The sequence below is a fragment of the Dermacentor silvarum genome, chromosome 5 (assembly GCF_013339745.2).
Source record: "Dermacentor silvarum isolate Dsil-2018 chromosome 5, BIME_Dsil_1.4, whole genome shotgun sequence".
In the NCBI taxonomy this organism is placed as follows: domain Eukaryota; kingdom Metazoa; phylum Arthropoda; class Arachnida; order Ixodida; family Ixodidae; genus Dermacentor; species Dermacentor silvarum.
The window spans coordinates 30,623,336-30,751,621 of record NC_051158.1 but is presented as its reverse complement, the minus strand read 5'-3'; the positions used below and the strand labels follow the sequence as shown (position 1 = coordinate 30,751,621).

Sequence of the window (128,286 nt, the reverse complement as noted above, 5' to 3'; positions counted from 1 at the left end):
CGTCGCCCGCACCGTCTCTTATCTCCACACGGCTCTGACCTTTGTATGCGTTGTGCATTCGCCGCTCAGTTTCCGTTGAAGCGATAAACCGCGCGAACCTGCGCTTGCTGCCAGCGTTTTGACAGTCGTTGGCTGCGGTCATTCAGTGTGATCTATTCATGTTTGCTTGTGCGCGGTCACACCACGATTGTTAATTCAGTTAGTAAGCCAATGTCTCCAAGTTTATGCAGCCGATAAAACTACTATCCCTACTCCGAATAGCTCTCTACTAATTTGCTGTCGCAATCGATGCTTCGTCTTTCGGGCGAAACTGCGACATTTTTTCTTTAAAAAAAGTTGTCGCAGTTTCACCTGAAAGGCGAAGCATCAATTGCGATAGCAAATTTGTAGAGAGCTACACGGAGTAATGATATTAGCTTTATCAGCTGTATAAACTTGGACATGCAGCAGCACCGGCAACACACAGAACTGCTGTCGACGCCGTCGGCGTTTTGCCCGCGTTCGCTCAAAATGCGTGCGGCGTTGGTGACTGTTGCCGGAGCCTCTGATATAAATGGGCACTTGGTGCCACAGCTAAACGTCACCTCCCTTTCCTCCCCCTCTCCCCCCTCCCCCACGGCCTCTCGCGCGTCGGAAGAAGACGCGTTTGCGCCACATATATGGTGATTGTAAAGGAGGAAAGAGACGCCTACTTCTGCAACCCTCAAGCGAGCACGGCGCAGAACGCGCGTTTGTTCTGCGCCCGTGCGTTCACTCCCCGTGAAAGCGCGCGCCTCTCGCGCCCTTTCACTCGCACATACAGCGTTCGGCACGCGGCGACGATTTCATCTCCATTGACGTCATACGGAACCTCACGGCGACGGCGACGGCGACGGCAGAAATCTGCTTTTGAGTGTCCATATAATTGCTATCGCAATAAAACGCGCTTTTACCTGCTTAAAAATTAAGTTCGTTACTACACTGAATCGAGCAGACGACGCGTGTGTTTGCTGTCGCTTATGCGCCTGTAGCAGACGCGCCCGCGTCGTGTTGCTTCTTTCACTTGTGCTTGCTAACTCTAGGTAACCACGCGCTGTGTCATATGCGATTCCAAGCGTTTTAACGCGATAGTTTTAAGGCCCCGTGTCGCAGAAAATCCGGCGTCGGCTTCAGTGTCAGCCACGGTGTTAGTGTCGGCGTTAAGAATCGGCGTCTGGCGGAAATAATCATGCCGAACCACATCATCCCGAACCACCCCGACCACACAGGCCCTCTCCGCGTGGCGCAAGGCGTTAGTGAACAAAAATTCAATTTCTCAAAGTAAATCCATCAGAAAAGTCGTGAAGTACAATTTAACCACAACCTACAGGCGTGATAGCATCAGATTGTAATTTGAATGTACGAGAAAAAAGCCTGATAAGCAGCCAAGGATCTTTGAATGCTATCGCGTTCCACTCTTAAAGGCGAAGCTTCAGCGTCCTCCAATTCTGATGGTGTTTATCTGTCTTTTGGTTCTAGGCAACATTGAGGGGAATGTTGAAACGAGCCTTTCCAAATTTTGGACACGCGCGTGCCTCGGGGCAACAGCAAACAATTATGAAATAATAAAAAAAAATGTCCCAGGGCCTTCACATTTTGATATAAGACGGCTTACATTGCTCCTGTAAAAATGTCTTCCCAGCAATGTATTTGTGTTCAAAAGTGAAGCCGACGTTAAGGGGATCAGTCTAAGCTCGGTCTTTGTCAGCTGGCTTTCCAACGTTGTGTGTTGCAGTGAAGCCTACTCATAAAGAAACACGTGAAGCGAACGGAGCCCGGTAACGCTATCGCTCCTGAAGGCGCAGCTTAAGCGTCCTCCAATTTTTATCGTTAATCATTACGTAACTGACGAACATGTGATATTATTGAGGTCATGACCTATCAGTCATGTTAGTCATACATTCGTACCCTTGCATGCCAATTTTGGTATATGTCAAGTGAACGAGACGGGAGTTTTCGACACGCTTTTGATAGGGTTATAGTGTGACACCACCACCACCGCCGCCTCCGCCGACACCTGTGAGGCAGTACAAGCGTCGTTTGAAAACGCCGGTAGATCCCACGCATGTGAGAATCGATGTTATGCGGAGCAGTGAGGGGGGATCCTACCTATAGTTAACGAAACGACCATGAGAGCACCAAGACGTAGGCGGCTGTTTCATGACCTACATAACGCATGTCATGACATTCATGTCATGGTATCATTTATGTTCGAACCCATTTCAGTGGTTTTTGAGGGTTAAACTTTTTTCGCTGAGTCATGCTCATGACTGACTTCTACCATTATCCTTTAATATTTCCTTCACTTAGTTCCCACGTCGAACCCATTCCAATGGTTTTCGAGTGTTAATCTCTTTACTGCGATAGCAATTATATGGACACTCCAAGCGGATTTCTGCCAGTCGGCGTCGCCGTCGCCGTGAGGCTTCGTATAAAGTCCAAGGGCGATAAAATCGTCGCAGCGCGCCGTATGCTTTTTGTGCGAGCGCAAGCGCGCGAGGGACGTGCGCTTTCACGGAGAGCGAACGCACGGCGGAGAGCAAACACGACGTTTTCCGTTGTGCGAAAGGCCGTGAGGGAATGGGAGGGAGGGAGGAAGGGAGGGAGGGAGGAAGGGAGGGAGAGAGGGGAGGCGACGTTTAGCTGCGGCACCAAATGCGTATCTTGCGACCGGGCGCAAGGGGAACTGGCGACTCAATCACCCACGCCAAAGGAGGAAAGCAGGAAAACAGCGCGGGAGGGAGGAGGCACGGATTCTACTTTGAGAGCAGCTGCGTACTTGTAATTTGCGCGGCCGCGGGCTGTCGCGCGCACCGTATCTTGAAAGCGATTGCCACACGGCTTTGACCTTTCTATGCGCTGTGCTTTCGGCCGCTCAGTTTCCGTGAAGATTACCAGTCAAACTCGCCAAGAAAGACATTGTCTTTTTTCATGCTATTACCCTACTCGTGCGCATGCTCTTACCCGTTATGCTCAAACTCACGCTCTTGCCGTGAGAAGAGGCCTTAGTATATATGAGCCGGAAGAGACGCACAAACGAAAGGCGAACGGCGGCCTATGCGTCGCCTTGAAAGTCCCGCAGCGGCTCGCCATGACGTCATTGGTTTTGACGACATGACGTCAAGGATTTTAACGGCGTCTGCTCAGGCCTAATTAATTCTGTCGCACATGTATATACTCCGGAGAGAGGTCAGAGTTCTTCCTTCCGCTGCCTCCATGAGCGCTGTGAGGGATGTAGCGTTCACGCACCATGGGTGGGCGGCTGTGTGCAAAAACGTTAGAAAAATTCTTGCGGCCGCAATTAACATTCATATGGGGACGGCTTACCAGCGAAGCTGTTTAGGCTGCATACACGGGTTGCATAGATGGGCTGAATACACGATGAAATCAGAATTTTTTTTTCATATGGCACCACACTACTGCGACACCGAACTTTGTTACCCGCTTCGCCCCGCGAAAGGCGATATTATCGCCGCTCGCTTGCAAATGCGACAAACAGGCGAAATGCGAACAATAATGAATTCGGCAGAGGCACTTAGGACTGATTAGGTGTGGGAATCCGAAAGCATTATAATCTCTTCGGTGAAACCTTCAGTCAGCCAGATGGCTGCGACGTGACGTGTGCAGTCACGCACGCACTATAGGCACAGCTTTAGTCAGCCAGAACCGTGGCTTCCCCCATGTCATGACATGGGGGAAGCGTGTTAGCCTCGCAACCCAGAAGCCCGGGCTCGATTCCCGCCCAGTTTGCAAGGTACCAAGTTTTCTTTTCGTAGCCATTATTTAGTACGTTTACAGGAAGCTCCCTGAGAAATTTGACTTCAATCCGAACTTTCCTTATTCGCCTCGCTCTTTTGCGAGAAAGGTCACAGACGTGTGTAGACACACAATTGCGGGGCGACATATTCGTCAAACTAACGTGCCTGCGGTCTGACGCACACGCGAATCATTTCGCATTTCTCAAAGGTTGCGAAAAACTCAATAAATAGTAAGATTCGGCGAAAACACGGAGTGACCGTTTTCCTTTAGTTTTTTTTCTGCATCTTCATTTGTGTACGTGTGTGTGTGTGTGTGTGTGTGTGTGTGTGTGTGTGTGTGTGTGTGTGTGTGTGCGTGCGTGCGTGCGTGCGTGTGTGTGTGTGTGTGTGTGTGTGTGTGTGTGTGTGTGTGTGTGTGTGTGTGTGTGTGTGTGTGTGTGTGTGTGTGTGTGTGTGTGTGTGTGTGTGTGTGTGTGTGTGTGTGTGCGTGCGTGCGTGCGTGCGTGCGTGTGTGCGTGTGTGCGTGTGTGTGTGTGTTTCGCACGCTTCAGTTTCGCCTTTATGAGTGGAACGCGATAGCATTCAAAGATCCCCGACTACTTTTCAGGCTTCCTGGCACGTTCAGCTTATGTAATCTTAATGTTCACCGGAAAACGCTGCCGGCAAACGATATATGCACGAAGGCGAGCTTTCTGGTAGAAACGTGGCCGCTTGCGTGGGCCGATCCCGTAGGTAGTGCACAGCCGCGCCAGAACACCTGATTTTCAGGTTTGTGTTATTGCAATAACTTTGTTAAGAATGCAAGACAAGGCATGAACAACTTTAGCGATGGAATGGTGTGGCAATATAACCCGCATATACCTCATATCAGACAGCAAGGTGGGGCATATACATATTCCTAAATATATACGGAAATTTTCGCTCACGGGACGCCGACACCGGATTTTCCTCGACATGGGACCCTTAACGCTGTCGCGTTAAAAACATATTTAGCAGACTCGACTCCAGTTGACATTCATTCGAAGCACACGTGGTTTGGTAGAAAATAGTTGTTGTGAATCATATTAGTGTTCTGAAGCAGACGGTTACTCCTCTGGCGACGTGTGTATCCTATGCGCCTGTCTTTGTCTATATAGTATAATACTGGGTGTTTCAGCGAACACGTTCAAAAAATTTAAAAGTGGCAGATAGCGCAATTCTAGTTCATGAGCTGGTCTACTCGAAGAGGCGGACATTGCTTGCACAAGAAATTGAAATGCATAATTGGCTAAATAACAAAAACAATTACAAATTAAGTTGTTAACTAATTTCATTATGGCCCATATTGCAACTTGCCAATTCTAGCCGTGGAGTTCGCGAGGCCGATCCACTTGGAACGAATTCTCAGGATGACAGCAGTTTCGAGATATTAATCCTCCAAGTTTGCAGAGAAATTCATTCGCGTCCCAGTTACTTTCTTAACAAAACGTGGTTTTATGCATTGAAGAGTAACTGGAACGCCAATGCATTTAGAGTTAGTATACTAACTCTAGAGGAAAAGCCTAGCGAAAAAAGCGGCAACCGCAATGGCGTCGCCATGTTGCTTCGGCTCTCTTCGGTAACGCTAGAAATATTTAAAATATTATGCAAAAACAAGCATTTATACATAGCACGTGCGTATGAACAAGGTGTAAGGTTCATTCCATAATTTTTTTAGAAAGATCCAATGGCTATTTATAAAATTTTGATGTAACACTAACGGTGCGTAAAACGCTTCCTGAATCGCATCTCGTCATCTGCGCCTGCGCGCTTACAAAGTGTAACAACATGGCGGAACCCTAGCGGTGGCCGATCTCAATGCATGGCTATAGTGCCTAGAATATAGCATGGCCGCTATAGGGAGCTTTTCCTCTAGAGTTGGTTATGTTATCTCTATGTTGACAAATAACCATGCTGAGTGGACTCGGTGCAACAGCACATGCGAGGACCTCTAGGTGGCCTCCAAGTTCACCCTGTAGATGCTGGACGCGCTCAGCGATTCAAACGCGACACTCGGAGCGCATTACGGCCGGCGCTTGTAGCACTACCGGTGAGCGTTGGGTAGTCGTTGGAGTATCAAATGCCAGTCACGCAATGCGTCACAGAATTTCTCGCTTTCATCGTATACCATAATGCATCAGCTCGATTTCACCAGCGCCCAGCGGCGGCGCAACGAGCGCCTTCGGCCAGGAGCGCCGAGTATCGCGTTTGTTTCGCCGAGCACCAAGCGCGGTATACAACAACAACGCCTCCCTCCTGTAAAGCGATGGGGGTCGAGCTATAAAACACTTAGTCGAGCCGACTTACACCAACAAAAAAAGGTACGTATCAACTTTAAAAGTACTATGAATCATAAATGACGTCGTTTCCGCGAGTAGATTCAAAATTGTCCTGTGGGTACTTTCAGCACGCAGCGATTAAAGCGTGCTGGCCTGTCCGTAAACGCACGCGAAATTTCGGTGACGTAGACGTAAGCACGAGTGCTGGTGGCGCCACCTCCGAACGCTGAGTTCAACTGGAGCACGCAAAACTATTCCTGCAATGGCGGTCTGCGTTCCAATTACTTGCTGTCGAAAAGGCGTTGGCAACGAAATATAATGGTGACGTATGTGCTAGCTCTTTCCTTCTTCCTTCGGCGAGAGCATTCGTGTAACGCAAAAAAAAAATGTTTCTAGCCCGCTCTAGTTCAAGGGGGCGCCACAAGATGTCGCTAGCGGCTATGCTTCCGGCTTCCGCGTCACCGATATTTCATAAACAGCAATACTTTCGTGTCTATAAGTTGCATTATCGCCAGTAGCGGACGAGTAATTGAACTAAAAATCGCAGCTAAAGTCACCTTTGGTCCCGTCAACTCACTCGCAGAAACGAAACAAAAGAAACACACCAGTAAGACGTTATGCAATCACCAAACCGTTTATAACATACATCAGGATGCACTGGAAATGACTGTAGTTGCAGTACATGGTTCAGCCACACATACGTAACGTTTCTGAAATCTGTGCGTTCTGAAAAAATGAGTAGCAATATATTCACAGCTGAATGGTGATATCTAAGTAACAACACCAAACGCACAGAAAGAAAGAACCAAAATAAACAAATCCAATAACAGACTCAACAAACCATTTATAACAAGTGTGCATCATGATGGGCAGTGACTGCACAAGCATCGGGCAGTCAAATTCATTTACAAATGCCCAACTTTCCTAAAATTGCGTGACTTCGAACTCACGTATAAAAGGCTCTTCGCAATTGTATTGGGGTCGTTAACTATCACCCGAAACGTACAAACAAAACAAAAGTACCAAATTAACAACACACTCACCAAACCGTTTTAACAACTGTATACACCAGAGGGTGACAGTTACTGACTATCCGCAGTTAAGTTAAAACACATACATGCGCAACGTTTCTTAAAGGTACGTGCTTTAAAATCTAATCTGTAAAATGTTCGCCACATGTGGAGTGTACAGTGGTATGCAAACAAAAAACAATAAGAACAAATCAATAGCAGATTCACGAAACCGTGTATAACAACCGTACAGAAGGATGCGGTACGTGACAGACTAGCTGCGGTTAAGTTCAGTCGCATAAAGTGTGTGACGTTGCTTAAAAGCGCGCACTCACTTTCAAACTAATTTGACTAATTTAGACTAACTACGCAGTTGAATAGTAGTCGTTAAGTACCGGAAGGGCAGGTCACTCTCACCTGCGGACGTTGACTTTACAGCCCTCAAGTATGCATGGTTTCCGAATACCACATTTTTGTGTAGTTGAAAACTTCGACTTAATCTCACCACTTTTAGTAGCGTGGACGTAAATATCACAATATAAAAATGAGCTGTTGCCAAACATAAATTTAAAACAAAACATACGAGAGAAAAAAAAAGAAGAAAACAGCACAGTGTACATGGATTATACCACTGGCCTGCAGTAAACGCCTAAACGCGCACGGTAATATTTTGTGCGGTTGCATTGGCATTTGCGCTCATCACATATGCAGATATGTAAGTATCAATTCGTGCCATATGGACTACGGCCAACCAATTGGCGTATAACCTTATTTGATGCACTAATAGACAAACCGCCATGCAGTGCCGGGTATGGATATTGTATTGTCGCTGCGAATGGATGTAAGGGTCAGATTGAGTCACAAAACTGTTAAGGAAGCCGTTTAACATTTGCTTGGCACCTGTGCTTGACAACAGAAGAATTTTTAACCACTTGCAAGCGAAGATTGCAAGCATAGGCATATACAGAGTAGCACCGGTGTATACAGTGCGCTCCACTCTTAAAGAGAACGCCTTTTTTAGTATTCATTCTTACACGATTTCACGACATCTTAGCTTTGTTCGAGTTGTCTGCTCAGACACTTTTTTCCTTTCCTAATTTGTATCCCCCTCACTCACTGCTGCTTCGGGAGCCCTGTGATGTACTCTTCTTTAATAAATAACAATAACGAAATCACCGGCATTAGTTGATAAAAGACGTCAGTGGATAAAAGATCAGTTGCGACGCCCTCCTGTCTAATATGAGCAGTAATCGGTCCCAACATTCTAATTAGGTGTTGTCTTTATGGTCATTACTGTACGCTCGTGTATGCAAGCAGCAGCAGTGGTGTCGACATCTTGTCTCAGTGTGTTCAAACAAAGTTCACGGAACGTTCTATATCCTATACCACACGCGTACATGTGTAAACGTGTCGTAAACGAAAGAATCTGTGAGGGCATTTCTGTATTTTCTTTTTTCAAATCTTTGGCACGTTATGGTTGATCACAGCGTCGTAAGACGTCTGTACCAGCACTGCGGTTGTCAGCTAACGTCTCTGATGCGCTAAAGCAGTATGCCGAAATTCAATCCTAAAACGTGCGCCTCTAAAGCGATTTAAAACAATGACATACGCCAGAAGCCATGCGACGCGTCGTTAATAGAGTTGCCAAGACTGTTGGAAACGTGTGAGAACAATCTGTAAGCTCGTTGTACGTCTTGTTGGTTTGACCAGTCGTTTGACGGTTGGTACGGTTTAGATAGACGCACATCTGTTCATAACTTAAAGCAGAAGGCACACAATACGATTCCGCCCTCGGTTAGACGCGTTGAAGTAATCGCGTCGAAGTAGTTCCAAACAGGTTCCAACACTCTGAGCTGCAATCTTTCCGACACGCCGCACATCGTACGTGGAGGTATACACTACGTCGTATTGCGCATGCGTCTCCCGTTTTATAAGTCAGCTAGCGCGATTAGCCGATGCCCACTCTTATGAACATTTCTAGAGAACAAACTTGTTTGATAATATGAATTCAAAACCAAAAGGCCGCCGACCATAAAGTATATACCGTTGTCAAGATAAGGACTAAGTAACCATCGGCTTTGGTGCATCTATATAAACAATTAAGTGACACGCTCCGCTTATTTCTCTAGCAAAGAGACGTGGGCATATGGAAAATAACAAATAGTGAATAAGCTATACACTTCAATTTCCTGACCAGTTCGAGCTGTCCTTCCACATTCGCAATGATTCTAGTGCTATCGGCACACCTCGTCAAGGAGTCCTAGTAAGTGCGTTCACTGTGTACGGCGAACTTCTTGCGGTGGTCCGCGAAGGGTCCGTCACAGACACACCTGCGCTTCGCGTAACCACCGTACGCGAAGACGACGTCGGCGACGACGTCGCGGCGGCAGCTGTCCGTTGTTCCTCGAGCGCCGCTATCACGGACTTCCAAGCGTTCGAGCGCTTCTCGGCGTTCGACACCTGCACGACCATGAGCGAGCCGTCGACCACCGACTTCCACTTGGCCGAGTCGAACGAGTAGAGACGGTTGAGCGACTCGTGTTTCACGCCCGCCACGGCCGCCAGCTCACCCGTGACGTAGGCGTCGTCGATGGGTATGTACGGCACGGTGAAAGTAGCGTTGTACAGGGGTCGGAGCGCGGCCGAGTCCATGAACACCGCGCTTCCCGAGCAGTACCTGGGGAACACCTTCTTCGGGTACGTCTTCTCGGACAGGTACCACGGCAGCGCCGTTTGCCTGAGGACCGGCATGCCGTTCCAGACGCAACAGTAGAACTTGGGAGGAGCTGCGGGCGACGGATTCGGTGCGGGCGACGACGACGGCGGACCCGGAGGTCTGCCACCGGCGGCGAGCTTCTTCGTCAGCGACGGAAGGTGCACGACGATGTCGTCGTCCATCTTGAGGACGTACCGCGCCCGCGGACAGTACTCCAGGGTCCACTTGATGCCGTACACGTACTTGTACGTCAGGTTTCGGTACGTGTCCAGGTAGGGCAGCACGACGACGTCGCCGTTCGCTTCGGCCTCGGAGGCCACGCTCCGGGCGACCTTGTCGACGGGCGACATGCCGACGAAGAACACGGCCGTCCAGTTGTACCGGGCGCCGTACGTCGAGTTGCCCACGACCTCCCTCAGGACCCGCCGGTGGTCCGAGTGAGTCGCTGCGGTGTGGACGAAGAAGAGGTAGTCGAGGTCCCACCGGCAGTCCGACGCGACTTTAAAGGCGTTCGGTAAGTCAGTGACGTTCTCCAACGGGAAAGGTACCTTGTCATAGCCACGAAGCAATTCATCAGACGGTGTCCACGTATGCCCGATGCCGTTACTCGCTGCTGTCCCCGCTGCTCTCGTTGCCGCCGGTCTTGTTGACGTCACTGCCACTGCTGTCACCGGTCCCGATGGTTCCGATGACGATTTCACCGGAGCTTTCGTCGCGTCTACTGATGCTGGTTTTGTCCCGGGCCGCCCCTGCTTCGATGCTGTTACAACTTGTTCATTTCCCGCAAGCGTGTTGGCAGAACCGACCGCCTTTGACCAAAGACGCCAACTTTGTTGCGACGCTCGACTGTCCCGATCGTTGGCGTAGGAGCTCTCCGCGACGGCGACGGTTGCGCCCCCTCGCGTCCAGTACGGCAGTGACGGCGGGGCGACCGGATTGTAACCCATGGTCCAGAAGGCGACGTAGACGACCACGCCGAGGCCCAGGATCGGCACCCATCGCTTGGCGGTCGACGTGAAGTTTGTCAGGCAAGAGTCTGCAACAGAGAAACGCGGAGAGAAGAGTGCGTTAATTAGGACGACAACCTGACAGCACTGTGCGAAAGAAACAGCGCACTTGGAAACTGTGTAACTGTTTGACCCGTACTTTACTCCATTTCTGAATGTTCTTGTATTCTACGATGGAGTACGATCATTCCCCTTGCACTCCCCAACCGGAGTGAACGTGCTAAATTTCTATAACTATCAAAATCGAAAGGGAGTACTTGATACTCCTTCACGTGGATGTAACCGGCTATCCAGTACTTGGCTCCAATTTCGAGAGTTCACACACACCAATACCAAGTCTATCGCTGTGCAGACAATCTGTACATTCCCGAACTTGACTACCTTCCCAGACCCTCTACAGACTTTCCCGAGTATGCTTTCATAAATATGAGGATTTCGGCGCGCCGCACCATGTCATTTTGATCAGAACTGATTAGAAGGAAACGTAAAAGTGTTTTCCAAGCACGAAAGAAGCCTGCGAATAGACGCAATTTGCCTCGAACGGCCAGTCGTGCGGCAATCTTGTGTGTATTCGCGGGCTTCTCTCATATGCTTGGAAAAACACTTTTATGTAGCACGTATTGAGCAACAGAAAGCTGTATGGGGAGTGTTTCATGTTCCTCTACAATTTTCTCAGCGGCATTTTTCATCTAGTTATAGTATCTGAGAAGATTAATTATTTAATTAGGCGGAATACAAAAAAAAAATCACCTGAGTATCTCCAAGCGAGGGAAAACAACACTACCTTGGTTCCGTCCAGCTACGTGGCATTTGCATATTTTTTAAGGTTTGGCTCAAGTTACGTGGGGCACAGGTACAAACTCGTTACCTTTGATCGTTTCTAAGAGCCCTCTTCGAAAGCGCCTTCTCGCAGAAGTGACTCTTGCCGCAGCAAAGCGCCGACCTCCGGTACGGCTCATTTCCATGGCTTTCGTTAATTCCGCGCTCCTGAAAAGAAGCACTTTGCCCTATGCTAGAGACTTCTGACATTCGCTGACGCGCGGTTTACGCACATCAAGTGGAAAGGTCGCGCTGTATCATGCCACCTTCAACGTGCGAGACGACTTCCACGAAGTTTTGACAGCCCACGCAGCACTGTTTCCTTTAGCGTTACGAGTAAAGTTTTGACGAAACGTTTAAGAAGACGACATTGTTTTGAGTTGCATCTGGAGGTTTTTATGAGCAATCATACAGCTGACCAAAAAAAAAAAAAAAAAAAAGAAAGCCGCAGTTTCACCCGAAAGGCGCAGCATCGATTGCGATAGTAAATTAGTAGACACCTATAGGAAGTAAGGATAGTAGTTTTATCGCTCGTATAAACTTGGAAATATTTGCTCACTAACTAAATTAACAAGCACGGTGTTATCGCGTTCCGACTTCATACGGAACATCACGGTGACGGGGACGGCAACAGCACAGATGCGCTTGGAGTGTGCATATAATTGCTATCGCAATAAAAAGCTATTCATCGTTTATGGACGGCGGCGACCTAGCACGAAGTCTGCGTTGAATTTCAGATCGTCAAGAACGGTAACGAACAAGGATACTTGGAGAATGGTCATAAAAAGAAATGGAGCTCAGAAACACACTCAAGTGGCTCTTTTGAGTATGTATTAATTCAATTACTGTGAACAGCAGTTTTACCCGAGACATTTTCAAGTGATATATTTACACTTATTTGCCTTCATTTGCGAAGTAACGTTTGAAGTTCGCATTGAAACAAAATACCTGGCACCACTCGATGTTTACAGTTGAAGAAATTATTTAACGCCAATGACGGCCCACCTTGACTTGTGCTTACGTGTCTTGTATTTTATAGTTCTGTATTTTTGTTTAAGATTTGAATTTGTTTATGTAACTGGCGTACTTAATTTGCACTTCTTCCCACTCCTGTGAAAGCCCGAATTATTGCTGCAATATAATAAAATAATAATATATAATAATAATGACAACAACAATAATAAAAAAAGTCGGCAGATCCCACGCCCTGTGGGAATCGATGTTAGGCAAAGCAGTGTGCGGGGAGCCTACCAAGTTAACGAAACGACCATGATAGCCCCAAGACGTAGGCGGCTGTTTCACGACCTACATGACACGCATGTCATGACCTATCATTTATGTTCGTCCTACACTGTCATATTATGCCAATTTTGATACAGGTGGCTGTTTCATGACCTATATGACACACATGTCATGACATTCATAAAAAAATTGTGGGGTTTTACGTGCCAAAACCACGATATGATCATGAGGCACGCCGTAGTGGGGGACTCCGGAAAATTTCGACCACCTGGGGTTCTTGAACGTGCACCTAAATCTAACTACACGGGTGTTTTCGCATTTCGCCCCCATCGAAATGCGGCCGCCGTGGCCGGGATTCGATCCCGCGACCTCGTGCTCAGCAGCCCAACACCATAGCCACTAAGCAACCACGGCGGGTCATGACATTCATGTCATGACCTACTATTTATGTTCTTCATATACACTTGTCATACGATGACAATTTTGGTACATGCCAAGCTAACGAAACGACCACGAGAGCACCAAGACGTATGCGGCTAGATGGATTGATACTCTCAAAGTGGCAAATGTTCGCCAAGAAATGCTTCGCATATAATAATAATAATAATAATAATAATAATAATAATAATAATAATAATAATAATAATAATAATAATAATAATAATAATAATAATAATAATAATAATAATAATAATAATAATAATAATAATATACCTGATGCAACTATTTGCTATAGTCAAGAAAGGATAATTTGCTGTATCCAGTAGACATTGTTGGCTGTATTCCATACGGGGTCTTCGTTTTACAAACAAAAGAAATTCCCGCAGGACCCACCACATTGTGAGTGTCGAGGTCAATGCGATTAGCATTGAAGCAATGTAGCGGCACGTGACATTGCCACCACAGAGACGCGCTATGTAAAAGGCGTGTATGCACTATGCAGCCGGGTTCCCACTTCGTGCAATCCACTAACCCCCGTCTACCGTGCATTGCGTACACTTAAAGAACCCCAGGTCGTCAAAATTAATCCGGAGTCACCCACTACGGCATGTCTCAATCATATATACTGGTTTTGGCACCGTAAGACCCCAGAATTAATTTAATTGGAAAGGTAACTAGTGAAATTATCTTAATTATTCAATCAAGCATGTTACAGCGGCGCTGTTGTATACGCTAGTTTCCAGCGGATCGCTGCGTGCGTAGACCGAGCGCATAGGCCAAAAAACTATCATCATCAGCAATATCTCCACCGTCGATCGTCGTCTTCTTCCACAGCTGGCTGCATTGTCGCTCATCATTCCATCGTAGAATTTCCTTTCTCTTCGGTCGTCATAATGGGGAGGCCAGGCCATATACGCTAAGACCGGCTGCGAGGTCGTTACTCTATATTTGTTACGGACTGCAGACGAGGTCGATGCCGCGGAGTGTACCGACGTGTGTGCCGTGCAGACTCGGGACGGAATCGTTGTCGCAAAAGTCTACGTTCTTCCCGGGACGTCCAAGGGTGACCTGGAGAACTTTATGATTGACGCCTTTTAGCTGGATCACCCCTACCGGCTCCATTCCCATCGTAATTGTGGGTTATTTCAACGTAGACCTGTCTCGGCCAGACGAAAAGTGGTTCTTGACGTTTCTGGTGGAAAGGTTCGGCATTCTGGTCCTGCATAGACTTGACGTTCGTGAAGAACATTTCCAGCGCCGTTACATAACCCATGGCCGTCTACCATAGCGACCACAAAGCTTTACCTTAGGGACAAAATAATAAAGATGGTAGAAATTGACAATTCATGCTGGACTGTGTCTTTATTTAAATCAATATAGTTTATCACCGTATATACAGCTCCGCTGGTCATCCACCTTCACAGAATGGAATGGCACTGATTTTTTTTTTTGTCTCGTATGAATAATGGGCGCCTCATCGAGTAAATTAGCTCAAAGATTAGAATTTTGCTATCTGCCACAGGGAATATTAAAAATTTGGCGCACCTAAAAAAAAAAGAAAACACACCTGGTATACCTGTGTCTTCAAAGATATGTTCGAGGGTGTTCAATACATTTCGCTGCGCTGTTTTTGTTTGCCAAGGGCCGAGAAATCTTACGAGTGAAATAGGACCGTGAGGATCACTAGTCGAACTCGCATATACCGAACCTGGATAAATCAAGTTATTCTCTATATCGAACGCGCCAAACTTAGTGTCCTGTGCTCATGTAAAATAACTCGCTCATAAGCACTTGTACGCTGGATATATCGAACTCTATGCATCGTCTCCCAGTGCTATAAAGCCGCTTGCATGTCGTGAACGTCGTCGCGTTCAGGAGATATATTTTACTGTTTTTGCCAAGTTTTTGTTTTTTCGAACATGAGTGCCAGAATGTTTGGAAACTTATCGGAAGCGAGATCCTATCGAGTCGCCACTCTTAGATACCTTAAAGTGACTTTAAAGTGACGTTAAAATCAAGTTCAGCTGTAGTTTTTTTTTCTTTTTTATTCTAGCACGTGCTTCTACTCTGCCTGCCTGCAGACTGTTGAAGAAATAACTCCGAGAAACCACAAGTGCCATAATCTGTAGCGTGAATCAACTTGGCCTATCACGAATGTCATGTCCTTCTAAATGAACATATGGACTGACAGATGAATAACCAAGAAACCGTAGGTGTTCCCACGACGCCTGAAGCAACTCGATCTTTCGCTCATTTCTCAAGCATGTATTGCCTCTACAAATAACGCGCGTATGTCTGCATAGATCGATCGGCGTGTTTCATTCAAAGTAGATACGGCGGGCCACGCTCGTTTATTCAGCCTTGTCACTTCGTCGAGGCATTAGGAATTTACTTGAGCTTTACCTAAGCGACTCCTATCCGAATACACGTGAATGGAGAAATTGTGTTTTACTCGGTACTCACAGTGCCGAAATTGATGAGGTTAGTTGCATTAAAAAGATGAGGAGCTAATATCTACCTACTACAAGGAGCAGATTTTCGATTTTTGGCCATCAATAATTTCCAGAAATTGTTGAAAATCGCAAATCTTGGGAAAAGTGAAGCATCGGCTTGACCAGCACTGTAACTCACCGATAACAAAAACAAAACTCTATCGCAAGTCGGTAAACTGTGCTTACCGAGACATCTAAAACAAACAATAACGATGCATTTGTACACCGCTCTGAAAGGTGATACTGATATTTAAGTAAGGCTTTTGTAAAACTTTCGCGAACATTGTAACATTTTTGCATACACATATATCGGGCGCAATCTCGCATGCCAGGTTCATCAGCTTCAGATATTTCTAATACATGCACTTTGCAGTCCCTAGTGAGGAGGTGTAAGTACGCACTTAAGTAGCTCAAATTAAAAAAAAAACGTAGTCAGGCCACGCGGTTTGACAACCAATGAAAGTCCTCTCTCCTATTCAGGATTGATCGTTCTTTACACTTCACTGCAGGACATAGCTATGCATTGATCACCCCTTTGATACGTTCGTACATCGGCTGAACCTGGAGGTGGCCTTTACACGCCTTACTATCAACATAGAGTCAAGAAGAGATCCGTCCGCTGCTTGAAACCACTGTAACACTCCGGATGCGTCTGTGGCATGTATGCTCATGGGATTCCCGAGCCATAGGGGTGACAGCGACAGAGCCGGCGCCGCGGCTTGAACCAGCTGGACAAGGCCTCCTTTATAGAACAATACTTTCTAGCGTACTATATATAGTTGGCCCATACTTGAAATATAAACGTGCTGCGCAAGATGCGCAAGAAAAGAAAGAAGAGGACAACTAGAAGAGGAAGAGGATACGTGGAGTGATATTTGAGTGTTCAATCATACAGCATTACTGTTGTAAAACTGTACTGTTTAGGAAAATTATTAATCTGTCTGTTTTGATGACTAAATTGCGCAACAGTTGTCGTTTCTAGAAACAGTATGTAAATGTTCAGGTGCCCAATTCTTGGCCAAACCCCCAGGGTGTGTACGAGCCGTGTTTTAAGGACATCATCAACGTTCTTGGTCAATGGCTGTGTCCGAACAAACAAGGACACGCCCGCCGTGGTATCTCAGTGGCTATGACCTTAATTGCGCAAGGACGCTGGTTCGATTCCGACTGCATTCGAACAAGGGTGGAAAGGAAAAATACATAAATGAAAAAAGCTCGTGCAATGTGAATTGGGCACACGGTAAAGAATGCCAGGTGGCCAAAATAATCCAAAGCCTTCCGCACTATGGCGTACTTCGTAATCAGTTTGTGGTCTTGACCTGTAAAACCGCAGAATAATTTTTTTACGATAAGTAGGCGTTATCAGAACACTTCGTCAGGGATATAGCGACCTCCTCAAGCAGTCTCTTTGAAGGACGATCGATGGTGAATGTGCATTCGCAGTCTGAGTTTGCGCTCGTTCACGTGAACTTGCACCAATATTTCCACATTTTTGGTGGAATGTATGCCGTCAATTTCTTAGATGTAGTATTTGTCGTGCGCTGAAACACACAATTAAGGCATCCACTCGGTACCTCGCCTGTCGTTTTTTTTCTTTTTTACTGACGTCGCTCAGGCGCCGATACTTCACTTTCATCAACGATTGCATGGCACCGTCGCAAGGCACACTGTTAACTAATCTTCACCATACTAAACAGTTTAAAATTACTTCAGCGCATGCATCTCGTGCCGTTATGGACTTGTTAACTTGATGCTTACTTAATTTTATGAATTTGTCGAATGTTGCAGAGACACTGAATGCCTGAGTAAAAAAAATATATCTTTCGTGGTCGGTAGATTTTAACTTTGCCTTATTAAAGTAACAAACCTAGTCAAATTTCGTTCGTACGATGCCGAGTACTAAGGCGAATTTTTCGCTGGCTTGTTTTCAGATAGTAGGTGCCGGGGTTTTTTAACGGTCGGTGTCAGGCAAAAGGTTAGAGCGAATGCGAAACATCTGGGCGTGTCGACTATATTGCCACGTGTCTTCAAAGGGGGCTGACGACGTTCATTGAGAGCAGCTCGCTCCTGGAGAAAACGGTGGCGAGAGCAAACTATCGAGCGGGGGTGGCTAGCTCGCACACTTCATTCTTCTTGTGGCTCTGCTCTTGCGCTGTCCCCACTACTACAGGTGACATTTCCCACCTTCCTCGGAAAGAGCATCGGCTCGGTGCTCAAGAAGTGGCGTGAGAAAGGAAAAAAAATCAATAAAACAAAAACAAAGGAAAGAAAACATGCTCAATGCAGATGCTCGCGCACAGAACACAGTGAGAGCTATGGCAGCGGTGAACCGTGACGTGCATAGCCTCTAGAAACAGAGACCTAACCGCATTAGGTGCAAATGGGAGCGTATAAAAAATCACGAACGCACAACGTAGGGCTTCATGCGTACGACGTGAACTATATGTCACGGCTAGTACGTTGTTGTCTACGCCGTGTTTGCGCCGCTCTGCCCGGAACGACTGCATTGTTCGCCTACGTCACTAACGCAGCGCAGCACTTTGTATGGACCAAAATACCGGCTGAGCAATTTTTCACAAAGGACACGGCGGTGAACAGGTGTCCACACCCACACTTGGTCTCCGGGACTGTAGCGCACTTGCCGGTGACGGATGTTATAACGCCGTGCATCTGCGTGTTGCTGCTCACCGATGTGTAGCCGCGCCAGCTGGCGAGCCTCCTCAGCGATCACTCCAGCACGGAAACCCCTCCTCCAAGGCATACTTACTGAAGACCTCCCTCGCTGTATAGCCACTGTGGTGTCTATCCTCCGAACACATCACATATCCTACGGCAATGCCATCCAAAACTGCCACCCTTACCCAAACCTTCACCCCTCCCACCTAGCCTTTCCTCCGAGTGGCTGACCGCCGCAACCACCCTTCACCACCAACGATTCCTTGCGGACTTCATCGGCCTAGCGCTGAAGCACGCCGCAAGCGACGCCCTGGATTGAGGGCATCGAAGCATTTTTTTATCGCAGAATAAAGTGATTTCTCTCTCTCTCCTCAGCGCGCTGAGCAAATTTTTCGGCGTCAGTAGTTAGGTGCTCGGTGTCTTGGCACGGAAGCATAGTGTCCGGCATTGTCTGTACTTCGCGACCGTAGACGAGGCGAAATGGTGTGAAGCGCGTTGTTTCTTGTACAGCGGTATTATACGCGAAAGTCACATAAGGCAGGACACGATCCCATGTTTTGTGCTGGACGTCGATGTACATAAAGATAATGTATGTGATGGTCTTGTTTAATCGCTCCGTAAGTCCGTTGGACTGCGGATGGTAAGGAGTCGTCTTTCGATGCCTGGTGTTGCTTAGTTGAAAAATGTCGTCCATGAGCTGTGCCCGTGAACGCCGTTCCTCTGTCTGTGATTACAGTGGATGGGGCACCATGACGCAATACAATGTGGCACATGAAGAACTGTGCTACCTCAGAAGCCGTGGCTTGTGGGAGCGCCGCTGTCTCGGCATAGCGAGTTAAATAGTCAGTGGCGACAACCACCCACTTGTTGCCGTCGGTTGACAGAGGAAAAGGCCCAAGAATGTCCAAGCCGACTTGGTAGAATGGTTTATGGGGTGACTCGATGGGTTGCAATAACCCGGCGGGCGTCAGGGGTGGTGACTTTAGCCGCTGACATTCACGGCAGCCTTTAACATACTGTTTGACGCTTGCCGAAAGCCCGGGCCAGTAATACATCTCGCGCACTCTAGCAAGCGTTCGTGAGGAGCCGAGGTGGCCAGATGTGGGCTCGTGATGGCAAGCGAAAGAATATCGCCCCGCAAGACTTACGCTTGCCGAAAGCCCGGGCCAGTAATACATCTCGCGCACTCTAGCAAGCGTTCGTGAGGAGCCGAGGTGGCCAGATGTGGGCTCGTGATGGCAAGCGAAAAGAATATCGCCCCGCAAGACTTTAGGAACTACCAGGAGGTAGGCTCGGTCATTCGAACGGGCGTTCTTCTTGTACAGCACGTTGTCTCGTAGACAGAAGGCCGTCAATACGCGACATAGATGGCGTGGTATGGTTGTTTGACGGCCCTGTAAGTGGTCGATGAGAGGTCGAATTTCAGCGTCGTCTCGCTACCACCTGACCAAGTCCGAAGTAGTAAGGGCGCCCAGGAAGTCGTCATCGTCCTCTGACTGTCGACGGACAGGTTCGGCTGGTGCATGCGACAACGTGTCGGCGTCTTCGTGCTTGCGGCCAGACTTATAAACTATAGTGACGCCAAATGCCTGTAGCCGCAAGCTCCACCGTGCCAGTCGTCCTGAAGGATCACGTATGTTCGCCAACCAACATAGAGCATGGTGGTCTGTCCCCACATTGAAGGGACGGCCGTAGAGATAAGGGCGAAACTACGTGATCGCCCAGACTACTGCGAGACACTTTTTCTGTAGTAGAGTAGTTGGCCTCGGCACGGGACAGCGAGCGGCTAGCATAAGCTATTACTCTTTCAATGCCGTCTTGACGTTGGACGAGTACTGCGCCAAGGCCGACGTTACTGGCGTCAGTATGCAGCTCGGTGTCAGCCTCTTCGTCGAGATGTGCCAGGACGGGTGCTGACTGCATGCGTTGTCGTGGTTCAGCGAAGGCCGCCTGTTGCTCATTTGTCCAAGCAAATGGCGTGTCATCCCTTGTAAGGCGAGTCAGGGGTTCCGCTATCTTTGAGAAGTTCTCATTGAAGCGGCGATAATACGCACACAAGCCCAGGAAGCACCATACGGTCTTCTTGTCGGCAGGAGAAGGAAAAGCTGCTACAGCGGCAAGCTTGTCGGGATCGGGTCGGACTCCTCTGGCGCTCACGACGTGTCCGAGAAACTTGAGCTCTTCATAACCAAAGTAGCACTTTTCTGGTTTAAACGTGAGATCAGCCGATCGAAGCGCTTCTAGCACATACCACAGGCGATGAAAAGGTTGCTCAAATGTTTCAAAAAAGACAACTACGTCGTCAAGATACACAAGGCAAGTCTGCCACTTCAATCCAGCGAGGACAGTATCCATCATTCGCTGGAACGTTGCTGGGGCTGAACACAAAAGGGAGCACTCGAAATTCGTAGAGGCCGTCGGGAGTCAGAAAGGCAGTTTTCTCGCGGTCTCGTTCGTCTATCTCGATCTGCCAGTATCCACTTTTCAAATCGAGTGACGAAAAGTACTGGGCACGCCGCAGTCTATCTAATGAGTCGTCGATACGTAGCAGTGGGTACACGTCCTCTTTATTTACGTTGTTGAGCTTCCACTGGTCGACGCACAAGCCTAGCGTTCCGTCTTTCTTCTCGACAAGAACGACCATGAGCTGTTGGAAGGTTCGATACGTCCATGCTATTTCGACGTCCATGTCGCGCGATATTGTCACATGACGTCATCACTTGGTCATGCGACCTTGCAACGTAAGGTTCTTACTTGGTCACATGACTATGTCACATGACGTGATCGCTTGGTGAGGTGCTCAAATTGGGCAAAGTCAATTTTATTGGGGGTGGCTCTAGTCAATTTTGAGGGTAGGTCAAGCCAATTTTGGGAGTGGGCCAGGTCGGTTTTGAAAGTAGATCACCTCGATTTTCGAATCGGACAATGTCAATATTTTGAGCGTGGTCCAGGTCGGTTTTCGTTGACAGTGAAACATGACATCACTTGGTCACGTAGGTTTTGGTAGCATCGTATGTTAACGCCGGACGCCGGATTTTCCGCTTCATGGGGCATATAATGCTTTCGCATTAAAATACAAAGCAGCGACCATAAATAAGTGAAGCTGACTTACGAGTCTTTATTTTGTGATTTTGATGAGAATCGGAAAAAGAATAAATAAAAAAACAAGCCACGCTGTCCTACTTGACGCTCAGTTGGAATCCAAAAAGCGGAGTTGTCGTCGGGGTCGCTGTCATTCGCCTGTCGCGAAAAGAGGTTAAAAATACGATTGGTCGTGACAGTATAGCGAAGTTGTCTACGCTTCGAGGTTGCATTCATGGCTGGCAAAACGTTTTTACTTAAGTGTACGCGTTTTAGTCGAGCGCAGAGCTGGACATCACGTACGCAGATCAGGGCACACTGTTGTCATATGCAGTGAAGGCAAGAACGTGGCGTCAGGCTTTTTCTCAGAAGGAAAGATTTACAGAGAACGGCGAAGTTTTCCTAATGTTGCTTGGCAAATAATTATTGTTCGAAATGTTGAACGATGCACAAGAAGAGTAGGGTCGTCTGAACTTTTTGCCTATACTCTGCCCGCTTGTGTGTTAACATGCAACTTGTCGGTGTACTGGCAAAAAAAAAAAAAAAAAAAATGGCAGTGCCGCCCGAAGGGGGAGGCATTGCGATAGCAAGAGCCGCGCCCGTAAAATTGCACCACTTTCAGATGTGAGCACTGATATTGTCTTGCACTTTTAATATTTAATAGTTTCAGAAGATTTAGGATAAAAAGCATGCACTGTGAACGTTATGTTTCGTTACATTTGTTTGTGGACTGCCGTTCGCAAATTTCTGAGCAATAATTTAGTCAAGAACGTAAGAGCTGGTATGAGCAACTTTGGCGATAGAACAGTGCAGCAATATAACCCGCATACACAGCATGGATAGGCATACAGCATACATATATATAAATATATGCGGAGCCTCACGGCAACGCCGACGGCGACGGCGAAAACTCGCTTGGAGGGTCTATATACAATAAAAGAGCAGACGTATCGCCTGTTCTTTCTCTTTAGTGTTACATCTTTCTGTTCGTCTGTTCAAAGCGGTGAAGAGACGACACTTCTGTTCCTCTTCGTTGTTGGACGCTTTGAACCACAATCTTTAACACGTGACTTTAGACAATGATACGCACGTCTATAGTTATTGTATACACCTTTAGGGAAAATTGACGCCAGTAGACGCTCCCGAACTATTTATTTCTTTGCTTGCACTAAATGTGACGTCAACGCGTACTTTTATGACGTCGTAATCTCTACTCGAAATAGGCTACGGAATCTGACGGGGATCGCAACATCGATGTGAACAGGCGAACCACGTCGCATCCATTCCTGCGAATTTCGTTGCACTTAACACAAAAGAAGGAAAATGCAAAATGATTGAAAAAGGTGATTAAAGCACATACTTACAGTTGAAGTTCTCAATTTTGTCACCGGGTCTTCCAAATTTGAGGATATTTTGATCATTAAACGCGCAGCATACACTTCTGTGGTTCCGTAAGGACTGATGTATTCCTTTAATAGGCCAAGCGGGCTGCAGGCAGCGGTCGGTGAGGGTGATAAGCCTAAACATTAAAGCTTTCGAAATTAAATGAACATGGTGTAATTATGCAACTAAACAAAATGACAAAATATTTTGTGGTTTCCTTCGTATAGAGTCGTCAACGTCATGCTTTTAGCCGTGTCCTCGTATAACGTACCTGAATATCTTTAAACCTTCGCCTAAGTAAGCTGGATAACGTAAGCCGATAACGAGATGCAATCATTTTCTTATCCCTGCTTTTTTTATTTCCAATCTGAATTGCTTTGCCTTTCGAGCAGTGATAGTATAAATAAGTCAGGCTCCCTTCAATGCTATGCCTCTCAGCCTTTATTTGTATTTTTTAGGGAGGTGATTGCAAAAATTAAAAAATAGAAGAAGAAGTATTAATGCGTTCGGAAATAAAGGCATCCAGTCAGACTGTTCATTAAAGGTCTCGAATAATAATGCTTTCTTTTTGACAGCCTAACTGTAGCGTATGAAGTCACCTTACGCCTTCGCACTGTTTAGTCGCGAACTGGAAAAGGTGATTTGTTAGTATCAAATTATGTTTATTGTCAGATGCTTATTGGAAAGTTCTCCGCGTTAAAGTGACACTAAGGAGGAACATTATGTCTATGGTGATTATATCTGGTGTTTAGTAGCGAAAGGGCCAAAAATGGCCAAATACTGGGATATTTTGTTAGCTGCCTTATAGTTTAAGTTGCAACTTCTGACGCAGCAAAGCGGTCACTCTCACCGTGAAGGAAGCTTTGGCCAGACACAGAAGATTCAAAACCGAATGACGGGTGGCCATGCCCCCAAGATGTCCCCGCGCCAAGCCTGTCGTGACGTCACTGATTTTGACATCGTCAACAGGGATCTGGTCAAAGTGGTTATCGCTAAAGAGTGGTTAAGGTGCATTATAAACAAACCGAACACTGAACCTAGCTAATTTTGAGAACGTTTCCGGCGCCAAACGGCTGAAGCTACAGAAACGACCTTTAAATTCGTGACGACATATTGACGTAGCCGCCGCAAAGGTCTCGGCGCGAATTTTTATGAAGAGACGTTCAGCCGACGTTTTCTGAATAGTGAACTTTTAGCGCCAAGTAAGTAAACGTACATGTTCTTAAAAGAACGGTTTTACCAGTCGAAACTGTTTCGGCGCTTCTCGTTCGTGTTTCATTAAAAATGCTCACACAACTATCGCTCTTAGCATTCTATACGTCACCCGCCATGTTTGCTTAGTGGCTATGGTGTTGGGTTGCTATAAATATGCCCGAGGTCGCGGGATCGAATCCCGGCCACGGCGGCCGCATTTCGATGGGGGCAAAAGCATCTGTGACTTAGATTTAGGTGCACGTTAAAGAACCCCAGGTGGTCGAAATTTTCCGGAGTCCGACACTACGGCGTGCCTCATAATCAGATCGTGGCTTTTGCACGTAAGACCCCATAATTTTAGCATTCCATGCGTGTCACCGAAGTGTACCATTACAGATTGAAAATACCATTAGAAATTTTTGTGACGTTTTATTTATTGTTGCTTCTGAGGAGCACGTCTGTATTTCCGGGACACCACCACAAGACTTCGAGCACATTGCGCCAACTTCAAACAGAAGTGGCACTGACGTCATCACAGCATAGTAAGGACCGGCACAAGCTGCACACAGCGCCTGAGTTCTTCGAAACTTCGGTGCTGCGGAACCAACTGGCCTAACTAAACACCGAGTCAGTCATTTCAGAGACTATCGTATCTCCCGACACTTGAGATCGAATCGACAAGCGAAGCCGTGGTCAGGTTGTCGAGTCTTGAGGTTGCGGTTCAGAACTGTCACCTTCGGCGCGTTAAGGACACACTGTTCTTACCCTAACATAGTGAGCGCTTCATCTTCACCCTTGACCACGCGCGATAAACGCGGCACTGTCAGCATCGTCTCGTCTCGTCGATTCTCCGCCGCTTCGAGAAACTACGTTGCCCCCACTGTTCCGTACACTGCCTTCAACAGCGTCTCCTCTGTCCCGGACATGTACCTCACCATCACCAGTCCTAGCCGCTTTCTGGACAACAGCTTCCGCGCTTGCCGAAGCCGCGTCTGTAGTTACAACGTACGTGTCTTCGTACGACAATGGCGGTGGCGCGCTCGTTTCGTACGAAGTCACATTAGTTGCGGAAGGCGCACCTCCTTCTTCGTCACTGGCCGTTACCGACTCGTCCGACCGATTGCGACTAGTGGCGTCCTCTTGAAAGGACGTCTCGTAGTCCAGGAAAGCCAGAGTGGGTTCTTTCAGCTCCCTCATGATGATGTCCCAGCTCCTGCGCCGGTTCTTTGCCCGGTACACTTGGGCGAACAGGTACTTTCCCGTGGCGACCTCACGCCACCTGTCGTCGAAGAGCGAGTAGTACCGGTTCAGCCTCACGTGACCCACGCGGGCCTTCTTGGCGGCCTCGCCCGTCACGTAGACGTCGTCGACGGGCATGAACGGCACCTCGAACGACGCGTTGTAGACGGCCTCCATCACCTTGCTCGCGAAGAGCACGGCACTTCCGGAACAGTAGCGGGAGAAGACGCTCTTGCGGTACATCTTCTTGGAGATGTACCAGGGGGAGTCCGTGTTCCTCTCGACCATCATGTTCGTCCAGACGTAGCAGTGGAAGGCCGCCGGCTCCGTCCGCTTGCGCCGCTTCAGGTAGGCGACCAGCTTGGTCAGGTTGATGACCATGTCGTCGTCCATCTTGACGACGTACCTGGCCGACGGGCAGTTGTCCATGGTCCACTTGATGCCGTACACGTACTTGTACGTCAGGTTCCTGTAGGCGTCCACGTACGGCAACATCACGAGGTCGCCGTGCTGTTCGGCCTCGTCGAGCACCTTCTGCTGAACGCCCAGGTTGCGAGACAGGCCGACGAAGAATACGGTGGTCCACGAGTGCTTGGTCGCCATGGCGACGTCCCCTATGGTCTCGCGGAGCAGGCGACGCTTGGCCCAGTTGTTGGGAGCGCTGTGCACGAAGAAGATGTGGCTCAGGGGACCACCGGTTCGGCACCGGTGTACCACGGAGTAGGCTACCGGAAGGAAGGAGACGTGCTCCACGGGAAAGGGTAGCCGGCCGTAGCCCTTCAGCAGTGCCTCGACGGGTCCTCCAGAACAGCAGCTCCAGGGGAACGTCACTCGGCCGTGTCGTCGTTTCTTGTCGACTATCTAACGCGTGGTCGGTTGCGGAGAGGCGACGGACTTGGGATGGGGAGATGCGCTTCCAGCAGTCCCTCTGCGCGTACCAGTAGGAGACGTTGAACAGCGTGAACGCTGCCAGCATCGCCAGCAGGGTCCACTGCCGCGTCGCTACTGGTGGGCTCGGCGAGCAGGCACCTGCGAGTGGTCTATACGTCAGGGGTGTGGTCTGCTAGCTTTACCCTTCGCGAGCGTGCAGTGAGACTTCGTGCGGTCAAGCGAGGTCCGTGCGTGCAGAAATGGAACCGTGTTGCATGCTCCGTGACGTGCATGTCTCGATGTCGTGATCGAGTCGTTGCCACGACTCAAGAGAGCGAGCGTTGGAAGTGCAGCGGAGGCGGGTGTATATAATACCATACCGCCTGGCTTGCGCGGTTTGCATACCTTGATTAGTGTGGCCGGCAGACAGAAACATTCATGCTCGAAATTCTCGCTCGGTGTGCAACCCGAAAACGTGTCACTGTGTGCATTGCATGCTCAACGACAATGTACTACCGACCGAAGAAGTTTACGGACCACGGGATCTCAGAAAACGCCAAATATCCGAGCAGCCTTTAAAAGTAACCAGTAAAACCGTACATCACAATGTTGTTCGCATATACCAGTAGAGGCTGGAAATGGGACTACCAGGCTGCATTTTGAGGCTGCGGAGATATTCAGCTTTTTGTCAGATCCCTTGGTCCGTAAACTTTTTTGGTCGATAGTACGTAAGCGATGACAATGAGTTATCAAACACGAAAGCAAATGCTATCGGCAGAGTTTGTAGACCAATAGACTGGATTCCACGGACTGTTCCCGAAGCTGATAGGGTTCGAGATGGGCACTTGAGTGGACTATATGGCCTCATTGGATACGATAAATTGTCAGGCCGCACCCACCGACAAATTTGGTATCCATCAGTACGCGCTAACGCCTTCATTGGTCCGCTTGTGTCGCACATGTAATCAAAATGGTAACATGCCAAGTCATTTAATAACTGGAGAGGCTATAAACTCTCCAGTTATTATTGAGCCTAGATCTCCTTTTATCGACAGCTACCATCGTTTAACTTGCCGGGAACATTGTGCACACGAAGTGTCTCTAATAACGGCATTGGGAGTAAATGCTTTTGTTATTTGAGCAGCTCGAAGACAGTTATTTCACCAGTTGACGCTATTGCGGCTCGTACTCAACCTTGCCGGGAGTCTGCATGAGTTCAACTACATCAACACCCAGTAATTAAAAAAAACGAGATCACGTAATGCCGACGTAACATTGAAATTCTCGTGCATAACGCAGTATAGTGAAGTGTGCCCCGAAGTACATGCGAGAACGTACACACCAACACCACCTCCCACGTTAGAATGAGAAACGAAAACAATTACAACCTCTAACAAGTGCGCCGACCAATTTCATCTCCTCGCCAAGTTTCCTGGGCAACGTCTTCGTGAAGGCGGCATTTGCAAAACGAAAGTGTATCGGTCTAACCTCTAGTTTTAAGAACTTTTTTTCGTACGTTAGTGCTTACATCTGCCCTAACAATAGACATATTTAACGAAACCGAGACGTGCGTACTAGCTTGGACGCGTACTGGAATAACGGAATACCGGACACGGGCAGCATGGGCTTTGGAGCAGCATTGTTTGTAGCGACATCTTGCGTCATTGTGTTGAACCAAAGTGCGGTGAACTTTTATCGCCATAGCCGAATATTCCACTTACTTGCTGGTGCAAGCGCGTCAGCAACGTCATAATCACCGCGTAGATGGCATTCTCGTGCCCCTCCAGAATAGAAAAGCCTTACAACGCATTAAGTTTCCGGTGTGATAACGGATGATCAGATTTCCACAAGATGACGCCACCATCACTTCCAAGCTCGGACACGTCTTCCGATGCTCCACTATACGTCTACTCCAGCACGTTACGTCACGGCCACGCTAAAAGCTCTCTACAACAAACGGTACCCAAGAACGTGATGTGCTTCCTCGCGTGCCCGCAATTTGTGTGCCTGTGTGCTGGCAACCGTGAGAACGGGAAGTGCATGCAGCTGGTGGCGCCGCCACTCGGAGCACTCAGTCGTCGTCAAAAGGAAGGAGTCTTTACGCCTTGATCATAGCCTGCCTTTATGCCACTCATACTTATATTTTTAAAACCACCGAATTTACTGCACTGCAGCCTTCACAATTTCCAGCAAAAGCGAGGCGTAATAGGTGACATGACGAAGTATCCTACCTCCTTCCCGACCGATGTACGCAACTTCCTGCCTCGTTGAATGCCCGAGTCCGTCTCATCTTTTTTTTTTTTTTTTTTTTTTTTTGCTTCAAACGTCATCAGCTGCAGTAAATTGTTTCAAGCGCCCGCGACAGTTGTAAGTAACTAATTTTTCACGGATGTATAAACAAAGAAATCAAGAATGAAAGCAAACTGCTGAGAGCAAACTTCAGCTCGGTTCGCGCATGCTTTCGAGCGAAAAAAAAAAAAATATCGTTCTCTCAGCACACTTAACGTGTCAATCCGTCGCTTTCTTAAACAGAGCCCGGTTAAAGGAAAGAAAGCAACGAAGCTGTACTCAAGTGCAGATATTTATTTCTACCGTGTTATATATATACACACAATCTCTGTTGAGTGAAATAAATGCCTGTGCAACTGGAGGGGGCTTACTTATCACGAGGGGCGCTCAGCGGAGCGCCGCTGGTCGTAAACAAGTCAGGCAATGACGAACGCAGTCACTCCGCCCCCCCCCCCCCCTCCCCCCTTCATTCAAACACGTACACCTCCCTCGCGCCTCGCAAAAGACGGGCCCTTCGAAGCGAGCTCGCGATGCAAGCGAGAGACAGCCAAATGCATCTTTAGAATTAACCCAAGGTGGGATGCGTAACAGAAAGCTGTTTACTGAAGGCTCCGCGGAACAGAATGACTTGCGCGAATAAAATATTACGTCGTCGGGAGGTGGCGCGCCGAAGAAAGGACGGAACGAGATGAATCTCAAGACTAAACAATAAAGGTAATGAAGAGAAGCACGGTCGGAAGTTTCGATCGTAGAGAAGGCATGACAGAGAGACGGTTCAATGGTATGTGGAGTTATAAGCCTAGCGACAAGCCTGACATGCCACTCCAGCTATGATGGTGATCGAGGGATGAGAGAAAGAAAACAGAGAAGAAAGAAAGACACACTCAAAAACGCATACCCCAACGCATATACTGTTTCTGCCCATCTGTTAAGAAGTGATCGGCCTATGCTCTGTCAAAACGCAGGCATCGAACTCCAAGCAATCTGAGACACGTGGAGACCGTACGTAATTTGGCCGACTAGAAATGGTTACGTGTACTTCTTACTGCATGTTTAATGAGTGATAGAGCTCAACGTTAGCAGCGCGTATAGGGTATGAAACAATTGGCGCGCTTGGTCAGTTTGATGTCCTGGTATAACAACAGAGAGCTTTAGGCTTTCGTAACTGTAGTTACAGTTTACGTAATTCCGGAACGCCGTGCTGATTTCCACGATAGCAGCACAATAGTAGGAGGGCTGGTGGCGCCATCTTTGGATGCTCGCTTAAGCCACAACGCATTAGAAGCGTTTTGGCTATTGTTCTTGCAGACGAAGATGCGCGACGACCATGGGATGAAGATTGTGTGACGACAATGTAGTGCCGAGGAATGCTCGAAGATGGCGCGATGTCGATGACATATGACAACGCAGTGACAGCAACAGAGTAATAAAAATGGCGGGAAGGTGACGATGACATATGACAACGAGAGAATGAATCACAATGTCACGAAGGCAATGAAATGAAGATGACGAGAGGATGACACTATAACGACCACATGTTGGTGTTGGAGCTCACGTCGGCGCCTATACGTGCATCACCTGCCACCGCGGGCAGCCTTAATTCGCCTCGTATTAGTTGTACGTTTGCACCACGTCCCCTACCGGCCGATCGGGCAGCATTATAATTCGCATTATATCCAGTGTTTGCTTGCACTATGTCCGGTACCGGCCAATCGAGCCACCTTAATTCTCACTACATCCCTATTTTTAGTCTACGCTGTATCTCAATGACTGGCCCGCATTTCTCGGAGATAAGACGTCATCAAAGCGTCACCGCGTCCTTTCGCGCGACCTTGCTCTGACCTTGGCTCCGAATAGGCAAGGAAATGCTTCGCATTTAAAGAAACAGTCAGCTACACCTGTGTGCTTGGCAAGTAGTTTGGCACGAGGAAGGGGGGGGGGGGGTCATAAATTAATTAAAAGCAACAATATACGAAATAAAAAGATGTCCGAACCTCCATCCATTATGTCCGCAGTAGAGGTCCCAATCCACGGGCTCCTATCTCATTGCGAGCATTTCTTACGAAGCCGAGAGGTATATCCACACGCCGCCAGAAACTATTTAAGTCATCTGCATGCGTGCTCTTTAAACGACCGTTCTACGCCTCTGTTACACAGTTGTCGCTAATGAACTAGCCATACAAGTAACGCTAACGCAGTTCACCCAGTGGACACAAGTGGCTCGTAACGAGGGCTCCAAACAAACCGCGTTACACACTCATAACCCCTGCACGAGAGCTACATGGCTTGTAGAATGTGCGCGGCAATCCGCCCTTTGTGTATCAACCGCGAGTTGCCTTCGCATCCAGCCGCGCGAACCCCCCCACCCCCCGGCACGCTTCGCTAATGAATCAACGGAGACAACGCAGCGCTAATACGTCCCACACACGTGTGGCGGCGTCAAGCGGTGGCTCCGGTAATCAAGACGGACGCAAAAGCACGCGTTTTAGCGCGTCGCGGCGCGGTTATAGGCGCGTAAATAGACGCGCCGCCCGTTCGGTCCCTTTGTAGTTCAAGTCCAACCCGATGGCGTGGGTTGAACATTCCTAACAAACGGGGTTCCAGGCACGCATTTTTTTTTTCACTGCCATACTCGGCCGCGTCTTTCAAATGGCCGTCTTCGTTAACGCCTGCTTTGTTGCTTAGCCGTCTGTGCCGCCGCCATTAAGGCTTCTAACCGCCAGCGCCACCTGTGTTGCGAAGCCGCCGCTCTGATTCTTTCGTTTGTGGCGGCGCCGAGGTCGGAGCTGTGTTTGTTCGAGCGCTGGGAAGAGATCAAGTGAGCCTGATGAGAGCAGCGGTCGTCGTCGTCAGTTGTTACGTTGTTGTGTTTTTTTTGTTATTCCTTTAGATGTAGAAGCATGAGAAGGTACGCTATGTCAGAGCCGGCTATCCCAAAATCCCAGATTTACCCGCCGCGGTTGCTTAGTGGTTGTGTTGTTGGGCTGCTAAGCACGAGGTCGCGGGATCGAATGCCGGCCACGGCGGCCGCATTTCGATGGGAACGAAATGCAGAAAACACCCGTGTACATTAGAATCCCAGGTGGCCCACATTAGGTGTACATTAAAGAACCCCAGGTGGCCCACATTAATCCGGAGTCCCCCACTACGGCGTGCCTCATAATCAGATGGTTGTTCTGGCACATAAAACCCCATAATTTAATTTTTTAATATCCTAGATTTGTTACGCAAGAGAAATTGAAAAGTCACAGTTCCGCCCGAAAGGCGAAGCATAGATTGCGATAGCAAATTAGTATAGACAGCTATACGAAGTAATGATAGTAATTTTATCGGCCGTATGAACTTGTAAACATGTGCTTACTAACTTAATTAGCAAGCATGGTGTCACGTGCGCACAAGCAAACAAACGTGAACACATACCACTCGATGACCGCGGACACTAGCTGTCAAAACGCTGGAGTGAGGAAGCGCGGCCGCAGCAGCGAGCGAATTGACCTTTCGTGCTACCTCTCGCTTGAACGCGAACTAAACGGCGAAAACACAGCGCACGGTGGACTCTGTCCCCGTCGCAGATCGATGTCAAGATAAAACTGGCGCGGCCGCGCAATACGCAGCAGATGCCGGAGTAAAAGGCGCCCTTCTCTCCCCTCGCCCCGCTGCATTGCGGGTGACGGTAGACGGCGCGCTTCCTCCCCGCTTTCCGCCCTTGCGCACGCGAGATTGAGCCACCATCGTCGACTCACCCTCGCACGTACGCTTTCACTCGCACATACTGCATACCGCGTGCGGCGACGATGTTATCGCCCTTAGACTTGATACGAAACATCACAGCGACGGCGACGGCAGAAATGCGCCGGGAGTGTCCGTGTAATTGCTATCACAATAAAAAGAAAGAAGAAAATTTCAATAAGCCCGATACACACACGAACACGAGCGCACAAAGATTGTCTCGTCTACGGGCACCAGAACCAAAAGCACAATCCAGTAACCATAGGATAGTCACAGGAGTGAAGGAGTCCACACAAGTTTCTTCAAGTATACACATAAGGACAACACCACCACTGATACTGCTGCTCTTGTTGCTGTGGCTGTTGTTGATGGGTTCGCTATGGATTCAGAATGGTGGTCATAGGTACGACAAAACTGATGACGATGATACCTTAAAGGCAGCGATGTCTAATGCACTCAGGGGGATCGGCCAAGAGTTGAGCGGACTTCATAGGGGCGAATATCAAAATTGATATACTTACAATGATACAGTATGTAAATGAAGAGCAAATAGAGTAGAGATATTGTTCTCTTGAGGAGTCATTCTGAACAAAGAATAATAAATACCAAGCGTTTCTCCGAATCCTTTGCCCAAAATACAAGCCGAGACTGGAATCGCATGCCTAACCATGAGTCGTGTCCCTCCCAGTAGCTGCAACCTTGAAGTCTGCAGTCGAATAACCTTTGCAACGAAATGTGTACCTGCTCCTACACTGTTGTTGTTGTTCACATTTCCACTCTTCTCTGTAAAGCCTCTAGCCCTAAGTGCTAGTGAATGAATTAATTAATGACCCGGACATTGAGCACCCTCTGGACGTTGGACCCAAGGAGTACACTTGGTCGTACTCTTTTTCTTTTTGGCCTTAAACGTCTTTAAAAACGATTAAAGTGGGTCGCTTACAGAAACCGACGTAACAATAACATGTAACAGCATTATCGCTTATGTCTTTGCAACTATACTACCCATGTACTTTGCTTTAGTATCGTTGTGTAGAAGACAGAAGCCAGTACTCGACCATGCTTGTGTCGCATGTGGCGCATGCGCAGATGGCGGCGTTGTCGCGCCACTAACGACTCAATCATAGCTAAATTTAGCTTCGCGCGCGGCGTTCAGAGAGGCGTATAGATCGGCAGTATACGTTTGTCCATCCGAGCAGGAGTGGTCGCGTTTGGGGGATCTCGCTATGTCACGGTAGGCATAATTCTTCAGACTTGAATTGGGGTTCATCGGGAGTTGTAAGGCCTATACAAACGTGCAATGTGTAGCAAAAATTCCAGGCTTGCCTGCGCCTCCCCACCCCTCGCGTTTGACCCGTGCGGTCCAAAAATAGCACGGAGATACTCGGGCAGCAAGACAGAAATATCGAAGTGCGCGGTCCAAAAATAGCACGGAGATACTCGGGCAGCAAGACAGAAATATCGAACCCTTACGACCCACGGCGTAACGTGCCCGTCTCCATAGCGAGCGCAAGGGTAGGGGACTGAGACAAGCGCAGGAGCCCCAAGCATCTACGAGTACGGCAGGCTCGAGCGGCCTAGGGCACACTCAGGCGCCACCAGTATAGGAAAGATAATTTCTTTATCGTAGTGCATGCCCAGACACCCTCCGCAAAACAAGTGGACCCACTGCGAATAGGGGGAGAGCACGATTGCAAAATTAGACCGCGAGACCACCACTATAGCTGTAACGTGAGTTAGGCATGTACCTTTCTAATGCGTAAGTAAATGTAACTTGCGTATTTGGTTAAGTCATTTTTGCGCCATGGTATCCATATACACCGTCTGCAGTACGCACAAGACGTTTCACGTACGTCACTGCGGTTGCGTACCTGATACAGTTTACCAGATTCCTTTATTTCTTGCATGAAATCAGAGTTCCTACACTGTAATATAATTTCGACCCTTAAAAGTAAAGTAAAAAAAACGTAGCTTAAAATAAAATCTCACGCAAAAAGATAACTGGTGCCATATGCCGCGTTAGTGCGCCAAGTAATAAATAAGTCAGACAGACCGTACAGTATAAGATGAAAAGTTGAACGAGTTGCTCTTCACGAATTGTGTGAACACTGGTCTTTCCAAGTGTAACCATGCTCCTAGCGCATCAGTGATTTCGCACTCCTGTTTTTAACCGTGAGATGCAGCTCTGCTCGTGAAAAAACAAGAACCACTGATTTTATAATCACACAAACGGAAAAAGCAGGGTCTAAATGTTCGTTTACCAGGCCAGAATTATTTCGCTGGGGAGTAAGTGCCATATTCATTTGAATATGAGTAAACATTCATGACTGTGTTGGGCTTAGAATCCTAGCTAGCCCCATTCATTGCTCTACCAGACGTGTAAACATTGAAGCAATGGTCTCTCTTATAGACGTCTGAAGGAAATGAGCATTTTAGAGGCGAACACAGCCTTAAAATACAGGGTACAACTAAAGAGGAACATGCAAAATTAGTTCAGGCTCGTGCAAGAGGTGAGTCAGCATTAACTAACACCGAAACGGCTTATTTTCCCTTTCCTTAGTTTACGCCGCAGCCAATGGCCGTGGCACAAAAGAGGCAGGCAGGTCCTTCGGTTTTTGTTTCTTTATTCTCGTTTCTCTTCCCTACGAAAGAAGCAATGGGCAACCTACTGCATCAACTACAGTCAGACGAAGCAGCAATCAGCGTGCGCTTATCTTGAATGTAAAATAGAGCACTGCGCTGATCTTGAATGTAAAATAGAACACCGAAGTTTCAGGACTGCAAAACTAGGGGTAAAGTTTTGCCACAGCCTCGCACAGCATGGTAAACTAGGCCGCATGACAAAGTGCAAAGCTCGCGTTTAGATTCAGTGCTACAGGCTTAGAGTGCAAGGATATACGATTTCTTTCTTTTTTTTTTTTTTTTTTTTTTTTTTTGGGGGGGGGGGGGGGGGGCTTTTGTGGTTGGATAAATGCGAGCTGTGTTGGTGTAATGTAACCGACTCCTTTCCTCGATGTTATTCCTATCCACAGCAACTGGTCGGCAACAGGGCGTCGGTCGCGGCGATTGACGAAGCGAGAATTGCGTGAAAAGGAATAGAAGTGGTCTGGAATAGGAGCAGAGTTGGTTACTTCATCCCGGCCCTGCTTGAAAAGTTGTGGAAGCAGCGGGCTTGCTCTTGGCTCCCACGTGCGTCGATGTAGTGACTCAGTCACGGAGAGACTTACTTGTTTCTTCTTCTTTCTGGGGTTTTACGTGCCAAAACCAATTCTGATTATGAGGCACGCCGTAGTGGAGGGCTCCGGATTAATTTTGACCACCTGGGGTTCTTTAACGTGCACTACAACGCAAGCACACGGGCGTTTTTGCATTTCGCCTCCATCGAAATGCGGAGAGACTTACCTGTAACAGTGGATCGAAACAGCTGAAACGTGCTTGCACTTTTCCGACATTCCAGCAGTGCACGCGCACTTTACTTTCACGATCGATGCATGGTCCCGGAATGCGTCGGTGATTCTCACCAGAATGTCGTGCGGGTCCGCTGTCACGCCGAAGGTTAGCACACACAGCGCGATCACTTCAATCTCACTACTCTCTGTGCCACGACATGGTGCCGAATAAAATGAGGAGCTCGGCGCGAATTATCGTCATACTGCAAGAAACTTAACGTTATTGCGATAGCAATTATGTGGACACTCAAGACGCATTTCTGCCGTCGCCGTGATGTTCCGTATAAAGCCCAAGGGCGATAAAATCGTCGCTGCGCGCCATATGCTGCACGTGTGAGTGAAAGCGGGCGAGCGTGAGCCGGCGATGGTGGCTCAAACCGTTTCCCTAGGTTAATAATATACTATTGAACAAACATAAATTCTTGCTACAGGTGATACCTATAAATAAGGCAGAAGAACATATGTAGCAGCACTAAGAGTAAACGTCTACCGAAAAGTTCTAGTTGTAACAAAGTCGGCCAATGTCCGCAGTACACAATTCTCATAAGCAGAAATGAGGCTCACACTAAATTCGAATAATCACTATACGAAAGTTCGAAAATTTTTATGTAGTTCCTGAATACTTCACGTTGTCGAATGCACGCGATAAAACATCAAGTGGAAGTGTAAATGCCCAAGCTCTTATACCGTCCACAGTGGACATAACGTACTAAATCACGCTGCGTCGCTCAAACAGCCATACTTTATGGCAAAGCAACCATCATTCGCAATAAAATTCTGTTTAGACATGGCCTTCGGCAGTGGGTATTGTTTATAGATACAGCGCCTGTCTCCTCCCATCGGATGAAGTCTGAATACGTTTCATTTGGACATGCTTGATACTAGTGGCACCAACTGCTGCTACCATTGGAACTAAAGAAAAAGTGCTTTTTTTTTCACTCTGCCATAGCCGCACACGACATGCATTTCTCGTTTGGTCATGAAGGAATACAGGGATCTTATTTGGCTCAGAAGGCTACTTACTATAAACTTAACGTGATCACGTATAATCGCGTGTGTTTTATAAGCACAGCAACTCTCTAATGTTGTGAATACCAGGATGTGAAAATTTATATAATGGTGAGAGGTTGTATCATTCGCAAACTATTCGATAAATATTCAATATTCGATGCGGTCCCCGACTACTATGATTGATCGCACCCCTACAAGTTGGCCTTCCTGCAGTGACTTTCAGCGCAGTGTCGCTAAGTTTCTTCGGTTTCTGCGATTGAAGACGTCATCAGCACAGGACCACAACAATCACCATATCAGTGCAATGGAGGGCCCCGTCAACGCTACACCAATAAGTGAATTACTACATACTGTACTCATTTATCCACCGTAAATATATTCTTGTTTTCAACCAGCAGCTCCTTCTTCGATGTGTCATTCCGCAATTGTTTCAACTTTGTTCCATCTTCCGTCACTCTTACATTCTCTCATCGTGCTATCATACACTGGCACCTAATCTGAGAGCGCTCAGACATTGGCGCTATTCACCACTGCGTGAACGAATAGTTTTGTGCGAAGAAACTAAGATAAAGATTGTATTCATGCTTTGGGGACCGCAACCGACAGAAGAAGTGGTTGTTGTTATTGTTGCCTCGAAACATGCCTCGTACCCACGAGGAGAAAGTGCGACAGCTATAAAGGTAGAAGATGAAGAAGACTGGGCGAAATTAGCTTTGCTGGATAGGCAGGTGTCCAAATGGCAACCCGAGCAACGGCTCTCTAGGAGTAACACGAGGCCAGTCTCGAAGGTCGTGCTTTTGCATACTGCGAGCGCCGGAAGCGATTGAAGGAGCAGGTAACACATCCTGGTCGCCATGTTTTATACACCCCAACACGAACTTATAACCAAGCAAGTGCTAATGTCATTTCTTCTCGAGGCACATGTCGAAATATTATATTTTTTAATCAGTCTGTAATTTTGGTGGGGTAAGGTCGCATTTACACGTAATCTAGCATCTCAGTATTTCGTTTCATCGTCATCAGCCTATATTTATGTCCACTGCAGTACGAAGGCCTCTCCCTGGGATCTCCAATTACCCCTGTCAGTATTTCGCTTGCTTCCTGCCAAAGCACCCGCGAAGGCAGGTCACGTGCATCGTATACGAACGAAGCAGAAGGCGAAAAAGAACGGCTTGTGCTTCGCGAGGTATTCATCGGAATCTCTCCTCTTTCTTTACCTCTGTCTTAATTTCATTCCGGTTAGTCTGACAGATCACTCACAGACATCCTAGTTTTTCCGGAATTTCCTTTTGTTTTATTATTTTAATAGGTGTTACTCCTCTTCAAATGAGAATTCTCTTAGGCTACCTGCTGCCGGCCGATTCCTGGTCTATCCTCCTGAGAAGGCACATGCCAGAAAAAGAGGATCATCATCACCATCATCACCAATATTCGGCCCCGTCAGCGTTCGAAAGAGCCACGCCATCTCTGTGATCCGCGTGGAACATCGGGCAGCAGCAGCCGTACTGCGGCAACGTTGAAGCTTCCCGAACGCACCCGGGTGACCACAAGATCACCACGAGAAGCCGAGGCAGGCACCTACTACACTGCAACACCAAGGCGAACGGCAGACGCAGCGTCGATGCGCAGCAAGATCCCCGCCACCATGGACCGAGCCAGACGCCGCCTACAACGACAACGGGGCGTCTGTGGCGACCACAGCCTCGACGTGTCTGGCTGCCGAACCCGCGAGGTGTCACCTGGACGCTGCCTGCTGCTGGAACAAAGGCCAACCGGCCAACGTGGAGGGGCTAAGGTCCCTAGGGACCTTAGGAGGGGCCGGTCAGCCACGCCACGACCCTGGCGCGCCAGCGTCGACCGCAAGGCGTCGCCTCTGTACCACCACCTTCCGCGCCACGACCTGCGCACAGTCCAGCGAGCTGCCCTCTTCGACGAGGCCCACCGCACGGGTCGTCCTTCACCGACTAACGGGACGGGACAACACGGTGAAGTTTTCCTGCAAGGGGGTGCGTGACAGCCGGGTCGTGTAAGGTCCCTAGTTTTATCTAGGGGCCTTTAGGGTCGTGGCGCCACGCTTTCTGGAGCCGTCTGCGGAGTCCTCAAGGTGTAACTTCAGAGCCGTGGCTATTCGTTGATCCGCGAGGCTGTCTAATCGACGGGGAGGACGACAATGCTCGTGGCATTTACGACTCGGCCAGCCACGCCCGCGAAAGGGATGAAGAGGAAGACGATGAACCGGTTGCCCGGAAATGAGGCGACGATCGCCATCGGACGCCTCGACCGACAAAGGCTTCGGTACCTATCATTAGACCAAGGCGAAGGCCGATGCCGTATGGTACATAGGGAACAATAAAACGTTTATTGATTAAAAAAGTCGGCTCTTTTTTGTTCTTGCTGGTTATCGCGTAAAAATTTGGGAGGACGCTTAAGCTTCGCTTTGAAGAGTGGAACGCGATAGCATTCAAAGATCCCTGAGTGCTTCTCAGGCTTCCCGACAACTGCAGCTTAAGCAACCGTAATGGTTACCCGGAAACACTGGCGGCGAACGCTATATATATGCACGAAGGCGAGCTTTCTGGTATAGAAACGCAACCTGTTGCGTGGGGGGATCTCGGAGATATTGCAGAGCCGCGCCCAAAAAAATTGCATAATATTTTGGGTTTCCGTTTTTGTTTCGTACTTTTAATATTTCAGTCTGAGAAGATTTAGCATAAAAGGCATGCGCTGTGGGTGTTTTGTTTTCATGACATTTGTTTGTGGATTGTCATTCTCAAAATTCCGAGGAATACTTTGCCAAGAGAGAGAGAGAGAAATAGAAGAGAGGAAAGGCAGGGAGGTTAACAAGACGCACGTCCGGTTTGCTACCCTGCACTGGGGAAAGGGGGTATAGGGATGAAATACTTTGCCAAGAATGCAAGACAAGGTATGAGCAACATTAACGATAGAATGGTGTGGCATATCCAAATATATTTGGAGGGCCTGCGTGGTTGGGGATGATTTTCTCGGCCGCGGGCGCCAAAGCCGACACTGACGCCGACGCCGACCCCGGATTTTCTGCGACACGGGGCCCTTAACGCTAACGCGTTAAAAAGGACGGGTCGAGACTAGAGGGAAGAGCATGTTTCAAGGGATCAATTTACAGCGCGCATGTTGTTTTAAAATATTTCCCAATCATTCAGTTCACTAAAGATATCTCTTACAGGCACTACAACGGGTACCGTATAACTACGGTGGTTTATCGACCAGAGAATGGCGCATTTCTATTAAAAATTGCGTGGAACCGACCACCTATGGGAATTGCTATCCTGTTCTTGACTAGCAACCATTTACAAGTATAGGGAACGCGAAGAACTTGGGCACGTTTTCACCGGAGAACGTGTGACTTGCTCAACATAAACTTGTAGAGTGTATTAGTGTGCCTATAGAGTGTATTAAAACGTTGCAAAAGAAATATGCAAAAACAACATAGCAGTGGGCGTTATGATCATATTCATATTGTCTCTAAAATTTCGGCTCTTCGCATTTGAATCACATGGTGTATGCCCTTGGTGCGCCCACATCGCAGAAAAACTGTGCATCGCCACGCGGTCTCTTAAGATTGCATGACTACAGGCCAACCATTGGCGGCGCCACGTTTTCATGCGTTATTGTCATTAAGAAGAAGACAGTCGCTGGCCTCCGTTGGTAATATCGACGCAGAGCTCCCAGCGAGCCGATCCCGGAGGCCTTGCATTTAAAGGCTTCGGCGAAGCCCATTCTGATACCAGCGCATGACGTGTGCCCTGCAAGGGCAGTGTATTATGACAGGCACACCAGTAATGGCAAAACCAGTGTGGCGTTTGCGCGTCTTGGACGCGCGTCTTGCGCGTTCAACTGATGTATTTGTGCTGTCGTGCTACATTGGCGGACTACACTTAGGCAGTGGTGCGTAATAAGGTACGTTCGATTCGCCTGCCCTGCACCGCCTGAACCAGTTCACGAAGTGCTGCACCCTGCCATTCGTTTCAGCGGTGCAGCAATGGCGTCCACTGAACCACGCCGTTTGTTTCAAAAGGTGCAGGAAAGGTGCAGGGCTGTTTCATGGTTTTGCTGCACCCACTCCACTGTAGGTGCCGCCTTGGTGCAGGCGTACAGGTGCGCGGCAGAAGCGCAGCAGACGACACAGCACACGGGCGCGATCGCCGTTAAAACCCCACTTATGCACGTCTGATGTATCTACGCAAGTGTGGTGTGTATTTACGCCCCAGACAGCGATCATACCTGTAGTTCAGGACTTCTTAAGCTTACGCACTCCGTGCATATTAGTCGGACATAACATAACGCCTGCACCACGTCTGCACCTTGACATTCGTTTTGAGTGTCGCGCTGTGCCTCCACCACAGAAATCGAACTGCACAATTTCTGAACTCCTCGTGAACCGCCGTGAACTGGTTCACAGTGGTGCAGGTGAATCGAACGGACCTATAACCACTGTGGTAGAGTGCCAAGGATGTTATACGTAAATATTGCTGGAGTGGAGGGGGCGCGGTTCAGCTGAATCCGTACGACGCCATCTTGCCATGGACAGAAAGGACGCCGGCCGGCTGTGCGGGTAGCGTGTTGACTTGCAGAGATCCGAAGAAAACATCTGAAGATTCGAGCACCCACAGTTGCTCAAAGTGCGATTATATTTAATAGTTAAGTGACAATGATATAGCTCTGCCTTCGTTTTTTCTCGCATTGACACTATTTATTTCTTGGGCAGATTTCCTAAATATGCTTATATGCGAAGTCAGTGGAAGCTAGCCGTTCGACGAGAAGCCTGGGAGCCAAAAGACGGATACCAATATTATTGTGCTCCGTCCATTTCACTCCGGAGTGCTTCTATCTAACAGAGCGAACAGTTCGGCTTCGACCTGGAAACTTGCTAATACATTGTTTCCTGCGTTACCTACGCATCTGCAGAAGCCAATGAGCGTCGTTGCCTCGTACAAAGTATTAGCACGACTATTCCATGCACGCTGAAAATGATGCAACTCCAAACGTGCTCGCGTAAGGCGGTACGTGCTCATTTTCGTTACCTGCTCAACCCAGTGTTTGCTGCTCTCGCATGAATTGGTGCCTTCATGGCAGTAATGTTTTACGCCCAGAAGCTCCGCGATACCTACAGCATTAGCCATTTCAACGAGCATCCAAGTCTTCATGCGCGAGGGAGCCTCTGCCTCCATCGGAATATACAGACGCAAAGCGAACCTGTATTCTGCTTAGCGAGCCAACTAGTGCAAAAAGAAAAGAAAAAAAAAGCAGGCAACCTCTCATGTAATATTAAAAGAGGAATTGTCATTCAACTGTACTATAATTTGCATGTCTACAGAGTGGTTGAATGTTACAGGGAACACCTGGGTGCAGAGCATGTCCTGATTCTCCTCTCTCGCAAGAGTACAATCGTGTAGATTTGGAGCAGATAACTTGGGGTCGGTAGCCCTGACGCCTTTCGACACACCTGTGTGATGCACTGACACTGCTTCCGCAGCCACTTGCTGCTAGAAGGCCAGCAAAGTTGGAGCCGTACATTTGTGTTCCCACATTGTAGCTAGCTGTTGGGATTGTGCTGCGGTCTTCCTTTTTTTCGTGTCCTATCTTCGCTCTTGCTTTTTTTTAAATGTATTTTATAGCTACTTATTTTCCCTCTACATCAGTGCATTTCGCATGCGCAAGTACCTTAATGCGATTGGCGTACAATATTTTTTTTTTAAGGCGAAAAGGAAGCACACCAACACCCCGGGATTTGCCGATCACGGCGTGTATTGTGAAGTTGCGAATGCTGCCGAAGAAGTGGAAGAAGTTGTCGTGGCTTCAACTACTAAATATCACTATAAGAAATTGCTCCACGCTTCTGAAGAAAAAGTCACTTAGCTACAAAAGAAAGCGAAACTGTTGCAACAAAACAAGCGAAGGCTCAGCCGAAGAAGCCACTACTAGTGATTAAAGAAATAAAAAAAGTAACTGACGGCAGACAAAGTAAGGACTGTGCTACTAAAAGAACTAGTAAAGGCTATGGTCACTTTAGTGGCACAGCTGCGAAAGCAAGTCTATACCGTTTACTCAATGCGCTCTTATTTTAGGAAAGACAGCTGTAGCTGAAATATGTTTTAGTCATGATAGTTGCACGCTGTGCCTTAATTGTAATAGGAAGCCTCCACTCAAGCGAATGTTCTTTTACCTTCCTTGGGTAGAGCCATTATATATATATATATATATATATATATATATATATATATATATATATATATACAGATGATGTATCGCAAGTAGATAGATTTAGTAGATCATGAGATCCTGTACTTCAAATCAAATATATTTGTACGTGACATCAATATTTACAGATGTCTCGGGCACAGGCTAAAAGCTCGAAGATTCGGCTTGGCGGGTCCTGTACTCCTGTACTTAGTACTAGTACTTGCATAGTATACAAGTACTAATCGGTCTAGAATAAAGGAGTAGAGTCTGTAGCAGAACGCGCGCGTATCACACACGGATAATTCGGCACAAAAAGCTCAGCAAGTACCATCTGCAATTAGGAATAATTGGTAGCGCGAAAATAACCAATAAACTCCTTCACTTCAGGGATGATCACGGGAAGGGGGAAAAAGAAGTTCATACATGGATGACCTTCGAATGATAGGACATCATAATGGCATCCCATATTACAGTCACTATAGCATGTAGCACGACGGATTGTGACTTTTTTTTTCGTTTTGCAATTTCCTTCTCGGTGAGCTATCTAATCTTTATATCCCCTTTTATCAATGCTCGGCGCGCACTTGCGTAATCGCCGATAAAGAGACAACAGCACGCACGACATCGTGCGCGGAGAGGAACAGTTCTCAGTTATGATAACAATTATCGCAGCGTTTCCTGCAGGAGGCAATCGGTACGAACACAATGTTATCAAACAGGAACCGCCCACGAGTATCGAAACGCAGATTACGTCCTCCAGAGGCCGGGTAGTGGAGTTACGAGGTTCAGCCGTTTTTCCCAGGAGGCCAATCAACCGTGGCTTGTCGAGCCTGAAACGATAGCTTTCTGTGGCTATTCCCCCACACTTTGCGGTTCGTATGCTTATGGCCATTTACTGTGTGTTTGGAAAAAGCTTATTGCTGCTTTTACGATTGAAATCCAATGATTGTACAATGCAGTGTGCACTATAGGTACACTATATACCTGGAAGGTGCAAGTCCGATTCCAATGTAACTCCGCAACAATCACGAAACAGCATTTAAGTTTGAGTTGCGTACACAGGCTTACATAGCCTTACATAGAAAATACAACTGATAAAACAACACGTACGATGATGCGTCACGAACACGGAGACGTGTATATAACTTGTGGCACTGAGTGTCGTTATGGGGTACTAGGCGTCGAATGAAAGTACCAGCGAACGGGCTTCTACGCTAACCTACCCCTGTTCCCTACCCCTGTTCTGCGTAACAAAAAAAAAATTAACCTTTACATAAAACCTGAACGTATAATGTCGGCTCACAGGCATATATCTCAAGCACACCGATCTCTTAATGGAATGTTGAACTGTATTGAACGGATTCCTTGATTTATCTTATTTTTATTTATCAATACACTCAGTATCCTGCAGAATGGACATGTTCCACTTCTATTTTTAAATAGAACTTTTTCGTATTACTATATGCCCTTAACATAAAGCGTCAACAACAATGGAGACAGAGGACATCCTTGCTCCAGTCCTTGGTGAATACCCATCCCTTCATTACCTTTTCGACCTTCCCTTACAACTTGTACTCGGTTGTCTCTATATATCTCCCTCAGCAGCTCCAAGAAATCGTCATCTGTGCCTTCGTGCTAAAGAATACCCCATAACAATCACCTGTCTACGTTGTCGTAGGCTCCTTTAATATCTAGAAATGCTATCGATAAAGGTCTATTCTCAGCTACTGAAATCTGTATGTACTGAGTTAGTAGAACATATCACCCTCTAAGCGTCTGCCTGGCCTGAACCGATTCTGTAGTTCCCCCAGTACATCATTTTACTCCAGCTACTTCGACAGTTCTAATTTGATGGCTTGCATTGCCATTCTGTACATCACCGATAGGTTCGGCGCCGGCAACGCCACCTGGCGACGTTCTTCATCACGACCGCGTTCCGAGACACGCCTTCAGTGCAAAGCCAAACCTTTTTCAGTTTCACGTGGTTCGGAATGTCAGTTCGCCTTTGGGCGAAACTGACATTCCATTGCGACTCCAGGCGAACTTCCGCCGTCGGCGTCGCCGTGCGGCTCCGCGTATATTTAGGTATATATGTATACTATACGTTTATGCATGCCGTATATGCTGTAAACGAATGCTGTACTATTCAACCACCAGGTTGCTCAAACCGGGTCTTACGTTCGTGACTAAATTATTCCTTAGAATTTTTAGAGTGGCGGTGCGCAAACAAAAGTCTCGAAACATACTATTCACAGCGCACGACCTTTGTCTTAAGTAGTCTCAGACTATTAAATATTAAAAGTGCAAAACAATAACGGTGCTCAAATCTGAAAGGGATGGAATTTTATTGGCGCGGCCTTCTTACGGGCAGCGTATAATGGTACCGGTACGATGCCATTACAGGCCCTACACGGCGTGTTAAGGCTTTTAAGGGTTCCTTGAACTTTGTCGCAGCCCCATATGTCGTGTACGCGTTAGTCGGACCCATGTATAGTTACAACACCGTCAGAGGAATACAAGCACAACGCTAAACCCTTGCTACCGCAGTCAGTGCTTCGCCCTTGGGGCGAGACTGCCAATAGCGAAGCAGCTTATGGCGGGGGCTTTGTCCGTCCCTCCTTCCATCCCGCGGCGTCCCACACCCCCACAGCGCATGCGCGTCCCCTCCCCCTCTCTCTCCTCTAATCCGCTCCCCCTTTCTCTCCTCTGGGAATCCCCTAGTCTACGGAGCGGCGCGCACGACAGGTGGTGCGACAGCTGCATACTCCGCTGGGGGCGCCACGGTAGTTCCGCGGTATGAAAATGACGGAGCGCGCGCGCGCCTCATTCTCTCTCCTGTGCAGCGCCGCGATAAGCGCTCGGGCCACTGCCGCGAAACGGAAGCGGCGATGTGCCGATCCCGAACTTCGGGCTCGCGAAGCCGAAAGGAAACGTGAACGGCGGCAAGCGGACCCTGAACTCCGGGCTCGGGAAGCCGAATCGAAACGCCCACGTCGAGCCGTGGATCCCGAGGCGGCGCAAAATTACACCATCTCCCGCTCAAGCTAACCATCTCCCCGCTGCTTCGCATCCACACATGGTTCCCTTTAGCGGGAGATGGAGTATTTTTTTTTCTTTTACAAAGTATGCACGTATTTTATTTATTACACAACCCGCGATTGTCATGATGAGGCGAAAGGCAACAGTAAGTCACCTGAGGCCTTCCGGCCCAATCATGAGCCGAAGAGACGTCACGTGCGTCTACGTACTGAAACAGAAAAAGAGAACATTGCAAGTCTCTTGAGCATAATTCAGTATCTTCTCTACGTATAAGGCATTCCTTTATTTGATCTATGATTGGTTTCTTTTGTGTTTTCAGTTATCTTCTTGTTCTCGTAACACCACGCGATTCGTCGTCTACATACCCCGCAGTGGGTTCGTGCCCCTTTTGGGGGAAATCCCCATCGTCATTATCATCGTCTTCGTTCAAGAGAGGTCAACCAATCTCTGCCATATACTCGGAACACTGCACTGCAGCAGCTCCTAACCGAAACGGGGACGCCTCGTGTAACGCACCGCTGATAACCTACGACCCCAAGATCACCGCTGGCCGAGCGAGACGCCGCGACAACACCAGCAGCATCGGTGGCAGACGCAACATCGACGCGCCCGCCAAGCCCAACGGCGAAGCCACCTGGACGAAGCCTAATGGAACAAGGGCCAACATGGCGGGCCGGAGTCAGCGACGACTCGGACGCCAGCGTCGACCGCAAGGCGTCGCCTCTTTACCACCTTCCGCGCCACGCGTCCTGCGCACAGTCCAGAGAGCTGCCCCCGTTCGACGTGGCCCCCTACGGGTCTTTCGTCAAACGACGTGGGGTCGCACTCGAACCGTTTCTGCTCTTCGCGCCGGGGCCAGTCGTGGCGCCATGCTTCAACCACGCACAACGGAGGCCTACTAGTTTAGTATGCTGCCACTATATGTCTATTCGTCGCCCCGTTCGTCTTTGTCGTCCGTGATCGGGGCGATGTGTTCCTCCATATCGTTCGACCCGCTACGCGTTCCAAAGCGTGGTCGAACACCACGATAAATCCGTCGCCCGGGACTGAGACGCCGACCTTCGTCAAGGACTGCACGGGACTGCACTTACAGATCCCGTGGGCCGGTGGAAGGCGATGTCTCGTCCAGCAATAGAAACGAATAAACGTGTATTGATCGAAAAAAAAAGAAAGTGTCGAAGTGTTCACAGCGGAACAAGTTAATGAGGGATTTGTTTTTTTTCTTTTTTTTTTTTGAGGGGGGGGGGGGCGTTGGGGTACATTATTATTTTCGTCAATTTCCATTCTTGGGGCAAGTCTCCCTTGGCCCAGAACTCGCTATTGATGCCGCCGAATCCATGTTTCAAATCATTCAATTTGTCATCGAGTCTGGGCCCGGTGCGGAGTATTTAACTGTGGCTTGTGCCGCCTCGTACACTTCCGCGTACGCTATTTTTTCGTCTAATTTAGGTTTAGACTCGCCCGCGTATTGTCTCGTCGCGCAGGACGATCCCGTCGCGGGTGAGGGACCTATGTGCTGAAGGGCGTCGACTTCTTCTTGGTCTGCACCCTCGAAGTTGTCTGCAATACTTTGGAGCTTCTTGTTATTCTGAGTACGTGGGCGTTACGGGTCTAACATGATCCGTAGTACTCGCCACGTACAAGTCGTTCCAACATTTCCCTGATAGGGTTCCGCAGAACGTCGCCCAATCGTTTACAGCAAAGCTGTGTACGGCTAGGCTTCCACGCATTTTTTCAACTCCGTAAGAAAAAACTCAGGTGCCGAAATTGATGTAATATCGCTTCATTATAAGCAAAACCTCATACGTCTCATCACTTGGATATGCAGTTTGAGTAAATTAGTTTTCAATAGGGACCATTTTCAACATCAGTAGCCTCTCTGGTAGAAATAAATGTTTCTCAGAGATTTGCAGCTGTGCGGAACACATCGGCCATGTCTACGTTCACATCGACCTCTCTATGTCGTCGTTCCAACCCCGTGCGTGCCTTGTTTCCTTCCGCTCTCCCGGGGTGGCGGCATTGTCGTGCGTTGTCGGCAAGACAAGCTGCCGTTCTCCATTTTGAATTTCACTTCTCTCGTCGTATTGGGGAGGCCGCGTACAGTGCGCACTGCCGAGGAGCAGGCAGCCTGCGAAGAGCAACGGCGAGAACAGATGCGAGAATGCAATCGGAGGCGGCGGGCGGCAAACACCGATGAACATCGTTCCACGCAAGACGACGCAAGTCGTGTGGCAAACAGCTTCACTGGTCATATCGACCTTCACAGAGTGGAATGGCTCATGATTCTTTTTAGCTAACTCGTAAATCTGCCTACGACTCTCCCCTTACACGCAAAAAAGGTGTAAGGTTGGGAGTTATAGACCGATTTACACCCTTATTCACTTTTGATCGCGTACATTATTTTACAGTGTAGCCGTGCGGGAAGGAGGAAATGCTGCATAGTGTGTTTACACGTTGCTACACAGCGTAGTCAACATCAACTTCCATAACACGGGTATTGGTCAGTTCTGGCGAGTAAGTTTAATGCTTTCCTAATGCGGTTGCTTAAGGAAAACGCCAGAAGTGCTCGGAACAGGCTACACGGCCACGTCACGGAGCGCGTGACCGCTTAAGGTATAGAAAGACATAAAACCTCCTACAAAAATTGCTTGACAGAAAGGGCGAGGCGGAACCAGAACTCAAGCAGTATAGTGTGGCAACAGTCGCATGAAAATCACGGAACAGTCCTTTGACCTCCTGCACCAATCACGAGCCGAAGAGTTGTCACGTGCGTACACGTACTGAAACGGAAGAAGGAGAACAGCTGAAGTCTTTCGAGCGTTCGATCTGTTCTCTATATGTCAGGCATTCCTCTATTTGATTTATGATCGGTTTCTTTTGTATTTTCACTTATCTTATTCTTCTGTAACAACACGCGATTCTTCGTCTACATCCCACGGAGTGAGTACGTGCCACTTTTGGAGGAAATCACCATCGTCATGGTCATCATCTTCGTTCCAGAGAGACTCGACCAATCTCTGCCATCTCCTCGGAACGCCGCACTGCAGCAGCTCCTGCCTGAACGGGGACGCCTCGCGTAACGCACCTCTGATAACCTACGACATCAAGATCACCGCTGGCCGAGCGAGACGCCGCGACAGCAGCAGCAGCAGCAGCATCGCTGGCAGACACAGCATGGACGCGCCTGCCAAGCCCCACGGCGAAGCCACCTGGACGAGGCCTGCCGGAACAAGGGCCAACATGGCGGGCCGGAGTCAGCGACGACTCGGGCGCCAGCGTCGACCGCAAGGCGTCGCCTCTCTACCACCTTCCGCCCCACGCGTCCTGCGCACAGTCCAGAGAGCTGACCCCGTTCGACTTGGCCAGGTACGGATCTTCCATCAACGGACGGGGGATCGCACTGGAACCGTACCTGTTCTTCGCGCCGGGGCCAGTCGTGGCACCATACTTCAACCACCCACAGCGGAGGCCTAATAGTTGAGTGGGCCTCCCCTATAACTCTATTAGTCGCCCCATTCGTCTTTGTCGAACGTGATCGGGGCGACGTGTTCATCGCTATCGCTCGACCCGCTACGCGTTCAAAAGCGTGGTCGAGCGCCAGGACGAATCCGCCGCCCGGGACGGAGGCGCCGCCCTTCCGCAAGGACTGCAGGGGAGTGCGCCTACAGACCACGTAGGCTGGTGGAAGGCGATGTCTCGTCCAGGCACAGAAACGAATAAACGTTTATTGATCGAAAAAAAAAAAGGTGTCATTTCTCGCGCCTCTCTGTCCCGCGGCTAACACCCTTATCCCTAAGGCTGTAAAAAGGTTTTGCTGTACGCGACACATGCGATGGTAGAAGCGGTAGTTGAAAATTGCGTAATAATTCTGACCAACTGGTGATACTCTAAATTCTGATTACTTCTAAATATCTGAAGCAATAGTTTAAAAGTAATAGCTATGAAGGTTTATTTGACGCAGTTTTCGAGGCGTCTCTTTAGATGTCGTCATGTTTATATGGCAAAAAAAAATTGCGCCAGAAAAAGAAAACTTAATTTGTCGTAATGAACGATGCCAATTTGCCCCTCAAGAGTAATTTGATCATGGTTGTTTAGTGTGTTGTTTTGTTGTCGGTGAGTGGCGTTAGGTCTGGTGAAACTAGCTATGCAATAAAGGCAGCAGCGCGAGATGCGTTGTATAGGTTGAATATTTTGATGGGGCAGCGCGAACGACGAAGACCAACTTGCCCAGAAAGAGAACAACTTTATTCGCCAAAGGCAGAACTGCCCATGTGACCAATTAAGTGGCAGGTCGGAGAAACCGGCTCGCGACGTCCTGAGCGTGTAGGATGGTTGCGGCCTAAATGCATACTCCGAATCCTATCATCATCCAGATGAACTAGTCGAAATGTCGATTCTTCTGCGATGCATAGGATTGGGAGCATGACATAAAATCAGGGCTACACGACACTATGCGTGAACTAAACGAAGACGGAGAAAAAGCATCTTCAATAATCGTGAGGAAAAGAGTTTTGAGGCAGCAACAACGACAACAAGGGGAAACAGGTCAAGTCGGTGGCGGGCTGGCTAGTCCAGTGCATCCATCGTAACGTGGTATACCTTGCATTCCTGAATGAATACAGTTATAGAACGGAAGTCTCCAGACTACCTGCATGCCGGTGAGATGCGCGCCTGACTGAGGTGTTCTATTTCGTAGTGGCGCACGCTGTAAGTGAACGATCGCGAACCCGCCTTCTACATGCTTACGCCGTAAACGTCCTCCCGAGGCTAGGGAACAGATTAACACTCGCCTGCTTTTCATTTCGCCCCTTACATGTGTATCGCAAAGTTAACGATAAATGTTCGCTGAGTAACATCGACATCAAAACCAAGTTAGTCAGTCAGTTATTGCGAATGCGATTGGATAAGTACCGATTAAATAATCTAGCGCAAGAAAAAAGTTGGCTTCTGATATGACACCACAGATAACTTGCGTCAATTAGTGTAGAAGTAGAAAAGCATGTTGTCTTACAAAATTCTGTCGTCCTGATCATCTCGACTGAAAGCTCTAAATAAGGTTACATGATTACAGCTCGTTTTCGGAGCCCCCACTGAATTCGCTTTATGGGTGGAAAGGGTGGTTTACTATCTGCGAAAACTAAGGGTTAGTTAGCTTCGTTTCTTGAATTTCACTCTAAAATAGAGGCGTCTCCGACCTCACTCCGCGACGGTACGGATTTCTCAAAAGCTGTCGAGTCAATCTTGTCTTTCTTTTACATGCGATAGCAAGTTATATAATTAGTGTCTGCATTGGTTCACCAAGCGTCTCTTATCTGAAGTCTCTTCTGTGTCATATGTGCCTCCGAGATGCGTAATCACGCAGAAGGTTACTGGGGACAGCAAGGGTTGTTTGGTGTTTGCAGCGGTTCATGTCACTTTGTCCGAGTTCCGTTTTGTGTGTCGTAATCGCACAAAACGAAATAAAGGCCGGGAGGACATAAAGAACGTGCGCCTAAACCTAAGAGGCAACACGTACATACTGAAACGGAAGAAGGAGAACAGCGCAACTCTTTTGGGCATTCCATCTCTGCTCGATATACCAGGCATTCCTTTATTTGATTTATGATTGGTTCCTTCAGTGTTTTCACTTATCTTTTTGTTTTCGTAACACCACGCGATTCTTCGTCTACATCCCACGGAGTGAGTACGTGCCACTTTTGGAGGAAATCGCCATCGTCATGGTCATCATCTTCGTTCCAGAGAGCTCAACCAATCTCTGCCATCTTCTCAGAACGCCGCACTGCAGCAGCTCCTGCCTAAACGGGGACGCCTCGTGTAACGCACCGCTGATGAACTACGCCCACAAGATCACCCCGGCCACCGCTGGCCGAGCGAGACGCCACGACAACAGCAGCAGCAACATCGGTGACAGACGCAGCGTCGACGCCCCGCCAAGCCCCACGGCGAAGCCACCTTGACGCGGCCTGCTGGAACGAAGGCCAACATGGCGGGCCGGGGTCAGCGACGACTCCGGCGCCAGTGTCGACCGCAAGGCGTCGCCTCTCTACCACCTTCCGCGCCACGCGTCCTGCGCACAGTACAGAGAGCTGACCCCGTTCGACTTGGCCAGGTACGGGTCTTCCATCAACGGACGGGACGTCACACTGAACCGTACCTGTTCTTGGCGCCGGGGCAGTCGTGACGCCATCCTTCAACCAAGCACAGCGGAGGCCTGCCAGTTGAGTGTGCTGTCGCTATACGTCTATTCGTCGCCCCGTTCGCCTTTGTCGTCCGTGATCGGGGCGACGTGTTCATCCATACCGTTCGACCCGCTACGCGTTTAAAAGCGTGGTCGAGCATCATGACGAATCCGTAGCCCGGGACGGAGGCGTCGACCTTCCTCGAGGACTGCACGGGACTGCGCCTACTGATCCCGTAGGCTGGGGGAAGGCGATTACTCGTCCAGGCACAGAAACAAATAAACGTTTATTGATCGAAAAAAAAAGAGTGTCTCTAAGTGTTCACAGCGAAACAATTAATGCACCATTTTCTACGCCCCTCTGCCCTACGGCTAACACACTTATTCCCTAAAGCTGCAAGAAACGTTTAACTGTACGCGACAGCGAGCTCTTAACTACCCATGCGATGATAGAAGCCGTATAGTTGAAAACTGCTTATAAATTCTGACCAGCTGGTGCACATCTAAATATCTGACACGATAGTTTAAAGGTAATAGCTATGAAGGTTTCTTTGGCGCAGGTTATCGTGGTGTTTGTTTAGGTGTCATGTTTACTTGGCAAAAAAATCGGGTAGCTTGCACTAGTGGCGCAAGGCTAAAAGACACAGCGGAGCTGATCGGTTTCTAGCTGGTCCTGGCTATACGAAGTGATGCTAAGTTATACGAAGTATAATGCCAAGTAATACTAAGTTATACGAAGTGAATAAGTATTTCCTAGTGGTCCGTGGCATCGGGGAACGCCTCGCGAAGCACTTGCAGTCCGAGCACACGTAGGGAAAGTGGGGCGAAAGCAATGCACACTTAAGTTCCGTGTATGCACAGTGTACGGGCGGCGCGCAGCAGACGACACCATGGGATGACGTCACGGCGTATGCGCAGTAGCGCGCAGCTGGTGGGAGCTCGGCCGAGCCGTCGAGAGAGGCGCCTGCAGCAGTCACGGACACCGCGAGCGTTCGGCGCTAATGCAGGGAAACGGAGAAGCGCGGATGGCGTCGGCAGCATCTCTGCGCGTTGCCTCGTTGGTGCTGCTACAATTTGTTTCTCTCTCTCTCACACTCTCATTTTCTCTTGCTCTCTCCCGAGCATAGCGGGCGACGCTCCGCAAGGTGGTTGCTAGGAAACGCAGTGGCAGGCGGCACACATTCCGGCAGGCTTAAACAGCTGCGCTGTTAAAAAAAGAGAAGCATCTCGCCAGAAAAAGAAAACTTCATTTGTCTCAATGAACGATTCCATCTTCCCTGTCAATGTTAAGTGTGTCGGCCGTGGCACAAACAATCACCCTAAAGTGCAAACATTTTTTACTGTGTTGTTCTGTTGTCCGTGAGTGCGTAAGGTCTGGTTAAACTAGCTATGCAAAAAAAAGGCAACTGCGAGATGCGTTGTATAGGTTGAACATATTGACGGGACAGCGCAAACCAAACAGTAAAGACTAACTTGCCCAAATGTAGATTCTTCTGCGATGTATGTACTAAGTATATATATATATATATATATATATATATATATATATATATATAGAGAGAGAGAGAGAGAAACTTTACTATGCAGGAAAAAAAGTTAAGGAAGGTTGGTCAGAGCCCCTCAGTCCAGGGCCACACTGGCCTCTTCCGCCTGCCTGACCTGGCTAATTAAGGACTTTTGTCTTGCCACGTCGGAGCGGGTGAGCTGTGCCTCCCACTGCTCCATTGTATTACTGTTATTTGGCATACGAGGGTCCTTAGTGCACTCCCAGGTAAGATGTAATAGGGTGGGCATACCACCGAACCAAGGGAAGTTGGCCCTATGGTGAGTGTGATACATGGCGTTTGACTTCTTCAGAAGGGGGAATACCCCGGTTTGTATTTTGCTCCAATCGGCGGGTTCTTCCCCGCAATGTTGTGGGTGAGGCGGCGGGTGCTTTCTGCAGATTCCGCGCTGATGAGCAAGGATATCTTTGGCATTTAAATTGATGGTATTTTGTGAGGGAATAGTGCGAGGGGCTGGGGTTCGAAGAGGACGCCGTCGATCGGTTAGTAGACGCTCGAGCTAAAGCGTTAGCCTGTTCGTTCTTTTGTACCCCCGCGTGTCATGGTCACCAGAGTAGGCGATAATGGTGGTTGAAGGATTTGGGAATTATCGCGAGGCTAGCCGCAGCCACGTGCCCCTTGAGAAACATGCGACACGTCTCCCGGGAGTCCGTGACCGCGAACGAGTCCCTTTGCGAACGCTCTGCGTGAGGGAGGGCGATCGCCACTGCTAACATTCCGGCCGAGGTGGGTGATCCCGCCGTGGCCCACGCGGTTCGTTTCTGCTGTCAGGTCGCGTTCACGACTGCCAGTGCGTACCTCCTTTGGTCGCGCTGCCCGGTCTCCTCTGCCGACGCAGCTGCGTCCGTGTAGTACGTATTGTACCCTATGGTTATTGGAGTACGTCGATTGAATATGCTGTGCCCGTGTTTTACGCCTTTCCTTGACGAACTCTGGATGCATATTTTTGGGAATTGGAGCTACTTTAACTTTGGATCTCACCTGAGGAGAGAGAGGTACGGCCCGTTCGGTGAGATAAATGGGGAATGCTGGGATATTGAGTCGAGCCAATATTGCCCTACCAGTTTTTGTGGAGCTAAGGCATTCCCTCGCATCAGATTAGCCTGCCTCAGATCGTCGAAAGTATTGCGTACGCCCAAAGCTTGCATGCGCTCCGTGGAGGTATACACTTAGGCAGACCCAGAACTGCCTTGGAAGCGGTTTGGATTATCGTGTTGGTCTGCCTTTCCTCCTCCGGTTCAGGATTTGGTAAGGTAAGCCATACGTGATACGACCAACCACTAAGGCCTGTACGAGCCTTAGGGTATCGTCTTCTCGCATTCCCACCTTTCGATACGTCACTCGACGCATCACTTGGGCTATGCTGTGGGTTGTGGATTTGAGGGTGTTGAGCGTATGTGCTGCTCTACCGTCGCTCTGAAGGCCACAAAACCATGACTCGCATCGTGGATACCTCTCGGACCGGTTGGCCCTCAACCCCGATGTTAGTCGACCCTCTCGATTTGTAGCCTTCCGCGTGTATCCGCATGACCTCGGATTTTTTGGGCGCGCACTTCAGCCCGCCGTCTCGGGAACGTTTCCCCACCACTAATACCGCGGTTTGAAGCGCATATTCTTTATCCCCTAGGGAACCTTTGCTCGCCCACAGCGTGATGTCGTCCGTGTAGAGCGTGTAACCTAGGTCGGGTATCCGATGCAGATCGCGCACGAGGTGACACATCGCCATGTTGAAGAGCAGAGGAGATACTATCGCTCCTTGAGGTGTTCCTTTCTTATGCATTTTAAATATCTCAAATGTGATTTGGCCAACACTGATGCTCTCCTCGCGGTTGGAGAGAACCGTCCTTACGTAATTGTAGGTGCGCTCACCACAACCTGCGAGCTCGAGTTCATCGAGTATTGCGGCGTGAGAGACGTTGTCGAAGGCTCCTTTGAGGTCTAGTGTTAAGAGTAGTCTCTCGTCACCGTACGGTATATTAGTCAGAATTTCGTCCCTAAGTAGGAGAAACATGTGTTGACACGATAAACCCGTGCAAAATCATATCATGGAGTGCGGTAACCAGCTCCGCATTTCCAGGTATCAGTGCAATCTGCTATGGATCACCCTTTCCTATAGAGCTTACCCCGTAGTACGTGAGCGATACCGGCCGGAGTGTATCGATCGAGGGATTCGATTTTTTGGTTTGGGGATCATTATTATGTTAGCCAATTTCCATTCTTGGGGCAAGTCTCCCTTGGCCCAGTAATCGCTATTGAAAATCTATGTTACTTTCGCTGATGCCGCCGAATCCATGTTTCGAATCATCGAATTGTGATCGTGTCTGGGCCTGGTGCCGAGTCTTTAGGTGCGGCTTCTACCGCCTCGTACACTTCCGCGTACGTTATTTCTTCGTCTAATTTAGGTTTAGACACGCCCGCGTATTGTCTCGTCGCGTAGGGCGATCCCGTCGCGGGTGAGGGTTCTATGTATTCGTTCCGAAGGGCGTCGACTAGTTCTTGGTCTGTAGCCCTCGAAGTTGTCTGCTATAACTTGGAGCTTCTTGTTTTCTCAGCCCGTGTGCTCATCCGAGTGTGGCATGCTCCGTAGTATTCGCCACGTACTGGTCGTTCGCAGTACGTTCCGCAGAACGTCGCCCACCTCGTTTTTAGCTAACCCGTAAATATGTGTATGAGAGCTTCCACTCATACATCCGAAAAAGGTGAAAGGGTGGGAGTTATAAACCAATTTACACCCTTATTCACTTTTGAGGGCGTACATTATTTTCCAGTGTAGCCGTGGGGAAGGAAGGAAATGCTGCGTAGTAGTATTTACAAGTAGCTGCACAGCGTAGTCAACATAAACTTGCATAACACGGGTATTTGCATTCCTAATGTGGTTCCTTAAGGTAGACGCCAGAATTGCTTGGAACAAGCTACACGTCCACATCACGGCAGCGCGTGACCGCTTAAGTTGTAAAAAGACATAGAGCTTGACAGAAAGGCACTTGACAGAAAGGGCGAGACCAAACGACAACTCAAGCAGCATAGTCTGGAAACAGTCGCACGAAAATCACCGAATCACTCCTCTGACCTTCTGGCCCAATCATGAGCTGGAGAGACGTCACGTGCGTCTACGTACTGGAACGGAAGAAGGGTCGAGATCAGCGCAAATCTTTTGAGTATTCGGTCTTTCGTCTATACATAAGGCATTCCTTTATTTGATCTATATGGTCGGTTTCTCCTGTGTTTTCACTTATATTTTCGTTCTCGTATCACCACGCGATTCTTCGTCTTTCCCCCCCGCAGTTGGTTCGTGCCACTTCTGGAGGAAATAACCATCGTCATGGTCATCATCTTCGTTCCTTGTCCAGAGAGATCGACCAATCTCTGCCATCTCCTCGGAACGCCGCACTGCAGCACCTCCTAACCGAAACGGGGACGCCTCCTGTAACGCACCGCTGATGAACTACGACCCCAAGATCACCCCGGCCACCGCTGGCCGAGCGAGACGCCGCGACAACAGCAGCAGCATCGGTGGCAGAGGCAGCATCGACGCGTCCCGCCAAGCCTCACGGCGAAGCCACCCTAGACGAGGCCTACTGGAACAAGGACCAAGATGGCGGGCCGGAGTCAGCGACGACTCGGGTGCCAGCGTCGACCGCAAGGCGTCGCCTCTCTACCACCTTCCGCGCCACGCGTCCTGCGCACAGTCCAGAGAGCTGACGCCGTTCGACGTGGCCAGGTACGGGTCTTCCATCAACGGACGGGGGGTCGCACTGGAACCGTGCCTGTTCTTTGCGCCGGGGCCAGTCGTGGCACCATCCTTCAACGTTGCACAGCGGAGGCCTAAATAGTTGAGTGGGTCTCCACTATATCTCTATTCGTCACCCCGTTTGTCTTTGTCGACCGTCATCGGGGTGACGTGTTCATCGCTATCGCTCGACCCGCTACGCGTTCAAAAGCGTGGTCGAGCACCAGGACGAATCCGTCGCCCGGAACGGTGGCGCCGACCTTCCTCGAGGACTGCACGGGAGTGCGCCTACAGATCCCGCAGGCTGTTGGAAGGCGATGTCTCGTCCGGGCACAGAAACGAATAAACGTTTATTGATCGAAAAAAAAAGTGTCTATGTGTTCATAGAGCGAAACAAGTTAATGCGCCCTTTTCTCGCGCCTCTCTGTCCCACGGCTAAAGGTGTAAGGCTGCAAAAAAGGTTTTGCTGTACGCGACAGCAAGCTCTTAAGTACACATGCGATGGTAGAAATCGTAGTTAAAATCTTACCAACTGGGGCACATCGAAATATATGAAGCGATAGTTTAAAAGTAATAGCTATGAAGGTTTATTTCACGCAGTTTTCGAGGCGTCTCTTTAGGTGTAGTCATGTTTACATAGCACACAAATATCTCGCCAGAAAAAGCAAACTTCATTTGTCGTAATGAACGATCTCTACCCCTCAATGGTAAGAGCGTTGATTATAGTGAAAACCATTATACCCTAAGGTGCAAAAAATAAACGCTTAAACTTGCACTCGGCCACGCAACGCTTGAAACAGCAAAGCTGAGTGATCGTACCCAGCATTTCCCGGACGTGCGCGCGAATTTTTCATCTTATTACTCATAATGATGATAATTTCTTTTCGCGCGTCTCCGACTTACGGCCTTCACTGCGCGTTGCATAGCGCAGTTTGCAACACCGACACCGTGTACCAATGCCGACACCGCGTTCCAGCAGACCCGCTCCATGAATGCGTCTCTCTCTCTCTCTCTCTCTCTCTCTCTCTCTCTCGCTTCTTCACCTCTTCATCTCGCAGATGCACTCTTCACCTCGCAGATGCACTCTCTCTTATCCCCACACTTCCAACACTACATGCAGAGTTTGCCTGACAGACCTTCCTGCATGGCATGTGGCGGCTTCCCGGATGCTCACATTCTGTGGGATTGTCCGGGGAGCCGTCCTGCTATTCAGAGGAGCCTTGCTAAACTCTCACCCACCCGTAGACCTGCGACACTTGAGGAGTGGCGGAATCATCCCCCGACCACGTGCAAGCCATGATCCAGTTGTTCACGACACTCGGCTTGGCAGATAACTAGAACAAAGCGGGCGAACCCTGACCGGGGTTCTTGAATAAAGTTTATTCTCTCTCTCACAGATCACGAGCGTGCGAACGCGCCAGCTGTGGGCGAAGACGACGACGCTCGAACGCAAACGTACGGTTCGCATAAATGCATGCTCTGCAAGCGTGGCTGTATAGCCTCGGCTAAATATGGACAACTGCCGCCCCTGCCAGTTGTTAACCTTACGCTGTATTTCTGCAACTTCCGCTGACCAGTGAGGATTACTATTGCGATATTGAGAGAGGGGTACACCTAAGTACCTAAAGTCTTGCCTCCACTGAATACCTGCGAAGCGAGTTGGCATTGTACACCATTGACCGAACCAAAATCCGGAACTCTTCTCAAAGTTCACAGTTGCTCCAGAAGCTGAGCAAAACTGCTGCGTTATGGCAAGGGCAGTCTCCACACTTTTCTTGTCAGCACAGAAGAAGGCTATGTCATCTGCATAGGCAAGTACCCGGATCTCATTGGATAACAATCTGAACCCATGAAAGGTAGGATCCTTCAAAATTCGTACACAAAGCGGTTCCAAGTACAAAGCGAATAACAGAGGTGACAAGGGACAACCTTGTCTTACTGATGCCCTGAGGTGGATAGATTCAGATAGACAACCATTAACTATTAGCCTTGTTGTGCCATTAGCATAACACATGGAGATGCCTTTAAAAAGAAGAGATCCAATGTTTATGTGCTCTAAAACACTAAACAAGAAGCAGTGATTAACTTTATCAAATGCTTTTGCCAAATCAACCTGAACTATTGCAACCTGACCCGCACTTCCTGTCACACACTCTAGCACAGACCGTGCAACGTGGATATTTGTCTGAATTGATCTTTCTCTAATGCCACATGTTTGATGGTCTCCCACCAATGATCGAATTACTTCTTGAAGACGACTAGCTAATATCTTAGCAAATATTTTGTAATCCACGTTGCAAAGTGATATGGGGCGATACCCCTCAACTTTCTGCAATTTTGTTACATCACTGCTTTTTGGAATAAGTACTGTGTGCCCTTGATAGAGCGTGGCAGGTAGGTACCCAATCCTGTAAGCTTCTTCATACAGTTTAAGCAGAAAGGGAGCCAATATAGAGCAGAAACATGAATATTTAGCCGAGCTGAAGCTTGCAATCTGTTTCTAGCAGCTCGACTTATGTATGTCCTGCAGGTATTACACTGCTCGCGACTTAGGTTGCAAGCTTTCCATCGTGTGTTTGCTACCTATGTATGGAGCTCACGTGTTGAGGCCATGCGGCGTGATAACCTTTTTCTTCCTCTTGAGAGTGGTGGTCTTGGCCTAGTTCACCTTTTTGTTAGGCAACTTGTCTCCCGGTTATTCTTCTTACGTGATGTAAACAGCCCTTTTCTAAGAGAGATGTTACAACTTCGATTAATGAATTACCTTCCAGAAATAGTTGTGTCGTCATCGGTCAATGATGCACCACCTGCTCCTTGGGGCTTCTTGAAAGAGGTTGTTGAAGGCTTTCACTTTCTTAAAGCTCGCTTTAGCTTGGATTATATTTTCACTGCATCCCGTAAAGAAATTTCTGCTGCCTTGATAGACACATTGTTTCCTGTTCCCCATTATCGTGCGCCTTATTTGGAATGTTGCTACTTAGATGTACTCAAGCGTGTCCGTCAAATGATCATTCCTCCAGGGATCAAAACTTTTTTCTTTAACTTACATTCGGCAACCCTTCCTGTCAAAACCTGGTTAGAAAAAAGGGGCTGTTTCGTGCCGTGGTCTACAAACTGCCGTTTGTGTCCGCATGCTGAAACGATTGATCACTGTTTTGTCGATTGTAGGGATGCCGTGTTCTTCTGGGACATTCTCCAAAGAACACTTAAAAAAGATTTAGACATCACACCATACACAATTCGCTTCTTACCTTTTAAAGATTCCTGTGACCCACCATATGACATGTTCATAGTACTTGGTCTACATAGTCTTTGGCGCAGTAGAATGTGTGACAGGCACGCTGAACCACCGCGAAGCACTCGGTCGTTTTTTCGGGAATCTGCTGCCTACGTCCGCAGTGTGTACGCTGCTCAAGAAACAGCGCCGGACTGGTTGCCTTTATTGGACGCGTGCACATGCTTGCCTGACTTTTGAATATGTACCTGTAGCGCCTTGTTTCTTGTGTTGCTGAAGAGTCTGCTCCCATGTAATAAAGAAAAAAAAAAGTGGCTGTATAGCCTCGTGGTTACGACGCTCGCCTTGGGACCGGCGGTACGCGGGTTCAAATCCCGGCTCCGCAAGGAAGTTCATACTTTTATTTCTTCAATAGTTTCTTGATCCAAACCACGAACCACAAATTACGGCTGGCTTAAATAGCTTAGCTGTTGAAGAATTGTTTAGTGTGTTGTATTGTTGTCGGTGAGTGCGTAAGGTCTGGTTAAACTATCTATACTATAAAGGCAACAACGAGATGCGTTGTACAGATTGAACATCTTAACGGCACAAACTGAACGACGAATAAGACCAACTTGCCCACAGAGATACAACTTCATTCGCCAAAGGCAGAACTGGCCATGTGATCCATTAAGTGACAGTCCGGAGGAACCGGCCCGAATGCATACTCTGAATCCTATGCATCGCAGAATAATCGACATTTGGGCAAAATGATATCTTCCAGACTAACTGGCCGAAATGTCAATTCTTCTGCGATGCACAAGATTCGGAGCATGACATACAGCAAGGGCTACACGACACTATGCATGAACTAAACGAAGACGAATAATAAGCATCATAATTAATGGCGAAGAAAATAGTTTTGAGGCAACAACAACGACAACAAAAAGAAACAGGTCAAATCGGTGGCGGGCTCACTTCGCTAGTCCTGTCTGTGTCTCCATCGTGACGTGGTGCACCATGAATTCCTGGATGAATACAGTTTTAGAACGTAAGTCTACAGACTACCTGCATGCCGGTGAAATGCGCGCCTGACTGAGCTGTTCTATTTCGTAGTGGCGCACGCTGTAAGTGAACTATAGCGAACCCGCCTTCTACACGTTTGCGGTGTCAACGTCCTTCCGCTGATAGGGAGCAGATTAACACACGCCTGGTCTTTATTTCGCGCCCTACATGTGTCTCGCAAAGATAACAATAAATGTTCACTGAGAAACATTGATATCAAGGCCGAATTTGTCGGTCTGGTATCGCGAATGCGATTGGAAAAGTAAACATAAGTAATCTAGCGCACGAAAAAAAAGTGGGCTTCTGATGACGTCATTGACAACTTCTGCCAATTAGTGTAGAAGTGGAGAGGCGTGTTGTCTTACGAAATTCATTCGTCCTGAAGCTCGACTGAAAGCTCAAATAAGGTTATAGCATTGCGAATAAATAAATAGACTGCGCAAAATACAACACAAGGACGTGGTAAGGGACAGGGACAAGCGCTATGAGTGCGTTTTCAGAGCTACCACTGCCCTCGCTTTATGGGGTAGAAAGGATGGTTTACTTTTTGCGAAAATTAAGGGTTAGCTTCGTCTCTTGAATTTCGCTCTAAAATGGAGCGTCTCTGACGTCACTCTGCGACGGGACGGATCTATCGAGATCTGTCCAGTTGATCTATTGTTTCTTTTACTTGCGATCGCAAGTTATGTAATTATTGTCTGCACATGGTTCACGAAGCATCTTATCTGAAGCCTCTTCTGTGTCATATGTGCCTCCGGGATGCGTAATCACGCAGACGTTTGCTTGCGATATCAAGTGATATTTGGTGTTTGCAACGGTTCCTGTAACTTTGTCCGAATTGCGTTGTGTGTCGTAATCCCGCAAAACGAAATAAAGGCAGGGAATGTGCACCTAACACTAGGAGGCAACAGCCGTAATTCGCCGAATGCATACTGGATGGCGCAACAATACCGCGGCACACGAAAAAAAATGCTAGCTCTCCCGTAATCGAGAGTAAATGTAGGCATGAAATGGCTACCGGCAAAGCAGATTGGTTGGAGATGATACTAGCCACAATCTTAAAATGGGTGTAGTGCATGTTCGCAACGGCACACCCCACCATACCGCACCACGCCAAACTGAATGTGCAGTGGTCCATATGGAGGCAGTTGTTTGCTGCCACAGAGAGAACCTCATTGCAAGACTCGTCTAGGCCAAACAGCCATCCGCGGCGCACCGGACGCTGCCAGCTTGGACACGCAGCGTGGCGCCATCTCTCGGGCCGGCGCAAAACCCGCGCCGCGGAACTCGCGCACCGCTGGCGTTGAAAAGAGCACAGGCAACCCTGTCCTAGCGCCAAAAGATGACAATCAAGTGTATGGTGCACTGTACCTGCCTTTTGAACGTCGCTATTTGAAATAAGAAATAAAACTTCAGCGTAGTAGAAGTTACCGCTTGAGTGATATTGTGAAGAAATATTAGGAAGAGCTCGGAAGCAATATCTTTTGTAACTTGGTTGAGCAATAACTAGCGCATGTAATGCGGTCCTGTACAAAGGTTTGGGGGCCAGAGACCGCATTTCCTTAAGTTTTGACTGGTTGCCCGGACGATCTCGTTTCGTTCTTTGCAACAATACCAGGATGTTCTCGTTTCAGTGCCCGGATAACGGCTCGAGCTTTTGGCTCAAGGTCACTTGAAAGTCGCCGACAACGGGAGCTCAAATCATTTCATGCTTACAATATCAGAGGCTTCAGCCCCGCTAGTGCAAGCTCGGGAACGTGCACTTGAAGCGCCGAATTATGAGCAAGCTAGCGCACGAGGGCGAATGGCACATTGTAAAATAGTGATTTGAACTTGCTCTCGCAAGTCTTTCCAGTCGCCTCTATTGTACATTTACACATACTTTACACACACTTTTAAGCAATTAAATGAATTATATCTGGTGATACTGTAAAACAGTTTGACGTTCAAAGCTTGTATTCTCACACACATAAAACTACATATATGCAATTTTAGTCGTCTGCGAGGCAGTAAAATATCTTTTTTTTAAATCTTGTATAAGAAAGTTATTTGGCTTGGTCTACTACGCAAGACGTCATATGTGGCCCTATTTGTCATGTGCCCTGCTGGACAGCCAGGCCCTACACTGTAAAATAATGTACACCCTTGAAAATGAATAAGGATGAAAATCAATCTATAACTCTGAGTGAGTGAGTGAGTGAGTGAGTGAGTGAGTGAGTGAGTGAGTGAGTGAGTGAGTGAGTGAGTGAGTGAGTGAGTGAGTGAGTGAGTGAGTGAGTGAGTGAGTGAGTGAGTGAGTGAGTGAGTGAGTGAGTGAGTGAGTGAGTGAGTGAGTGAGTGAGTGAGTGAGTGAGTGAGTGAGTGAGTGAGTGAGTGAGTGAGTGAGTGAGTGAGTGAGTGAGTGAGTGAGTGAGTGAGTGAGTGAGTGAGTGAGTCAACTTTAATAAATATCCGGCACATTGATGGCCTGGGTCTAGGCCGCGCCGGGGGCAGCAGAGAGACCCTGTCTCTCGGTAGCTTCCCGGGCTTGCTGGATGGCCCAAAGTTGGTCCTGAAGATCAGAGCTAGTCAGTGCGGTTCTCCACCGCACCCTTAGTTCATCCGGGGGGACTGCAATTCTCCTCTGAACTATTTCACAATCCCAGAGTATGTGTTCTAGGGTGGCTACACTATCATTACATAACTGACATTTGGCCTCAGGGTATAAATCCGGAAACATGCGGTTAAGATGTACCGGGTTCGTGTAAGTTCTGGTTTGAAGTCGCCTCCAGTCAACCGCCTGAGACCTGTTTAATTTTGGGTTAGGAGGTGGATATATATACACCTCGACTTTCTGTAGAATTGGGTAATGTCACTGAATGAGAAAAGTCTAGCCCTATCCATCCGTTCCATCTCCTCCTCAGTCAGAGCCCCCCCCCCCCCCCCCCCTCCCCTAGTCGGGCACGGTTAGTGAGTGCTCGCGCAACACGATGGGCAGACTCGTTAAGGTTTGGGTTGGCGGTGGATTCGTAGTCTGTATGGGCTGGGAACCAGATGATTTCCTTGTCGTAACATTCCTCAGATGATATAAGTTTGGTTTCACTGTTTAGAATTTTTGCAGCTTCAACTGATATCCGTCCTCTGGCATAATTTCGTATAGCCGATTGAGAGTCGCTAATAATGTATCTATATTTGGGAGAAGCGATAGCCAGAGTGATGTCAACCTTCTCCGCAAACTCAGATACACTGGTTTTGATTGAACACGTGCGTACGCTTTCCTGCTTTGTATTAATTGCTACTGCTGTAAATGCTAGGTGATCATAATGAGGTTAAAGAGCATGGGCGATATCACGGAGCCCTGAGGCGTACCCGAACTGCCCATGTCCCTCACCTCTGACTTGAGTTCCCCCATCGTGAGGGTAGCCTTCCTATTCGTTAGGAAGTCTCGGATGTAATTGTACGCCCTTTCTCCTAGGTTTAGGTGGCTGACCTGACTGAGTATGGCCGAATGTGCTGCTTTGTCGAATGCTTTCTTGAGATCCAACCCTAATATAGCTCTATAACTCTCGCCCTTAAATATTTTTATATAGGCAGATTTACACCCTTAATCACTTTTAAGGGTTTACATTATTTTACAGTGTACAGCGTTAATAAAGTCTGCACCCTTTGTGGCTCGCCTTGTCGCTCAACAATAGTATCAATCTGTATTGCGCGCCTCCTTTCTTCACTCCCGGTACTTCACGGCCACGAAAGACGTGCGCGTAGTCAGCGTGACATAGCATTCTCGCCAGGAAAAAGCGAGCGCAGAATTTTCAAGAACGGAGACGCAAGTCAGGCAGATGATGATCATTGCTGTGGGACAAGATAAGCCCCAAAGGGGTGCAAACTTTTTAAGAGTGTAGCCGTGCGGGAAGGAGGAAATGCTGCGTAGTGTGGTTACACGTTGCTACACGGCGTAGTCAACATAAACTTGTATAACACGGGTATTGGGCCGTTCTGGCGAGTAAGTTTAATGCTTTCCTAATGCGGTTGCTCAAGGTAGATGCCAGAAATGCGCATAACAGGCTATACGGCAACATCACGGAGCCCGTGACCGATTAAGGTGTAAAAAGACATAGAGCCTCCTAGAAAAAATTACCTGTGAGAAAGGGCGAGTCGGAACGAGAACTCAAGCAGTATAGCCTGGCAACAGTCGCACGAAAGTCGCAGAGTCGGTGTTTCGACCTTCTGCCCCAATCACGAGCCGAAGAGGCGTCACGTGCGTCTACGTATAATGAAACGGAAGAAGGAGAACAGCCCAAGTCTTTCGAGCATTCGGTCTCTTCTCGATATATAAGGCGTTCCTTTATTTCATTTATGACCAGTTTCTTTCACAATTATCTTTTTGTTCTCGTAACACCACGCGATTCTTCGTCTTTACCCCCCGCAGTTGGTTCGTGCCACTTCTGGAGGAAATCACCATCGTCATGGTCATCATTTTCGTTCCAGAGAGATCGGCCAATCTCTGCAATCTCCTCGGAACGCCGCACTGCAGCACCTCCTAACCGAAACGGGGACGCCTCGTGTAACGCACCGCTGATGAACTACGCCCACAAGATCACCCCAGCCACCGCTGGCCGAGCGAGACGCCACGACAACAGCAGCAGCAACATCGTTGGCAGACGCAGCATCGACGCGCCCGCCAAGCCCAACGGCGAAGCCACCCAGACGAGGCCTACTGGAACAAGGGCCAACATGGCGGGCCGGGGTCAGCGACGACTCGGACGCCAGCGTCGACCGCAAGGCGTCGCCTCTCTACCACCTTCCGCGCCACGCGTCCTGCGCGCAGTCCAGAGAGCTGACCCCGTTCGACGTGGCCAGGTACGGGTCTTCCATCAACGGACGGGGGGTCGCACTGGAACCGTACCTGTCCTTTGCGCCGGGGCCAGTCGTGGCACCATGCTTCAACCAGCCACAGCGGAGGCCTAATAGTTCAGTGGGCCTCCACTATATCTCTATTCGTCGCCCCGTTCGTCTTTCTCCTCCATGATCGGGGCGACGTGTTCGTCCCATATCGTTCGACCCGCTACGCGTTCGATAGCGTGGTCGAGCACCAGGACGATTCCGTCGTCCGGGACGGAGGCGCCCACCTTCCTCGAGGGCTGTTCGGGACTGCGCCTACAGATCCCGTAGGCCGATGTGATACGATAACTCTCCCAGGCTTAGGGACTAATAAATGTTTATTGATCGAAAAAAAAAATGTGTGTCTAAGTACGTGTTCACAGCGGAAAAATTTAATGAGGGATTCTTTTTTTTTTCTTTTTGGTTTGGGGATTATGATTGTTTTAGCCAATTTCCATTCGTGGGTTGTCTCCCGTACACGCTATTGGAAATATTTGTAATTATTGCTACGGCTGCCGAATCCATGTTTCCAATCATTCAATCAGTGATCGAGTCTGGGCCCGGTGCCGCCTCGTACACTCCCGCGTTCCTTATTTCTTCGTCTAATTTATGTTTAGACTCGCCCGCGCATTGTCTCGTCGCGTAGGGCGATGCCGTCGCCGGTGAGGGTCGTACGTATTTGTTCTGAAGGACGCCGACAAGTTCTCTTTCTGTACCCTTGTAGTCTGCTATAATCTGGAGCTTCTTGTTATTCTCAGTACGTGTGCTCATCAGGTCTACCATGATCCGTGGTATTCGCCACGTACTGGTTGTTGTCCCTGATAGGGTTCCGCAGTACGTCACCCACTCGTTTACATCGAAGTTGTGTATGGCAAGGCTTCCTTGCATTTTTCAAATCCTTATGCAAAAACTCAGGTCCCGAAATCAATGTAATATCGCTTCATTTTAAGCGAAACATTATACGTCTCATCACTTCGATATGCATTTTGAGTAAATTGGTTATCAATAGGCACCATTTTCAACATCAGTAGCCTCTCTGGTAGATAATAAATGTTTCTCAAGGATTTGCCGCTGTGCGGAACGCATTGGCCATGTCTACGCTCACATCGCCCTCCCAATGTCATCGTTCCAAGCCCGTGCGTGCCTTGTTTTCGTCCGCTCTTCCAGGGCGGCGGCACCGTCGTGCGTTGTCGGCAAGTCAAGCTGCCGTTCTCCATTTTGAATTTCACTTCTCTCGTCGTAATGGGGAAGTCGCGTACAGTGCGCACTGCCGAGGAGTAGGCCGCCTGCGAAGAGCGACGGCGAGAACAGATGCGAGAATGCAATGGGCGGCGGCGGGCGGGAAACACCGATGAAGATCGTTCCATGCAAGACGACGCAAGTAGTGTGCCAAACAGCGTCGCTGGTCATCGACCTTCACAGAGTGGAATGGTTCATGAATTTTTTAGCTAACTCGTAAATCCGTCCATGACCCCCCCCCCCCCCCCTCCTACACCAATAAAAAAAAACTGTAAGGGTAAGAGTTATAGACCGATTTACACCCTTATGCACTTTTAAGGGCGTACATTATTTTCCAGTGTACCCGTGGGGGAGAAAGGAAATGCTGCATAGTGTGTTTACACGTTGCTACAAAGCGTAGTCAACATAAAATTAAATAACACGGGTATTAGGCAGTTCTGGCGTGTACATTTCATGCATTCCCAATGCGGTTGCTAAAGGCAGACGCCAGGAGTGCTCGTAACAGGTTACACGGCCACATCACGGCAGCGCGTGACCGCTTAAGCTATAAAAATACACAGAGGTTTACAGAAAAAGCACTTGAACGTGCACTTGACAGAAAGGGCGAGACGGAGCGATAACTCAAGCATTATAGTCTGGCAACAGCCGCATGAAAGTCACAGCATCAGTCCTTTGACCTTCTGGCCAAATCACGAGCCGAAGAAACGTCACGTGCGTCTACGTACTGAAACGGAAGAAGGGTCGAGAAAAGCGCAAGTCTTTCGAGCATTCAGTCTGTACTCTATACATAAGGCATTCATTTATTTGATCTATGATCGGTTTCTATTGTGTTTTACTTACCTTATTATTGTTCCCGTATCACCACGCGATTATTCGTCTGTATCCCCCGCAGCGTGTTCGTGCCACTTCTGGAGGAAATCACCATCGTCATGGTCATCATCTTCGTTCCAGAGAGAACAACCAATCTCTGCCATATCCTCGGAACGCCGCACTGCAGCACCTCCTAACCGAAACGGGGACGCCTCGTGTAACGCACCGCTGATGAACTACGCCCACAAGATCACCCCGGCCACCGCTGGCCGAGCGAGACGCCACGACAACAGCAGCAGCAACATCGTTGGCAGACGAAGCATCGACGCGCCCGCCAAGCCCCACGGCGAAGCCACCTTGACGCGGCCTGCTGGAACAAGGGCCAACATGGCGGGCCGGGGTCAGCGATGACTCGGGTGCCAGTGTCGACCGCAAGGCGTCGCCTCTCTACCACCTTCCGCGCCACGCGTCCTGCGCACAGTCCAGAGAGCTGACCCCGTTCGACGTGGCCAGGTACGGGTCTTCCATCAACGGACGGGGGGTCGCCCTGGAACCGTACCTGTTCTTCACGGCGGGGCCAGTCGTGGCACCATCCTTCAACCTTGCACAGCGGAGGCCTAATAATTGAGTGTGCCTCCACTATATCTCTACTCGTCGCCCCGTTCGTCTTTGTCGTCCATGATCGGGGCGACGTGTTCCTCCATATCGTTCGACCCGCTACGCGTTCGAAAGCGCGGTCCAACACCAGGATAAATCCGTAGAGCGGGACTGAGACGCCGACCTTCCCCGAGGGATGTGTGGAACTGCATCTACAGATCCTGTAGGCCGGTGGAAGGCGATGTCTCGTCCATGCACCGAAACGAATAAACGTTTATTGATCGAAAAAAAAAAAGATTGTCTAAGTGTTAATCAAAGCGAAGTAATTTAATGCATCCTTTTTACAGTGAAGCTGTTAAAGGCTAGGTACCAGGAGATCGTGTCCACGTGTAGAAAAGTCACGTGACCTAGCGGGAGAGGAGAGGAAAAGAGCTCAACCATGTCACGTACGCTGTGAGAGGGTGCAGATGAAGAGGAGAACGGGAGGGGGGTTGTAAGTCGCGCCGTCCAATACTCGCGTTGCAGGGGGAGAGCGTCAGCTGCGCCAACCAATGGCGGTGTAGGAAAAAGTACGTCAACGAAGGAGTGGGGTGTGAGAAAAGTCCGCCCTAGCGTTGGTTGTATATTTGTTTATTTTTATTTATTTAGATGCCCTAAGGGCCCCCAGAGGCATATACGGAGCTTTGTTCGAGGACTATTGTCTGGGAACGTCGTAGAAAAAGCGTGAGTAACGTGCTATAGGAACGCCCTCGTCCGTGGAACGCCGAGCCAGTTCTTTCAACGCCGGGCATTGTATAGCCATCGTCTAAGTGTTAAAAAATACCCCATTGTGCTAGTCGGAGCCGGCACCGAAGTCTCTTTCCCGAGTACGTAGCGAAGGGATCGGTTTATCATTCTGTAGCCAAATTCAACATAGCTAATCCCCAATAAAGCTAAACTACAACATAGCAAATCCCACCAGAGCGCCAGCTTCGCTGGACTTCCCTCTTCTCAAGGAGGAAGGGCTCTGACTTTTTCGCGCCCCTCTGTCCCACGGCTAACACGCTTATTTCTAAAACTGCAAAAAAGGTTTTGCTGTACGTGACAGCGAGGTCTTCACTACGCATTCGATGATAGAAGCCGTAGTTGAAAACCGCGTAATAATCATGACCAACTCGTGCGCATCGAAATATCTGACGCGATATTTTAGAAGTAAAAGCTATGAAGGTTTATTTCACGCAGTTTTCGTGGCGTCTGTTTAGGTGACATGTTTACTTGGCAAAAGAAATTGCACCAGAAAAAGAAAACTTGATTTGTCGCAATGAACGATTCTACCTTACCCCGCAAGGGTAAGAGTGTTGGCCATGGTACAAACCGTCACCAAAAGGTGCAAACAATTTTTTACTGTGCTGTTTTGTTGTCGGTGAGTGCGTAAGGTCATGGTAAAACTAGCTTTACTATAAAGGCAACAACGAGATGCGATGTATGGGACTCGGAGCATGATATAAAGCAAGGACTCCACGACACTACACATGAACGAAACGAAGACGAAGAATAAGCATCTTCGTTTCATCCATTTCCTCCAAACCGCCCATTTACTTCTTGGCGCCTTTACTCACGGTGGGTATGTGCCATTTGTACAGAGGATCATCGTGATCATCATCATCATCAGCCTATATTTTATGTCCACTGCAGGACGAAGGCTTCTCCCTGCGATCTCCAATTACCCCTGTCTTGCGCTAGCGTATTCCAACTTGCGCCTGCAAATTTCCTAACTTCATCATCCCATCTGGTTTTCTGCCGACCTCGGCTGCGCTTCCCTTCTCTTGGTATCCATTCTGTAACCCTAATGGTCCACCGGTTATACATCCTACGCATTACATGGCCTGCCCAGCTCCATTTCTTGCGCTTAATGTCAACTAGAATATCGGCTAGCCGATATTCTAGTTGATCATCATCATTAATCGTGAAAAGGAGAGAAAACTGGGCAAATCCGTGGCGGGCTCACTTGTCAAGTCCAGTGTCTCCATCCTGACATGGAATACCATTATTTCCTGGAAGATTACAGTAACAGAACTGAAATCTATAGACAAACTGACTGCCGGTGAGACGCGTGCATGGCTGAGGTGTTCTATTTAGTTGTGGCGCACGCTGTACGTAACCGACAACGAACCAGTGTTCTACACGTTCGCAGCCGTCCACGTTTTTCAGCAGCTAGGAGGCAGATTAACACTCGCCTGCTTTTCATTTCGCCCCCTGCATGTGTCTCGCAAAGAAAACGAGAAATGGTTGCTGAGCGACATCGATATCAAAGCCAAATTTGTGAGTCAGTTATTGCGAATGCGATTGGAAAAGTAAATATTAAGTAATCTAACGCAAGAAAAAAATGTGGGCTTCTGATGACGTCATTGATAGCTTGTGCATGTTTTGGGCAGAAGTAGGGAGACATAATTGTCTTGCGAAATCCAGCCGACCAGAAGAGATTGGTTAAATGCGTTGTCGGAGCTCCCGCAGCGTTCGCTTTATGGTGGAAAGAATGGTTTATGGAAAGAATGGAAAGAATGTCCAACACTGAGTATTCCTCGATAAGACGTCATAAATGGCTGCACATGCACGTTTGTACGACGTCACGTGCAACATCATTCTGGCAACGTATACGTGTACGACGTCAAACGCGATGTTACACATGTTTCCACACTCTGTATGCTGTCACGAATGCCTGTTTATTTTAGGAGCCCCAAGGTGGCGCCGCGCACCGTCCTTTCGTTTTCAGCAGTCTAACTTAACATTTTAATTGAGCTGTCCTCTTAAAAGCAAGGCCGAGCCTCCCAGCACTTCGCGCGTGTGTCTCGCTCGGCTTCGATGCTCGGCGAAACGTAAATTAAAAACCGGCGCCCACGTTTGCTGTTAGACGCCCACATGTGGTTGTCGCAATACGGCAGTCTTTTTTTTCTCTCTCTCTCTCTCTTTTCATCCAACCACAGCGAATGGCGCTTCGGAGTCGACGAAGTAGTCATATCATGTAGCTAGGCCTTGCGTGATTTAAACTTCCTGCGTGTTTCACTTCAGAGTCACGTGCTGTGTTTTTCGGTGGAAAAGAAAATGTGTCAGTGCTACTTTAGAGAACGCTCTACTAAGAACTGCACTTAAAAGGGACACTTATACCTCAAGCGCTCCTAAGTGCCTGGGAACGAGGAAATAGTTATATTCGTTGTCCAGTTGCACCGACTTCGTAAAGGCTTGTTGTATTTAAAGGTTAAAGTAATAACACTAGCGACTATAGGAAGCTTATTTCTTGTTTAGGTCATGAATTTCCTTAGAAAAATTATTGAATATTGCAAAAAAAACTCGCGAGTATCAAAGTTGCCATTCCTTAAATCAGGAATAAAAGGCGATATAAATTCTGCAACTGAACTCATTGAAACATCTAAAGTGGACAAAAGTGATGTATTAATTATATACGCCGCTCTGATATGTACCACTGATTACTAAGTAGGACCTTTCCAAAACCCTCGTAAACATCGTAACAGTGTCACGTGAGGTGTTAAAGTCATACATCAAATTTTTCCCGCTACACATGCTCCAACAGACGCAATGTACAGAACTGCGATGTTCATTTTTGGTACAAGGTTAGCGGTTTGTAAACCTCGTGCTTCTTTGTTTCTTTTTTTTTTTTTTTTGTACTTTCAGATTTTCGACGGTTTCTTTAAAAACGACGAGGTCTCACCGACTGTGACACGCTTATTGGCATGGAAGGGTACGCATGTATGAATAACATGACTGACAGGTCATGGCATCAATAACATGACATGCTCGTCAGTTACGTCACGAATAACGATAATAAAATCACGTGTGGCGCATACCCGCATTGGATATGCGGGTATGAGCCAGGGCACGGAGAAAGAATTGTTCTTTCTCCGTGAGCCAGGGAGAAGAAAGAAAGAAAGAAAGAAAGAAAGAAAGAAAGAAAGAAAGAAAGAAAGAAAGAAAGAAAGAAAGAAAGAAAGAAAGAAAGAAAGAAAGAAAGAAAGAAAGAAAGAAATCGCGTGTGGCTCATACCGGGGCCGCACATTTCAGCTTCGCTGTTTTACCATCTGTACGGGGTGCATGAGCGGTGATATTTTATCTACGGCTTCTCTAATCGCAGCTGCGGTTTGAGCTCACTGTAGTGTACAATCAAAAAAATTGTACAACCTTACAGAATAAGCGTGTCACATTTTTTTTACACTTTACACTGAAAAATAATTTACACCCTTGAAATTAATTAAGGGTGCAAATTTGTCTCTAACGCGCACCCTTACAACGAAAATTATTTTACAGTATATAGTCGCCCGCCTCACTCACTCTCTCTATTTTACTTCTGTAGCGTTCACCCGCGTCAAGCTACCGGAATTCAGGACGAGAGAACGTAACAACTGGTGGAGCCGTTTGCATAGCGACAAAAACACCCCCCCACCGAAAGCCGCCTCGCGTTTGTTCCACTCGGCCCACACGAAGGCAATTAAGACGCGGGACTCTTTTAAATCACACGCCACCATCTGCAAACTTCAACTCGCGTAGCACGCCGGTCGCGTCTGTCCGCTCTGTGCTTATTTTGCGATCGTAATGAAATAACTAATAATACCGAGCGTTTCTTTCTCGGCCACGTCGAGACGTCTGCCGTGCTGAGATCACTTGCCACGCTGTAACTTTTTGTTGACTCGCTTTCGCTATAGTGATTCCTTTTAAGACGATTTTATATTCGATTCATGGGCGCCGCCATCTTGGGCTGTAACGCAAACAATTTCAAAGTTTTATGAGAAGTGATGCGCACGCAACATGAACACGAAACGCTGAAAGCATTTATCCAACTATTTTCATGCTTACGAATCGACTGTTATAGTAACGTAGACTTCGTTGTTAAAGACGGAGAGCAGCATCGTTAACAGCCCAAGATGGCGGCACCTAAACGCTTCCGTAAAATATTCTTCGTCTGGCGAGCAAGAAGAATCGTCGTCTGATTCAGCGCACGTCTGGAACGCGGGGACGCGCATGGCCTCTGCGTCAATAGCCTGCGCGTACTCAATATGTCTCCTCGATACAGCGATAAGTATGTATATCAGTAACACTTCGAAGGGTTCAACGTGATGTGACAATAGACGAAGGGTCGTGTGTACTCGGAACAATGGAGTTCGCAAGCGAACTATATAAGTTGACTTTTAACACAGCGACAGCGAAAGATTTTCCAGACTGCTCGGTGGTGTGACATTGATCGAATATCATGTGAGCTAGAACAAGCTTTTATTATTATTATTATTATTATTATTATTATTATTATTATTATTATTATTATTATTATTATTATTATTATTATTATTATTATTATTATTATTATTATTATTATTATACCAGTTAACTTTTTGAGGAAAACGCTGCTTTATGCATTGACGCACAACGTTAACTGGAACGCCCATGTATTTCGTCGGACAGTTTGAAAATTAATATATCGAAACTGGTTCCGTCCTAAGATTTCGTTCCAAGTGGATACGCCTTGTGAACCCAGCGGCTATAATTCGTACATTCAAAGATGTGCCGTAAAATAATTAATTAAAAAGTTAATTAGCGTAATTATGTTAATTATTGGATTAGGCGTTTAGATTTGCTGCAGATAAAATTAAACACCCTGTATATGAGAATGTTTACGACTGCGTCTGCGACTGACTGCCGAAATTTATGATTATGACTATATACAGTATGTCCCAGCTATCACGCAGCACGATTTAAAAGAAGAGGAACGGTGTTACGCGAAGCAAACCTGGTGCGTATTGTTTCCGGCACAGTGTAGTAGCCGCCAGTAAATTTTTCGTTACTGAGATATGATTAATTAATTGTAATTAATTATCCAACTCGAGAAGTACTGTCCTAATTATCAAAGTGTCAATGAGAAAGTTATAGAGCAACATGAAAAACTCCCGATACAGCTTTCTGTTGCTCAATACGTGCTACATAAAAGCGTTTTTCCGAGCGTGAAAGAAGCCCGCGAATACACGCAAAGTGCCTCGAGCGGCCAGTCGCGCGGCAATTCTGCGTGTATTCGCGGGCTTCTTTCACGCTCGGAAAAACGCTTTTATGTAGCACGTATTGAGCAACAGAAAGCTGTATCGGGAGTTTTTCATGTTGCTCTATAACTTTCTCATTGACACTTTGATAATTAGGACAGTACTTCTCGAGTTGGATAATTAATTACAATTAATTAATCATATCTCAGTAACGAAAAATTTACTGGCGGCTACTACACTGTGCCGGAAACAATACGCACCAGGTTTGCTTCGCGTAACGCCGTTCCTCTTTTCTTAAATCGTGCTGCGTGATAGCTGGGACACCCTGTATAGTGAGTATAATGAAGATGTGATGAGGTTGATAAAAGATCAATAAGATTCATTACTAATACATTAGTTTCGCCCAATGAGATTAATTCCGACTAATTAGGTTCACCAATTAGGTCATTTCAACAGGTCAATGCAATACTTGCAGCATATTGCGTCGTCCTTGGCACAGTGCAGTCGCGGTGCGCACGTAACTAGGCCAATTTATTTATTTATTTATTTATTTATTTATTTATTTATTTATTTATTTATTTATTTATTTATTTATTTATTTATTTATTTATTATGGAGCCGCTAGGGCCTAGCTATTTTTTGTTGATAAAGATGGTGTACGTTATATTCTAATGGAGCCGCTAGGGCCTAATTAATTATTTTTCTTGGCAAAGATGGTCTACATTGTATTCTAAAGGAGCCAAAGACTGATCACAGCAAGTTTAGAGAACTTTTACCGAGTTACAACAGCCAAATATGAAGAAAAATACTTTGAAATAAATGTCCTCACACTGACGTACCAATGGTACGCTGCGGTTCCGGCTCAAAATTTAAAAAAAAAATAAAGTGGTAACTGCTTAGTTTTTGCAGTAAAGCTCTCTTTGGGCTTTTAATAAAGCACGCTTCATATATTGTGCACTGTAATAATAGAAGCTTTCTAAGATCGTGAATAACAAGATGCGAAAATTGTTTGATATTAACGACGAGAAGGCCGTACATTATTCGGAAACTATTCTTTTTTTTAATATTCAATATTCGATTCGATTTCACTTTCGCCACTTCTCGATCCGATTCGATTCACTTAATCTGACCCCATTCGATTCGGTCCCAAGAAGTACAATTCGCACACCTCTAAGTCTGTCTGCGTTCCTGTTCCGGTTTATGTCCGTTTTTTTCTCTGCTTCGGGCGGAGATTATACTTAGGCTACGCTAACTTAAAAAAAAAAAAAAAAAAAAAGAAAGAAAAGGTGGCACTGTCGTGATTCGTTTAGTTCGAAGTACGGCGGGTCATTCAACGTGACGAGGCGATAAGAGGGCTCTCGAAACTCGCTTGAACTTTGCCATGCTATATATACGCGTATGCATATCATCGTTGCGTCCCCAAGTACAAAGCAATCGACAGCGGAAGGCAATCAGGCCATCGATAAGTATACAGATGAAAGTACTCACAGTTGGAGCAGCGTAGTCAAAAAAAAAAAAAAAGTTTACGCTCGGACATCAACACCTTCCAGCCTCTTCATATCGCACCCTAAGTCTATCACGGCCTCGCTCCTCAAGGACGCGAAGCACAAAACTGTTATTTAATGTATTGGGCCCGCATGTACAAAAAAATATGAAAATAAAACATTAGCAAGTAGTCAACCCAGTGCGCGACGAACTGGCATCATGAGCAAACGTCCAGCCGTCTACCTAGCTGTCAGCTCGTTGTACTAAAACATTTTACGAGTAATACTCAAACTTGCAGCGCAGGTCCATTCAGGAGTGTCTCTGAAAGTATGCTACGCACTTTAAATATAATTACTTTCATCGGCGCTCTTGTTTTTATTTCGACGCGTACACTCTTGGCGTGCAGAAATGTGCAAGCGCCGACTGAAGGAGTTGCTATGGCAATGCCCACCATCAGCCACAGCACCCATTTCAAACCAAATGCTTTCATACGAAATAATTAATGACAATATAGCAGCAGCAGCAACCCAAATAATAATAATAATAATAATAATAATAATAATAATAATAATAATAATAATAATAATAATAATAATGATTATGATGATGATGATGATGATGATTTATTTATCGTGCCCATGAACAACCATGAGGTCTAAGTGCTGGCGCACGTATACATAGAAAAAGAAATACAGCAGGGGAATATCAGTAAAAAAAAAAACAATGAATAAAAAATATCAATCTTGAAAAGAACGGTGTGCATGCATGTAACCGTAGGCGCAAAATGCATACGTAAGAAAAAGGAGAAGAGAGTTGAACAACATGTGAAACTAAGAGACGACAACGCAAAGCTCAGAACAGAATAATGACAGCGAGTTGTGAAAAATATCAAGGTCATGAAAGTGCATGGGCGTTAAAAATATTCTCTATTCTGTGGACGGTTGAGTGTTAATTGATGGTGACAGGCAGCAACATGGAAAGGTCTGCGTTCTCTGGTATTCTTGCGCGGAATACGAAACATGATACAACTGGGGAGTTCGGGGCAGGTGAGGACACCGCGAAGGAGTTTGAAAGAAACAGAAGGGTCAGCGTGATTACGTCGGCAACGAAGTAAGGGCAGTGACGATAATCCAACAGTGCTATAGAACAAGGTCCACTGTCGGTGGCAGCAAAGCGGTGATGATATATGCTTAGAAACGTTTTCTGGATCCGATCTACGATGTCAGTGTTGGATCTAGAAACGTCATTGCAGACTATACCGACGCGTATTCGAGTTGAGGAATGGAGATTGTTGTGTACAACTTGCGTAATGGTGTAGGAGACTTGAATTCCCTCGATAGTCTGCAAGCAGAGTCCAGAGAGCGCATGCCCGGCATTGCAACGCGTTAGTGTGAGCATAAAAGTGTAAATTATTTTTAAAAGTAGACCGAAATCACTGATCCCACGAATCTTACGCAATGGTACAGAATCTACAGAATAAGAAAAAAAAAATGCTTGCTATTTTGCGAGTTAAAGACGTGGCTTTGGTCTTGGCAGCATTCAAGGTGAGATCATTATGTCTGAACCATTTAGGAAAAGAAAACAGGTCAGACTGCAGTATGCGGCAGCCATTACAGCATGAACTTCCTTTAAAATCTTGATGTCATCGGTATATGGAAGGAAAGAAGAATTCTTAATAGAGGAAAGAACGTCACTAATAAAAATTTTAGAAAGGAGTGGTTCATATAATCCTGACCCTTGAGGGACGCCGAGTAGTTTTCCACATGTGAGGCAAAGTGGCAGTATGCTATGAGTTATTAAATATAGATCTCAATACTGGGGCAAATATACTTTCGTAAGCTTTTAGAATTGCGGAGGGAATCCCATCAGGACCGCAGAATAGGTAAGGCTTAATAATAATAATAATAATAATAATAATAATAATAATAATAATAATAATAATAATAATAATAATAATAATAATAATAATATCTGGACTAAGTCGACTCGGTGAAACAGATCATATATCAGCAATATGGAATATATGCGTATAACGCCAGCGAAGACCTGGTCAACTGAGCTTGTCAACTTTATTTTGTATTTAATAAATAAAGTGCTTATCTCTCTCCGTCCCCAGCGATGTGCATGCAATTATCGTGCTCCCAAATATACACATGCTTTTTTTATTATTTTTCAAATATCGTCATCATTATTATAATTATTTCCATGCATTTCGCTTTAATATGCTAGAGTGCTTCGACGCAGTGTCCACTGCAGCGGAGTGAACACAAGTAGTGAAATTCAAAAAAAAAAAAAAAGAATAACTGAGTAAGTAAATAAATAAACAGAAAAGCCGCATGGCGTGACGTAACCGCTCACCCACTTGCCCTCCTCCTTCGCACTTCCATTTTCGGGCCCAACATCAGGAGTCAATAAAAATTATCAAATCTCTCTCGCTATTGAACGACGACTTTATACAACTGCTAGAGTAAACTTGGAGGTTCCAGACGAAAGGAAAATTTCTGCTGGCCGAAAAATTCGTAGCAGATTAAATTAGCAGAACTAAATTAATCCGCAGATCCGCCCACATACGGTGCATCTTTTATATAACTCGGCTTTGGGCATGCGGCAGACTTCAAACGTTCATTAATGCCGCAGCAACTTGTTTGCAACAAAGTGCATGGTTTAGCATGGTTAACAAACACGCTTGCTAAAATTGGTAATTAAGAGGTAATTAGTTAAACAGAATTATTATTGAGAAGCTCATTTGCATTTATCCCGCAGTTTCTTTAATGTGTTAGGTCCCTGCTGCGAATTTTATCCGGCAAAGTCTGTCATTTTATCTCAAGCGACATATGAAGCAGTGGTCGCTGAAGAAAAAAAATAGATAGGTACGTACAATGTGTACAAACAATACTCACAGCTTGGCATCTCGGTAGCGGTGAACTTCTGTGTCTTCTGCTATAGCCTTACGACAGACGACAGCGGTTGTTGTCTGGGGTACGCAGCTTGGCTGAGTCAGTTGCACAGTATACGTCAAAGTTCCGGTGTTTATACCGCGTTTTTGATTTCACTTTCACCACGAATGATGAACGCCGACGACATCACCGCAACATGTTTGCACGTCCGAGGCAGCCACAGAACGTTACGAGTTTGCGGTCAGTGGTCGAGAACGGATGCTTCACAACTTCGCACAAGTTGAGCTCATATATCCGACACCGCACTTCGATTCGTCCGTCGTACACCATAGTCTTGCAACAGTATAATAAGCACGTGTACTGCACAAGAGCCTACTAGTGACGGTATCCCTCTCTCTTTCTCTCTTTTGATGTTGTTGGAGTTATTACTTCTGCTAGTGTAACAGCTGCATGTGGTCGTCACCGAAGTTGTCGCACACACGCACGGAACCACAACGCGAGCTCTTGACGGCTCGACAACTAAATATCGCTCGCTGTATTTTGCCGGTTCTTTTCCTCCACCTGTGAAATCGATAGTGCAGAGTGAGCTCTAGAGGGACAAAGATAAGAATGGAAAGGGAGGGGGACAACTGATAACGGCGTTCACCTCAAAATGCAACGCCTCTTTTGTGTGTTCGTTCGTGCATCGTCTGCTCCTACATCTGCTGCATCTGTGCAGACGACAAGCGTTCACTCACTGCGTCAGGTGAAACAGCTGGCGGCTGTGGTTGGCTGACTTCGACCTTTGCCGACTTCGTGACAGACGAAGTTGTTGTGTTTTAAGGGAGAGTGTGGTGCAGTATCGAGACAACGTGCCCACTTAGCGTTATGCAAACTCGCCCGGGATCGAGGCAGGTTAGCAGTAGTAGAAGGTTGCACCCGGTACGACCCTTTTTTGTCCGTGTTTGTGCAGACGAATTTGCGGCGACAGCGCGCACCTGGCACCGAGAGCAGACATCAGTACTCCGCAGGATTCTGGCAGATATAGCTCTGCTCGCGTCCGTCCAGCGGCTCCATGCAGACGTAACAATTTTCAGTTGGTCGAGTACGCCTAGTTTTTCTTTCTTCTACTTTTTTGCGCCGAAGCGCAGACGTTCGCTTAGCGGTGAAGGACTTCGCCCGAACCTCTCCAGTACAGCGTGCTTGCGCAGCAATTGCAAGTTTACCGTCTTCTTAACCAACGTGACGTTTAAGAATGCATAGGCGACCAAACGTGGTCCGGTGCGGTCGCGTGCATGATTCGTTGAAAGTTTCCTTTGACGTCACCACACGCCGTTGAAAGTTGACCAGTAGCGTGGCAACGTGTCATTTCTGCGACGATTGAACGCAGATTACAAGTGGCTAGCGAGCGATTGGTCAGTATAGCGAGTTTGAACGCAGCGTATGGAGTCCAGAGAAGGCTTGTTGATACGTCACGTGACTCAGGATCACTGCTGTCTCCCTGAAGGAGGAAAGTGAGGTTTCCGAAAGGGCCTCAGACGTCAACTTCAGGACGTTGACGAGCCGACTCGTCTGCACAAGCTTTTGCGCAGAGTGCCTGTGACGACTCCAGAAGCACACACACACAAAAGAACGCTCACGTGATAAACGTGCGAGCTACACGTTCCGTTGTGAATTCATTTCGAACAAGCGGGTGGTACGGTAACGTTAAGACAGCTGGATACCGTTGATGCGCGCATACGGCGTCTCAAGATAGATGCAAAACTTCCCCTCTGATGCTAAAACACGTTGCTGGAGTGTCTGCAAATGCCACGGTAAACACGTTTGAATGCGCAAGCTCAGTCTTCTTTAGGCTTAGAGGTTATCAGCTTCGCAAACAGACGTACCGTATCGCCGTTACTCAGAGATTACCTGAGCAGGTGTCTATCTCCAGTCTCTTATAAGGGTCGTGCTGAAGACAATGAGCGTCGAAGCGACGCTTTTGTTCGAATTTCTGGATGTCGGTCGGTCGTTCTTGTCAGGTGGAGACACACCAATTCGAATACGACACTGATGGAGAAGAGGATCACTTTGCCCCACACGATTTGAGCTGTGGAGGTGTCCTAATCTGCATCAAACGTGAGTAGATCGCATAAATAATTGACAAAAGAAATTTGATTCCTACTTGGCCGAATATGAAAAGCTACCGAAACCAGCAGCAAGTTTATACGAACGCAATAAGAGGGAAAACGGAGACCTCAGAAGCATATATTTCCACGCATTGTTGAAAACGAGCCACTCGTTGACAAGAGAACCGTTTACTTGACAGGTCAAACGGCTGCAAGCGCGGATTCCATCGACGGTTATCGTTTAAGACGTCTTCGTGTTCTCTGCCCAACAAAGATGTCAAAGTGCACCATTTCTATTCTCGAATCTACTCCGCCTGGACAAAAATGGCAACTGATAAGGCCTAACGCGTCAGCAAACATTATCTGTCCTATAGCCGCAAGACACGTTGGACGGAAGGAGATATCCGTTTGCAGTGATGGCAGACAACAATGCTGCACTCATATCTTCGCACTTCACATCGGTATTTCCATACGAACCGTTTCCGCAGCGTCCCAACTCGACTCGCCTGTAAAACAGGCGCACCGGTAAAAAAATTTCACAAACACAGTAGAAAATACCTGGATTCAAAACTCGCTTCCCGAGCTTCACCGACGTGTGCGTCAGACAGACGAAAACAGCAGACGACAAAATTGTACCAGGTGGTCGTGCGGAACAGATGACAACTAGCTGTGTCGTCTGTTATAAAAATATATGGCCTTTGTGACTGTGTTTTCACCGCATGCTGAAATAACTTCACAGGAAACGACCGGAATTTTCGAGGCACCTAAATCATTCAGCGCCGACTCGCTGAAATTACGACTACGTGCGTCTCACATAGAAGTGAAAACAAAAGAAGTGTCGGAGGCAGTGGTGATATACATACGATTCATACAGACGATTTTCGAGCAGACGCTTCTACCTCCGTGTTTGCCGCTTGTATGTTATATAAGGCCATTGCGCACATCACGAACGCATTATCACGAACGGCAGGACGACCTAACACCCAAATCGTTTCCTTACGAGGGTTTATACGAATAGCCCCGATCGACGCTGTGGTACCTTGACAAACAACAGAAACATCCGTTTCCCAGTCATAAACAGGGTCCGAATTTTCAGATCTTCGGGCTGTAAAGATCAGGCTTCCACAATGTTTTCTCTTTCCGTACCGGACTTAAAATTAAGGTTGTTAACACTGAACCGGCTTTCAGAGGAAAACAGGTCGCTAATGCGGTCGTAAACTACTCTCCTGATTATCAACAACCAAAGCCGAGCAAGATAAGTTCACACATGGGCTGTAGCAGGGCTGGCGTTTCGTACGTCCTGACACGCGTTAACACACTTCCGGCGTCTCGCAATGCCCTCTCGCGTCGAAACTCGAGACTCACTCGTGAACAAAGAAGACAATGCCTTGATGCGTGCCGCAGATGCGTAAAGCACTGTACCCCGTGACTTGGTTCCAGGTATTACATATACACACGGCATTTAGTGTAGTGGAGCTTCGGGACACCATGCTACGGAATGAAGGCAGTGCTGATGTGAGGAGGGAAGGGGGGGGGGGGGGGGCAATGAAAACTAACCATAGCTTAAAACTTCCCTATACGATGCTCCACAAACTGACAACTGGAAAGGCAAAAACAAGAAGGACTTCCTGTCATTCTAGGACAGACGACAAGCAGACGACAGCACAAGCTGCTGCGAGCAGTGTCGCGTCATCAACAACTGCACGCATCGCTGGTCCCTTTCCAACGTCGCCAGCCATAGAAGAAGCCAATGTGCCTATGCCAAAAACTCGCGCCGTTGGTCTCAAAGCAGTTACAGTCCTGTCTCTACATCCTGGAAAAATCCCTCGATGGCAGGAGTATACGATATAGAGCGCGCATTCGATGCAGAGCTGGCGACGGTGTCTTCAAGAAGGACAAGAGTTTCAGAAAGACGTTACCATATTCCCCAAGGAGATGTGGTGGTATGAAAGTTGCCTGCGACTCGGAGTAATTGCAAGAGGAGCTTCCCGGACAGCAGACGAACCGGACATAAGTAGACGACAGCAGCAACAGCAGGAGCTATAGACGATAGTCGAAAACCGTGCACGCAGGTATAGATTATCGCACGCTAAGCCCATGCACGATGTGGAGCACGTGACAGCGTCTTGAAGATGTACAAGACTAGAGAGGTTGTTGTATGAAAGTTTTCTGCGACTTTTTTTTTTAGACTACTTGCGTATGGCGAAAGCAGCAAGACGTGCTTCTCGGGTGGCAGACGAACCGGACGGAAGCACACGACGACAGCAGACGAACCGGACACAAGCAGACGACCAAAGTAGACGAACCGGAAAGAAGCTGACGATCCGCAGTTACAAACGCTATAATTCGGTCGTCGAAATCCGCACACGCCGATAGACTTCGTTTCACGTCGTTCCCGTAACAACAGCAACGTCCTGCTCGACGAACGCGTCCACCGTCATCATTCCGAGCAGCGGAACCGACGCTCGATCATGAAGCAACATCCGCGCAGGATGCAGAAATAGGTAACACACCACAACCGTATCATATATATATAGCGCAACGCAATCCAGGCACTGTGCGGCGGGCCGGGTATAATCTTTTGGAGCATGTGCGTGCGTGTGTGCGCGCCCTCGAGCGTATGTCACACTGCCGAACAAACAACAGGTGCTACCTGCAGCCGTGGCTGCAGCCCGCCTACTGAACTGTCGCGTAGCGGTGGTCGCACGCGATTTTAGCCCTCTCGACTCGAGTCGCGGCCCTACGCGCAAACCAACACACAAATCGCGCCGCACACGTGCTTCTCGTCAGAGGTCGAAGAGGGGAAAGAGAGAGACCGAAGCTCTTGTGGGGCGGTGAGACGACACCGGAAAAACAAAACTGGTGCGAGGCCGCAGCCTCCGCTCTTTCGCCCCCATGCTTCACCTAGACCTCCGCGTTATGTTTTTAGTGCCTGACTTTTCGCGTGTATGGCGCGTCTGCCTGGTTTGTTTGCTTGTTTGTTCGGCATGGTTTGCTCGTTTGCTTAACGAATGAATGCCTGCGCCTTTGAAACGGTGATGGATATGTCTCGCCTTTTCCGTCGCGCTGCAGTCGCAGGAATGCGCGCTGTTTGCGCACAGGATAGGGAGTCTGCCCGCGTGACTCCTGTTTCTCACGCAAACGTTCATTTTCGTTTATACGAGCACGCATTTGCACTCGCTCGCACCCACCTTGATGCATTTTCAATCGGCCTCTTTTACACGCCCACTCGCTCCCGCTGACCAACTGACGAACGCACACACACACACGCACAAACAAACAAACAGACACACTCAAACGCAACAAAAACACTCAAAAAGACAAGTCCACTTGTCGAAACGTTGGCTCCTGCTTTCGCCTTGTTCTCGTGTTGCTCATCGTCTTGAATTTCTATCTCCCTCATTCCCCGTGTTTTCCCTGGACTCAGACACAAATACACACAAACACAAACGAGCACACAGTACAGAAACAAACACATAGACACACACTCAAACACAAAGACACACAAACGAGCACACAGTACACAAAGAAACAAAACACACGCAGAGACACACAAACGAACACATAACGCATACAGGCAAACACGCACACACAAGCACCCATAAACACACAGACACACACAAACACACTTACACACGTAAACACACTTACACACACAAACACACTGACACACACAAACAAACACACGCACACTGTTGCTCACCTTCTCGATCACCACACCGGTAACGTGCTCACCACATCTCTCCTCCACTTCAGAGGGCACTGCTCGTAATCTCTCATTTACGCACCTTTTCTCACACGCCCACCGTACACATGCAACTCGCTTACTGCGCTGCTCATCGAAAACTCAGCAATAGCGTTCTCATTTTATTATAGTGAGCGAACACGAATACAATGAAGATAATTTTACGGCTGAACCAAGAACCGCGGCATGCAGTCACGTGATTATAGCCCCCGCGAAGATCAGCGCATCCGGTAATATGAAATACGAGTGAACGGCAGCGGCCAAGATTCATGTCAAGAGAGACCCCGTCCATTTGTCACTCTCTTCGGGCGACACGGATACAGCACACATGTGTGAGGTCCATCTATCCGCCTTTACACGTGCGGATAGGCAGTGCTGTCTAAGTTCTAAGTACGTACACAGGTGTCAAACGCATTAGCGAACAGTGATGCTTTGCTTCCCATTTATTTAAGCACTCCGGTTAAAAAGGCATTCGAAATCCGCTATAGGAACCGGTAAGTATTCTGGTCAATCGGCTAAGCATCCTCTATGAAGAATACTTCAGACTTGTTTCTCTTTTAAGATTCAAAGACAATAGTAGGCAATTATTTTGAGCAATACCACTAACTATACACAGGGTGCATCTGGCTGAAACGCGGAGAACGCATTGAAACGTTTTTTTTTTTTTTTTTTTTTTTTTTCCGCCTCGAGTATCTGTGTTTTCCAGTTTTGCTAAACGTTTCAGTAATCTCCTGAAGCAGAGCTTACCAAGCGACACGTGGAAGCATAAGCATGCATCCTTCTGACATTGGCCTCGAATAATGCAGGCGTCGGGCTTTTTCTTTTTTTTTTTTTCCTTCAATAGTTACGTTACGCCTCTATTTTTACTTCGTTTCTTTCTTTTTTTTTTTTTTTTCATGCAAGCAGCGCATCGAGCTGCATGTGTACATACGCATATATGAAAACCACAGACGGAAACTGCAGCTGCAGCCCCAACTCCTGGATATTCCTTACCTAACTGAATATGAGGCGCATTCGCGCCGTCGGTGTCGCCGTTAATTTGTCGTGCTGTCCCACTCGACAGCACATGCGCGATGGTTTAGAAGGTCTTCAGAGACGCCGAGTGCATTAGGCTGCAACAGAGAGAGAGAGAGAGAAACAACTTTATTTCGTCAGGTGGGGGTGAATTAGTTCACGGTGGCAACCATCAACTAATGGCGGGCCAGATGGTCATCAGGCGGTGCTTGACGGCGAACCTCTTCGGCTCGCTCGACGGCCCGGAGTCGGACGCCCAGGCTGGAGCTGAGCAGCACCTCCTCCCATGATTCGGGTGAGGGAGTGGTCAAGAGGACCTCACAGTCCCAAAGGATATGACGAAGGGTGGCTAACTCGTCGCACATATGGCAGTGGGGATTGACCTGGTGAGAAAATTCACAGGGTCCTTTATGTTATCCCTAAGACGACTTGAAGGCACAAGTCCTCTGGTGAAATTAGTGATGGCGGCCTTGGAGTCACTCATGACTACGTGGGCGCCTGTGGAAACGACGGCCAGTGCAATGGCAGTTTCCTCTGCCTCGGCGGGGCTTGCGGCTCTTAACGATATAGCCTGCGACTCGAGGCCGGGCCTTGGGTTAGGGACGGTGCAGATGGCGTAGGTATTAGCCCAATCGGGATATTGAGCCGCGTCGACATATATCACGGCGGGATTGGTTCCGTGTGTCTTGTGGAGGGCCTGTGCCCTGCCTATGTCGTCGGCCGTCGTGGTCGCCAGCGTGCATGTTCTTGGGACAGCTACTTGATGGTAAAGATGCGTCGGATGTTGGTGGGCTCGTAGCCGGTCGGGGTCACCCGGTGATCCATACGGGTGAGGATCCATGGGCCAGTCATACTGCCTTGAAGGCGGTTCAGCTGGGCAGTACGGTGGGCTTAAGTTAGCTCGTCAATAGTATTGTGCACCCCCAGTTGTAGGAGCCTCTCTGTGGATGTGTTCCGCGGTAAACCCAGAGCCACCTTGTAGGCCTGCCACATAAGGCAGTCCAGTTTTGCGCGTTCGGTCTCTTGGGGATCGAGGTAGGGCAGTGCGTAGGTGAGGCGGCTGATCATGAAGGCCTGAATGATACGGAGGAGGTCTCGTTCCTTGATGCCCTGTTTCCGTGCACTCACCCGATGTAGGAGGCGTGTGGTCTGGTTGACCATCATCTGCAGCTTTTCGATGGTGAGGCCGTTCCAGCGGTTTCTCTGGACTATTAGGTCCAGGAATCGCATGCGGTCCACTTGGGCGACGGGTAGGTTGCTTACACGGACCGTGATTATGGTCGGGGTTGGGTTGTGCTTACTTCTGTCGGCTGGTCAAAGTGCGAGGAGTTTCGATTTGTGTTGGGAGCACTCCGGGCCTGCCACTGCAACGTGTTGCGTGACGATGTCGGCAGCCCGTCGAAGAGTTTCCTCCACGGCTCCGTCCGACCATTCGCTCGTCCAAAGCGCTATGTCGTCCTCATACAGCATGTGGCGTAGGCCCGGAACTGTGACTAGCTTTGGGGGAAAGGTGCGTATGGCTAAGTTGAAGAGGAATGGGGAGAGGACTGCGCCTTGCGGCGTGCCTCTGTCACCTAGTGGGATCGGTGGAGGTCGCAGTTCCCCGACCGCGAGCTCGATCGTTCGGCAAGTGAGAAAGGATTTGATGATAGTTGTATGTGCCTGCGCCGGGCTGTAGGTCGGCGAGGCTCTCAAGTATGGGTGCGTGAAGCACGTTGTGTCAAAAGCTGAGAACGTCCAGACTACAAGGAGAGCCTTCGTGCACGGGCCGCTGTCTGCAGGAGGTCGTTGTGTATTTGCACTATAGAACGTCCTGGGTGGAGAGGTGGGCGCGAAAAACCCCAGCATGGTGTGCGGAATGGGATCGTGTCCTTCACCAAAGTTTCGCATTCGGCTCAGGACCACGTGTTCAATGAGGAGGCGGAGGAGGAGAAAAGCTTACCAGGGCCGTAGGTAAGAGATGTGGGGCGACGATTGCCGATATTGAGTTTCTTGCCAGGTTTGTGGACGAATACGACCCTCGCGCGTTTCCACTCGGGGGGCAGCTTGCCGGAACGCTATAGCATTGATTCACGCATGTATTCGGGGATGGCGCATACCGATTTGGGATCGAGGTTGCGGAGCGCCTTGTTGGTAACCCCGCCAGGGCACGGCGCTGACGTCGTGCGCAGTTTGTGTATAGCGCAGCCCAGACCTCCGCTTCCGTGATGTCTGCGTCTAGCTATAAGTTTGGGGTGCCCTTGTAAGGCGACAATGGCACGGATCTTTGTGTGGGCGTGCCGATGTACCACGGCTGGAGATATCCGCGATGAGCTTGCCTGGAAACTGATGGATAATTTGCGTTAGCTGCTTGCGCGACGTCGACTTTGTGCTCCTGGGATCGAGCAGGTGTCACCGCAGGTGACGCAGGTGCAGGGGCTCCGGAAGTATATCTGATGTGTGGGGGCGACGTTTGGGGGGGTCATGTCACATCATGTAGTTCCCCCCCCCCCCCTCTCTCTCTCTCATGATCATCATCAACAGCCTATTTTATGCCCACTGCAGGACGAAGGCCTCTCCCTGCGATCTCCGATTACCCCGCCTTGCGCTAGCTGATTTCAACTTGCGCCTGCATTTTCTGACTTCATCACCCCACCTAGTTGCAGTCCTCTTCTGTGTATCATTCTGTCACTCTAAGGTCACCGGTCATGTCACATCATGTAGTTCGCCCCCCCCCCCTCTCTCTCTCTCATGATCATCATCAACAGCCTATTTTATGCCCACTGCAGGACGAAGGCCTCTCCCTGCGATCTCCGATTACCCCTGCCTTGCGCTAGCTGATTTCAACTTGCGCCTGCAAATTTTCTGACTTCATCACCCCACCTATATAGTTTTCTGCAAATACACGCCTACTCCTTTAGGAACGCGCATTTTCAGCAAATAAAACTTGTCGCGCACACCCCTGCTAAGCTTTTTCAACGACCACTGACGAAGCGCAGTGCGGAGAAATGAAGGTTGCAGCCGTATAGAATATTCGGAGATTTATTAGTGAGAACGCACATATTGGGCAAACAATGAATGACAACTTCAAACGAACGGGTTAACAAGGCTTCCAAAGAAAGAATACCACCAACTATAGGGATGCATACATACAGACACACCATTTACATATATAAACCATATTAAAACGATGCACAAAATTAAAAACACGCACCTTTCATTCAACTTCGGGTCATACGCAATAATTTTTTATATATCTATACTGTACGGTGCGCCATCATGTCAAACGAAGCGTGGCCAATTTTACTCCCAATATCACAACCAATTTTCCCTACGGTCATTCCGTGTGGCCAAGGCGGTTTGGGCCGAACCAGAATAAAACGCACATTTCAAGCTTCACGAGCCGATAGGTTAATGATTTAAATCGTGCTTTTCTAGGAACGGGCTTACACCGACATTTGTTATCTTCGTGCTTATTTTCATGGGCTTGGATATAGGGGCAAGGAAGAAGGGAGAGAACGAGAGACATCCTATAAAGTCGAGTCACTGAGATGCGCTCCTGCAAGGGCTCTCGATGTAGAAAAAGCACCGACAAAGAGAGTCTCAGAAGTCGCAAGCTTTCGGAAAATTTTGTTTCATCTCAAAAACAGGCAACAGACGCCAACCAAGGTGGATTTTTTTTTTCCAAACCGACGTTTCAGCCCCCACACGTACGGGAGCCTTCATTACATCTTTATTTTTTTATTGTTTACCCTCTTGTTTTTAGCCTTTTAGCCTTGTTCACAATCCTGAGCAAGGCTCTCGTGTGGGGGCCGAAATGACAGTTAGGAAAAAAAAAACAACTTTTCACTCACCTTGGTCGGTATCTGCTTCCTGTTTTCGCCATGATTCCTCTCGACCAGACGAGCTTTCGTCAGACCCTCGACTTCATAATTTTGTTTCGTTCCTAGAATATATATTATTGGCTAATATATTAGCCAATAATATATATTAGAGGACGGCAGATAACTAGGTGGTGTTGCAGGCGCAAGTTGGAATCAGCTACATAAATATAGGCTGAAGATGATGACGATGATGTATTGCATATATATATATATATATATATATATATATATATATATATATATATATATCCCTTTGGCTGTTAAAATTTTGACTGAAGCACAGAAGTAACTGATGTCAATCTGAAAATGAATTCTAAGTCGATACGATAAGCCTTGTGACCTCCCTGGCTTATAATTCGGAAATTGCCACACGTGCCGTGATTTAATTAATTAAAAGTGTAATTAGTGAAGCTTTCTTCATTAGTTGATTATGCATTTAGATTTCGCGTGCCAGTAATTATGTCTGCCGCTTTCAGTAATACAGCCCAAGAGCTACAATTGCACTAGCTGCCACAGACGATTTTTTTAAAAATTGTTAGGTCGACAGAAAGCACGGCATTTTTTGCACATTAGAGATTGTTTAGTACATAGGATAATGTTCAGTGACATGCTGGCCTACATTTCATTGTTCGAAGCTTTTGTTGTTCGACACTAATTTCCAACAGTAGAAAAACACGTCAATCGGATGGGTCTCCGCCTATCGCCTTCCAAATCGGAGTTACTTCTATATCGTCCCACTAGAAGAGGACCCAAGCCTAGAGGGTGGAGGCCTCCAGAGGAGATTGATATTGGCGTGCGAACGTCGTCCGGCAGCGATATCCCAAGGGTTCGTTCTCTCCGGGTGCTAGGCATGATCATTGAAGCTAACGGTCAGCACGGGCGTACTATAGATAAGCTTAGAGGACATGCTGAAGGAATAATCAGACTCATTGCAAGGGTTTCGAACAGAAAAGGAGGCCTTAAGGAAGATAATCTCCTCAGGCTTTTCCACGCGTTTCTCATGAGCCATGTGAATTATGTCACTCCGATGCACAGATGGCAGAAACACGAAATGAACAAGTTGAACACGCTCATCAGGAAAAGTATTAAGAGAGTCCTAGGACTCCCAATGCGCACAAGCACAGAAAACCTAGCAAGCCTAGGCGTCCACAACACATTAGAGGAAGTTATCGAAGCGCAGCAATCCGCACAAACTGCTAGACTCTTGTCTACAGAGGCGGGAAGAGGGATCCTTGCTAAGGTCGGGATCAATCCGAAGACGTTAAGGGATAGGAACGTTCTGCTTTCGGATAGTGTGAGGCAGGCTATTAAGGTCTCCCCAATTCCAAGGAACGTGCATCCGACTTTCAACACTGGCAGGAGGACGGCTCGCGCCTCTGCGCTTTTGCGGTACGCACATGCGCACGAGGCTGAGTCATGTTTTGTAGATGCTGCCCAATACGAAGGCGACTCCAGCCATTTTGTTGCTAACGTCGTGGACATGAAGGGCCGAGTGTTATCGGCCGCGTCAATCAGGACGTCATCGGCTTGCAAGGCGGAGCAGCTGGCCATTGCGCTGGCGCTCCTTCGGTCGGACAGGGAAGATATTTATACGGACTCGAGATCAGCCCTTCGCGCTTACTCGACTGGGGCAGTTTGTGAAGAGGTTGGTAGGGCATTTGAGGGTAAGGTGTTTACTCATCACGTCATTACATGGTTCCCGGCGCACGAGGGCGCAGAACTAGGGGGGCTAGCCAACGTTAATGAGTTGGCCCATGCCCGGGCGCGAGGTCTTGCCGGCCGCGCCGGGCACTGGGAGGCCGGTGTGCCGGGTGGGACCGGCGACGGGCTTGGTCCGACCTTTTCGGAGGCAGAACCCCCCCGTTTCAGGGACATTCTCTCCACCTTCAACGAGATCACTAGCCACTATCATATGAGTTGCAGGGCTTTCCCCCTGCCACATCGAAATCTCACGAGGCCTCAAGCCGTGACCCTCAGGCTAATACAAACGAACTCGTATCCCACACTCTCCATCAACAGTAGATACACGGAGGTCTCCCCTCTTTGTCCCGACTGCGGCGGAGTTAGCGATTTCAAACACATGCTCTGGGAGTGCCCCTCTTTACAGCACCACACGGACCACGTATTGATGGCGGACGCATTTTATTCATTGGTCAAGAGCCACGAATGGATTAATCAACTCCGGGCTGTCCAGAAGGCCCACGATGCGGCGGTGAGGCTTGGCCTTCCCGTCCCAACGTGGGAGCGGCCCGCAGTCTTGCCCCTATAAAAACGGGGTGAAGATTCTCCAGGACCTAAATAAATGTTACCACCACCACCACCACTAATTTCCAACAGTGCCTGTTTAATGTACTTCGGTTTTGCTTCTTAGTTCTTTCTTTTTTTCGATTTGTTTCTTCCCTTCTTTAAAGGGCCTGATGACTGCCTGCGAAATTCATCCACTTAGGCAGTCCGGTGACAACTTGCAATAAAGCTGTGCAAGTTTTACAAGGTTGCTCCACTCATTTGCATGCAAAGGCCATCATGTGCCAATAGAACAGGCATGACTATAATAACATCCATTTCACGTCCCGAGCCTGGAATATAACCTCCATCCCGCATCCAGAAAACATCCAAAAAAGAATCGGCCAGGACCTCCGCGGGATATCTTAAGGTGTACGTTTCACGTAATAGGTTTTCTGGATTAGCGTAGGACATTTTAGGAACATCCCTAGGATCTCCTGAACATTTTTACACGGACATCCATCAAACATCCTTAGGATGTCTGCGCGTTGTCTGGGACATAGTTTACGGTGGCGAGGTCGCGTGCCGGCCGGTATGAGCCGGTAGTCAGAATGTCAAAACACAGCCCAAAGAATAGAGCGCCAGAAGCGCTCTTGCGAAAAATGAGCGACGACGCATTCCGTCCGGTCGGCATGCACCGACGAGGCAAGTGACCTTGCTCCGGTAAACAAACCGCCATCGCGCAAAAAGACCGTCAAACATCGTTTGCAACGACAGGCGCGTTCTTCTGCGTTCGTGCCCGTCTGCGCGTGCGCGCGGTCGCACCAGACGACACAGTTTTGTGTTTGCGCTTGAGCGTCGCGTCCGTTGCCTCTTATACATGCATGTGTGAGTTTGCATGCTAGCCTGTGCGCTTGCGAGCACGTGCGAAAGCACATAATAGCCTGTTCAATTCAGAGGGACTTCGCACAGTGGTTGAAGCGTGGAAGTGCCATCGCGCCGACTCGGCGCAGCATTTTCCAACCAGCAACGTGTGATACAATTCCCTCATTAACCGAGATTTAACATCGCTCGATACGCACAGACTGTCAGATCAACTGCGTGCTGCCATTCGCTCACAGTAGTATAAAGGCCGGTATATAATCTAACGTTATTAGCCTACCTGCAGTGATACAGAGGCAAGGCTATTTCGGAGTAGATAGTCGGAACGGCCACCTGGGTTCACACGACGGACGTGATCGAGGACGAATCAGTCACATATGCGTATAACATATCGCATCACTTCGCAGCTAGCATTCACACGACAGCGGAGAAATGCAAACAACGCATATACGACGTAGCCAGCCCTACTTACATTTCAATGGGAGCGAAATGCAAAAGAAAAGAAGAACGCAAAAAAGTACGTGCTCTTTAATGATGTCCAGGTATAGTGTGTACTACTCCAGACCTCACAAGAAAGTCCCATGGACGTCCCAAAAGAGATTCACTCGTCCCACCTCCCAATGGAGACGTCCGGCGGACTTCCACGCGGCGTCCTTATCGGCAAGGTGCGAAAAACGCGGCATCACGGATATGACTGGGACGTGGAATAAGCAACTATAGCAACCGAAATATTTTCTGCGATCGTGCATAAAGAGACGGCGTGCCAGATAGCTGTGCGTCTGCTTCCCAGATGGACGCTCTCTTTAAGTTCACTTAATATTTCAGGTTATCCTACCAGGGACGTTCCGAAGACGTCACACCCGAGCCTTTTTTTTTTTTTTTTTTTGGCCCGCACAAAAACAGCTACAGCCGGTTACCTATAGACGTTCGGTTTTGCGCAGTCTCCAAGAAAGAGAAACACGAGTTTTCTGTTATATTCAAATTATAACCTAGAGCTATACGACATCTGAAACGCATGCATACACCTCAGCTTACGTACTTGCCGATAGTACAGCCGAACCCGGATATATCGAATCTGAATGGGATCCCTCAAAAGTTCGATATATGGGTAATTCAATAAATAAAAAAAACGTTTATGCAAAAATTTTCAAGGGGAGTTTATTGCTGTTCGTTATACACAATAATTAGTTATATGTGGGCTCTATATATCCGGGTTCGACTGTGTATTGACTTGGAAAACTTTAGTTAGTGAATATCCCACCTCTGTCAGGCGGAAGGTCCTAAAGAAGGGAACTCGCTACTGCACTTCCATGAGGCAGTGCGGGCGCTTTTGCAAACAGCGCACATATTGCATGCAACACATTGCATGTAGATGATATATAGATGCGTAGCATTCAATGGCTGCAGTGTCTACCACGTGCGCTGCGCGTGTCCGCTGCGAACTCTCGCGGTAGACATTGGGCAGCGGTTCTTACGCTGAATTCTATTTTCGTTTCATTATATTTGCAAAAAAATATGGGTATATTCGCTATTTATTGCTTTATTACTTGACAACTTGTATTACAGATCAACAGTTGTATAATAAAGCATTAGAGCTTCCACAGCGACATTGCATGGCACATTACAAGCTTGGAACTTGGAAAGTCACAGGGCAGAATCAACAAACAAGTGATTAATAACACCCAGACTAAGTCCTACGCCGGGATACGACGTCTGGATAATGTCCAGACTACATCTAAAAAAGGTTACAGCTGGGACGTCCAAAAGACCGCTTTCGGTGTTTCACTTAGGACCTTTTTCTGGATCTTTCTGCTACATCATTAGGATGTCCCCGCCATCCCAATAGCGACATCCATTAGACATCCCTGGGTGCGTGTGTGTTGTCTGGGATAGCTTTTTTTTTTTTTACTTCACCCCCACAATTTCTTATATTTCCTCAAAAAATATTATTTCGAGTTTTCGGAAAGCCAGCCATACAGTTGCCATTCATTATTGGAAAGCTTGTTTGTAACCAAGCTCTAGAGATATGTTCAGAAGCTACTCGTGCAGTTTATTTAATGACAATTAGTGGTCGTATGTTTAAAACTGATCCTAATTGCCCACGATAGTTGGCTGTATTTTGTCACTATAACCAACGCAAGCGCATGGTTACTAACTATACCGAAATAAAGATTCCTTGCTGTAAATATGTGCGTCTGCGTTTGACTATTCGACATTCGATACTTATACATATTCGATTCGTATTTGAAAAACCGACCTCTATAGTTATAAGATGGCAGATGCCGCTGCGCTCACTTCCGGCTCGCTTTGCCACGTGTCTTTCGAGTCTATTTCAAGGTGGCGCCACCATACCCGAAAAAAAAAAGGGAATACGCGATTCGGCACCACAGTGCAGGCATTTAGGAACAACTCGAGGTATGGCGAGGCCAAAGCGGGACAAGAGAGTCCCGCACGTAAGCCATTGGAAAACGGGACAACGGTTGTAAAAGCGGGACGTCTGGTCACCTTAATTTATTAACGATTGTCTCAAGATGTCCGTTTGCTAAAGCTGCATGCACGCGAAGAAACAAATCGCGATTTGAGCTAGCGGAGTGCGTTATCACGGAATCGTGTGTGCTGTGCTCACTAGGTCCCGTGAAGCGATTAACGATACGGCCGGAAGCGACAGCGATGTTGGGAATTGTGGCAACAAATACCAAGATGGAAGGAGGCAGTAAGTTCGGGTTATCATACTCACAGTCTATGATAATGGATAACCGCATAGCGTTGAAAGGTCCATAGAAACCACAATCTGATTATGAGACACACCGTAGTGTGGGCCCTGGATCCTTATATTGACCACCTAAATTACTATCCCAGTGACAATGACGTTCTGTGGATATCCTAGGGACGTGTCGAATATACGTCCGGTGGACGTCCCTCGCATGATCGCTTGGCCGCACTTTCGGTGTCCAGCGGACATCCCTTGCATGTCCAGGAGGGAAATCATGGAAGCATCTTGAAAGTTACGTTCACGCTTTTTTTTTTCTTCACAATTAGCTCGTTTAGTTTTCTTAGTGACGTGGTGTACCCGTAACCTTAGACAGCATTCTGAAATATTCTTGTAATAGGGCTCACACTCGTGTGTCCAAGCCCAGATTTTTACAACAGAATTTCTTGCTGGCCGAATTGGTGCAAATTAACGATCGACAAACCTACGAAACATAAAGACGCAAGAGAAGTGGTCAGAACGAGCATTGAACTTACAACTCATCACTTGTAAGTATCCAGCGCTCGTCCTGTCCACGTGTACGCGTCTGTCTCGCTGGTTTCTCTATTAAAACACAGGAGCATCGAGCATGTCGTCGTGCCAGCACAGCGCACATATATTCGAACACAAACCGAGACCGCTGCAAGCCGGGCGGCGAAATCCCATCCTCTCCTTCCAACATATGTAGTCCATGCATGCGCTACCTAAAGACCACCCGCAGTGACATATCAAACGACTATATATATGACGTAAATTTATTATTCACATACGCGTACTTACGAGCACTTTCCCAACTGAAGCAAACGTATACGTACAACGGTCCTGAGCAGACGACAAGAGCTTAATTAGTGAAACGTTACACCCGGCGTCTTCTTTACGCGACTGGTGCATCTAGACCTACTGAGGTGTTGTAATGTTCTCGGAAAGCATGTCACAATCAGTTAAACACTGTTGCAACAGCGCACACCTTATAAGCACGGCGACATACCGTACACGTACTCTGCGCTCTGCAATGGCCGCTACGGCGGCTCGAGCTTCTGCCTCTAGCAAGATGGCGGCGACTGGCTTCCCTTTTGGAGAGCCAACTCCACTCCAGAAGCCCAAGTATATATCCTCCTAGAGTACCACCAGTGCATCCCCTAACTAGATGCCTGGCACGTCGCTTCTAAAGCCCCTCCATCAGCTCGCGCTCTTTAGTAGTGCCATGGTGGGGCTTTAGTCGCTTCCTTTCCCACTGGAGGCGCGGCCTGCCAAGTTTGCGAGCCGGCGCGGCGGGGTAGCGGTCGCAACCGTACCACTATACCACTGTATTGACCCTTTTCGCGTAACAATATTTTTCTAGAAAAACGAGATGGCGCTTTCGGCAGCGCGACATACGTCGCCTCAGCGACCGCGCACGAATACGAAACCATTACCTCTTGTACCTTGCTTCTGTGCTATCAGCTGTCGGGAATGCAACTGAGTTTTTTGCTAACGCACTGTGCTCCAGTCATGCTGGATTGAATCATGTGGATTGAAGACGTGTGCAGTAGTTGGCTGTTAAAAAAATAGTAACTGGGATATTAAGGAATGTAGTCAGTATGTGTGGCCAAGTTGGACCGCTGCTGCAACTGTCCGTATGTGTTACTGGCACTTCGAGATGTACGGTTTTCCTCGAGGATACACAAATTTGCTCATCCGCCAGCGTTGTATCGCTAACTTCAAAGAAAGACCGTCAGCCACAGTACTTCGGCAAGAGTGAGTACCGCTCGTTAAACAATAATAAAGGCAGCAGCGCCTCTCCCTGTCATAGTAGGTTTCGCGCACAGTATCGACACACATCTACGGTACCCCAACTGGCACGGAAACTTGCTCCCACTCTTTCGCCAACGTGTCAAGAATAAGTGAATGGGCGCACACTTGAATATATGCGCACTATATGCGCACAATAACTGACGGTCCTAGAGCGATAGCGCACGAATGGTCAAAGCTGAATGTCTATAAGAGTAAGCGAGTTACTAGCGATAATACGTCTTTGCTACGAGGTATTACAATCTACTGAACAGCTACGTTTCAAGCCTTGTGCGCAGCAAGAACAAATCCAACGGAACTGAGCACACCCGCGAGCGATTAGGCAGAAAATATTCAGATAGTGACCGCACGAGGAACTTCACTGAGTCAGAAACATGACGAGCTGCTGCTTCAAATTATTTGCCAAATAAAGAATGAAGAGCAAAACAGGCTAATCCTGATTTAATTCACGAGCGGAAAGTTTGGATAGCTTGGAATATGCATATTTAGCCCCGCTTTTAGAGCAAGCACCATTTACGCTGCTCGCGCCGTTTGGACGTAGCTTAATAAGCTCCGAAAGCGCTTTGGCATGTTCTCTGACGCCGTGGCCAAAGCTTCGTGTCGTCCACCCAGTCACCGTCTACGATATCCCCCGAAACAGAGGTTTGCTAAGCCGCACCGGCGTCATACACATTCATTGTAAACACGGAGACAACGGAGGCAGTTGAGGCAAGCAGTGGACGCGTCACCACGTGATCAAACATGGCAGCGCCCACGAGATCGCCGCGAAGAGGGTCAATACCACTGTAGAGGGGCTTTATACCACTGGAGTCGCATGCACGTGACTCCCGTCGGCGCAGCGAGGATCGAGTTGATCGAAAACAGTGAGCCCGACAACTGGCTTCAGCAGCCGCTCCGTAAGCCTTTCCTGAAGTCCATAGTGTGGAAGTGCTGACTACACACACTACAGGGTAGCTTGATGGCACTTTATCCTTACTTGGAATTGCCTTAGCCAGTGGTGGATTAAGGTGGGGGCTATAGGGCTGCAGCCCGGGGCCCCCAACTTGCAGGGGCCCCGCTCGACCATTTGAAAAAAAAAAAAAAATTGCTGAGCATCCTTGCTGCCCACGTTGTCATCGAAAACCCACGGCCGGGGCAACGTCTTGACAGCCATCGCGTTCGTTTAGGCGAAAGCCCCAAGCTCTGCTCCGGTCTTTTCGGTACAGGGCGTTTTGACGAAACATCTCTCTGAGCATAGCACCAAAATACACCACGAGGTACGTAGACCTCTGCCATAAAAAAAATTGTAAATCGTGTAAGCAACAAATAAAACTTCAGATTACAATGTCAAACAGTAGCAACAAGCAGAATAACTTGCAGACGCGACAGACGCCCCCGCTGTACCTACTAGAAAAGTCGAGCCCGTTCGGGCCGCTGTATATTGAAAGCCATCTGTGACGGGTACAGAGAACGCCGCGCGGCGTTTTCGCGGCTTAGTTCGCATTGATGCCAGAGGCAGCAGGAAGGTCAATTCACTCGCCGCTGCAGTCGCGCTTCCTCACTCCAGCGTTCCGACAGCGAGTTTCCGCGGCCATCGTGCGAGATGTGTTCATGTTCGCTTGTGCGCGCGACACCATGTTTGCTAATCTAGTTAGTATACCTACGTTCACAAGTTGATACGGCCGATAAAACTATACCATCCTTACATCGTATGGCTGTCCACTAATTTGCTATCGCAATCGATGCTTCATCTTTCGGGCGAAACTGATTTTTATCGAGGGACCTTCGGCGGGGCAACGGCCGGTGTGTCGCAAGCGTCCACCGCTAGGGGCTCGGTGACCGCGCCAAGTGGAAAGGAGGAAAAGGCAGTGGGTTTTTGGCTCGCGCCCCAGGCATCTAGTTGCGAGGCGGCGCCAATACATGTATACAGAAGCTGCAGGCATATAGCTTCAGATTGTAATTCGAACATGCGAGAAGACAAAGCCTCAATTCGAGGATAAATACCCCCGTGTATGCTGCACAGGTTTCATGTCAGACAACCTTGGGACATCCGAAACAGGTGTGCGAGATACCCTGAGGACATCTGTAATAGGATAGTCTATCCGAAACTGGACGTCCAGCGGATGTCCTTCGTCCTCGAAACAGCGCACGGACATGATTCTATGTCCTACGGACGATGCGTTTTCACTATTATCTGACAACATTGAACATTTTCTGCAGTGATGGATGCAACTAACCTGCACCAATGGAGATTTCTTGGAGCATGAAATACTTATGCGAGGACACAGAGTGGGCTTCGAGAGCATCATTCAATGCTCCTTCATAAACACTTAAACATTTTTGCATTACGCTATAGACATGTATAATCCGCCAGACAAGATGGTACTTGACTGAGTGCTAGAAAAAGGAGCTGTCCACAGCATGCCCTCTAGCACTCGGTGACATTACAAAATATTCAGGTCCCAAAAGAAACTTCGATGAGCAGTGTCTTTATTCACAGTTGAACTGCAGCAATCGCTCAGCATACAAATCCGCCGTCTCGTCTCCAACTTGCATTTTGCTGCGACCAACAGACGCCCACAATGAAGGGAGAGGAGGCGATAATAACGCATGTGTATGGAATGGTGACATCTCGGAGTCATTTATTCCAAGTTCAGAAAAAACAAACCCACAGGCGCGCACACACGCACATAGCATACACGCGCCTACAAAATTCGACCCTCCTGCCTTTTCTGCACTGCACCCTCTCTATCAACAATTGACATGCAAGGTTCTTTTTATCAGTGAACAATACAAAAATCAAGAAAAAATGACAGACACTTTCTACAACTTATTCATGCCAAACAAGCCTAACAAAAAAGAGAATGATCGAGAAACACTGAATGCCACGACCCAACAAGCAAACAAAAAAAAATACAGTGCACAAACCGCATCAACATCTCTGGCTGGCATACGAAGACTGCACACTTCTCCATTACGCCCCACAATGAGAACAATGGTGGCCATTGAGGGCGTCTGATGAAAAATCGGTGAGCCGGGTATGTACACAGAAGAACAGGGAGGAGCTCATCGAACGGGCAAAAACAGACCCGCTGGACTCTTCTGAAGGTGTCAACTCCATGGCGTGAAACCATTTACCCCGCCGACAAAAGACGCCAAGGGTGGGCCACATCTTGCACCACATGGTGATGGCGGCAGAAGACATGCAAAGATCGTCACGCAGGCAGGCAGGCGGGTAAGGAAATGGTGAAAACTGACTCATCGAACAAAGTGGAAAATCTGGGGAAAACGAAGACAATTGAAAACAACAGAACATGTGATGGTAACCTAGATCAACAACAGCCCCACAAGTGGGTAGGCGACGGCCACCAGCAGGTGCACCCGTTCCAATGGCGAGGGACGACAAAGGGTAACACATACTGATGCGCTTGTATATAAAAACGAGACATAAAATCATTACAAAATTTTTTAAGTCTTTTCTTTGTCTTTTCTGCTTCCCCACAAAGCTACACAATGACGGAGCCGGCTTTGTTTCGAGACCACAATTCATTCATATGGGCATCTATAACTTGCGCATGAGAAGGAACATATGAAAAGGGGGAAATAGAAAGAAACAAACAAGAAAGATATAGTGATGTGAACTGTCCACAACCCTCAATGAATAATGTGTGTAGCGAGGGCTCGTGATGGTAACAATGGCTGTGGTGGTTGGTGGTGGTAGTAGAGCTTTCTCATTTCCCCTTCTACTGATTCCCTGAACGGTAGAACTGCCCTTGGGCAGCTGCGTTGCCAGCAAACTGGGTGCTGTAGCTGTTGTACTGTGCCTGCTGCTGCTGCGCTGTCTGGTACGCGGCTGCACCGCCACCGCCTTGCCCAGCTGCTGCTCCTTGCTTCTGCTGTGCCGTGCCTGCTGCTGTCTGATAGGCGGTGGTAGGGTAAGTTGTGCTGTAGGCTTGGCTGCCGGCACCTCCTCCAAACCCAGCCTGTTGCTGCTGGCCGGCGGCCGTAGAGTAGCCACCTTGCTGGGCCATGTACTGTGCCTGCTGCTGCGCGAAGGCTGCTGGGTACCCGCCACCGCCGGCACCTTTCTGTTGCTGCTGTTGAGAGTCTTGCCGCTGCTGCCCAAATGCGTTCTGCATGTATGCGCCGTAGGCGGCTGCAGTGGCTCCCTGAGGACCCGACTGCTGCTGCTGCGGGTTTCCGGACCCGCCACCGCCAGGTCCAAACCGCGACGAACCGCCGCTGCCGCCGCCGCCTTGAGACTTCGGCCCAGCACCGCCACCACCTGTACGCGGTTGGCTGGTAAAGTACCCCGTGTTTTGCGAGCCAGCAGCCATCTGCTGAAGGGTCTGCTGCAAACCTGTGGGCGACGAGGCGGCTCCGCCTTGCGACTGCTGCTGGGTGCTCCAGTCTCCGTAGCCGCCACCGCCGCCGCCTCCTTGGCTTTGGCCGGCGCCTCCGGACTGGCCGTAACCCCCAGACCCACCGTAGCCGCCGCCTCCTCTTCCGCCACCGCCGCCCCCCTGCTGTTCGTAGCCGTCCCCACCGCGCTGGTCGTCGTAGCCGCCCCTGCCGCCGTATCCGCCGTCGCGGCCGCCGCCACCGCCACCGCCGCCGCCCCTGCCGCCATATCCGCCGTCGCGGCCACCGCCGCCCCTGCCGCCGTATCCACCATCCCGGCCGCCCCTGCCGCCGCCACCGCCGCCTTCGCTGTCACGGTCATCCCAGCGCCCACCACCACCACCGTTGCTACGCTCGCCGTAGCCGCCGCCTTCACCGTAGCCCCGTGAACCACCTCCTCCTCCTCCTCCTCGCTCGTCGTCGCTGCCCCGGTCCCTGTAGCCTCCCCTGCCTCCTCGGTCCCCGTAACTGCCTCGTCCGCCTCCCCGGTCGCCGTATCCGTAACCACCACGGCCACCCCGGCCGCCGCCACGGCCTCCGCCGTAGTCGTCGTCACCACCCCTGTCCCTGTCCCCGTAACTGCTCCGCCCGCCCCTGTCTCCGTAGCCACCCCGACCTCCACCGCGGTCGCCGTAGCCGCCGCCGCCCCGGCCTCCTCCACGGTCGCCGTAGCCGCCACGCCCACCCCCGCGGTCGCCGTAGCCGCCCCTGCCCCCTCCTCGGTCGCCGAAGCCTCCGCGACCGCCGCGGCCGAAACCGCGACCGCCCCCTCGGCCCCCGCCGTAGTCGTCCCGGAACCCTCCTCCGCCGCGACCCCTGAAGCCGCCACCTCCGCGGCCGCCGCGCCGGTGGCCACGGTCGCCCCGGTCGCGATCGTCGTCGCCCCAGCGGCTCCCACCGCCGCTGCGCCGGCTGCGCTTCGAGGAGCTTCGGTAGTCTTCGTCCGACGAGCGGCTCCGCGACCGGCTACGCGAATAGGACCGCTTGCGGTCCCGATCGCGGTCGCCGCCGCGGTCACCGCCACGGTCCCTGTCCCGGTCGCGGTCCCGGTGGCTGCTGCTACCTCGGCCGTGCCGCCGGTCGTCGTCCGACGAGCTGTCCGACTCGTCTTCGTCCTTCTCGTCGTCATCGCCACCGCCCTCCTTGCCCGTCGGCAGCGGGGGACCTGCGGCAGAAAGGTGGCAGTGGTGCGTATGCGTTTGGTGAAAGGCTGCGCGTGACCGCCAGTTGGTTCTTTTGATCACGGTACTTCGTGAAAGACACACACGAAGAAACACGATCCCACACACACACACACACAAACGGGATGATGCGCCACGCACTACGTGTGTGATCGCGCTTCTTCATGTGTGTGCTGTTGTATCTATGCAGCACAACTTCTCATGCACACTTAAGAGAAGCACCTCGTTAGCATTCACTCGGACATGAATAAAAAGTTTATTTTACCCCTGTGGTCAAAAAGTGGCAGACAAAATGCCTAACGCATACATCTATAGAAACGAAATGTGAAACAGCAAGCTTTTGTGCAGAACTGGAGCTGCTATGAAAAAAACAGTAAAACCTCGATAATTCGAAGGTCGCCAGACAACGAGAATTCTTCGAATTAAGCGGATTTTCGAATTAACCTGAAATGAACAAAAAAAAAAAACGAGCAAGAACTTGCCGCAAAAATAAACCACCTTTATTTTCCATGTCCGAGAAAGATTACTCGAAGTATTCACTGATGCGGGATTACTTGGCGAGGTAGTTCGCCGCCCCTAGTGCCATGCTCTCCAGCTGGCTCACCACACGTAGCATTCAAATATCACCCGCACTACACTCAACAAAGTTGCGGACGATGTTCACAGAATCGATAACTGCCGCGTAAGCGGGCGTGGGGGTGCTTGACTCCAAAAATTTGGACTTGCTGGATATTCCGGACTTCAAAAATGCACCGTCAGGGTTCCCATTGAGTTCATGCATTTTCGCACCAAATTTTTCGGATGAATTGAGACCCCATTGATTTTCCGGACTAAATCGCTCGTTCCGAGCCATGCTACCCAATCTTGGAGGCTGCCATGTTGGATTTTGCACTGGCTTGGATTCCAGTGGCTCGCTCTATAGCCTCCAAGATTGGGAGGCGCCCGCTATCCCTTGTAGGACTTCAGTTTTTCTTTCTACCGTATTTACTCGATTCTAACGCACCCTCGATTGTAATGCGAACCCATTTTCTGTGACGACAAAAAAAAAAAACTTCTACTCTTCTAACCGCATACATAGCGCCGGAGCGGGTTCTCGCGCGCACCGTATCTTGAAAGCGATCTCCAGACGGCTCTGACCTTTGTACACGCTGTGCTTTCGCCACTCAGTTTCCGTTGAAGCAATAGACCACACGAACCTTCGTTCACTGCGGCGGCCGCGCTCGTGCACGCTGACACCACGCTTGTTAATTCAGTGAGGTTTTTTTTTTTTTCTATAAAGTTTCGGTTGCTATTTTGAACGTGGCGTGTACACTGAGCAGGTGTCTGGGAGACCCTTGCCTCAGTGATCGGTGCTACCTCCTGTGCCTTCACGAAAGCTAAGCGGTGCGAAGCTCGTTTCTTCGATCTTCATGGCGAACTCCGTTGGCGGAGATCGCCAACGCGGTGACGTACGTGTTGACTGTACACGGAGACGACGTCACTGCTGCGCAAATCCAAGCAAGTCGATCCCCTCCAAGCGTAGTATGAGGCAGGGCATTATTAGAGATTTTTTTTAAGCCGCAATTTTTTTTTTGGCCGAACGAGTTTTTCGGAGTATTTTTCAGTCCCCACGAGCTCGGAAAATCGGTTGGCGACTGTATGGAGCGCCCCAACTTACAAGCCGCACGTTGCTACCAGCCGGAAACTTCGAATTATCCGAATAGAGCCGCGCGAACCATTCAAATTATCCAGTACAATTTGCATTGAAAATGACGAGACCGCTCGAATTCTTCGAATTAACCGAGTTCGAATTATCGAGGTTTTACTGTACTTGACCACTGCCGAGATGTTTCTTTTCATAGTGGGTTGACCTGGTTGTGGATGAATGAGCAGTGAAAGCACAAAACGGCAAGTGCCAGCAATAACCTCACAGTGCTGTAGTGCAATTCGTTCTGTCCACATGTCTTTATTTAGCTGTCCAGCTTCAAGAATAGACGCTGGCTTGAAAACATTGGAAAACAGCAGAAACAGAAGCAAATACAATTATTGAGTCCGTAACATGCAACAAAAAAGCACCGATTTAGAGCAAGCGTGAAGCAACATTTATACCGCCTTCGACAAAAGTGCATGGCCCATTCTTGATGACTGAAGCAGCCAAGCTTTGGCCGCCATAGGTTTGAAAATTGGGAGATGCTATAGAAGACCCACTAACGAAAACCAGAGTAAGCCTCAATCACGTGCAACATTAATGGGCTGTACACCTTTGCGAAATGCTGTACCCTTCAATGTAACCATCAACGAAAAATTTAAATGAAACATGCAGTCTATGCCACTTGAGGCTTAGAAAGTTGGGCTGGTTGGAATTTAGACAAAGACATGTTTCAGAGCGCTTAAACGTGTCTCTGTTTAAATTCTAACTAGATCAACTTTCTGCCTCAAGTGGTATAGCCTGCATCTGTGCGTTTGACCAATGTGATGTGTTGACACAATTGCTCATTAGAAAATGTTTATTTTCCCAGTGCTCTACTTTTCTCGTCACCCTTTTTGTCTCAGAGTCTTTATAAAATTTTTCTTACTCACTGGAACACATCTTTGTCTATACTGCTCGATTTCAAACTGGATGCCTAGGCGGCATTGAAAACATGCCAACGAACTGCAAAAGACCTCAAGAAAGTCATACCTTTGAGCAGAAGTTCACTCAAGTGAAACAGGAATGCATATTTTTTTTTTCTCCTGTCTGTTCAACTAAGATATTGATTCGAGCAATGTTTTATGAAGTGGTTATTACCCTTTCCCTCTACACACACACATGCACACACATCCCTTTTCCTACAGGGGCTGTACTATTCAGATTTGGATACCTGTAAACAGTAGCACAGCAATGTATCTTGAATGGTTGAAGCATGCTGATGCAATCGGGACAGTTCGGTTAAAGCAATTATTACAGTGGCAGTGCCCGTTTTGCTCAGAATGAAAGTTGAGCAAGCTGGAAGGGATTCGTGGTATGGAAAAGTTATCACACAAAATGTGGACAAGGGCAAGTACAACGCCGACTAAAGTGGAATCTCGTTGATACGATTCTGCGTAACACCTATGCGGGATAATATGTTTTCTTTTTTTTTTCCCCCCCCTTTTCCCGATAATACAATTTGGTTGGATAACACGTTGGATGATATGATTTTCGGATGATACGCTTTATTTTCCGGTTCCCGTGAAGATCGTATCAAAGGCATTCCACTGTATTAACTGAAAGGCCACACAGTGGTGGAAAAAAAAAGGAAGATACACAGCTTATCTGCCCATGCTCACGGCAAGGCAGTGCCAAGCCAGTCGACTGATTTCTAGGCCCTTGACCATGCCCAGATAAGTTTTGAGTCTTCTGCCGCTGTACTTGATTTTGATTGGTAGTTGACGTTTGTCCTTGCCATTCTACTTGTACCTATGTTCGCGCCTGCCTTCCCTTCCCATGTGTCCGTCAGCGACAAGGCTGCCACTATATTATCCTAGCAGGAACACACAACGTGTTTTTAGCAGAACTTATGGGAATGCGCAGTACGGTGCACTCTAACGGTATCTTCCCCTGTTCACTCCAAGGTTCTGCATCGGAGCAGCCCAGATCTGGAGCCACACTCCATCCAAGTCGGAAAGCTTCAACCGAACAAGCCTCGAGCGACAGAAATGGCGACTTCTGCTTTCGCCCTTCACCAAACAGAAATGGCAGGCATCACATGATCGGAGCTCGGCGAGATTGATGGGATCCGATTGCACAAATGGGAAGCAGATGAAAACGTTCTGTGTAGTAGTCTGCCATAAATTACAGTCACGACACAAAGGCATGTAGACGATGTTTGCACAGCCTGACGATTGGTACCAGGCCCTCTTTTTCCGATAAAAGTAAAGAACTGTTGCCGTTATATCTGCAGTATTAGAAGTTAAGTGTCTCCTTGAAGACTGGGCCGCACTGTTAGGAAAGCAACCACCATTTTGTGAATACGAGCTCGCATGATTTTCGCGCCTGGCCAGTTGCACTTGGCAGCCAAGCGGTGGTAGACACGGTTTTTCCAGTCCGTTCCTTTGACGCCAGCTGTGGCTGTGGGTGGAGGAAATTACCAGATGCACAACGAAATCCTTGGAACAATACATCGCAAGGCACTGCATTTGGTACAGGTTTCAAAAGCCACTCTTTCAAATGGGTTGTTCCAAAGCCACGTTTTAAAGCACTGAAGCAAGAGAGCTGGACGCCCAGCCTTACTAGACAGTTTTAGTTTAGCGTGGTTACCGGAATAGCGGGATCGAAATGCGCATGCGCAGAACGCTAAACGACCCATACCGTTTACTGTGCGCACGCGTGTTTGCGTAGTTCACTTAAAACATGGCGGCAGTCCCGGTCGCCTGCTTCGAACTGAATTTGGCGTTGTTTTTGTAGAATTCACTTCGTTCGTAGCAAATGACTGCGTAAACGGCTTTCGCTTAGTCTCATGCCGCTTCGACGAGAGAGTGTTATGGCTAATCTTGAGGAATTTTCGAGATCGCTTCTCGTTTCGAATGCGCCTAAACCTAACGAGAGAAATGTTCTCTGAGATGCGAGCGCCACCTGTCGGTAAAGTCAGGAGATAGGCGTGGCGACGGCATATGGCCTCTGAGATGGGAACATTTCGGAGGCTATGGTAGACAGCTTGTACTGCTTGTCTGTTTCGCTGCAGATCGGTGGACATGGGAAGTAAAAATACAACGCGCTCCTGGTTTCCATTGCGCTGCCTCTCGCACTTTCCGGACGCACACACACATATCTTAGGTGCCCTATGTATGCGAAATTCAAAGCGTAATGGAATAGCGTCCCACACGTAAACTACGCTATCACGCTATACTAAAACTCTCTTTCTGCAAAGTTCGTTTGCGGAACGGTAACGCTATTTCCCTTAACCCCGCTATTACGCTAACGTTAAACTAAAACTGTCTACTGTCCATCTACCCCAACTCAGTCAAGAATTTAAATAGCACAACCTAACTTAGTCAACACAGATCATGATGTCATTGCCATTATAATTAGCATACAATTAGCAGCTACATAGCTGCAATGTTGCCAACGAGCAATTGATGTATCCTGGCATTTTCGAATGCAGCACGACTGTAAAAAAAAAAAAAAAACACCCTCCAGAGATTGTTTCCTTTCTCCAGCTTTCTCCAGTTTTCATTCCACAGAACACTGCGAACTCTTGAGCAGCGCATTAGCCCCAATGGTGCCACTGTCTCGGAAAACAACCACCCAAAGATCCTTCGTTTGGAGTACTGGCACATTTAAAAAATGCTGGGAAACATGAACTGCATGTTGCAAACCCCTATCCCAAGAATCGCGCAAGGTCTCTCTGCATGTGTCTAACCACCACAAATCTGCGCCTCTCGTCATTTCACCCCAGGAGCCGCTTCGACTCTAAAACGTCGGGTTTCTCAAAAAAAAAAAAAGCGTTTGGCTGGAGTTTTGCGTCTTTATTTCTGTTAAGATATTGTTCGCAAAACCTAAAACATCTGTAAAATTCTAGAACGACCCCAAATTCGTAAACATTACAGAAAGTTTGGAAGAGTTGGCAGCTATGTCACTGGTGTCAATACGACAGTGACGCGAGCTCCAAAACTCGGGCACTTTATGATAAATTCGCAAGGGATGGCAGGCATCCGCCTACCTTTTCCTTCGGCGGCAGACTTTGCCCACTGCTCCAGCGAGACCAGCTTCTCGGTCGGCTCCAGCTCCGCACTCCGCAACAAGTCGGCGAGACCCGGGGCGTGACGGCCCTGTGCGCTGGTCAGGTAGGTGTACACCTTGGCCACCTTCAGGGCTGGCGCCGTCTGCCGCAGCAGCTGGGCGAACTCGCGCGGCGATGCCGGGAAGTCGAACACGACCAGGTTCTTCACCTCCTCCTTTCCTACAAGCCACATCAACGGAGAAGGTATGTCTCAAAAGGGGCAGTGCTGCACTCGTCGACGTAACGTGGAAGGTAGGAGGTATTCATACGGGTCAGTTAGATTAAATGGGGGGGGGGGGGGTTAAATCTTTATTTACATCACCAGTGCCTTTTTTTTCTTCTAAACTTTGTTGAAACGAGGTAGCACCTGACTAGAAATACCCGATATTGATATTACCGTGTTGATTCGATTACGAGACATAGCATGTAGATGTATTATAAGCTGAGGGTGCCAGTTGGAGGACCCAAGAATCCAAATGTCACCTTGTAGTGTGGCTTCAGAGCATCACAGCGTGTGCAGCCGTAAAGCCACACAATAAGGCCAAAGTCGCGCTGCCGTGAAGCCACACCTAAAAGCAAAGTTCACGTATTTGGTGCGGGGTGACTTCGAGGGGGGGTAAAGATACGGGGAAAGAAAGCTCGCCTTATATTCGAATAGACACGGTAGTTGTAAACTGATAATTTGCAAGACAAATTTTACGTTTACTTTGTTATATCCATGTTTGTTTATTGAGGTTTGACTAAAAAAATTAATTCTGGGAGTTTTATGCGCCAAACCCACTAATCTGATATCACGCATGCCATGGTGGAAGACTATAGATAAATTCTGACTACCTGGGATGGCTTTAACGCGCACCCACGTGTAAGTACACGAGCATTTTTGCATTCTGCCCCCATGGGTGTGCTGCCGCCACAACTAGGATCAAACCTGCGACCTTGAGCTCAGTTTTGCTATGCCAGAACAACTAAGCTGCCGCAGCAGCTCTCACAGGCACAAGAGGCTAAGTTCCCACCAGGGATTTTGTAGGAAACTCCACCCAACACACAAGGTCACACAAGGCGAGTCCAACATTATCGATTACTTGCCAAATAGGAAAACGGCACCACGGCCGCTTTCTGCATACTGCGTCCCGCACGTGCAATTCTGCGGCGTTTTTGCTGCTTAAGGTTTTCACGCAGAAAGACGCAGAATGCCCCGGCTGACATTTCTATAGTTTGCTATGTTTACAACTGGCTCCAAGTACATGCTTGAAATAGCCAAGAACTCTGTTAAATCGAAACCGTGTCGCAAAATTACTTAATAAAATGCAAAAAATGAAATGTACGGTTTTCCATGGAATTAAGATCGGGAAATGAAAATAGTTTGTTATATCACGAATTTCGTTAAATCGAGGTTCATCACACTGAGGTTTTATTGCATCTTGCAAACTGCCGCATATTTCTCTGAAACATAAAATTCGATTCGCCTTCTTTTTATTTAAACACAGAAATGCATTGCTGTTATCACTGCACCGAATTCAAGAAGCCACTTCTTTCTATTCGTGACTGTGTGAAACACATCATAAAGGAATAATGTGATAGCATTATGATTTCTTATCCCCTAGTGATTATACATCCACTAACACCCACGTCAAGTTCATCCATAAACTATTTCACCTTACATAATTCCACTGATACCTTTTACCAACCCCTTGTGACGACGACCTAGTGATGCTGGCTATCTACTTTTCATGACTGTATGGTTACTGATTGTTTAGTTATGATGCATCATCTAATATACCAGGTGTTCCGATTTCGCCGCACCAAATTAGAAAAAAGCAATTTTGAGCAACATAAACCAGTGCCGTCGTTACCATTTTGGTAGACTCTGCAGGGGTTCTCAAGCATGTTGGTCCCAGGGAACCCTTCTAAGCTCCATGAAGTGCCAAGGAACCTCCCCCCCCCCCCCCCTCCTAATAGAGAGACTAAGAGGCTAGGCTTAGCGCGCAACATGTTTGGGGCCAACGGTCACGTTCGGCAGGCTACTTTAACGGCGACGTGCAACACACGTGGTCCAAACTGGGTGCAATAGTTATGAGCCAAGACAAGATAGCATGGCAACCAAGACGTATGCCGAGAAAGAATGACAGCTTTCAGTGCTTATCGCACGGGACACATTTCATCACAAGAGGACTTAGAATTAGTGCCGACTCTAGTTTGAGTAGTAAAACCTCGTTAATTCAGATTTCACGGGACCGAAAAAAATGTCCGAATTAACCGAATGTCGAGTTATCGAGGGTACCAAGAAACTAATAAACAAATGCTTACTACGTCAACACTCTTTCATTCACAGAATGAATCAGCAAATCAAGTTTCTATTTTGCACAACAGCAGTGCGGAAGCTGCAATTCTCGTCATCGCGTGACAGGATATATAGCGCTTGCAGCGAGGCCGCGACACGCGTCTTCATCTGAGACGCTTTTCACTACCACGCGCACATCCCGATTATTTTGTCCCCCGTGAGCTGGTCGCCAAATAATTGTCCGTCCATCGCGATATAGCCGGTGCGCTTCATCTTCCACAGCTTTGCACTGAATCAAAGCAAAACTACTGTTTGTCGCGGTTGCTGCGGACGAAACTGAGGCCGCTATCTTGCCTTTGATGTTGCAAACCCTCCCTGCTGCCATATAGCATTCGGTAGCTATCGACACGATCATGGACGTCGACCTTGCAGTTCTGAAGGCAGGCAGCTGACGCACGCACCAAGTTAAAATGAAACTACAGTTTGCTGCAACATGTGCAGACGAAACCGCAATCGCTATCGACACGATCATGGTTAGCGACTATGCACTTATGAAGGCACGTGGCCAGCTGCCGACGCGCTCTTATACGCGGCGATAAACGCAAGAATAAGGGCTTCCAACGTAAGAATAATAAGCAGCCCACAAGGAACACAACAGGATAATGACTGCAGTTATATACGTGCAAGTACGTGATCGAAGACCACACTTATGTTGTCGTTCTTGATTTGTGTCTGTCACATTAGGAACAGCAATACTTTGAAGGACCCACATAATATTGTGCACTGGTATCGGGATCAGTCTACCTACTATTCCTTTGATTAATTACATGAACCTAAGGAGCTTTTGCATCGGCAACCCCCAATGAATGCCGGGGACTGTCCGGTATAATGCTATTGCATTAAAGATGGACACTCGTGTTACCTTAATGCCACTGCCTTAACCCACTGGCTACCAGATATTACGTGCACCCCATGGCCCACTGTTCCGATTATTGTGCCAAGTACGTGCGCTACGCGAACTTCAGTTGCCGCGCTCACTTATATAAAAGCTCTACAGTAATAAAAATGCTGAAAGGAAAATTGCAACTAATAAGTTTTATTTACAGTATCAAGCAGCACTTTTCAGCCATAACTCTACCTGCCAGTCACAGATTCAATTTTTGTGAGGGGAGAGCTTCAAGCACACAGGCACGTGGCGAGCAGTACCGCCCTATTCACACTGTCACTCGTTACCTTTTTCTCTCTCTTTGTACTGCACACTTTGCACGGCTGTGACGAATTTTGTTTGCCAGGGTTGGTCAGAATCTTGCATGGGATATGCGCCCACTGCGCACTGCGTGCGTGTACGCCCAATCTAACAATTCGAAAAACAACAATTCGAAATTCGTCTTGCATATAAATGGCTGTCGTGCCATTCACGAATTGCTTTTCTAAACCAACAACAATACACCTACAACCTGGCAAATCGCCACCTTCGGCAATAACTGCCCCCCTCCCTCGCGATCAGTAAACTGAAAACAAAAGCACACAAGTAGCTGCTCATGATGATTACTCACGTCGGCTGTGGTAATGAGTATTCTTTCGCGAGTTCACTAAAGATAAATGAAAAGAGGGCAGGAGAAAGAAACACCACCCTTACTAATGTGAGGCAGTACTAAAATACAAAAACTGCAAGAAAAAAAGAGTAAGTAGGTATTGCTCAACAGAAAGTTGCAATCCAACAGGGAGCTCGAAACCATGGTGTTATAAAATAGGCACATAGCATTCACATCTGCCAATACAGCAATGAATCTCAACAATATTGAGCCATAAAAACACTAAGACTTTTCGAGTTCCCACATACGGCAGTTTGTTATTAGAAGCAACAAATTTTTCAGGTGTTCTTGACACTGTGGCCACACATTTTCTTCGTGCACAGAAGAGGGTCTACCATTTGACAGCTTTGTGGGGAATGAACCCTGTTTCAAGCACCAGTGTGGTGTCTAAAAAGGATTAGCTAGCATCCAGAGATTCCGCAAAGTTTTATAGAAACTGAGAGCCATGATTTAAATATATATACATATCTTACAGCAAAACTACAAATGAAGTTTGATATAGAGGGTACAGCTGCTTCCCACTTTGTTTTGAAACAGTGTGTTTAAGTAATTACGCATGACAAAAAAAAAAAAAAATGTTGGGAGACAAGTAATGCACTTTGGATATAAAGAAAGATAATTATATTTTATTATAAATCTTTGGCCAACTCATACCTCCTAACCTGTGAACTTCAAAATTTGTGAGGATCCCACAGACACAAACGGAGGGGAGGGGTGAATACTGAATGCAGTCGCCGACCGATTTTTCGGAGTCCGAAAATTCAGACTTGTTGGATATTCCGGACTTCATAAATGCACCGTCAAAAGTACCACACTTCCATGTAGAATCTCTACGCTGAATTACTGACGAAGAACCAACCCCGATTCCTGATTGCCATGAAAACGTTAAATTATTGTGTTCCCATAGAGCTAATGCATTTTTGGGACCGATTTTTCTGACGAATTTAGGCTCGTAAGTTAGATTTTCCGGACTAAATCGCTCGTTCCGAGCCACGCTACTCGTTTTTCAAGGCCACCTCGTTGAATTTTTCGCTGGCTTGCCCAGGCTTGGCTTCCAGTGGCCCACTGTATTGCCTCCAAGATTGGGAGACGCACGAGAGCGCGCCCAATCCTCCAGTCTCGGAGGCCGCTCTTCCTTAGTTGACAAAACGCTTTAGGGGACGGAATTTTTTTTTTTATTCGGTCAGCACTGTCGTCATAATCACTTTTTGCAAAATCCCTTTTTGTTATTTTTTAAAAGTTCGGTTGCTATTTTGCATGTGGTGTGATCGACGTCACCTCCTGTGCCTTCACGATAGCCAAGTGGTGCAAAGCGTAGCCTCTGCCATCAGCTCCAGCAGCGCGCCGTTACTGAGCCGTGACAGAGTTAGCAAGATTACACTTCTCCGCTAGGCTACGCGGAATGAATGAAATTAATTATGGGAATGAATTATTTACGGGAATTTTATTCAAGGTCCTGCCGAATGGGAAGACCGGAGCGAATGACACGCTGCCGGAGCTGATCGCGGAGGTCACGTGCAAAGTAATAGGGCTTGTTTCTTCGATCGCCAACGCGGTGAACGCTCTTGTCAACTGTATGCGGAGACGTCAGTCTTGCGCAAATCCAAACAAATCTGATCGCCTCCAAGCTTAGTACGAGGCAGGGCATTATTAAAGATTTTTTAATGCCATTCTAAGCCTAATAAATTTTCTTTTTTTTAGGGTGGACGAGTTTTTCGGAGTGTTTGATTTTTCGGACTATTTTTCGGTCCCCGCAAAGTCCGGAAAATCGGTCGGTGACTGTAGCAACCATTTTTTTCCCCGTTTGCTCTGAGCACACACCTTTTGTTGGGTACATATGCCTTTTACTGATGATACTAAGGTTAATGATATTAAGGTAAATACCTTTAGACGCAGAACACAGCCGCGGCAAACTTGGAACAGCAAAGAACAGATTAATTTCTTTTTTTTTTAGATCACTTTTGACTTATTCAGGGACCTTGATGTAGCCTATTTCACCTGGTTTGGAAACTTATCAGAAGAAACTTGTTTGCAGCAACTACCCATTTAGCATATGGCATCTTGCAGTGCCAGCCCTGTTTGTAGTACTACACCACCCAATACTACACCTTTAAAAACTTCTCTGGGAACAGAACTTTGTTTGTAAAACATGATGCAGCATCCGTAAAACTGTAGAACAGACCCAAATTGTTAAAACTTTACGAAAAATTGGGGACAGCTGGCAAGTATGCCTACCTTATCACCTTTAATGGGCTTCGAAACTTTTTCAAAAATGGTGTAGAATGACCCAATATTTAAGGTACTGCAAAGTTTGTCTATACACTGAAAGTTGTAGGGCGCCATCAGGAAGCACCTTATTTGTGCAAGTATTTCGCCAACTGGTTCATTCATTAGAGGAGATAGGAGAAATCGAAATAATTTATTGCCATGCTGCCAGGAGGCGACCTTCACTGCCAACTCTGATAGACACTATCTTTTCCCATACCATAACCATGTCACGTGACCACGACTACGTCACGTCCATACCATGTCAAAAAGCACATCGCACTGCGTAACGGCAACGCGCGAACTGCGCAATAAATTCGCAAGCCGCTTGTAGCCACCCAACCTTTGAAAACGGGCATTACGCCTAAGCTTTCGAACTTAAATCTCGGAGGCCGTAATTTACCAACATGCGCATTTGTCCCGTTTGTAGATAGCGTAGGTGCCGATTGCGTGCGCACTGACGTATACGTTGGAGGAATAAAAAAAAAGTGAAGAAAAAAATGCGCGAAGCATCGCAAATACGCGCCGCAGAAGAGCAAGCAAGAACTGCGCTAGCGTCCAACCGAAACGAAGCGACGCAGTCCGCATCGCCATGGTCCTCAGCGGAAAGCGTGCACGGCACGTGATTGACAGCAACGCCGGAGCGCTTCGTGCCTAATCGCGCCCTTTTTTTACAGTAAAAGCTCGATGATACGAATCTCACGGGGTCACGAAAAATATTCGTATTAGCCGAAATTCGTATCATCGAAACAATTAAAACTACTGTCGAATCTCGATAATTCGAACTCGAAGGGGCCCGCAAAATTGTTCGAATTAAAAGGACGTATTTTTGAAGTATTCGTGCACCATAGCACGATGCACGAACGGTGCGAGTCGTGAAATATCGCGGCGCGCAAGCGCATAGCAAGCGCGGGCCACGAAACTGCTCACGCCGGCTAACGGTCGCTTCCCGATAACGACAGAAAACGAAGCTTCAGGGAGCGAGCGGGCGGCGCCGGCACACGGGTGCGCGCGGAGACCGTCGAAGGTGAGGGAGGAGGGCGGCAAGGAAGCGGACGCGTCAACTCCGCCGCTTCGGTGGCTCCCCTCGCCCTCCCTTACCGTAGCTCTCTCACCTTCGACTGAGCCGTGCTCCCTCAAGGGCTGCAGAAGATAGCGCCAACCTTTCCCTTTCCCTCAAGAACCACTTATCTCACCTTCGACTCCGTGCGCACATCTCCGTGCGCGCCCGCCGCCGTGCTGGCGCCAGCTTATTTTAGCCGCCCCCTGAAGTTTCGTTTTCTGCCGTTATCGGGAAGCGAGCGTTTGCGGGCGTGGCAGTTTCGTTGGCCCGACTGTGCCTCCGCCGCTGCTTCCCTCTGCGCTGCTGCCGCAGCGTGCAAGGTCAACATGTGACTAGAAAATAGAGAAGGGTTCACTGCCATTTTATCCGCGTGGCTGAGACGTGTGTGCTAGAATACGGTTGTCTAGAACACTCTAGTCGGCACGTACACGCTTGTTCCGGCGCGATGCAGAAACGGCGACCTTGCAATTTGAGAGAGAAGGAAATTGCCGCCGCGGGTTTTTTTTTTTCCGTTCCTTCGCGCGCGGCATTGAGGGGTCTCTCCTGAGCTTTTGCTCTATGGCGGTGTCGGAGCAATGCCGGTCGGAGGCGCCGCCGCGTTATTTGGCGCGCTGCTAAGAGCATTGTCGGTACGCGGTATGTTCGAAGTAAGCGTGTTCGAATTAACGAGATTCGACTGTAGCTAAATTAAAGAGTCAGAGGTGAACTCAGTCAGGCACGTGTACGTAAAAAGCATTTATTTCTTGAAGCGCCACCGCTTCAAACTCTTCGCGCCCAGTCGCGGAGTCCGCGCTGTCCGGCGCCGCGCCTCCGCACCAAAAGAGGAGAGAAAGCGTCACTGCGCGCTGTTCTCTTTCGCGGCCGTCGGTGGGGCGGCGTTTATTCGTATCAACCGACGCAGGCTGAAAATCGATTCGTAACAACCGTTCTCTAGCACGTTGCAAAGTAATGGGGCTCGGCCGGGACCACAGAAAAATTCGTACCATCCGGAAATTCGTATTAGCCGTGATCGTATCATCGAGCTTTTACTGTATTCCATCCATGATCGCGTCTATAACCACCGCAGTTTCGTCCGCAGCGGTTCAGGCAAACCGTGGTTTCGTTTTCACTCGGTGCACGCGTCGGCTGCGTGCTTTCACAAATGCGTAGTCGCCAACAATGGTAGCGTCGATAGCGACCGCGGTAGGGTGGTTTCGCGGTCGCTACCGCGGTTTCGTCCGCACTTCTTGCAGCGAACGGTAGTTTCGTTTTGACTTGGTGCGTGCGTCGGCCGCCTGCCTTCTGAACCGCAAGGTCGCCGTCCATGATCGCGTCGATAGCGGCCGCGGTTTCGTCCGCACTTCTTGCAGCGAACGGTAGTTTCGTTTTGACTTCGTGCGTGCGTCGGCCGCCTGCCTTCTGAACCGCAAGGTCGCCGTCTATGATCGCGTCGATAGCGGCCGCGGTTTCGTCCGCACTTCTTGCAGCGAACGGTAGTTTCGTTTTGACTTGGTGCGTGCGTCGGCCGCCTGCCTTCTGAACCGCAAGGTCGCCGTCCATGATCGCGTCGATAGCGACCGCGGTTTCGTCCGCAGCGGTTGCGGCAAACAGTAGTTTTGCTTTGGCTCAGTGCAAAGCTGTCGAAGATGAAGAGCCCCGGCTACAACGCGATGGACGGACAATTTGTTGGCGAGCAGCTGACTGGCGAAAAAATAATCGGGATGTACGCGCGCGAGGCCTTCGCCGCTGCTAGCGCTAATCAGTCATGAGATGACAAGAATTTCAGCTTCCGCACTGGTCTTGTGCTATATAAATATAAACAGAATTTGCTGATTCATTGAGTAAATAAAAGTGTGTTGACGTAGTTAAGCATTTGGTTATTGTTTTCTTGATACCCTCGATAATGCAACTTTTGGTTAATTAGGACATTTTAATTTGGTTAACTCGAGGGGGGGGGGGGGGGGTTCCTTGGCGCATCATGGAGCTTAGCAGGGTTCCCTGAAACGAACATGCTTGAGAACCCCTGATTTATTGCCATGCTGCCAGGAGGCGACCATCACTGCAAACTCTGATAGACACTGTCTTTTCCCATACCATAACCATGTCACGTGACCACGACTATGTCACGTCCGTACCATGTCATACCGTAGTCATGTCACGTTTACGTCACAAGCTTTGCCTCCATTTTCTTTTTCTTCCTCTTCCATGACTTCTGAACTGTGACATACCGTAGTCATGTCACATCACCATGACGTAAATGTGACCATGTCACGTTTACGTCACGAGCCTTGCCTCCATTTTTTTTTCTCTCTTCCTCTTTTTGCTGTGCGGTGTGCGGTGCACATCCAGAGGCAGCTTAACGTGTTCTCCATTCGACAATTTTCTCGATGTCACACGCCACAATCGATGACGGTGCAGGCAGTGCATCGTACGCAGAGGCATTTGTGCGTGTGACCTCGACTCTCTGGCAGGAAGCGCATCTCTGCCTTTCATTCTGGCCACATTGGAAGTTCTTTAATGCATGCCTAAGCACACATGCGTTCCTCTGCATTCCGCCTTTGCTGGAATGCAGCTGGGAACCTAAACCATGACGTCATGCTCAACAGCAGCTCAACACCGTAGCCACCGAACCACAACGTAGAGTAGGTTAGAATGGTGCAATGCACACTGAACTATACCGATTTCATTCAAACTTCCAGCCAAAGGTCGGTAATAAACCGCGTCAGTGAAGAACGAATAACGAATTCTCACCGATATCCTTAAGCGTTGCCGCCGTCACAACAAGCAGCTTGACCTTGCCAGACTTGAAATCTGTGAACAAAAAGAAAAAAAATCACAAAATAAGTTATTAGTTCTCATTTAGGCCCTAACAAAGGCACCCATATCAAGATAAAATAAAATAAACTGAATAAGCAGACTTCAGGAGCGATTGCTCTGGTTCTGAAATAATTTACTGCGAAAGTAGCATGTTCTCACAGAGGACGTAACCATCTCAAGAACTAGTACCTCATTGCGATGCACGCAGCATCATATTCATCCACCCTGGCAGGGCCTACTGTGGCCTCTGAGATACATGCGGACGCCACCCCTCTCGGAATCTGCAGGTCCCGCAATACCCTGTGCAGATTACCTAGCTCCGAGACTGCATGACAGGGCGCAGTGCTTTGCACGTCAAGCGGAAGACATCGCCGCCGGGGCGCAAATACCAACCCCATGGAAGTTGTGGGAAAAGCTTAATTTTCTAATTTATTTTGATCTCGCAATACTGCAAGCCATAGTGGCCCAAGCAGTAACGGAACACCAATTGAAGCATACATCTAACACAGACGTGTACATATAAAAAAGAAAAATACAAAACCATTCAGCAACACGCTATTCTGATTTTTTTTTTTTTTTACTTCCAGCTGGAGCTCGGTAATACAAAGGTAATAAATTGTGGCAGTGATGAATGAATAACGAAAGTGACATTCAGCAACACTAACTTGCGCCGTAAAATGCCATTAAAAATGCTGAAAAAGTTCAATGTAATGCCACAGCTCATGTGTCAATTCATGTCAGCTGTGGTTTTCTGAAGTCACCTGCAGAAAGTGCTTACGAATGTGATGAGTTGTGCGTGTCTGTGAGGGGTTCTATAGAGTTGAGGATGTGCTTATACAGTGGAATCTCGTTGATACGATTCTGCGTAATATGTTCTTTGTTCATTTCCCATCCAGTGTCTTATAGGAGCAATCTATTTCAGATATGGTTTTCGAATGATAGGTTTTATGAAGATTGTATCAACGAGATTCCACGTATGTGCTTATACAGATTGATCCGGACAGCATACTTCGTAAGAATTTCACATGGCCTATATTTTTGCGTAAAGCTAGTGTGGGTAACTTACTTGCTTTTATCAGTTCAGTTGGACAGTCTAGCCTTTAGTATTTGTTAATTAAACATACCTGAAGCTGGGGATGAGCAGATGTCCTGACAACAATGACAATGTAACAAAGAATAGACACAGCAAACCGAGCTTCGATATACAGTAGAATCTCACTGATATTGTCACGTAGTAGTGACAGTAACACAAAACGTTATCGATGCGGCGCAGGACGCGCCTGCATCGATAACGTTCGAGAAGCTTCCGATGCAGGCGCGTCCTGCACCGAGCGATAACGTTTAACACTTGTTAGCCGGTGGAAAGCGGCCACCAGTGAAAGATAAACATGTATACGTGTCAATATGATCCCGTTTCATACGATTTCCCCGCACCAATGTTCGCAATAGAGAATGCAAGAAATGCAGTTACGCTTTATTTTTACCGGTTAATACCTCCCCAAAAAATGGGATCTTTCGGCACCAACATCCAGTATATCGCCGCATTGCAATCATATGATACGTTTTCTGGCCGATCAAACGTGAACAAGAAAAGGTGCGAGGCGTGCAATTAAGAGCAGTAGGCGCCTGCAACGACAGCTTTCCCGCTACACTTAGCCGCCCGTGTCGCATGAAAATGCTGCCACACGCTCGGTTTCCTCTGCCTGTACCAGCAAACTTGGCGTGTGTCATCACATGCATCCATTCACGGCTATCACTGCCAACTTCACTTGGCATGTCCACCTATCTGTTTCACAGTGCGTGGCATAGGAAGCGTACTGCCCGTTTTTAATATGTGATCACTCAAATGCACTGCCGTTCCTTGCTGCAGAAGGCACGAAGTGAGCGTCATGTCCCGCTCAGGCGGCATCGTAATCCGGCATTGTGTACTAGCTCGATTTCGCTTTGGTTTGCCATTACTGTCTTAAAACGAAAACAGCCGTCTCGGATCACTGGGGCCCCATGAGCTCGGTGTGCATCAGCTACTCATGCCACAACGGTTCTTGCTGAGTGGACATGTCAAAACTTCCCACCAAGATGACACACCCGAAGAAGCTGCTGAGCCTTGCCGAATTCGAGCCACAAAAACTGCTATGTGCGTTTTGTGCGGCTCGGGCTCCACTGAAATCAGCGCGCGTGGGCGTCTCGAGCTACAACGATTCACGCAGTACTTCACATTACAGTGGAATCTCGTTGATACGATTCTGCATAATACGTTTTTGCACTTTTCCCGGCCAATGTCTTACAGGAGCATGGTATTTCAGATAATACCATTTTCGGATGATACGTTTTGTTTTCTGGTTCCCATGAAGATCATAACGAGATTCCACTGTACACAGACGCCAATCACAGTTGAGTCTCCCAAATTTTTGAATGACTTCAGATCGTACATTTTCTCAACTTGTATGTTTTTTTTTTTCTTCCATTCTTTTTTTTTTCTTCAAAAAACGTGTAAACAAGGATCTACTGTATGTAAAAGCTGTTGCAGTAAAGAAAAAGAAGTCACCAAAACAAAGCTGACCTTTCACTATAGCATCCCGGTCCGATGCCTTTGACCTTCCACGTCCAGCGATCAGGGCATCGGCTGGGAAACTGCAACACAAACCAAAACAGTTGAGAAGTCTGCATGATAAAATAACAAAATTCTTTGTGCAAGAACTGGGAAAATGTCAAGTACAAATGGCTCTTCTGGCAAGTCACTAGCTTGTTCACACTCAAATTACGCAAGGAGGTGGCATTTTATGGCAGACTTTATTCTGCACAGTGTCTGGATGCATGTTTAACACCATGTCTGGATGCTGTAGCCCTTGCCTCTTTAATTGAAAATAATTGGCAAGTGCAAGTTATCGCTTACTATGTAGGGACAAAAATATTCGTGCGAAATTAGCGCAATACATTGGAATGTCAGCATGCACCACGGTGACAGTGCATTAGTGTATGCTTAACCCTCGTTACAACTCGACCCTACATCGGCAACATTTGTGGTGCATGACTCATCTATTGTGTGTTTGGGTATGACATGATGCCTGTTGACTTAACTGCTGCCCCTTCGTGGGGACTTCTAACGTGCTTCCTGTTACCCGGAAGAAAAGACTTGCAACCTGGTGAGAAAACAGCCCCATCAGCCACCATTAACGTGGGGGAAGGGGGTCCTTGCATCAACCAAACGCAACTTCAGCCTTTGCATTAGCTTTCCCACCCTTAAATCAGCATTTCGAGGTGTCAATCTCAGCACAGCATGTACAATACGTCCGGCATTACAGGTTTATGCTGCATTCACGTGGTGGAGCGAATCTTATTTGAGCTTGCGGATAGCCTATCACGCGATCCTGTAGCATTAAACAAAAATATGATAACTATAAATGACATCGCGGTTTCACGCGCGAGATGATAGCGCAAGACCTGTAGTTTGCCTGATAAGGTCTGCGTGGTTCACTCAAAGGACGAGTGTACGAGAACAATCCTCCCACACTGCAGAAGCTACAGACAGCCATTATCCAGCACACTGCACCGATAATACCAGCAACCCTCCACCGAGTGTTTAACAATAGCGTCGTGTTCATATTGAGCATCTCCTGTTGATCACTGCACCGCCACGAGTAAAACTTGCAATTTTAGTCTTTTCTAGCCTGTTGTCGCGACTTCATGACATGCCGAATCTTAGCTGATAAATCCAAATGGTACGCTTAACTCTTTCTGTACCACGCCCATTGGGCATCGTTAGCCCTCTGTCGATGGTCTGAAACGCCGCTTTCGAGACCTTTGGACATACTGCGCTATCGGACGTGGAGGAGTAGAACTACATTTTAGTTTTCTAAGTAGTTCACCCTTTCCCTGCGAGGCGGTGATTTTTAAATGCACTCCGAAGTTTTGTGATCGTAAAAGGAGGACGAAAAAATGGCTGCCCGCTATCAATGGTTTGAAACGGCGCTTTCAAGACCTTCCACGCTGCTCAAGGACACACTGCGCCATCAGACACAAAAGAGGAGAAACTATATTTTTCTTTTCTAAGCAGTTGGCTTTTTTCCCGCCAAGCGGTGAATTTTAAACGCGCTCCGAAGTTTCGCGATCGTCAAAGCAGAACGCAAAAATGTCCGGCTCCGGAAACGGCGCACGCGCTTTGAGAGATCACATATATCGTGATTCCGCTGCCTCTGCAGCTGATCTTATGGATACATCGAATAGCAGCGAGTCAGAGGACACTGACTTTTCGTCGGACTTTGAGTCGGAAAACGACGACGACGCAAGCCAGCCCGGAACATCGGCGGCCGCAGCCCGGCACGCCGAACTGTAGTGCTTGCAGTTAAATATTTGTAGCGGAATACCTGTTCAATTAAACATTTTGATTTTTTCGGAGATGGTGCCTAATAGACGACAATACATTTTGTATAGTAACTCATAATTTTCGTTAACATTCTTTTCTTAGTAGATACAAGCACGTCTTTACAAACTGTTCAATTTTATCGCACAATCTTGATTTTAAACAATTTGTCTTTTTATGACATACATCTCATTAATAAAACGTTTATGCGTGAAAAGTGAATTCATTTTGCCTTCTGTTTATGTATTACGTTAAATATTGAGTGCAGTAGTTCCTTCAGAAAAAAAAAAAAAAAACATCTGCCGTGACATACAAAAAACACCTATTTTCCCCATGGTAGGGAAAGAGTTAAGCAAGAGAAATCTTGATTATTGATGTCATGCGTAGTCAACCAGGAACAAACTTCAGCGTGTCACCATCTCTGACTCTGAAAACAACGCTTTGCGCTTTGTTCCAACGAGTACGAAGATGCTGAAGTAACTCGTGCGGCTGTATCTATTCAGGTTCATAAATTGAAGCCACCATCTCTGCAATACCGACCATTTCTACAGACAGTAACAAGACGCCAGACAAGTACCTGCAAAGCCAGAGTTTGTTCAGTCCGAAAGCATGTTAACACAAAGTCATTGTTTCGTGCCAGACGCCCATTTCAGTTTTCTTAAAAACGAGTCTACAAATCTCACCCGAGGTAGCAAACGGTGCGAGAGTAATTTTGGATGCTCTGACCTCGCATACAAGTATTTCTAACTGCAATTCAAATATCTTTCTTTGGGCAATGATATTCAGACTGAGGTCAAGACCGCCGTTTCCACTGTACAGTTACTTTTCAGCCACCCAGTGCAATCACACTCAGAATTTTGACAGAAATTTTGAAGTGGGAGACCAAGTAAGAGCATTTACTCGAGCGTGTGCAAGCGCTGCACATCTGGTCGCCAAAGATGGCATGAACCCCAAGCACAAGAGCCAAAACTACTCATTGTAACACAAGCTAGACGGCGGAAGCGAAGCTATGTGTACATAGGTCTAAATCAGGCGCATTTCATTCCACAAGAATAAAACTCCTCGACTAACATGCAACGAATATTTATCCACGATCACTTTCGTCGTATAAATCTAGCCTTGGGTGCCCAATGGCACGATAAATGCCAGCACATGCCACTCCTTTGCAAAGCTTGAGAGCAAACCAAACCATTGGATCAGCCAGAAAGGGCCACTTATACGTGGTTCTTCCATAAACACAGCATCTGGTAAAAGACACTCACTCTTTGGTGTCGACCGCCTTCTTGGTATTTTTGGCCTTCCGCTTAGTCTTCACCACGATGACAGTCTGCATCAAAAGACAAGCAAACGAGGAAGAGAAGAGATGGAAGAGACGCAACCACATCTGGAGAACGCGGAAGAAGAAATGGCTGCCCCAGCATCGGATCGTTCTCTCGCGTTAAAGATCGGGTGATGCGAGTTCATCATCGTTTCGTGCTTATCAACATGAATACACAAAATCTAGCGAGACGGCTGCGCCCCCTACCCACATGAGAAGAAAGCTGTTCAGAGAACACATTTCGGAGGTTACAGGCCCTGTTCACTGCAAAAAATAAGAAGTTTTCTTGTTGCTAAATCATTACCGCTATGGAAAAACTGTATGAACTATGAAAGACTAAGATAAAAAAAAAAGGTGAGATATGCCGAACACTTTAGAAACACACGAAAGCTTCATCGATACTAAAAAAAAAGATCACTGCAATGGTTTGTGCTGCACACACTGCCTAGATGGGGTAGATATTGGTAATGCTTCAAGTAGATAGAGAGTGACTGCAAAAAATGTGGTAGTTAATGCTTGTAGGGGGTTTGTTGAAGCTAGAAGAAAACTGGTACAACCATGTGGTAACTGCGCTGTCACACTTTTCCAAAGGGTCTGAGACAAAGGCCGTGGTTGCACCCACTAACTGACACAACGGTCACCATGGCGACCATGCTCGCCAATCGTTTCCTTACCTGCTCTGAGAAAATTTCAGCAGCTTTTCATGTCAATCGACTTTTGCAGTGCTCAAACTGCTTTGAGAGTAATTAAACACACACATCCATGAAAGATTCTTTCTGCAACAGCTTAGGAGCTAGAAAGAAAATAAAATGTGGCTCGGGGATGGGCCAGTCACTTGCCACTTCGTCGTCACTCTCTGCATCATGTCGGCCGAGGAAGTGCTCTCGAGAAATCCTCATAATGAGGCGCCTGTAGTTCTTGTCGTGCACGTCTGCACCTTTCACACGCGCGCGCGCACACACACACACACACATGTACAGAAACTACTACAAACCGATGACGCGGCAATCGAGCGAACCGACTGCACCGGAAGTTCTGAGAAACTCAGGAGGATCAGCATCAGCAGCAGCAGCCAGCAGCCAACTAACCTTTCCAGCGTCCTCTTTCCTCAGAGTTTCTTCAAGTAAGCTCTGCAGGCTACACGAGAAAAATACAAGAGGGCTACCGTCAATCAGTGAACTTCGTCCAGCAACCTAAAACCACGCCGCTTTTTTTTTTTTTTTGAGTGGCAATTCACCGCGAGCTTTTGAAACTGCTCCGCTGTGGTACTTCCACGGTAGCATCTTATTGCAGCATGGGGTGGTGACACACCTGCTCCGACCGATCAGTCAGTGCGGCGCACGTGCAGAACACTCAAAGGCAAACACAGTTGGCAGAGGTCTGCCCAGCTGGGAACGACTAGCTGATTTAAAACTGAGAAAACTCTTGGCAGTGTTCATAAAACGTGCTAAGGACGAAGACGAAAGGAAAACATACGACAACCAACTCGCCCAAATCAAGGTACTGGTGCTACAAATTTCTTCTGCAATGGGCTCTATCCTCTCATCAGGTCAGCCCCTCCTGTCGTATGTGTTCCTTTCGTCTTCTGTCTTTAGCATATTCTATGAACACTGTCAAGATGAACCAACTCGCACCCAAATCAAGGTATTGTTGAGAAAACTCCAACCAAAATTTATTGAAGAACCCCACGTTTCGGAAGCTAACCTTTAAAGGGACACTGAATCAAGTTTGCACTGATAAAGCATGGTTTCAAAACTCAATTTTTTTCATGGCAAGAGGTTCAAAGCGTTTTCTTGCATTCGGGTCATTGCGGCACCGGAAATGCACCGGTCCAGTCTCTGGCTCCTTTAAAAAGTGTAGTCCCTCTCAACGAATAAAGAATTAAGCTAGGCTCGAACAGGTGCCATCAAAATCTATGACGCCGTAGAAACCTGGTGCATGAACATCGCAGCCCGTCTTTCATTCCCCCTCTTTTCTCGATTAATTGCCAAGCCTCCTTCTTACAGTATGAGTAGCATTTTTTTTGGTTTGTAGTACAAAAAAGGGTTCATTAACTATTACAGTCCAACATATTTTTCTGTTTAGTGTCCCTATTAAGTGTTCAATGCTCGGTCACGCAGCTATGTGAAATGACTCAGTCAAAGACTGTGGGAAAGAGCTTGAGGAGAGCAAGAATTGGGAGGAAGCAGTTCCGTAAGGACAGCAGTTGATGTTTCCATTCATTTAGCGAATGCTCCATGGTTCACAGCAAGAGCCGCCCTTCGTGGCGCTTAATCCTTTTCGGGACCACACCGCCACAGGAGTAAATGCAGTGGTCAAATTGGCTTGCAGTGGTATCCCACAACGTTGCGCTCCTTCTTAGGTTTCAATAAACTTGGGTTGGAATTTTCTCAGCCTGAATTGACATGCTGATGAGCACACAGCCGTATATCTTGGGTTCCACCAAATGGCCGCACAAAAAAAAAAAAAAAAAAAATCAGACAAAGGAACTTGGCTTGCGAATAAACAAGCTACGTAAGTAGTTTGCACAAGTCAACCACTGTTGTGATCCCTGAGCAAACTGCTTTCTGAGATTCTCACAGTATATGCTGTGCAAAAAAAAAACAGGAAAGAAAAAGGAAAGAAAAAAAATACCGTCCATGAGCACCACTCGCCAAGACAACACTGGCCATACCAGTGTGGCCTCAGTGACATTTTCTCCCCATGTACAGTCGAACCTCGCTATAGCGAATTCAGGGGCACAACAAACTCTTGCACAACATCACGCGAGTACGCCATGGTATGTTGAACTCCTTAGTGCCCTAACATGCTTGCTCTAGGTGCATGAGGCAGGCTTTTCCACAGCACACCGGACATCCGTGACGTGACAGGCGCGAGCAGACCATTCTCGCAAACATGCATAAAATTTTTGCCTAATGGGGCGAGAGCGCCGCTTGGCGAAGTATCATGAAACTCTGACGTGGCCAACATCGGTAGACAGCCGCGGAGATTGCGGGCAGCGAGCGTGGGTGTGCAGACTGTGAAGGCCATGCCTGTGTGTGTGTGTCTCCAGATCTCGGAGGCCATGCTCGCCAGTCCTTCGAGTGTGCCGCCTATTCCGCACGGTGGGGATAGTGTGGATGCATGGGGTTCAGCATTCAGAATGGTGGAAAAGAGTGAGAAGCAGAGATCTCCAATGTAAGCAACGAGGTGCTGCTGCTATTAAATGGTTTTTCCACCGCAACTTTAACCAATTTCGGCTACGCCAAACTATTAAAAGATTTTTGTACTCTTCGTTATAACGAGCTTCGACTGTAGCATGCACATAACGAGGAATAAATACAGTAAGCATCATATGTTG

At 48.0% G+C, this 128,286-nt stretch overlaps 2 protein-coding genes across 6 annotated transcripts in view; both read right to left on the bottom strand.

Moving 5' to 3' along the window:
* Positions 1 to 6,669: 6,669 nt before the first annotated feature.
* Positions 6,670 to 84,729, bottom strand: LOC119453215 (UDP-GlcNAc:betaGal beta-1,3-N-acetylglucosaminyltransferase 7). 3 transcript variants are annotated; one of them, XM_049667641.1, is made up of 3 exons: positions 80,280 to 84,602; positions 79,637 to 80,194; positions 6,670 to 10,835 (listed from the first exon to the last, which is right to left on the bottom strand). In XM_049667641.1, exons 2-3 carry the CDS (start codon positions 79,644 to 79,646, stop codon positions 9,334 to 9,336), a joined length of 1,512 nt encoding a protein of 503 aa, XP_049523598.1. In that variant the 5' UTR covers positions 79,647 to 80,194; positions 80,280 to 84,602; the 3' UTR covers positions 6,670 to 9,333. The 3 variants fall into 3 exon arrangements, with proteins under 3 accessions (XP_049523598.1, XP_037571168.1, XP_049523599.1); XM_037715240.2 differs by having other exon boundaries at positions 79,637 to 84,602; XM_049667642.1 differs by lacking the exon at positions 6,670 to 10,835 and adding an exon at positions 24,567 to 26,402 and having other exon boundaries at positions 79,637 to 84,729.
* Positions 84,730 to 101,571: 16,842 nt separating this feature from the next.
* Positions 101,572 to 128,286, bottom strand: part of LOC119453213 (uncharacterized transmembrane protein DDB_G0289901-like) — a 41,535-nt gene continuing 14,820 nt past the window's right edge. For 2 of the 3 annotated variants that reach the window (XM_037715236.2, XM_049667640.1), the window contains exons 9-14: positions 126,035 to 126,083; positions 124,891 to 124,955; positions 121,829 to 121,899; positions 119,203 to 119,262; positions 109,209 to 109,448; positions 101,572 to 103,532 (exon numbers count right to left, since the gene is read on the bottom strand). In XM_037715236.2, the coding sequence (XP_037571164.1) occupies positions 101,710 to 103,532; positions 109,209 to 109,448; positions 119,203 to 119,262; positions 121,829 to 121,899; positions 124,891 to 124,955; positions 126,035 to 126,083 (2,308 nt within the window). In that variant the 3' untranslated portion in view covers positions 101,572 to 101,709. The remainder of the gene's footprint in view (positions 103,533 to 109,208; positions 109,449 to 119,202; positions 119,263 to 121,828; positions 121,900 to 124,890; positions 124,956 to 126,034; positions 126,084 to 128,286) is intronic. The other variant, XM_037715238.2, reaches the window with a different exon arrangement.